Here is a 144,179-nt window from a genome sequence, read left to right as displayed (position 1 = left end):
TTTCTTACAGTATCTTTCCATCTGTACTTTCTCTGAACCATAAACCAAAAAATGCAGTTTAACATAAATGCACAGCAGTCGGTTAACAGCCGGTGAATGACTTTCTGTTGCGTATGCTTCAGCCATCTGTGTAGTTTTACTATCTACTGTGAGGGAAACCATAAGTTATTCCTACCCTTAATTCAAAAACAAAATCCGATGTTTGCAAACCCAGCTGTATTTATGCCCTACTCAAACACCAGCTTCCCAATACAACTTGTAGAACATCTATTGAAAGAGTGCAAGGTTTGAATCCTGATAAAATGGAATGTGTTCGCTGCCTTTGGTGCGTTTATGTAGCAAAAGGTTCATTATCAGAGTTCCATAAGCAGGCCTCTCAAATGCTCCCCTTCACTTTGGGTGGACTCCATCTTTTGCTATATGACTTCAACTTTTGTTTGGATTGGATATGTTGCATTCTCATGTTCGACAAGTAGCAAGACACAGCCAACTCCTTACGAGGCGATAGCCAATCATTGCAGTCTGAGTGTCTTTGGTTTCAAAAGGAGTTAATATCTTTTAGAGAAAAAGAAAAAAAGAACTCTTGGGTTAGGTGAAAGCCAGAGGATTTCTCCCATGTACGTTGTCTTTTTGTCGTCGGCACGATAATTTATCTGTTCCAGTCTGTTGAGTTCATCCTTGCTCATGTTGTTTACATCTCCCAGAAGTCTGCTGTCCAACGGCCCGAGGCCATTTCAGAGTGGAGAATGAGAATTAGCCTCTCAAACAGTCTGAAGACCTTGCCATTGCTCTGTCAATCTGCTCAAAAACAACCAGCCTGGAGATGATTGATCCAAATACAGGCTCTGTATACAGGCTCTGTATCCATCTTACCAAAGTATATGTTGTGATCCTAAATAGGCCATTTATATTGCTCGTTTATAACGACTGACCAGTGCATATCTGATTTGCTGAAAGAGATCACAAACTTGACACATGCTGCCAATCCTCACTAAACAGCATTCTGAAAATTTGACAAACCATTTTGAAATAACATATACCTTTGCACCCATTTGTGAGCAACTGCTCTTTATATATTCATTTTGTTTTTACTGACATGCTTGGTGCTATATTATCATGACACATTTTACCGAGATATACTGTGCTGGCAAATATCAATATATCGTAACCTGTACTTCCATCTAACTGCAGCGCGATAGTGTGTAGGGTACCGGGCTGTCATCCTTTTTGACCAAAAAAAACATCCAAAGTAGAAGTTGTTTTTACACTCGCAGAAATGAATGAATATCCAATATCATTCTGCTGTTAATTTCAGTGTTCTGTGGAAGATGAGCTCCCATTAAAGTCAGTATCCACACTGCATTACTTTGATTAATTATGCCTTGCTTGCTTAATTATGACTATATACAATAAAGGAAACGACAAAACAAGCAAATAGATGGAATGTTCCAGCATTGCAGTTAGAAGCAGCAGCTTTTATCTTCAGTTTCTGTTATAAACATCCTTTTGTCGGCTTTATAACATCAACATGTCTCAGTGTTTCAAGATATCTATTTATCTTTTAAAAGTCTTATTTCAGGTCAGTGGTGTCTTCGGGACACCAATATTCATGTTTAGTTGAAGATTTTTGGCCGCTTAAATTAACTTTTTATTGGTTAAAACCTACTCGGCACGATAGTTTATCTAGTGTTACATTAAATTACCAAAATAAAGGAGTCTTGAATTAGAAGTGCTTACACAGCACTGCTAGCTGCTGGCTTCTTTTAGTTGCATATATATCATCTGTTTTTGGAAAGTTGTTGCTTGCACTTGTGTCTGCGTGTGTCATGAACATCAAGCGATGAAGCATCAGTTGAGATGATTGAAGAAAGCAGAACATGGATTCGGTCCACATTCTGCCCAACATTCGCATTTGCAAAAACAGAGCACATAACACGAAAATACCATTTTACATATTCTAATAAATTCACATTCTGCTTCTAGAATGGGTTTTGGAGCTCAGTTTTTAAATGATTTAACTTAACAAGGGGCTTGCATTTAAATGTGCACAGTTAAAACATACCAACAGATAAAAAGCAACAAAATCAAATGCTAAATAATATAGTTTCACACGGCACACTACGCTAGACCCAAATGATCAAGAAAAAAGTTAAATAAAAAGTTTGCGCACCTTTTACCATACAAGAGTCTCCCCTATGACTTAATACTCATTTTCTTTTCTTAACAGATGACATAGTCTGTTAAACCTTTGTGTCACTGACTTAGTCTGTGGGTCAGTGTATGCTTTTCTGGATCTGTGAGGGTCCTCCATGTCATTTACAGTTTTCATCTGCCTGTATCTGCAGATGTCAACACTGAACCACCTCAGATGTCTATATAAAGTCTGAATTTTTGCACATACAGCACATGAGCCAGTCCAGTTCTGTGCTTCGTGTATGACTCGGTCTGTGATTGTTTGGGGAGATATTCCTCATCAACACGTTTATCTTCCATCACTATAAGAATGGGCCTACATAGACACGCAGGTGAGGCTGATTGCTTTTGTTTTGATTTGGATTCTCTCTTGTTCTGGCACTGCGGGGCCTCCCCTCCTTGCTTTTGTAGAGTTTCCATTTTCTTTTCTAATGTGTGGAATGCGACAATGTTACAGATTGACTCGCACTTCATTTATTGTATCAACGAAGCTACATGTCCCAAAGTCCGTATCCAAAACACTGAGCACGGGGGGGGGGCTTTGATTATGATTAAACAAGGGTGAAATACCCGGGGCTCTTGATCCATCAGTCAGAAGTAATTGAGAGAAAATGAGAGGTTAGGCAGCTTCCAGTTGACTGGGTATACCTTGTCTTAACTCAAAAAAAGGTAGATTACTCGGTACATTTGCATTCACAGTTGAGTCAAGCTACACGTATAGCTCTACTTGGCCAATGTCCTTGTCCCTGATTACAAGCACAGGGGAGTTTTGTAACCCTGAGTGCCAAATTGTTTCATGGACAAAAAGGAAACAAACTGATACAAGTTCAAACTTCAAAACATTGGTGAACCACTAATGCCTAAACTATCGCAAGCTAATGGAAGCCCTGTGAGGGGAAAAAAAGAAAAGCACCATTTGTGAGGGGAAAAAAAAATTAAATTATCAAAGGGCGTAGACTGAAAGCCATGACTGAAGACACAAAAGCTGCAAACTTAAAGCTTGAAACGGCTCATGACATGCTGGCTAAAAAACAACTCTGCGTAGTGTGCATGAATTTGTAATATGAAAAAGCAGCCATCAGAAAAAAGTAGCTAACGAAAACCGACATCCGAACTGTTGCTTTTTGAAGTAATCATGGCAAACAAGTGAAACACTGACTTAAGTAATATATAACCAATACTTGGAACATGGAATATTATTACAGACCCAAAGTCTACACAGAAATGAGAGAATAGCTGAAAAAAACTAACAAAGCGATTAGATTTGTGGGCTGTTAATGCCTGTAACCAGGAGACAAGAAGAATAGAAAACCTGTTTGACACAAGATGTGTGTCAGACCCAACATGCAGACAAAAAATGAATGATTATTGGGTTTCTTTATTGGTTTCCTGTTTTATTCAGAAAGTTATGCCATGTTCCATTCAACTTCATGTGTTTTTTTTCTTTTCTGATCTGTGACTGCCTGTCCTTCCCCAATCTCTTGCACATGTTCATCGTTACCCAGCTTTCCTTTGTGTATTTTGTCGACGCGCTCCCCTCATCATTTGCGTCACTGAGGGAGTTTGGTGACACACTGCCTGTGAAAGTGCTACAGTGTAGGAATATTTCATGCTGTAGAACTTCTAATTGAGTCAAGAGAGATTCTCTGGCCCTCCTCGATGCTCAGAGTGGTTGATGGCTGACATCTATCCAGTTCTCGAGTCAGCCAACAGAAATTAATTTTATGAATTAACCGCCACTCTTTGTTTCTTTTCCTGGGACATTTGTGTCCCTGAGCTGCTCCCGTGAGCTTTTGCCATATAGAATAAATGAGGAAATATATTCATTATATACATCCCACATGAATGCATTAGCTTAGATTTAACATAAATTAGTCATGTTCACAAAAGGATCAAGAGACTTTGACGCTGGATGCTCCCATTATTAAATAACAACAGGCCACGTTATCATAAACTACCCAACAAGCGGTAACCTTCGGGGAAAATTCAGAGAATTTTCCAGAACGTCTGCTGAAGGTCATGCGTCAAACAGAAAACAGGGCCAGCAAAATAGCTGCTCAAGTTTAGTGCTATACTATAGATATAGATATACTATACAACACATGATATACTTTACTAATGTATACTATACTTTCTTCATCATGTGACTGTACATCTCTATATTGCCCACATAAAGAATGCACAGCTGTGAGTGTAGTTTGTATAAGGCTAAATGTAGTTAACAAAGGCAACATTCACAGGGAAAGCAGAAAGTGTGAGGGAGTTTTTTCATTTCTAATGCTGTCAGGAGATAATTCAGAAAAAATCTTAGGTTTCACCTTTTCCATTTGTGTGCATGTTGTCACATTTTCATTCAAACGTAGTGCACATTTTCATCCACCACTGTTGTGTGAATGTTAGGAGTCCGTTTGTGGAGAAAAACAGCCGATGTCACCTCTTAAACACTTCGGTTAAATGCTTATAAATCATTGACAGAGAATGAAACAACTGAACGAGACGAGATACATTTCTAATATTTCTGAAGTAGTAGTCACTTATTTGATACATAATTTCTTTATAAATACAATCCTCAGAGCCCCAACAGCAAGTAAAATCTAATCTGTGCATCATTTTTGTTGATGTGTTTATTCTGCGGTACAACAAAGAGCCGGAGGCAAACAGACGATCACTTGATCTGTGGGCTGTGGGAGTACACAGCTCCCTCATCAAAACAGCATTATGCAGAAGTAAAAGGAGTAATATGAGGTTTCATTTAGTACTGCAGAACTGAAATATGGAGTCAGTGCAGCCTAATTTCTGCACTATGTGTTTTAACAGTATACCATTGACAGCATTAAGAAAGAGGCATTCTCTTAGAAAAATACAAATTTAAAATTAGAATTTTATGCTTTTCATTCTTTGTTCAGTTTTCATTGTCAGTTGTTGTTGCAAATGGCAAGCATCTGTTGTTTGCTGAGATGTGAGTCATGAAAGCCTGACTAGACCAGCTGCCTTTGACAAATGTTGAAATCCAAACATGATGGTCAAATTGGCCCGAAGAATTACTGCTTGACCCCGTTGTTTAGACCACACAAAGCCCTGGAAAGCTTATCGCCACAACTAGGACAGTCATCGGTTTGTAGCTTGATAGGAAAAAGGAGTCAGAAAATGCTTTAAAATGTTGGGCATAGAGCGACGCACAGAGAATTTGTCAGCATCTTAAAGGACCATACTGATGGTAGAATTAAACGGTGTGTCATACAACACATGTTAGCAGGCTTTGTGGGCGAAGAATGTCTGCCATGGCACAGATTGGTTGGCCTGAAGGGGAGCAAGAGGAATAGTGTGCATCACTGGAATTTGTCATCAGCTACATGACATTCATAAAACTGCCTTTGGTAATAATGCAGTTGGGAAGTCTATGGCAATGTGCTGTAGATCCCTCTGGTTTGACAGGGAAGACCAAATGGTTATAAAGCTGAACATGGGGTAGAGTAGTTGAAATACAAACAAACAATGCGTTAATTTAAATTTTTGACAATAGTGTAGTGGTATATTAATAGCAAAATCTGCCCATACTTATTGGAATTCTATTTTCTTTTTAACAAAGGTAAAGCTTTACATCTCCCAGATCACGGAACATGAAAGCACCACTGGCTGTATATTATGTGTCATGAATGAGAATTTCTGCAATGTGTAGGCCAGATAAATGAACACTGAAGATGACTGTTGAGAACAACTGGTAATAGGATACTTGTGTTTGTTACAGGAAATGTGTTGAAAATATGAGTTCACAGAGGCTCTCTGTGGAAACCAACTCAAGGCGTGTTTCACTCAAACTGGAGACACGTTCAGTTAGTCATGAAATGTTTCGCATAGGCTAAAATCACAAAAGAAGCCTACAGCGATGTCTGAAAGTCGAAGTCTGATATCTCTGTGCATTATAGTTGGCCACGAGCAATGCGCTTTAATTTGACTGAATCCCACAAACATGTGGTAGGAAATACAGAAAATGTATAATGTGAAAACAGCAATTAAATTCTCCACAAAACAGGAATACAAAAGTAAAAAAAAACTGATAAGATGAATACATACTGATAAGTGTAAAAAAAAAAAAATCATTACAGCTTTTTCCCTGAACAGTGTTGGGGTTAGAAGACCATCGGGGATAGGGAAACTGGTCCTGGCTACCTCAGTCTAGCAAGGCTTTAATGTCATGTGACGTTGGACTTGACAACAAGCATGGCTGAAAAGTAGATGGTAGAAATCAAGAAGATAAGAACAGGGTAAGATTCAGAGACAAAATTGGATTAAGATATTAATTTAAGTAGCAGGGAGAATTAGAGTGACACCTGCCCTCTACGCTTACACATCACTGAGTAGAGCTTCATTATGAACAGGTTTAGTTTGACAGCAGAACTTTTCATGGTTCAATTCATGCTTGTTGACGTATCTACGATGCTACAGTTCATCCTGCTTCATCTCCCAATCAATCAAGGCCATCGGAAGAATCTGGAACAAAGCAGAGTAAGACAGAGGGGAGAAAAATGAAATGAGCAGAGTTTCAATCAACACAGCCTTTTAATATCTTTATCATTACCAGGATGGCCCTCAAGTGTTGCAGCTCAGTTTAAATTCGGGTCATAGAGAAGTGTCCACTTAGGTGGGCCTCCATGGAATGCTTAATGGTCCTAATGAATAAAGAGACTCTTTGCAAAGGGATTTCAACAGGGGTTGAAAATGATAGGCTTCTTGTGAAACACAGAAGTGATTTATTTGTTTAATTTTTTTTTGCACTTCAACCTAACAAGACTTAAAACACATTCAGTTAGATCATTGTCCCTCTAAACGTTTTAGTCAACATATTAAAGGGATAACTTCTGTGTGGCTTTGTGAAGTACTGAGTAATGCAATCTTGAGCCCAGTACAAACTGCACTACTCGGCCTGTCCCAGATAAAAAAAGATAACCAACATGAATGACTCATGGTGATTAAAAACTGTAGTTTTGCAAAGACAGTAACAAATTTAAAGACTGCTGTTGGCACGATCTGGCGACCAAAGATAAACCTGAACACTGTCAATGGAATCCAAATACCTACGATGTCTATAATGATCTAAATGTATCTTTTGAGTTAAAACTATGGAAAAAAAAAAGTCTGTACGATGTGTCCTCCAGCTCACACAATGACAGTGCTAAGAAAGACAATGGAGGCGGAATAACCACTTCTAGTGAGTCCCACGCCAGTGCACTTAATAATACAAACAGAAGTAAATACGCAGTCATTTTTCAGTCCATCGACTTGTAAAACTTATTTATTAGCTTATAATGCTTATAATCCTTTTTGGTTGTCGCTGTCGCAGGCTGCAACAATTCAGCAGTATCGTCATCATACAGTCTGCACACATCAGACATGCTGTTGTAGCCAAGATCAGCGGATGCATGTCACTCTGTAGCTGCATTAACTCGCATTAGACAGCAGTTGGTGCACTTTCAGTTTGGAGAAGCAAGGAAGAAGAGGGCTGATGGGGAAGCCAGGATAACAGCTGCTCAGAACAGAAACAGGAGAAGAATGGATATTTTTCCATGTAACACAACTCAAACCATAAAACACTTTTAAATGGGTTTGAGCAAACTCTATAATGTGATTTTTTTATTTTTTATTATTATTTTTTTATACAATGTTGTTTATATTTATTTACTTTGTCGCTGCATTTTCTACACCACATATTGCAACGCAGTCTGGATTTTTGATTGAATCCTGTCAATCCAACTATCTGATGTAGAAGGGAAACCGTGTAAAAGTCCACAATATAGTGTTTGCTAGGACTGCTAGGAATTGAAGTTGTTTTAGAAAAATGTGTTCTTCCTATTGCCTCAGTTTGAGCAGCACTTAGCGTGCCTGGTCCATCATATATCTTTTCTAATTCTCCAAACTGAGAGGGTGCTGATCACTGTCAGCTGCAGGTGCCTTTAAGACACTGACTGCTTGCAAGTACTCCACATAATCCCACTTCAAATACACAGAAAATCCTTTTCACACGCTTACAGAAAAAGGTAATGTTTAGCGAGTAAAGCGCAAGCTTATATCAGCATGTTAAGGACAGCGTAAAACTGCAGGTCCTTTTAATGCAGATAGCTTTACATGGTTACAGATAAAACTATTTGCTGTTTATGAATCACTTATTGCCTTTTACAAAGAGGACCGCAGTCAGCAGCTAGAACTCAAAAGAGCCTAAAATAAGGTGTCAAGCAAACCCCCTTTAAAAATAACTGTATGAACTGTCAGATTTATTCAATCCATTAAGTGAAAAAAAGTATATTTCAGTGTTACAAAGCTGGATCATGACATGTTGAAAACAGAGACTGACTTGCTTTGATAGTTAACAGCTAACTAAATCCTTGCCAGCGGTTACAGTTGCTTTTCTTTGTTTTCTGGTCTTTCTGTCAGAGCGTCCCTCCTCTGTTTATTTGTGGTTTTGTCATTTTAGACATGTGATAGGATTCTGCCAGCGACCAGTGTGTGCTGTGCTCCATCATTGTTATGGCTCAAATCCTGACTTGGGGAAGAAAATTCATTATGTATGCTAATCAGTTCAGTGCAATCCTTTTAGGGCCCAACAACTGCACATCGTCATGCTTGCACAGCTTGTGTGTGATGATGACAGACCAACAAACAGACTGACAAACTGGCTTCCAGGTAGGACAGGGTGATGAATAAGAAGCTGAAGAGTGAATTAGCAGGCAGGGAGGCAGATGTGCAGAGGTGGAAAAAAAAACCCCAATGATTTCAGGAAAAACTAGCACTTCTGTCAATGTTTTTTTTATAACTGGGCTCTGACTACAGCAGCTTGATCCTTCTTTCAGATCAAAAACTTTTCTCGCTGATCCTATCTCTGTGTGCAAAATGAGGTTTAACAAGGTTAAATTTTCCTCTGTTGTTTGCCAGAGCCTGTCAGATGAGCTCTGGTCCAGCTGTGGGACTTCATCATAGTCCGAGCCTGTGCTTTCCACCAAGTATTCCAGACTGGACCAGACTCCAGTCTGGGGTCGATTGAAAGTAGTTAAATAGTTTTAGCTTTCCTTGTGACGAAAGGCATCTGAATTTTAAATTTTTTTTTTTTTTAAAAGGCCTAAAGGCTAGTGTTGACTTGTGTAGCTTGATCCACACAGCAGTAATTCTTTCAGCTTGTAGCTTTCTACAGTACTGCAAAACGGAGGGTTCAATTTGATTTCCAGGTGGCTTATTGTAAAGGCAGAATATCTGAACCCTCTTCAGCTATTCAGTCAAAGCTAGATGCATATCTTAGACACCCATAAGGTGACAGTTGGTGTTGATGGTGTGATGCACCAGCTGCAGCAATTTGTGATGCAGAGAGCAAACACTCCTGTGCAGGTGGGAGAGGTGGTGGTGGATTAAGTTAGAGCTTTTGTTTTGGACATCTGGATTTGTTAACCTTTTAGCAAGCAACACTGGAAAAAAAATAGTTTGTGTTGCTGTCTGATATTAAAAGATACTGACAAAACAGCAATATATGCCAAGCAAGGACTGAAACTAGACTTGATTATAAGAATTGGTTAAAATGAATCCATGTGGTGAGTCTGTCGGTTTGGAAGAATTTTGATATTTCTAATGCAAATGTTTTGCATTGTTGTGCAGATGTTGTTTTCTATCAGTGACCGATGTCCAAAAATGGTTGCATCCTAACAGGCTAATTGTTCAAAATAAGAGATACAGTTAGCAGGAAAACAGTTTACAGCATACAAAATGGAAATAAAGAAAAGGCAGAGATTCCCACATCTCAATACACCTGAGTGTTGTGAGACAGACTGACTGGTTTAAGGGTCAACAGCTAATGTTTTGGTGCTTCCAGTGGAGCCACATTGAAATATTTATGCCCAAACCTACTCTTCCATATGCCAGGCACTTTCTGACTGCAGATACTTCTTAAAAAAAAGCTACAAAAATGCTGACTTTATAAGACTAGCGCCAAGACTGAATATTGTATTTCTGGGAATGTTTTTGATCTTTGTTGCTGTTCGCAGATTGTTTATCTGCATGTAACCGAAGCCCACTCAAGCATAATCGTAGTCCAACTTGTATTAATCAAACCAATGACAAATGGAAACCACAGAGCCACCAAAGTCTTGTCCCCTGCCCACAGATTTATCATTTTCATTTGCAGATACAAGTCGATGAAAACTACACAAACACTGAGAAATACACCATGAAGATGATTCCAGACCTGATGTCTGGCAGCCCTTAAAATAGAACTGAAGGTGGATGAATCTCTCCTATAAATTACTGTATGACTGCACTCTTCTGAAACCTTCCCTGTAATTTAGAGACCTCAGCACTTGTGTCATTGACAGCCCACATTTGGATTCCTGGGGTTTTCTGTTGTACATGTGAAAAATTCAACTGCAGAGATTACTAGAAAGGATTTGTCTGACAGTGTGCATCTGTTTCGTCTCAAGTCTTCAATGCTTGGTGTTCTGATTCACAATAACAATCATTCATCACTGCAGGTTTTCATTATATTTGCAGGAAATGGCATTTGGTGATGGCCTTTATTTACATGGTTTGATTATTTTGTACTATTCCAAGCAGAGTAAAGCATATTTCTAAAGCCAAAGTTAAAACATTCATTTGAAAGCACATTCTCCCCAGAGGTATGATCAGATAGGCTCAAATTTCATTACAACAGAAATGCATGTTTGAGTGTGTCCTTATTTCTTTTTTTTTCTTTTTTGTTGCAACTATCACGCTACTGATTTGGATAAGAATATGTGTGTGTGTGTGTGTGTGTACACAGGTGTCAGAGAATATGTCTTGTAAGGTACATAATGAGAGCACAGCATGCATTCTCTAATTTCAATCCAGAGTTGCCCAATTGGCCCATCAGAGTGCAGAGCTTTGTATTCATGAACATAATGCACTTCGATTACTGGATTTGTTTCCACAGCCCAATCTGTCTGGATGTCTGCCTGTCTCTAATTTGCTCTGTGATTGGTTATCTGTTTTTCTATGATTTTGATCCACACTATGTGCCCCTGAGGCTGTTGAAATAATAGTGATGCATTGATTTCTATGCATGCTCTTGGAGAAAGGGGTCTGCTTCTTGCATTGTATTGTTTATCTGCTTCAGGTCAAAGTGAATAAAGCAGTAGGAAGACATTTCTGAAAGAAACCTTTTAACATCTAAGCCTCTTTAAGCGTTACGTTAAAATCCGCCCCACAAAAGAAGGAATAAATAAATACATTTTAGATGAAGATAAAATGGCTGCAGCAAAAATCCCTTTAATGACACCAACAAGGGCTAAAGTGATGCAGAAGACCAAGCACAGACAATTTGAGACACAAAAGTTCCCGCACACCCTCATCCACATCCCTGCTTGTAATTTCTGCAGCTGAATTGGACTAAAAAAGGGATCGATTCGGTACAGACTTGGGATGATTATACGTTTGTAGTTAGGTTTCTGGTGTGGTAGTATTTTAGTCTTGGTTCTTTTTGCTTTTTTCATATCAAACAAGAGATGTCTGTAAAAGATATATGGCTGATGTATAGGTGTGTGTATGTTTTTCTTATAACATAATCAAGTATGTATTGTAAGATACAATTCAAGGATGACTAATCTCTGTAGAGAACAGCTTGGTTCAATTTGATGCAGCCTGATGCAAATCTTAACATTTTACAATAATTTATGTTTTCAATTATGAATAACTACAATAAATTTCTGTCTGGCATTGATTAGTTACCTAATATTAGATATATTTGATAAGGATCAGAGAATCGCAGTATTTTTGGTGCTTCATTGGACAAAAATGCACTTGATTAGTTATGTTTCTTTTCGTTATTTACTTTGTTTGGTACACATTTATCTAGTTTTATGTACAATCTCATGTTACCAATGCAGTGACTCCAAACACATCAAGTTTGAAAATCTAATCTCAGTAAAATCAACCAATAGAGGGTGTAATGTTATTGGTCTTAAGAAGGGTTTTAGGTCGTAGGTGAGAGTCAAATTAACATCTATGTAAATGCCAGGATGCAGAACACCACACTGTAACAAGATTGGCTGTGGTCATCAAACATTTCTAGTAAACCCACGGTCACATAATCTATCTTTAAGCAATTCAGGATGGAGCAGTAACTAAAGGGGAGTAGAAAGTAAATAGACCAAAGTTTCACCCCCCTTGTAGGACACACAGATGTCAGAGAACATGAGCATACAAGGCTTCTGCGTCAAGAGGAAGCCAGATGTTGCAATGTTCAGATGCACACTGGGGCTTCCCCTGCCAAACCCAAATTTGCAGTTTACAGGATGACTTCATTCAAGCAGATCCGATTTCTGACAACACTCAGCGCACATTATCCAGACTGAAACCATCTTTCACTGCTGTTAAATGGTGGAGCATCAGAGAAACAAAACATGTGCATGCAGCTTCCTTGACACTGACCACCAGTGTGAAAAGAGTCACATCTCAAGCTGTTTTGTTCCCTCATCACCAGACCGTCTTCAGAATTACTTACCCTCTGTTGCCATTTTATTTCTTTTATCGTTTGACTTGACAGTTCGGTTGTTAGGGTCACTTTATCAACTGACTGTCCTATTTCAAAAAGACAGACAAAGGGAGAAAATGAAAAGCTATTTGAAATTATTTGATTTCCTTCTCATACAGTCCGATCACAATGTCACTTGAGGACATTTCTGTATTTCAGTGCTCAATGCAGTCAGACATAGAGCATCACAAACACTGACTCTGAGACTTTGTCAACACTGACTGATCCTCTCCAAGCATTGGGCTTCTCATATTCCCACTAGAAAAACAGCAGTTCTGGTCATCCTGAACTGAAACGACCCCTGTGTCTGGGTAAACGAATTCTAAAAAAAGACCAGCGACCGAGACGTAAATGCTTAATGAATTGCATTGTTTTCTCTGTGATCCTATCTGACCAGTGGTCTGAGCGAAAAGAAAACATTACAGCTGCGTTGGTGTACAACCACCGTGTGGGATGCAATAAAAACAGCTCTGGTTTCAGATTGCATCAGGTAATTACGGCTCCAGTCAAAACTTTAGTGTCTAAGTGGATCTGCTGAGGTGGGAAAATATTCCTATCAGCAGAGCTTGAAGATGAAAGGCCGACATTAGCGGGGAGATGTGGCGTTGGTGCTGTATGCTCTGCTTTCTGTGTGATGTAGCCCCACTGTTGCTGCTTTTTTTGTTGTTTTTATGCTTTTCTTTGTTGAGACTTGTCAAATAAAAGCAATTAATCTCAGTGAGAATCCCCTCTATTGCCATCAAACTGAGAAACAATTTGTCCTGATGACATTTATGTGGAAAAATATCAACTAAAAGAAGAAGGGGAAAACCTGGATGAGTCATTTCAGAGTATCTTTCATTTTCCTGTAAACAATCAGCCAGGGCTGCCTTTATTTAATGGTGAGATGCAGTTTAATTATCCAGAGAGTGACTCGTATCATAATGAGCAGCACAGTTACAGAGCTCTCAGTCAGCATTAAAGGTTTGATTGTTAATCAGCAAAGGGCAGGACGCATTTCAATCAAATCAAACCATGACTTAGAAAATATTTCTTTAACATAACCTATTTTAGCTGATGCAGAAGTCATCACAAAGTTTGGTGGCTTCCTCTGGACCGTGTTCCCAGCAGGTGACCTAAGTGTGTGGGCTCTAACATAGAGTTAGTGTGGTTGGGGTTTTAGCAGCTAACAGCTGGCTCACCCCGGCACAGGAATTGCAAATCAAGTCGGTAAACTTAGAGGTGGTGGGTTTTTCATTTTTCATTCAGTCATACTAAACATCAACCATACAACTGCCACATCTCCACAGCCTTATATTCATTTGTCAAACATGTGCAGCAGAATGACGGTCATAACAGCTGTTACTGAGATGTGACTTGGAGTTTGTCTGTGTGGCATGGCAGCATACAACTCTAACTCAACTCAACAAAAACTAAGCTGGCTTCACTCAGTGGTTCTGTTGTGCTGTGGCAGTTTACAACATAAACTGGACTGTCTATTGGAAGCCAGAAATCAAGAAAACTCTTTAAAAAAACAAACAAAAAAAAACTTTGTTCAACAGCTTCGACAAAAGTCAAAGTGAATGTGAAAATCTGAAAAACTTCCCCAAATTTCACTAATCTGGTGGTTTCAGCAGCTTTTGAAGATCTGAAGCATGTTAGGGGAGATGGAAACTTTACGCAACTGACCTGACAAAGATTTAAATGTGGCTCATCAGTTGTTTCCAATCTGAGCCAGCAAACAACAAGCTCCTGTTTCCCCAAGTCTGTTATAAAATCACAAATATAATAACAATTCAATTTCCTTTTTTTTCCCCTCCTTAAGATACGAGTTAAACAATTCCTCTAAGGACAATCACTACTTGTTTATTTGGGTTACAACCTCCACCAACACAAACTATACCACCACCTCTGGAGACACCATGGAGCCTCATTTATTTACTTCAAACCGTTCAAAAAGTTCAGATAGTCTGATTCATATACCGTTTTTGCAACTTTCCATGAGATTGCTTTAGATTTGCTTGGTGAATGGAAATGTGGCAAGCGTGGGTGTTGTTTAATTAAAAACAGCCTTGTTCAGCTTAAAGTTCGTGGGGAATATGAATGCATTTGCAGAGCTGCTTGTAGCACAGTGTCTCTGTGGAAAAAGTCACCACAGCAAACAAATACATTTGACGGAAATTTAGATGTGCGTGAACTGATAACAATTGTTTCTGTTGTTGAATGGTTGTAAACATCTGCAAACTTTCTCTGTTGGTTCTTCTGGAAATATTTCTGTCTCTAGGATTGTCATGTTTATGACACTTTAGACGACGACTGTTTGTCGTACAAATCATTGATTGTCAGTGCCATTCATTTTACATAAATACTGGGAAAAATATCTGTTTGGCTTTTAGGCTGAGTAAGCAGATGTGACATGTCCACAGCAGAGGACAGGAGAGCAACGACTTGACTTTATTAAAAGGGAGAAAACTCGATCAGTCGGTCAATTCTATGACATACAACTGCCACATCATTTCCACATCTTTGTCAGTTTTACCAGCTGTTTTCAAACATTTGAATAAAGATAATTATGCCACCGCGATCCAAATATTCTCAAATGTTTGCAGTGACATGATTACATGGTTGACTAAAAGCCCTATTTGCCACTGAATCTGTTTGAAGAAGACCAAGCTAATCTTCGCAGCTACGGTACTGCATGTCTTTGAGGCTGGAAATGTAAAAGTAAAAGACTCATGATTCCTCTTATGAACATGTGTCAGCATCTGTAAACATCATCTGCATGTTAGTCTTGTTTTGAAAAGCTCTGTTTTGTCCAGTTTTGGTTGGACTGACATGAATTTTAAAGGTACATTTTTGGTCTGACTTTCTTCTGGTGTCATGTAAATTTTCTTACTCATGCTTAGCTTGTTTGCAAACAGTTGTGTTGTTAGACATCAAGCAGCCATGTGGCAAAATTTATATTAATTTGGAGTTCATTCCCCACTGGAGAAGATGATGCTTGCAATTGACTTTCTACCAGTTAGACTGTTTCTATGCTGCAGCTCAGAAACTTGAAAACTTAAAAAAGAAAATGGCAGTTCAACTAAAACTTCAGTAAATCAACTGACAGTACTTGGCAAGAACTGCAAAACCATTTCTTGACATTCACCAAGTCACACTGTTATAGAAACGATTACTCCAGCATGAGGGAAATCACTTTTTTTTTTTTGTCTTCAGTTTTGGAGAGGTTTGCTGAGTCTGTGCAGTCTTCTGTTTGCCCTCTCAAGGTACAGGAGAGGAGGGTCACAGCCAAGTCATTTCCGCTATTTGGACTAAACCCTGTGAAACATCCCGGGAGGCCAGAGGACTCATTAGGTGCGGTGACACGAATGCTGCAGGAGGTGTCACCAGGAAACCAGCTGACAGGACTGTAAATATAACACACATTTCCTCTGACCTCCCATCCAGGCAAGCTGCTGGGGCGTGATTGCTGCTCTGCCTCCGAGCCCAATATGTGTTCAGTCATTTAAAATCAGCAGAAAACACCAACGCTGGACGCATACCGGTGTATGAATAACTACGGCACAAATGTACACCCATATACTGCAGACATGCAGCCATTCACATACTACTTTGGCCCAGAACATAACGCATTCAACTCCAAACATTCGCAGAGCAACATTGAGCAACTCCAAATGTTAATGAGAGGCGATCAAACAGGTGTATACCCCAAAATCCTGTAGCATTCTGTATTTCATGACACACTCCTGATGACCCAGCAGCCACACAGGTCTGTTATGCTATATACCAGCTGACAATGAAGGGGGAAGACAGACTGTGCCGGCTGCATTTTCCTACGTTTTTTCCCACTGCTTTGCTTCCCTTTGTGCAGAGAAAACCAAACAATAGAGCAAATGTTTCCCTTTTCAGTTCACTGTCAGGGAAAAACATGCTTCCATTTAGCATGCTATTGTTTCCTGAGTGTTCCTTGTGCGCCGCAGAAACACTGGCTCAGAAAGCCTGTTTCACCGTACACCTAATTTGTGTTAGCGGCTGCTACAGGGGGAAGCAGAGGTATAATGTCCTGCCAAACCACCTGGTCACAAACCAAGCAGAGACCAAGGAAGCAGGGCTTTATCACACCTCCTTCCCTAATGGGGAAGTTTTCACAAAAGTTTAGTCAAATATACTGGAGGAGTGAGAACAAAAGCAAGAGTTTTGGTGACGCAGTTATGTCATGACGTAGTTATTAAATACAAACGTTTTCTTTTGGCTTGTACATCTAACCCATGTTAATACAATGGAGCTAAAAAAAGATTTGTTCCATTATGGGTGGCTCTGGTGGTACAACAGTTGTCTACAGTTGTTCTTGGTTCAGCCAGACGGTGAACCCCAAGTTGCTCCTTATAGCAGCTGAGCATCTTTGGTTAGCGTGCATGTGTCTAAATGGGTGAATCAGGAGCAAACTTTAACACTATTTGTAAACTTTTAGAATGAAAAGGTGCTAAATGGATTAAATTTAATATTTCCAAACAGCCTGAAACATCTACTGCATCTCTAGTGCATTTTCACCGATTTTATGTCAACTTGTGGCACAGAGCTGCATAACCAGCTGCTATAATACCTCCATACACAAGCATTAATAATCAACATAATCCTTGATGCATCTGATCAGTCAAACTTTGTTGGTGTTAGTTCACTGTATCAGTAACATGGCCAAAGGCCGGCCTGCTAACAGATGACTCTACACAGGGTGTAATAATAAACATGGGACATTGGAGGAAACATGAGACCCTGCTTGACTTCGAGTACTTATAGGTAATCCATCATCGCAATGCTGACCGGTTAACTTTCACTGGCCCTTGTTCCTGACATACAATATAGTAAAGAGTGAAGAGTCTTAAGAGCATCGAGACCAGTAACAGACGTGTTACGTACTCCCCAGCTGATGCTGAGCATTGTTTCCCACTGTCTCTGCTGGCTTGTTGGAGACCAGGAAGGATAAACAGACCACTGAGCTTGGCACTAAGTTTGTCCTCCTCCTTAATGAAGTGCGACCTCCCAAGCCCAAACATCATTCATCATTCTCCAGCCTCTGTGTTGGTCTGTAAGTGAATTGGCGTCTGCGCTGCAGGTCGACTCTGTATCTGCATCTCTGTGCCTGTGTTTTCCTACTCTGTCCTACAGACTGCAGGCACCCAAACAGTGATTGTGAGACTTAAACCTTTAGAAGACAATGCAAAACCAGGTCTGTTTAGCTTAATTGTCTTTTTTTTTTTTTTTTGAGGGGGCGCTGTTGCTTAGTTTGGCATCAATCTCATACATCTAATTTCCTGTCTATTAGATAGCAATCAGAACTCTTTGCTGTATCTGATTTTCATATAGAGTTACAGGATGCAGGATAAGCAGAATTAAGTTTCCAGTGGGGATTTGTGCACTATTATGCCACAATTCCAGTTTTTCATAAAGGGAATTAGCCTTGCTCCACCTCTGCCACAATATTTACATGATAAATCGTAAGCCTGTGTTTAGTCTGTACTCAGATGTATATCTTAATGCAGTGTTTTCCCAATTTCCCACAGTTTGGCAATTATGAGTTATGAATGTCTGCAGCAAAAAGTCATACTGTATATGGACATATGTGTCCTTGTGATCAGGGTCAAAGCTGAGAATTTCTTTGATGCTTCAAAGCCAAAAAGTCATCCAGGGAAATTTTTAGAAATTGCTGTGAAATAATGAAAAGATGGTTGTTTGAGCAAAGCTACTTTTAAGTGATATATTTCTTTCATGAGTGAAGATTAAAAGACAACTTTGTCTTGGAGATGTATCTGAGAAATTCAAATTTGGCTTTTCATGCGGGACATCTTTCATATGAAAACATGTTTTGTACAGCTGTACCACGACAAAAGAATCTGAGCATATCCAGACGTGGCTGTGTTGAGTATGACATGAGGGCCAGTACAGCTGCTTTGTCTCGGATGCTTGTTGGAGCAGAACATCACAATAGTTCAAACCTTGATTAAAGGTTAATAATTAAACCCTTGCGTCTGTTTTGTTTTTTCTTTTTTAATACTGAGAAATCCCCTTTCAGTTTTCCTCAGATTTTGTAACATAACAAACAACATTGGCAAAAAGCTTTGATGAAAAACATAGTTCAGATGTAAAACTGAGCAGCACATTTTCAAAGCTGATACTGGTTTGTGTCTGGAAAAAAAAAAATCAAGAAATCGATCTTCTTTCCCCAAAGGTTTACTCGTACAGTTTGCGGGGAAAGTTATTTTTTGATATATCATAAGTCATTCATATGCTCTGCTTTTAAAGTATATGCTTACTTTTTTGTTTCAGTTGTGGAGCCAAATCCTTCTTCAAGAAACAATTGTTACAGAATAGTTGGACAATGGGACAGCCTTCATCAACAGCCTGATAACGGTTCAAAACAAGCACTCAGCCTACATTATGTCAGTCCCCTATTTGCCATCAAAATATCTCTAACCCATGAAGAGATGATAACGCTGTTTACAAGGAGGGGAAGAGTGGATGCTACTTCTTGAGAAAGCTGAAGTCATTCATCATTTTCAGCAAGATGTTACATATCTTCAGTATGTCTGAGGTGGTCAGCACAGTCCTCTTTGAAGTCTTTTGTTGCGACGTGTTCCAACGTGTTCTAATGGCAGTCCATTCAAACAACACGTCAAATGGTTAGGGTACCGTATGCTGGAGGGTGTCCTCCTATCACACGACATAACATCAAAATGACTGTACATACTGTTAAATGGTTAGGGTTAGGGCGAAAGTCAATCCTGCTTTTTCATTCAACCATGCTTTTTGCTGGGGCAGCAGCACCAGAGCCAGTAACTGAAGAATCTGATAGAGAAAGCTGACTCTGTGGTCGGGACTCCTCTTGGGCCCCTGGAACTAATTGGGAAAGCAGATTGTTGCACAAGCTGCCCACCAAAACACTCCACAGCCATTTTTTACACATGACTACAGGAGGTTTTTTAGGAGGTGTGGACAATTTGGACTGCAGCTTTTATTGACACGTGGTTCACAAAATAGGTGTGCGAGAGAACCTCTGTCTATAGTGTATAGGAGGCAGAATGTGATGCAGAAATATTAAGTTGTGAAAATTTTCATTACAACATGTTGAGAATAGCAGATGAGGCTCCTTGAAGTTTTGATATCAATATCGCATACATATGTGTTTCTGTGTGGAGTTTGGATGTTCATCCCATGTAAGCTTGGGTTTGCTACAGGTACTCCAGCTTCCTCCCACCACCCAAAAACATGCATGTCAGGTTAATTGGTGACTCTGAATTGACCTTATATTAATAGTTAAGTATAGTAAATGGATGGATATATATGTAGCCAGGAATAAGTGGGGAAACAAAATGTAGGCCAACTGAATAGAGAATGAAGTATCAAATAGGCAGAGCAAAACGTTCCAGAATATTTACTACAATGTTTGCAAGAGATTTTACTGGTTGGAAAAATGTCCCCATTGAGTCAGGAGAGAAAACTGAGGACTTTTGTGTTTTTTTTGTTTTTAAAAAATAAAAATAAAAAAATGCAACCACTTCAGAACATCTCCAGAACATGAGTGAAATATGTTTTTTGTGATCAACAACAGTGTCCTCATACAGAGGCCTCTTTCAGCTCTGCAACAATATGAACGGTTATTCATCAGCAGTCACTCATTGGTATTCTATGATAATTGGATTTTCCTTGGGGGATTAATAAAATAAGATTCTATTCCTTATGGTCTGGAAGCTGAATGGTGTGGCCTCTGGAGATTTGATTTTCGGATTTGAGTTTTTAAGCACATCGTGCTGGTGTTCAATCACACGGACATCCTGGGCCAAGTCAACACCTTGAATGCATGTTACTGAAACTATCCCTGAACATCTTTTACAATGTGACAGTAAACACAATCCTGCTAAAAGATCCCACTCGCATTAGGGAATATACCTGCCATGAAGGCATGTACATGGTCTGCAAATGTTTAAGTAGATGGTATACATGTCCAATCACATGAATGTTGGAACCAAAGATTAAGACAGCCCAGAGCATCACACGACTGTCACCCTTTTTCCTCGTCCTGGTGTGCGTCATGCTGCCATGTTTATCTCAATTAAATGCATTTGCACTCATCTGCCCACATGGTGAAAGATAGAACCTGATTCATCCACACAGGCAACCTTCCTCTACTGCTCTGTGATCCAGTTCTGATGCCCACTGTAGGCACATGCTGTGGTGGGCAGAGGTTGACAAAAGCATTCTGATTTTACAAAGCAGATCACGATCCTGTCACAAGTTGTAGCTGCAAACTGCAAACCAGTAACCCCCCACAAAACCTGCTGCTTTGAAGAATCTCGGACTCACTCATCCAACCATAACAATTTTACCTTCTTTTTTTTCTGTCTTCAGCAAATCAGTTTCAACAAATGCTTACTTTCTATACAGGGGAAAATTGAAAAATGATCACTGATGTTCTTCAGTTTTATTCTGTTGGCAGCTTTAAAGTTTTAACAGATTTGGGAATATTTATACTGACACATTTATCCAAAACTTTTGACATACACTTGTTAACGCTGCAGAATGTGAAGCTACCATATAAATCACAGGCCTGGCAGCAAATGTGTACAGTCTGTTGCTGAGAGGCCATCATTAATTGATGGTCCCTAATCACAAATGTTAATTTATGTATTTCCTGTAAGGGTGTTTTGTAAATACTTTGGGTTGAAATCCCAATAAAGTAATTATTTCAGGCTTCAAGTTAACAGTACATCTATAAAGTGAAACCGTTCCAAACATTAATGCTGCAAGTTTACACAGCAAAAAGGCTGTAGTATTTATTAAGGATTTTATCAGTATTATTGGTGTGCAACAGTAATTTGCAGATGTTTAAACTACACTACAAAACAAGGAGTACAATGCCAGTTTCAGGTCTCTTGTTATTCTGTTCAGAACGTCTGCATTATTTTTGTGATGGAAAGACGTAATCCATTTTGTTGAGTTTGTTTTTTCCAATTTTTCTCCATCTGCTGCCCTGGTTGTACATTGTGCTGGTTTGTTCTACTTCTGTGCGGATTTAAATTCAAGGTGGCACCTGAAGCAGAATAGCTCACTTCAGATGCCCAGCTCTCCCACAGACAGAAGATAAGAAGCTATCATAACACCAGGTAACGCAAGGAGAAGTAGGTCACATTAAGGATATGAACCTCTGCTCAGCCGTGTGTGTGTCTGTGTGCGTGTGTTTGTGCTCTCAGCAGTTGGTACAGATAACTCTCTTCCATCTCAGCTCAATTTAGTGTCTCCATGCTTCGGTCTGGGTTACACCGACTGCCACCTCAAGGGAAATAAGGATACGGTTCTCAGGTTCCCAGCAGGCCCAACATATGGGAGCTGCTCTCTCATTCAGCAGAGATGAATTCAACTCAAACTCATTTCCTCACTCAGATTAATTTGGCAGACATGGCGCGGCAGGTGGACTGTTTTGAACAGCATCTGTGTCTGTATGAGATTGATGTGGATGCTACACTTTCGTGTATCTCACTACTCCGCTGAAGGCTAGGGTGATGGAAGAAGGAATGAAGTGCCACCCTATTGTTATTTATCGCCATCCCCGTTTTGTTATTAGTCGGACAGTTAAGGAAAGGAAATGTATCATTTACGTTGATGGTACAGCTCCTGAATTCAAAGTTGAGTCATTACAGGAGAGTCTATTATAGCAACAAAACCACTGACATTTATATGGATCAAGACTTAGCTGAAGAGGCTGTGGTTGAATTAAAGTCTAATTTAAATGTTATACAGCATCAGACCAATTCAGTATAGAGGTAAACTATACTCGATTATAATGCAGCCCAATATGAAAACATTTACAACATTAAGTTATTTCACAGTAACTTTTTTTTTATGAGTCTGGCAGAGTGAAATTGTGATCTGTAAAACGATGTGCTTCTGACTCGTTTTGAAGCGCACATGATACCACGGTTCACAACTTGGCTTTCCAGCCCTGCTCCACACTGCTTTGCTTTAAGGTTGCTTGAGATTGTTGTGGGCTTTTGATGGTATCTTTGTGAAAGTACTGCTAATGTTTCTGAGTTCATGATTGACGAAGTTTGGTTTTTCACTTTCTTGGCTGAAGTCAGACAGACTTAGTCTTAGTCTGTCTGCTAAGCTGTGAACCGCAGTTTACTGATTTGCATAAATCCTGAGTGCATGGGAAAATAACTGCTGTAGACTGATGCTTTTCAAAGGTAAAATATGTGAACTGTATTTAAAAAAAAGAGACATGGCAACTGTGATTTCACTCATTAACTCATGGACTACCATTTTGAAGCCTTGAATTTATTTTTGTGCCAGATCCTATCCTCCAACCAGCTAAAAAAAAACTTTCCAGTATTTAAATGGATCTGCCACTTGACTGATTTACACATCAAAATATAAAAATTACTTTGACACAAACGTATTCAGCGAGAGGTTCAGGTGCAATTTCTGGGCTGTAAGAAATAAGGGCTGACTTAGAAAATAATAAAACTGATGCACCCTGCAGGCCAAATTGGCTCGGCTGAAAAAAAAATGAAATCATATGGTAGCAAAAACAACCTGCCTCGATCATCAAAACCAGCTAATAGAGCCATTTGGTGCAGTCGTGTACTGAAGGCAGAAGTCAAATGCTTCACTGCCTGTCTGGTTTTGGGTGGAATGACGGAAAAAAAATTTGACGGCTTTGTGGTTTGTCCTGAAGTAATGGGTATCAATCTGTTAAATGTGAGGAAAAGGCATTAAACCAGCAATCCAAAGACATGCTGTACAAAAACAAAAAACTTCTCTGGGAAATGAAAATTTAAGGGTCCTGTTCTTAACTTTGGATATAACCCAATTTTGAGTCCAAACAACTTACCTCAGGCATTATTACGCAGCAGTTTTAAAAAAAATCTATTCCTGCGTTTTACTTTGTCAGACAGGAGTCTGAGCTACTTATTTATTGTCAGAATCAAGGCATAGAACAATAGAACACCATCTACGCTGAAACGCACCTGCAGAATTCTCACAAAATATCTTTAGCGTATCAAATACAAATAGCAATAAAAGCATAAATGTTTTTTCATCAATAGATTTTTCTACATCGTCAGTGTTTATTTGCTGACAAATGTTCCTGTGGAACAAGAAGGAAATGGGAAATTAAAATACCGCAAAAGATGATTATCTGTAGCTGCACCATGATGTAGCTGTTGAAGGCCTCAGTGATTTCATCATAAGAGGAAACTGGGGCCCTTAAAACCTCATCAAAGACCTAACGTTTCTTTAGACTGGCGGCCAACTTGTTGATCTACGGTTTGTGGTGGAGGTTAATAACCACTGTGGTTGCCATCTGATGGTTTTCCAAAGATGATGGGAATCTGAGTGTGTTTGTGTGAAAACAAGTCAGAGGGAAAAAGAAAGGGACAAATGGCTCTGAATCACTCTCCGAGTGCTCGTTTTCCCCTTTAACACTGTTGCTTTTGGGAGAGTGAACTAAAACAGCAGCCTGGAAGCGCTGTGTTGAAGGAATATTATAGGTTTAAATGGGGCAAGTGAGATCTAGGATGCTACCAGTGTTTACTTTGCCAATTCAAACTAACGCAGCAAGCTCCTTGTAGACATCTACACTAAAAAGGCAAGTAGCTGATTAAAGCCTTGTCCCAACAGAAATACATTAATCTGCAGATCTTTGCCAAATATTTGTTGGTCATTTAAAAAAAAAAAAACCCCATGAGTTTAAGGCAGTGAGTTAATATAACTGTGATCCAAACCTTTTTTCTTTTCTTTTTTTCTTTGGAGCCGTTTATGTTCAGTTACTGGAAATTCTGCAGAATTGAGCAACACAACAAAAGAGCTAAGATACAGATTTTGGAGTCCTGTACAAATGTACAGAAACCGAGAACGGCTTTTTTTATGCACCGTTATCTCGTGATAACGACTTATAATTTCAAAGTTGTGAAAAAAAACAAAGATCACTTTCTCGTGATAATTAATTTCAACCTACAAGAGCTGCAACGAACGGCTTCTGTACATCTGCTAATCGGTAGTCCCTAAACGAACCCAGTCAAGTAAACAAACTAACGTAAAGTGTAACTTACCGGTAGGCTACAGCTACGGCCAGTGGCTATGGAAGCTGTTCGTGGCAGCTCTTGTAGGTTGAAATCAGAACGATCACATTAACCAGCGCGCAATCATCAGACTTGAAAATTATCCCACGAAAAAAAGTCAAAAACGATCTTTGTTATATTGAGATAACGTCTTTTAAATAAAAATAAAAAAATAAAAAAATCCATGGCCGTTCTCGGCTTCCATAGAATTTCCCCTCTGAAGTTGAAATAAAAATTCTCTCAGAAATTTCCTAAACAAGCAAATTCAGAATGTAATTTTTTAATATGAATGCTGGTGTAACAGACTTTTTTTTTCGGCAACACGCAAAAATGCAGTTATGTGTGATTTTTAAAAAGCATAAATAAAACCTAAAATGTATTCCACATTGACCTTCCTAGAACTGCTTTTACTTGAGAAACATCAAATCTATAATAACCTGCAGCTCTTTGTTAGGACATTCTGCTGCTGTGGCTTAAATTAGCCGTCTGGTTGAGCTCTTTGTAGCTTTAGGTGGATGTTGTGTTTGGCCCTGTTCAGGCGGGATGACTTTTACAATGTGGCAATCAAGTTATTACTGTAGCAAGCATGTAATTTCAGCCAAATTTCCCATCACTCTTTTCTTAGAAGTTTCTTTTACAAAACTTATAGGTGTCAAAGTTTTAGCATCTCTGGTGTTGAAGCCAAATTACAATCCCAAATAGTACTATTGCAAAAATATACGCACTACTTTTCTAATGCAAACTCCAATCAACACTCCATCAACACCGAAGATGTATGATGGGGTTTACGTTTTGCATATTAAAACGATCATTACTGACAGTGTGCATGCCTTCTGTGAAATCACTTTGTAATGAAACGCTCCCCGAAGTAAGAACCCAAGAAATTGACAAATCTGTGCACATAGATACAATGATAAAACTTGACTCCAATCAAATAATGAGAAAAAATTATCTAAATCAGTTTGGATGTTTGATGTTCCAGTAAACTGGGGCATGGTTTGATTTTACCATACAGTCGTTCACTACAGATTATTACAGAATGAACTCTGCCCACTGTTATTTTGATATTTACAGATTTTTCTGTACATTTGTGTCTATCGACTTGAAAACCGTCGATGATAGGTCAGCAATGGCAGACCCAGCCAAGATAACGCTTTTGCTAACCTACCTAACGGGGCCTTTTACATGTTTGCACACAAATGTACAGCTACTCTCCAACAATATTCAGGAATGGTAGCCCCAGAACATGTTATGTTAATGTCAGCTGCCTTGCCAATAAATTGAAAAGCCGGAAACTTATGAGACTCATTTTTTCTTTGTTTTGCATCAAAGGAAGGAAAATACCTGTTTGTGTGTTCTTACACATCAAATTCAACTATTCATCAACCAATTTTTTTTAAGGGCTGTATCTGCTTATATGAAGTGCAAGTGTGCTCCTGGTCTTGGCTGCTAACATGTTTGCATTTGGGACAAGAAAAAATTGAACTGATTGATGGGGAACAATTTTATGATCTTGATAGAAACTCATATAATATAAATTGATTAAAGTAAAAATCTAAAAGATAGACATTTGATACCGTACCAGCAGAGTATCGTTCAACTTTCTTTTTTTTTTCTTCACAAGGTCTGTATTGTCTCATACGTCCTTGCCCTTAAATATCCTCTCATTTCCCTGCCACCACTTTGAAGCCCTCATCTCCTCTTACTCCTTTCTCCTCCACGGCACCACTCATGAGCATGACATTCCTCCTCATTTTCTCAATAGCCTGTCTGTCCTCCTGAGGCACTGTCAGATTATTTTGCTAGATGGCTGTCTCTTTTTTCCAGGACTTGCCCTCCTACTTTGAGTCTCTCAGTCTTCTGTATCGTCTCATCAACCTCTGCTGTCACTTCACCGCCAATCTGAGGGACAGATAATGACTTGGACCACTGTAAGGCTGCAAAAAAAAGAGAAAAAGTGGATTGCATTCAAAAACCATCATGGTTTCACATGCTTATACGGGTTGAGCAGCAGACACCAAGAGGGAAATGTAGATTCTTGAGCAGAGCATGTGATGAAATGTACACCGTGTGGTGAATACATTAATCTAAAGTACCCACTGACATTTAAAGTGCAACCACTTTGCAAAAGCTGAGAGGAGTCCTGCTGTAAATTCAACATGTTTAAATTGATAAGATAAAATAAGTAAACCCAGTCTCTCAGCTCAGCTGTTCTTCAGGCCAAAATGACACAATGAATATCTGAAATTAACAGAAATTGATTGATTGTTACTGAAATGAAAGAGAAGTTGCATTTACTGCTGTGGATGCTGTTGAAAGTCTTGGCTTCAAAGTCCTTTGAAGTAGAAGATATCCATGTGATTAGAAAAGAAAGCCAGAGTAAACACAGGGTTATGAGAAGCTGGTTATTAGTTCCAGTTGGTTTAGGCAAGATTTCTGACTAATTATACACATGTTTGACCACTGAACATACGTGTTTTATATGCCTTAATTACAGGGTGGCACACTGCCTACCAACATCCCACCACTATTTCACGCTATATTAGTGGTTAAAATACAAGTGTTACTGGAAGGTATGATCTCCAGACACTAATTTCATTTGGTTTCTGACAAGGGGGAGAAAAACAGATTTTTCATGACATTCAGATTTTTCACAACCTTCCCCTTCTCATGGCTAAAACTGTGATTTATCAAATAATTGAAGCGTGGTAAATAACATGCTGCGAGAACTTCTGGTTCGTGGTGTTAGCTCACTTGTCAGTTTATTATTTCTTCCTGCGTCTGCTGACAGAAGTGGGAGCGCACAGCTGACAAGTGCTTGTAAAAATACACGAAGAGCAGCAGAAAGGGGGGAAAAAAGAAAAAAGTTTCATTCCGTCTCATTCTGTACCAGACACCCATTTAATGCCCCCACTCTGCAACGGTTTTCAAAGGGATTTTTAGGACACTTTCCATTAATCTCCTCCATATGCTGCACAACTGTCACAAACAAAAAGCCACCTCGCAAACCAATTCCATGTCGGCGAGGGGAAGAAAACACATGGGCGCGGCGACTCGATTAGATGGATGACAAAATGAAACAACAGAAAGGAAACAAATTACACTGTGTCAGTGAAGGCGTCAAAAACACCCAAAGGGACGATGGTGGAGTCGCCTCACGCAGCTTCCACAGCAGACTCTTCCCCGTTACTCCTCACAGCTGCTTGTTTCTGACTGATGAGCCGAGTGAATCATTCATTGGCAAAAACAAACACATTGACAAACACATTTGTTGCGGCTCATCATCATTTGGTGTAATTTTCAACAGTTCCAAGATTCCTTTTTGAAAATAAAGGAGCGGCTCAAGTTACAAGCTTTCAGCAAACAATCAGTGTGGTACTGATCATGCCTAAGAATGGTTTGCAAGGTTAAAAAAAAAATGGCCATAAATCAATCAATAGAATCAACGACTACAAAAAAAGCTTCTGACAGATAAAGTGAATGACCCTGATTGTAGTGCTAAAATGGCCCCTGTGATGGGGTGGGATTTAACACACAGAAATGAACTATTAGTTGTTGAAGTTAATATGTATTTGGCTGGAAAATGGGTTTGACATGGCACTGGGCATCATGTGGACAGCCAAATGCGTTTTATTTTTGCCTGAGATGACAGGATGCACCGTGGAACTATCGTATCATTTCTTGCATAAAAGTGTGACTTGAGAAATTCTCATTCCCAGCTCACCACATACTAATGATTGATCAAGAGCGTTCCGCGTCAGTTTTCACCCGACATGGGATATCCAGTTGCCATCAGTTTCTACAAGGAAGTGCTTTACAGCTCCTTTTTGCTAATGATCCATCTAATGACAGCATGTGATGCACCGACTGTGCTAATATCAAATGGTGACAGCAAAACATCATTCATTGTACTGAGGTTGGAGGAGAGAGAAGGGGATAGGTGTCCGAGACCCATGCGAGGAACTCGTGTTTGAGTCCAACCTTGAAACTGTTGTTTCATTTCTTGTTTTATCTACCTTGATTTTGACTTCTGGTCTTTACTTTAACTTCCTGCGCTCTACTATAGTACTACTCCGTTAAAGTTAGACATGAAATGTTCTTGGTTGGGGTTAGAAAAGTAATTGGAAACAGAAGTAAGAAGCAGAAAAGTGAACAAACTAAGGGAAAAGCTACGAGGGAGTGGATTTGAACTCACATTTGAATGTCGGGGACATAGAGCCTCTCGCCACCTGAATCCTTCTGCCTAATAATGTATTTTTTGGTGCTACTCAAGGGCAGCACCTGTCTACATCTTCTGAGGTTGAAAAGGGAACCATAATCAAAAGTGTGACAGTGGCTCCCCCAACCAAGCATCAGTGTCAGATTTTGCTGTGTGCAGCACTGACCTGCTGTCTTGTTACATTTATATTTTTCTGTCAGTGGAAGTGGAAACCATGACACTAGCACCCTAACACGTCTACTATGAAATCTTAAGAGGTAGTATGTGGTTTAGTTTTGTTCAGCTGAAATACACAAAGCCTCTCTTGAAAAATACGTCATGTGGATGTGAGAACATGTAGTTCCTAAAAGTGTAAACACCTCTCAGCATTAATGGTGCCGTTTCAGATGTGTGAGTTGCCAGTTTCAAATACGAGGGCTTTCAAACTGAGTGCTGATAACAAGCCGGAGGGTCTCTCTCCTCTTTAGTCCTGAGGATTAGGTGTCTATGATTTCCAAAAAGTATTTAAAATTTCAATTTGCCGGAACACAGAACTTTCTCCAACTTCGTCTAAGTCTATTTTAAATGATCTTCGACCCAGAGAAGACAGAGACATCCTGAATCGTGCTCACATGTGGTTTCATCTTTGAATCATAGAGCTTTAGCCTAGATTTGTGAATGGCACGGTGAACTGTGTTAACAGACAATGATTTACAGACAGTGAAGTACACTAATGAAAAGAAGGTATATTCAATGCAGACTAAAAAAAAGAGCAGGTATACAGTCCCTCATACACCAATATAAACTCTTCTGTTCATCACTGATGACCCTTGCTTTCACATTTTTGAGTAAATCAAAGCTAATAAAAACAAATGTTTTCTTTTGGTTTCCTTAAATATACCAATTCAGTGTCCTCAAGCCAAGTTTCGAAATGGCATAAAAGCTTCACTGGACAAAAGAATCCTTTGCGTTTTAGCAGCAAATTAAATGGTTTGCAAGGAGAGCTCATGCATTTTTTCCCTCTCACAAAGACTTTATTAGAAAGCTATACATTATCTTGTCTCATTATCATCTGCAGTCGAGTGAATGTCCCATTTTATGGCCCCTTTTAGCCTGCTGCTCTGACATCACATCAGTTACCTTGTCACCTTAATAAACGCCACTGTCATTTTTTAAAAAAAATAATAATTTTTTCTTCTCTTTCTTTATTGAAATTAAAACACGCAAACATACATTTTCCTCCATTAATTTTCTGCCTCGGATGTGATAGCCAGGGCCTTCGACTGATATCGAATTATTCATGATGTAATTAGCCAGTAGGGAAATTATATTGAAGAATCTTAACTTGGACCTGGGGGAAACTTTGAGCACTTCTTTAAATAACAGGCCAGGCATCCAAATGATATCCCTGCCCCATTTCTGTTCTCCTGGGCAACAAAGCCTCAGCCACTGACAAACAAAAAGAACAAAAATGGAAGTTTGATCTACAAACCAAATACGTTCCATTAAAAACTTCTGGCATAATGGGAGCTGCTCAAGCAAGTGACTGTAATTGCAGATGACTGTGAGAACAGAGGAAATGTATTCACTACGGTTTGGTCTCTTTATCTTACTTTCTTTTGATCATGTGTTTGTACCTTTGAATGTGTTAAAGCATGATTTTTTTTTTCTTTTGTAAAAACACCTTACGGTATGTTACCACCATACTAAAGATGTGTGTGTGTGTGTGTGTGTAATACTTCATTTATTTTTAGGTCAACCATGTGTGGGGAAAAAAACAACAGAAGAAGAGGAAACAATGATAAGAATGGGTTTTTTAAAGATGTAATTACACCAGCTCTAAATCTGGTTTGTCATTAAGCTTAAGCTGTCGATCCTTTGGAGTGTCAAAATCAGATTTATCCTTCAGTGTCATTGCAAAAAGTCCCAGGCGTCCACACCATTACAACACCAGCGAGCACAAAGTGACAAAGCCTGCATCACATTTTCAGCCAGCCCACCCACTAGTTATTACATAATTATCAATTATCCCTCCTGAATGTCTGGGCCCTTGACACCGGAGCTTCAGAAGGAGCTCATTTCCAAATCTGTGCTCATTTTATTTCATTTTGTTTTTCTCTGCAACTTGTGTGCATTATTCTTGGGTAGAAATAGAAATTGATCAGCAAATTCCCAATTTTGCCATTTTGGCTTGACATAAGAGTCATTATAGGAGTCCAAAATTAGTGTCATATAAAAATAATCTCATAATATTACAGGCTCACTAATCTTATTCTCTCTCTCTTTTCCATGAAAGATTGCAGACTCAGCTGAGGCTTTCTGTTAACACAACTTATTCATCCAGTGTGGGAACGCATTTCATTTCCATAAGCCCGGGAACAAATGGTCAAAATCAACAGCACAGGCTAAGAAATCTCAAAATTATTAAAATGTCATCAGTTAAACAGTATGGGCCAAGCGCAATAAAGTCGGATCCTACATCTCCTGTTTCATAAGACTTCACGATCAATCCAAGCTATAGAGTCTCAGATGAGGGTATTTGCTTATTTCTTTAATATGTTGGAAGGAACCCTCCTCATAAAACTGTTTTTATAAACTCAGCTCTTAGCAGAAGTACCTGAATTTCATGGGGAAAGTTGTCCAGTCAGTGCTCTTTCAAATCCTGATGGGGGGGTTGGAGCCTATCCCAGCGGTAAGAGTCATTTGGCAAGAGGCGCAATTAAGAGTTTTTACGAAAAGTATCCACCACAATAACTTCATGATACAACTAGCAGCAGAATGACACTCTGAAAAGACACTGACAACAAAATGCCATATGATTTGAATTGGTCACGTAAGTTTCCCTGACCTGAGGAACAGACTGATCCATCATTGATGGTTCATTCTTGTAGCAACTGCTTTTGTTTGAAAATATTATATACAGTCTTGAAACTTGTGCTTCTTTTGAGATGTTAAGAACTGAACAACCTCTTGGGTGAGCAGGTAATCAGCCTTCTGTACTACTTCCTTCGTCCTACAACAAGATAGAAATGATGTGGATGAAATCTTTTAATTTTCCCACCATCTCTACATCTCTCATGTTTAAACATGTCTTACACTCACTGGCTCGGCCAAACCCTGGAGAGCCCCTCCTTAAGTTACATTACCAAAAATATCTAATTTTATTGGATTTAATTCTTTAAAAAAGTCTCAGATACACTTTCCAAGATCCTGTGAATACAAATACAAATAATGTCATGATGAATGTCTTTATCTTTTCTGACAATATATATTTGTATAACTCCTACGAATAAAACCTAATAAGGGAAACGATAAGGGGAAGATAAGGGGCAGGGAAAGCAAATCGAGCATTATTGATCTGTCATCTCCTCATTATTCTTTCATATTCCTCTTTTATTACACCTTGCCTTCCTCAATGCTCATTTCCTGTCAGTCAGCTCACATGAGGTATGAAATCCAACCCCGGTTTCACATAATTGTACATATTTAAATGAATTTCTCCAAATAAATGGACAGATCATGACATTCTAATTCACTGGTTTTTATGCTTCTATAGCTAACGCTGTCACAGGGTTGGTCTAAATGGTTAAAACATTGGGAAATGTTTCCTTTTATACTTTACATGTATTGAAGAGAAAGTGTGTGTGTGTGTGTGTGTGTGTGAGAGAGAAATTGATCAAATATTTAACGAGGACTTAAGCATGGTTATATAACATCGAATGACGGTAAAAGTATGTCTGATAAAAGCTTCTTACCTTTGTTTAGTTTGTCCTCATCACACACAAAACTTTACTTTAAGAGGATCATCATCTGGGTATGGGAATGTCTAGCTTGTAAGCAAAGGAAATGACTCCGCTGGCTGGCCTCTAGCTCGTCTGTCAACAGCAACTTGATTGCATATTATCGGAATTGGCAAATATTCACCTGTGAATTGCTCAAGAATATCTATATCCATTTCTTCAATTATGGTGAATGACTCCATGACACCTGAATCCCGATCTCTGCATCTTCTTTTCTTCATTTTGGCAGGAGTAGTATGATGATAGATTGTTGACAGCTGATGTATTAATCAAATCCATCCAATGACATCACTTACGTGGGCTCCCTGAGTCAGAGAGATGCTGATTGGCTTTACACCATCTATTCACTGAGAAATAGGGCTCTAGGTACTCGTTCACTGATAGTTTTCATGTTTCTCAGCAACTTACTCTTTTCATATCAAGGAGGAGGTGGTCAAGAGACTAAAGATGTTGAGCAAGCAAGATACAGTACGGAAGATAATACAAGACTCTTTTATCACTTGAGGGAATTCAGAGAAAAAATTAGATGTGTGATAAATATCATTTTAGCATTGCTGCCATTAAAGTGGTGACTAATAACTGTTTAGGTCTATTGTTCTGTGTTGTGTCATATTTGTTTTACTTCAATTCTTGCTCTGATCTGCATAGATTGTAGAGCAAAGAAGATTGAAGCAATGGTTTAATCTTAAACAAAAACAACTGAAATAAATTCAAAAGTCAAAACTCTAATACTTCATTGTTTATGGAACTTCCAGGTCTTCTCCACATCCCCAAACCTGGCTCACCAGGCGAACCTGTGGACCCACTCTTAAGCACCTGTCCCCAAGCCTAAGGCCCTTAAATTTGCAGCTGAGGTTCACCATATTACTGAAAAACTAGAACATTTACATTTGATTTTCTGAATGTTTTTAAAACAGATATCACAGTATATTAGAATATACAGTCTCATTCTTGTTAGGCTCTGTAACGTTACCCTATATTGTTGTTTAACATGGCTTCGTTGTCAGCCTCTTTAGCATATCAGCGTATTCATGTGCATGTCTGTCCAAGTGCAGGGCTCAGATGGAGATTGTTTTACATCAGAATCATATTTGTGTTACACCCCACAACTGTAGGGGGAGCCCAAGAGCACAAATTGTGCTGCATTGAATGTACAAAATTATCACTGACAACTTATTGTACATTATATTTCTGGTAACAACCTAAATGTGTTGCTATGATAAATGATATAATTACAAGTGAGAGCTGGATGATGGTGTAGGGATTTGCACTGTTGCCTTGCAACAAAAAGGATGCTGTTTTGAGTCACAGATGTGCCCTTTCTGTATGGAGTTTCCATGTTCTCCCTGGGCCTATGTGGGTTGGCTTCCTCCCACAAAACATGCTTGTATAAGAGTCATTTCTAATTCATAGTAGGTATGAAATCAGTTTCCACTGGATACATTTTTTTTCATCACATGGAGAATTTCGGGACCATTCCTTCACCTTCATTTCTTATCACCAGGCTTCAAGGTGTGTGCCTTCAACCTCTTCATGTCTGATTCTACCAGTTTATTAAGACTACACCCACTCTGAATTATCCCTGCTATCCACATTGATTCCCTGCACCAGTCAGTCGCAGGGGAGTGGAACAAATTACAGAATGTATACCTGGGATCTGGAATTTCAAATTGATCCAATCTTTCAGCTCAGACAGCGCCGATTTGAAAAGAAATGAACACAATGTTTGAGTTAAGGCTGTTCTGCCTGTGCTTCCATTAAGAACTAACTCTGAACTGTAGTTTGCGCTTTGTCACATGCAGAGAGAGCAAAAGAGTTTGACAACAATCAGGTGAATAATGACCAAGAGGGATAGAACTGAAATAGGATACAGGTCAAGGAGGGTTAGGCTATGAAGAAGAAGGAAACGCATTGAAGGAGATTCAATGTAAAAACATGAACCACCTGTTCTAGACCCAGTGTGTGGGTTTAAAAATCTTTGCATCGTTTCACCTCCGATTTCTTTCCAACAACAGTTCTATTCACCTTAGGTAATCTCATCTCTGGCCTCTGTGAAGGCCTGCATATCACATGTCATGTGCATGTCCTCAGTCACTTGGATGGTTCCTAGTGGGGATAAATGTTCCCTTTCAAAGATTGTCCTATCAGTCTTCATGGTTTAACACAGCTCATTTTAATTCCAGCTGTTCTTTTCTGTCTTTTGCTGCACTCACTCAGTGCACCTCAAAGGCAGTTCGGATAATTTGGGAGGTCTTCTGGATGCATGAGTTGCTTTTGTAATTTGTGTTTGGTGCCATTAAAAACACTGAAATAAGGTATATTCCTCCTCCCTTGACTTCCTTTGTTTACTCAGAACCGATGGCTGCCTTTATTTCTCTCATAAATCTCGTTGTCAGCCTTTGACTGGTAGATTGAGCAGACAAAATGGGCTGCTACTCTGAGCCTAGAAGGAGTTTGTTCCACGACATTACACCCCTGTTTGCAGGATGCCTCCATCCTGGGAGAAAGTGGTCCTGTTTCCGCACAGAGGGAGCAAGGAGGAAATAAATCCAGGAATGCAGGGCCTCTGTCTACATAGTTATGTGACATCGGTTGTCATTTTTATGGTGTGAATGACGCCAGTCAACAGCTCCATGGTAGTGTGACTCTGTTGCCATGCGGTTTCCAGCTTTTTTGGGCATATAGCTGTTTAAAATTCACTTGTTACCTAAATTACTTCCAAACAAGCTTCCATAAACAGTTTCAAAGCTTTTGAGTATTAAACTTGCTGTAACCTGTTATTTGTTCAGCGGTTGTAGTGTCTGTTAAGGGTGTAAAGACTCACTGATTGGAACTGAAACTGCTGAGTGGTTTTCTTTTTCATCCAAAAGACATGTACAGGGTGCACAGATGTATAGACTAAAATTAGCCAAAATGAAGTTCTCACTTGAAAGTTTTTCAGCATCTGGCCTAAATGAACATTGATTGAATGTTCTCATTAAGCCTGGATTTCACCAGGTTTTGTAGTTTAAGTAGAAATAGCAACGTCAGAGCTCAAACTGGAGACCTCAAACTTACAAACACTTCTCGTAACCTGTTAAACTTCACAACCAGTGGTCACCATAGGAACCACCACAGTCTCATACTCCTGTATACACCACATTCACACCAAGCATGAAGGCCATTGTCCTGAAAGGATTTTGTTGGCAGCATATCGTATAGTAACATATGTTACAATTATGAAACATTAAATTCGATTAAATTATGTCAGTGGGGGGAAAAATGAGCTATCTCCATGGGAACCTTTTTGTCTCTCTTTAAACTGAACAAAATGATGGTCTCTTCTTAACACATAGATGTTATAACCACATTTTTAGCTAATAAGATATGGGTGGGCAAAAATCTTAGATGTCCAGACAGCAGATCAATTTTTTTAAAAATTCAAAGAACTAAACTCTGAGTCCCTGGTTGGTGGTCTCTGGGATTTTAGAATGGGCTACAGGCTTCAGAGGGGAATCTATTGTGTATACAGCAGTGATATGTAAAATATTGCTTGAACTAACAGTGGTCCAAATTCAGACAGAGATATTCTTTGCTAATAAGGGGTGACAAGCAGATGCAAAGTTAAAAATCACAACCATTGCTCTCTGGACTAATACTAATGTTTTAAACTAAGTTATGTCATCACAGGTTGTGAAACAACCAAGATACAAACAAATTTAACAAAAAATGCTGTTGTTATTAAAGAAGGAACGGCATGCCATGAAAAGACGTTCCCTAAGCTGACCCTTCTGTACAAGTCTCTTGTTCTTCAAGTTGTATCTTTTTAATTTTGTTCTTTGGCTTATTAATGACAGGACTGTCAACACCGGGTCATTTTAAGCCATTAGTCTCCTCATAAGCGTCACACGGGAAGCATTCTCGACTTGCAGGCTGAAGCACAACAGATTAAGGTAAGCCATTACACTATCTTCTTTCCTGTATTCTTTGTTACATCTTTTATGAGGGACAAAAAGAAAAGTAATGGATTCATGGAAAGAGAACTTCCTGTAACTATGGACATGTATCCAAAGTAAAGAGAAGCAGACCAGTCTCAGCCGCTCCCTTCTGTCCTGCCCCTGGACGTCTGATACTTGGGCCCCTTCCTTGCTTTGATACTGGCTCAGAGTATGGAGGAGGCCCCTCAGGTAACCAGAGCCGGCACTTTGGACTGCAGGGCCAGGCTTTCTGAAGACATTCAACCATGACCTACAGACAGGCCCCAACAGGCCGGGAGGGACTGACAAACTACCAAATGTTTGCACGAGAACACACATAGCCACCTGTTTTTATGCTCTCATATTAATCCTATTGAGAGGAAGTCTCACTCAGCCTGGGAACTCTGAGAGGAAACTTATTTTCCTTTTTAAGTTTCAGTCTTCACCTTCTTGATGAATTAGATTTTGAAGAGAAGTATTTTTCCATGTTTGGATTCAATATGTTCAAGACCTTAAACTGTATTTTGCCAGGCTTCTTTCTTTGAGCAATGGGGCCCAACTGTACATTAAACACAAGAAGTTAACAACCCAAACTTACAACCCAATTTAGATTTTGAGTGAAGGTTGGAAGTGGATGGCACTTTCACACCAGTTGTAATCAACAGTAACAGAATTCGACTCAAAATCTAATTAAGTTTTGTATTTTGCATGCTTTTGCTGTGAAGTGTTGATAAAAGTCTGACCTTACACCTAAAGGGGACTGATTTGAAAGAGGCTACAAATGTTGCTTCAACTGCAGAATATATTGTCCAAGTTTTAACAATACTCCATTCCTTACTCAACTAAGTACTCCTACGTACTTACTGTTTCCATAGAAATCAAGAGGATAAATATCAGTCAGGTGCTGCTCTTCAAATGTACTTGAAATTTTGATTAACAGCAGGTGTGCGCACCTCAGTAAAATCAGAAGTTTTGACAGTTTGCTGGTCTGGACCATTCAGGTGTGTGTTAACACAATACCAAGGAGAGAAGACCTCAGCTTACACATCTTTGGTTTGCAGTGTATCTGAACAAACCACAAGACTTCTGGAACAATGACCAAAGTGGAGATGTTTGGTCATAATGCGCAGCAGCACGTTTGGTGAAAACCAAACACAGCACGTCAGCATAAACACCTCACACCAATCGTCAAGCACGGTGGTGGAAAGCTGATGATTTAGGCTTATTTTGCAGTCACAGGGCCTGGGCACCTCACAGTCATTGAGTTGATCATGAACTCCTCTGTATACCAAAGTATTCTGGAGTCAAATTGGAGCTGTATTCAAAGAGTTGCATGAAAACCTTGATGAACTGATGCAACACTGTAAAGAAGACTGATAATATCACACAGAAACTGGTTATACGTAATTATTGTCTCTCTCTAAGTTATTGAATTGTGGGGTGCACTTTGCTATTACTCACTTCCGATGCTTGACCACACTGTGTAATACATTGTTGTTTTTCCATCTGAGATTGTATTTGGTTTTTCTTTTAACTGGTCAATCTTGGAAAGACCAAAGGATTTGTGTCGTGTCCTCATATGTAAAATCTTAGGTACTGAATGAGGGAGTGTTTTATTTTTCACATGACTACATGTTATGTGGAGGATCTGTAAAAACCCAGCACTTCTTGTTCCTATCCTCCTTTGCTGCAATAAAAATCCCTGCCGCTTTATCATCCCATCTTAATAGTAGCTGTGCAAGCTGAAAGCATGCCTGTATAAACCAAAAGTGCAGACTACTGATCCTGTTGAAAACAAATTGGGATAAAGAAAATTATAGTTTCTGGGTAAACTTTACTTCTGTGCACTTTTTAGTGGAGCTGATTGCAGTTTAAATTAAAGTACTAAAACTACTGAACCAAATCAGACATCAGAATAGTAATTTGTTGCTGAGGGAAATGTAATAATAATGTTACCATTTTTTTTCTATTGCCCAAAAGCAATAAGTCACTGTGAAAGTAATGAAGCCCCTCGACTGAGCACCCCGGAGGATTAATGTGGACCACTTTTTCTGGCTCGCAGATGATGGGCTTTCTAAAAGCCTCCACCATCTTTACACTAAACCTTGCTGTCAGGCACAAGTTATTTGATTTGCAGAACAGTTTGGCACCCTGACTCACATGTGGCAGGGAGATTCAATAACTGGGGCTTTACACATTATAGTTAAATGGGGTCATTTGGCAGCCTGTGTCTGTTCCCCTGCTGTGTGCCTCCGACATGGATCTATAGGACTCATTCTGTTCCATTGACTTTCAATCACATTTCTCCGAGTTCCCCTGTCCCCCACCAGCTGCCAACCGGTGACTCACTGCAGGGCTGGGTAAGGGTAACCAGGCCTCTGCAGCCAGTGCATTATGGGCTGAATGCCCACGAGCAAAACGATCTCATCCTGTTCATGGTGCTGTAATGACAGGGCGCTGGTGTTTTTGCAGTAAATTTGCCTGCCTCCTTCTCAGCAGTAACTTTTCTTGTCAGACAATACTGACTCACTTGAAATCATTTAAAGCCGTCTGAGTTTCTGGTGAGGTCACAGTCTGTGGTCAGTGTTGAACTTGCTGACAAAATAATATACTTGTATTGTATAATTGTAACGATCTGTTAAACATGAATATAGCAGAGGTGGGACCAAGTCATTATTAGCAAGTCACAAGTCAAGACTGAAAAGTCCAAGTCAAGTACAAGTCCTCAACACTCATGTCACAGCCAAGTCATCACAAGCTCTTCATCAAATAGTTTTCTTTTTTTAATGAATATTGAAATATCGAGTTTATTACCATTTATTCAAGCAGAGTAATTCACCAATTAACATATAAAAAGCTGATGTTTTGTTACTAATTTAATGGCCAACAACTGATAGAAATCATGCCTAAAAGAGTTCAGATCTGAGGTGGCTTTGAGGTGGGTTACACTCTTGATCTGCACACAGAGCCAAACAACCATTAGCACTCCGCCTGCAGCAATTTAAATCTCATATATCAACCGAACATGCATGTCTTTGGAGTGCAATATATTTATAACATTAAGTTACTGTCAGCAGTGACCGTGTTAACCATCAAGTGGTAAACTAACAGCTGGACATTTCTGATTAGTATTTAGAATAAAATCATTTCTCCTGTCTCTTTTTCCAAGCCAGCTCCCTGCTAATCTTGGATTCACTGGCTGTGTCTGGTAATCAGTAATAAAACACCATGTAGATCTTATTAGCGGCAGTACGAGGGAAACTTTTAGAGGGGCGAATGACTTTAGGATTAGGTTCTTATGTCTTTGCTGTAGCTTTTGCAGACTGCATACTTGTTGGTTAAAACGTATGTAGCATGTTTCTGTGTACTGGCTGGAACGGAGTCTGTGCAACTTGTGCTATGTGGTGGGCTCAATGGATCAAGTACTTCCAAGTCAATAGGCTGAAGTCAAAGTAAAGTCACGAGTCATTTCAGTGAAAGTCAAAGTCGACCTACAAGTCTTTTATCATTTTGTCAAGTCTGAAGTCATTCATGACTCAAGTCTAAGTCATTTGACTCGAGTCCACACCCCTGAAAATATAGTGGTTCCAAAATCGAGTTGTAATTCTATTTAAAGTACGTAAGCGTCAAACAATATGATTGCAGAACATAACTTTTAACTTTTAAAGGGTTAGACATCTTTCACAGTGACAAACATGTAGAATACTGTCATAGAAATATATATTTATTTTTTATATTAAATTAAATAAAAAGACAAAGTAGTTCTGCAGAAAAACAATGTTTTCCCCACATTTGTGATGCTGCAGATTCCCCCACCGTATGTATTACTTGTTAAATGGAAATCCTTTGGAGCACTCCAGCAAATTCACATGAGCCCTGCGTTTAGTTGTCTGTGAACCTTTCTCTCCATCAGTCCTGAAGCCAACCAATATCACTGTCCTGCAAGACAGGACTGGGAACCGAGTGCAAACCTGCTGTTGGGAGCCAGAGCTAACAACACACATCCCATCTGTTCCATTACTTCAGCGAAAAAGGTTTCATCTCCTTTGGAAAATATTATTAGGCCTCTTTGTCTGTGTGTACACAAGGTCCGCCTGCTGCCAAGCACACAAACACACACGAGTTCTTACTGTCTCTTCGGCTTCACTTGAGAGGTCGGCTTGGAACTTTTCCTCCTTGTCTTCTTCTCACTTGTTCTGTGTGTCTGTTGTGCTCCAGAAAATACCTGCCTTTGTTTAATGGGACAAAACCAAGTTTGAAAATGGCATTTCTTGAATTCACTCAATAAAGCCAACATAGTGACACTGACAACTCTGTACTTCCAGGAATATCCAGACTTTTAGACAAAGCTTTGTCGATCTGATATGAGGCACAAAGAGCAAGCAGCTTCATGCAGTATATGTCGTGTCTCACAAGTTATCAGAACTATGTTTGAAATCTTGGACAGTTCATTGAAACAGATGCAAACAAACTGTTTGTGCAGTAGTAACATGATGTAGGCTGAGTGTTTCCTGTTTCTTAGAGGAAGAACACAAATCAGTCATCCTTTATGACACTGTGTAATGGAATGAATTAAGCCAGTGTTACAGCCCTGGGCCTTTGCTTGAAGTTCTGTATCTGACTGTAAGGTGTTTTTTTTTTCCCATATGTAAAAATTTGTGGTTGGTTTGTTGTGTGCATAAGTCATGAACTACAGTCATCTGTTTGTTGAACTCTTGGTTAGAAGTAGCTGCCCCACTGACCTTGCTGAAGGAATTGATTTTGTCTGATCTGCACATGTTCACACACAACAGTCTGTGTTGCAATTTAGAAACACTACTTTTGGGGTGCTTCTTGCCACTGTATTTTGGTTTGGTCGGACAAAAAGGAGAGGTTTTTGTTGTTCCTGCCCCAAAACCTTTAGCTAAAGGTTTTCAACACTCTAGGTTGGAGTCTATATGTTTTGCTTATTTGTTCCTGTCATCCTCCACTCTTAGGTCCTCACATTTATGTGCCATTTGATCCTCCTAAGGTTTCCAGCCAAGCCAGGTCACAACATCCATGAAAAGCTCTGACCTCCAAAAACCATGTAGGCTGAAAAATGAATCCGACACCACAGGGGCCAAAAACAGCTTAAATGCAGACAAGGAGCTCACTGCAGAATTTAGTCAAGCCACCCAGACCCTACCACTGTAAAGACCGAAAAGAGTTTTGTGATTTACAGCTATTTGTCCCATCCATGGCAACTGTGGAAGGGGTGAGTTTTAACATAGCTTGTATTAAAACTTACCAGTTATTTGTTATATGATAAGAACGGCAAGGTTGCTTTGAATGATAGATGTGTCACGATCGGTGGGAAGGTAGGACCCAGATGCAGCTCTTTCGATTACAAAACAAGGTTTATTCTCCAAAAAACAAGACAGGGAGCAAAGGCAAAAACAAAGCGTGGCAGAGCCGGATTCAAAAGGACTAGGACATGAAAACAAAACTATGACTAAACAAAGAAACAGGACTATGAATAAATACTTGGACTATGGCTGTGATTACTGTGAGGCATGAAACCAGACTTATCTTCGTGCGAAGCATGGAGGGATAGTGAGGATTCTGCAGTGACTGAAAGTAAACCAGGAAGCTAAATACTGTGAGGGGAGTGATCAGTGACATGAGGTGCAGCTGTGAACAATTAACCAGGTGACTAAAGTGAACTGAACGTGACAGGGGGAAGACATGACTAGAACAAAACCTGAAAACATGATTAACATAAACTATGACATGACAAACTGATTGAACAGATTGTGACATAACATAAACTGATAACATGATTAACATAAACTGAGACAGGGCAGACTGTGACAAGATGAGTGTTTTTCAAAAAAAGGATAGTCACTGCCAGGGAAAAGCTTGAGGCTTTAAAAATAGTACTGTACAGTAGTCCTAACAGGGCTAGGTGACTTTACTGCGATTGTCTATTTTTGGAATGTAGTTAATGCCAAAAACACTCTTGTGGACACTTTAATGGCTTTGTGAAGCACATCTGAAAAATAAAGATGTGCCAAATATAATGCAATGGCATGGATGATGCCAAAATATTTTGCTTGTAAGATGAACGACAGTATCTGTCGCTCATGCAGATCAGAGAAATATTCTAAATACAGGGATCAAACAAGACAACTAAGAAACAAAGGCATATGGCATTACCTTTTCTTTTAACGTTAATATAACAAAAAAATTGGCAAAAAGTTAGTCTCACAAAATAGGACAAAATAGATAAATCTCGGTGCTGTACTGCAATGTCCAAGCACACGTTTATTTATATTTATTCTTCAATGAGTGAGTTGCTTCTGAATACTGGAGTACATTAAAGACAAGTTAAGTTTTTCCGCATCTCTGATGTAAGCTGGCCATCTGCATTGGCCTGGGATGAGCCACTGGGTTCCTGTGCAGACAATCATGTGCAGCCCAGTTATTTGTAACCACACAAATGGAGATTGCTGTCTAAAGTATGAACATGCCACATTCAATATGCAATCAGACTGAAAAATACAAACAAAGAAGATATGGAGCAGAAGAACAACATGGACGCTTGTGTTGTGGAAAGACTTGGCAGAGAATCTGTGTTACCCACACCTCTACAATGTAATGTAGACTGATTGCATCGGTCATGCATAGGAAGCTTTGTGTGAATAACTCAGAAGGTAGCATGAAAGGGACTGCATTGGCATCCAGTTAGTTGGTGCACATGAAACCTTATACCCAGCCTTTAAAATGCAAGACTTACGATAGGTTCTTGGCAAAAACATGTGAATCTATATGACCCAACTCACATAAAGGTGTTGTTGAATATATATATGAGTAATTTCTTTTCTTTGTGTTATTATGGAAATTTTTCAAGCTCTCTTTTCCATAGCCTTCTGTTGATCTACATCATCTTTCCCTCCATGTTGCTTTTGGATAAGAGGATGCACAAGGGAGAAGACACTCATTAAGGTGGCCTTGACATGAAACAGTACAGAGGAAGTTGCAGCGTATGGAGGAGACAGTAACTGTGAGCATGCACCTCAGCACACGTGCCTGAGCACACTTTGCTCATGAAGCCGGTGAAGATTGAGCCATTAAAAGCATCATCATTGTTCTGCTCTGGGGGACAATTGATGCCGACTCAAACAACGACAAAACCATCTCAACCTGTCTCCTTGCTATTCATCATTGTTAGAACGACAGCTGCAGTACTCCCAGTATCCCCATAAAATTCCCCAAAGTGCACGTGTGTTCGCTTCTAAGAATTCCTCTGTCTCATGCTGCATATGTCACAAAGGAGGCCTGTTACAGTGAAGGGAGGGAGATAACGTTCAGGGAAAGAGAGGCAAACACAAGATGCTGTTGGAAGGAGAAAAATTTCATTTTAGGGGAGAACGGGTGGCCAGAGGGTCGATAGTGTTTTGTGTTCCAGATGCCTGCTGGAAAATGGGCTGTCGTCTAGATTTCTCTGTGAGCATAAGGGAAGGCAGCGGGGGCATCCCAGCATATGACTGATTCTCTCAGTATATGTGCATGTGTATATTTTTCAATACTTGAGTCTTCGGGCTCCTATCAAAACAAATTTCACTCTACACTTGCCTGTGCACATACAGTCATCTGTCTACAGACTTGATTTCCTGTGTACGTGCATGTCTGTGTTTTTATGCGTTTCCAGACATCTCAGGAGCCCGTGCAGGCTGTATAGCGTTGAGCATTGAGTGCTGAGTAAGTGCATTAGTGTCATGGCAAATGTATCCTCCACCCTGTCCCCTGGCTCTCTCTGTTAGCCCATAGAAAGGCATTCAGCTGCAGCCAGCGGCACTTTGTGTGATGAGCCTGGGCAATAGCCTCAATAAGGACTGATGGGGGCATTTGGAGAAAATGAGTGAAGGAAGTAGATGAGGGGAAAGAGGGGAGGAGAAACAGATGGAGAGGAGAACTGGAGGAAGGAGTGCCAAAATAAGGGGCCATAGATATAGCTATAGCCATAGATAGGTTGGCGTGATGTTGAGGAGAGTAATAAAGGGAAGAGACGGGTGTAAGAAGGGTAATATTGGTATGCATGGATATTGGTGTACAAATGGTCAAACGGCAGGCCATTACCCACAGTGAACACTCCTGTTCACTGACTGCAGAAAGCTCAGACACTTATCATTACCCTGCTGAATTTATTATGAGGTACTGAGAAAAAAAGTCTGCTTCACAGCAACATTGAATCAATGACTGTAGTCTGGTTGGCAGCTGAGCCCATGGCACGTGTCAGTCCATGGCACACTTTTAAAACCCTCAGTAAGGCATGCTGCTGTGTCTGATGGGAGGGGGACTAAAGGAGGGGGTGCATCTCATTAGCACTTCAGATCCATATTGCTGGGTCTTATAAATAATTAGATTTAAGTCACTATAGTGAGCCAAGCATGCTGTTAGTTTAGAAACAAAAACAGGGTGATTAATTTGCATCAGGATCATTGATGTGTCACTGGGTTCAGTCAATAGATGTTGGTGGGCCAGATCATGCTTTATTTCCCAACAGATCAGATGTTTTCCACATCATCATCCAGCACGCTTCTGCCTTTCATGCAAAGCTGGGCTCATCAGCATCCCAAAACTTTGGCCAGAATGGAGAAATGTCTCTATGATTGGACTGAATATTGTGGAATAATGTCTGAAGTTTATATTTTAGGAAAACACAGTCGAGTGGCTTTCTTTGATTCACCAGATCAGATAAAACCTCTAAAAAGTGTTTCCAAATCAGTTTTCTTTCAAAGGTTTTACAACATCATCCTCAGTTGATACAATGCTTATCAACAAACTGCAGCTCTGTCCCTAGTTAACAGTCTTCTTCCTGTTAATTTTAGCGTGTTACTAAAGTCTAGTATTGAATTATTCCGCTGAGGGGCTGACTAATAAGTCAGACAGCCCCCTAATCAGAAGCTGGTCACCCACTGACCTGCTATATCCACCTCCACTGTGTTTGACTGTCTCCATGCTGATTTCTGGGAACCTAGCAAAACTAAATGTCACAGATTACAGCTGATTAAGAGGAAAAGAAGACAAAGAAGGAGGAAGGAAAGACTTGAAGAGTTTCAGTAGGAGTTGAGGGTTAGAACCAAATTACCTTATAAAAGGGTTTAGAAAAACTATACCACAGAATACATTCAAGTGTAGAATAGCCAAATAGATAACAAGTAGAATAATGTCCCATTCCATTCAAAATCAAGTTTCTAACCTCTTTTTTTTTTATATATACATGTCAATTAGATGTTTTCTTTATATGCTCCAAAACACATCACATGTAAAATCAGCCATCTTTACTATGGCTGAGGATTTATTTCATCTGAATCTGCAGAGCACCTCTGAAAGGCTCGGGAGGGTGATGTCAGAGAGCATGTATGTGCTATGGGCACTGTTTGGAAAGTCTAGTCCTTACAATGATGGAGATGAACAGCTAATTTGAATGCGCTGGACTAGATGAAATTAGAAGTTTGCAAGCTCAGAAGTCAGTACAGTTTATGTGGAGGACGCAGCAGAACTCGGTTCTCAGCCCTCGGCGAGACATGAGAAGCAGCTAGAAGCTTGCATGCTTTCTGTTGGTCAAACTAAAGCTAATAGGGTAAAAAAAAGAAGCTAAACAGGTTCAAGAAATGGGCTAACCAGGGCTTGTAAAACAAACTCTCAGCACAAAGCAGAAGCAAGGCCAAACAAGAAGTTGTAGCGCTGTAGAACCTTGATCATCCTGCATGAGACTTCATTCTCCTCTCTCCCAACTAGCCAGGCCCCCGGTGAGTTAGCGGCTTCCATGACACGCAAGCTTCAATTCTGCTTGTGGCTCTGCCAGTTCCTGGGTTAACCCAACACTTTTGGTCAGCTCACACTCTTCATCGAGCTTTGCCTTCCTTCTGCTGTCTACTGCTAATCTCTGGAACTGTACTACCTCTGGGAGTGCTGGGATCTTCTTAGGAGAGATTGGGAAGGCTGGTGTCAGCTGCTGGCAGGTGGAGATATGGTCTGGTCCTAATGAACATACCCATAGATCTCCATTCACTATAAGGATGAATAAGTATTCAAGAGGTATTTGGTTATGCAATAACAACGTTAGTCTAGCATTTTAAAATATGTAACCCCTGCTTTTATCCAGTCAGCATTAGTCATGTTGAAAATATTTGTTCTGTATTGAGCTTTCTGCTACTTTAAGAAAGCTTTTTCCAATTCACCGAACAAATGGTACCCCTCAGCAAACAAACCCACTGTCATTATGTTCCCATTAGCTCCTCGATAACTCTGCTCCTCCAAATATTATCACGCCTAGATGCTAATGTTATGACTCATGATTATCATGATGTTTCCTTAGTCCTGGAAACAAACACACCAGAGTTAGAGACCTCATTCCATTTACTTCCCTGTCGTGAAACAAATCAAAAACTAGTTCTGCTGTCGTCTCTGAGCGCAGTCTCTGCAACCCTGCAATGACATTAATATAACTCTCGATAGGAATCGGCTGGGAAACTGTCAACTGGGGCCCACTTCTAAGCTCAAGTCAATTAGTGCGGCAGACAATCTCTTCTGTTCTCAAATTATTATCCCCATTACAAAAAACTCTCTGTTTGATGCTCGCCTGCCTTAATAGTGTCTTACGTCCACTGTAGAGTAATTTCACATTTATGAAAGAGTGTGAATGAGTGCATGTCGTGAAGCCTCACACTCAGTGGGGGTTTATAATGCATCACAACGTACACCATAAAACAAACCATTTGTTCTCCAGGTTTGTGTTCAACCTGTTGAATTATTTCCATGACAGATTTCAGTATTGGCAACAAAACACAATATCTCTGCAGTGTGTTCTGGCTTTTTCAGCCATGGGTTGTGACATAGAAACAAACATCCCTGTGACTTATTAGGTTACTTGCCACAGACCATTATCTGACTTGTTTTTTAAGAAAAACAAATACACAAAGAACGTCAATGAATCCCCTGGCCCCATGAAAGCAGCTTCTGCTCTATGCTGCCTTAAGAGTAATGGCTTAAGTGTATCCATTGTTTTTATTTCTTTTATTGTTAACATCTTGATCTATAATGCTTCCCACAACTGACTGTTTATTTGCCTCCACATAACCAAATATTCGAGCATAAAAGTAAAAGATCCTAAAGCTGTGTGCTCATATTCCAGGTTGCAGTGCATGTCAGCTCATTCATCTGTTTCTCAGCTGCACGCATCTATACTGTAAGCGGCTTTCTGGTTATGAGTCCTGCAGCCCACTACTGCTTGTCATTTGTATTTGACAGATAATATTTTGTCCATCATCTAAGCACAGTAGACAGGTCTCAATAGCTGTTGGAGCGAGCCACTCGGAGACGTGAATGAGAACAGATCAAAGCATGACAGCAAACTGATAAAAAAACGTGGCACAGTTGCTGAATTCCACCAAAACAGAAGAATATTTAAGCTGCAGCTGCAAAGTGCCAAAAACAGCAATTATTTGAATTAGCCACTTGTGGCTGGCTCCCAAGCGAGTCATGTCAGTCTCCGCAGACCTTAATGTTAAATTGCCAAGCTTTTCTATAAAAATAAGCATGCATCCCACCTGGTACAAAAAGAAGTTTGATCATTCATCCTTTTTTACAGTTTTCACTTCATGACAATTGTAACGTTGGTGCTTTTTTCTTTTTTAACTCTTCATCTTAAATAGTTTTATTGATTAAAATGATGCCACCAAATGGATGTGCTTAGTGTCGTCAGTGGCATCAGTTATACAACAACTAAAGATGACGGTAAAGAACAGCACCCAAGGCAAAATTAACAATGCGATACCAGAACAATTAACAATTTTTCTGTGTTTTATAGTGTAATTTTCCATATCTCAGAGTACAGAATATTGGTCCACATGGAGTTTGAGCATGCAGCAGACAATGATGTGTTGCACTTGTATGAAACATGCCCTCTACGTGGTTTAGAAGTAATATGATATGATTAACTAATCATGTCCATACAGTTATGTGAAAAAGAAAATATTCAACAAAAACTAAGTCAAAGTGTGGAAGCAGAGCCTAAGCATAATCTTACTGCTTTCCATTGGAATTAAGAGGGGAAGTGGCAGCAGGGTGCTGCTAGTCATATACACTTGACTGACGTGTTGTCAGAAGGTGTGAGCACCTCTATAAAAGCTTTGTCAGTTTGCTGGTCTGAGGCATCCAATTGTGAGTTAACACAACGCCTGGTGAGATCAGCAATGATCTTAGAGAAGCAATTGCTGCTGGTCGTTGAGCTGAGAAGGGTAATAATGCCATTTCCAAACCATTTCAAGTCCATCTTTCTACAGTAAGAGAGATCATTCACAAGTGGAAAACATTCAGTGGATGACCTAGCGAGTTCACTGTGATGTTTTGGGCTTGTTTTGCAGCCACAGTGCCAAGACATCCCAGAGTAACGAAGTGAAAAATGACACATAGAAACTCCAGGAAATCAGAATTAATAAAAAGGAAAATAAGGATATAGGTCCAGTCAAAGTCCAAACCTCAACTCAATTGAAATGCTTTGGCTTGGTGTTAAGAGAGCCGAGCACCAACAAAAGTTTGCAAACCTCGGCCCCTTTTTTACAATGTTCCGATACGTAAAACTAAAATCTAAGAATTCAAAGAGCGTACTCTCATTTGTACACGTCCGCAAGGGAACAAAATCCCTGCCCTGGCAAATGGTCTGCAGAAGTTCTGTTTAAACTTTTGCTTCACATCATAACTCTGAGCAAGTCATCCTGTGTAACGAACATTATCTCTCTCGATAATCGCAACCGTGGACACAACGGCCAAATATGCTTGGAAATCCCCACACTGCATCTACCCTCCTCTATCCTTCCATTACTTCAATATTTTGCGCTCCTTCCTCTTTGATCATACACTGACAGAAATACTCTGCTCGGAGCGCCTTGATTTTGTCAGCAGTAATTGGAGATGCATGACATGAGTAAAACACAGCTGGACTTGATTTGTAATACAAATGCAAATTTGATTTACTTAGGTACAGCATGCACCTCTTGATCTCAGGATCAGATCTGTTTCCTTTTATTCTTTTTATTCTTTTCCAAAATGTCCAAAATTAAGAGGTTCAAAGTTCACTGGCTCAACCTCGTTAGTCCTACAACTTAATATTCATAGCAATTTCAATGATGGGATCAACTCAGATCAGAACAAATTTTTCATTATTTACAACTCTGCAACTTGTGTGTAATTTAATATAGCAAATGTTCCCTTTTTCTCCCCCCTAATAGCTCATTAAATCGCAAGTCAAGCACAAAAAGCTTTGCCAAAGACTGTTAACAACATGGAAAAGATACAGTTAAAGAAAAAAAACATCTCCTAAGTCTGCCCCATCCAACTCTGCAGTCTTAATCTTCTCTTCACCTTCAGCTCTCTAATAACAGTCTTAAGCTGACATTCAGTTTTTCCCAGGGCCAAACACTTGCTGGTGCTGTCTAATTGTAATAATAATTGTGGCTCCGGCTAATCTTGGCCAGAGCTGTGACCCCATCCTGCTGTGAAGGGATTGGAGATAATGAATTAATTGCCCCAAACGTTTTTTTTTCCCCACAAGCAGCAGCTGAAAGTTATCCCCCTCTGACAAAGAGGCATCAACATTCATTTGGTCTCTATCAGTGGCATTTTCCACTTGAATTATTTAAATTGAAATTCAGATTGTTGTTGACCCCCTGGGTGGGGTTTGGTGGACCAAGTCGGGAGAGGGTGGATAGCATGCGACTCTAATGGGGTGGGTTGGCCAGACAATGCCATCCATCTTTCATTGTGTGTATGCGTGTACATGCGGCTTTATCTTCCTCAGTCCTGCAGCCATTTCTGAATATGTATGTGTTTGTGATGGTTAGAGGTGAACACACACACACACACACACATCCTCCGTCATATAGTGCACCACCTTAAGTGTCTCATCAGCCACAGTGGAACAAAAAAAAAAGAATTGACACCACATTTGGGCTGTGAACAACGACCCCAAATTATGTCGATAAACAAGCCTGTCACAGTGTCAGAGTTTAGGAAAGCGTGTGCTCTGCTGTACTGTTTCGCTCTTGCTGGAGACAACCTGTGTGACGTTCGTGGAAGAAGCACCGCTGGCTATCCTGCTCACTCTGCCAGCCTTCATTTCAGCTGAGGCCCTCTGTGTTCGTGCTGCACTCACTAACTAATGAAAGTGGAGGAGTGCCTGCAGCAATAGATGTAGAAAATAACTTTCAACTCAGCATATGTCTCTCTAAGCAGTCATTTTAAGCTGTTTCAGGATTTCAAGACAGTTATCACGGCAGAAACGTCAGGTTAGGTCGTCATCGCAGGAGCGCACTGCATCTGTTAGCAGAGGTGCTTTAAGGACTTCTGCACTGAAAAAAGACAACAGAAGCTATGTTATACGTCAGTGTATTATGTGTCTGAAGTACAGTATGCGGCAAATAGTAAAAGTTGATTCCTTTCTAGAAACATTCATTGATACATTGAGTTGGGGTTGGAGGCTATCACCACAATGACATTAAAATTGAAATTACAATGGAAATTGAACATTTGGAAAATATCTTCTTTCTACATGCTGCACTAATCTGCTTAAATGATCTGCTACCACCATGGTTACATACAGTCATGTGAATTAGAAAGTTATACCTCTTGCAACTCTAAGGTACTACATATAATATCTCTAATATCATTGCTGACGTCTTTCCTCTTTGGCATTGTTTCCACACAGCTGAATGCTCCGGACCAGCAATCTGACAAAACTGCTGCTTTTACAGGGGTTGCTGATGTAGAACCAGTCAAGTGCTAATCGAGCTCCTATGAAAGCAGTAAGGTTGCACATATTTTTTTATACACTGCTTCTGCATTTTTGATTAGTTTTTGTTCAGTTGCATGGTGTAATATGATGTGTTGTTGGCCATCTATAGTTGCATTTAACTAAATAACTAAATTATGTCCTAATATGTAAAACCTTAGAATTAGGAGGCTGCACTTCCCATTACTATGTGATATCATGTATTGAGTTTCGTTGCTCTGTCTTTCTGATTATATGATATGCAGTTTTGAGTTGGTACAGTACCTTTCTGAGATCTAGTCACAAGGCTTTTCATGCTTACACCTCTTTATTCATTTATTGACTATTCCAAGTGCTCTTGAGGCAGCAAAGTGCAATTTGGTGTCAAGGACAATGAGCATTGTCATGGTTTGTGTGTTTTTTCTTGGAAAATGTTTGCATCCGTCTCTCCACATCAGACAACTGAGTGCATATGTAAGTACATAGTTAAATATATAATGAAGATAAAAGTTCACCACACCAAGAAGAAGAAGAAGAAACTGTGGCAACTGAATAATGTGACTCAATTCTTTGGCCTGCAGCTGCAGGGTAATGCTATGGGGACTGATGGAGACTGCTCACAGCCAGGTCAACCACATATCGCATCTGGATCAGCAACTTCGCCTTAAACACTTGCAAGATGATTTCATTCAGCATGCTCATACCTCATATTTGGGTTGTTTTCACATTAGATATTCATGAAATAGCGGCTGTGAATATCAATTTCTTTTAGGTTTGTGGTGTTCTGTTAAAATAAATGTTGTTTGGCACCTTTGAAGAGAATAATGAATTATGATATTATAGTATTACATTTTATATTAGCTAACATTTTATTACTGAGGGCAATGCGGGACAGGGCACCCTTCCCAGGGACACCTGTGTGCTATGGAAGCCAGGGACTGAACCACGACTTCCTGACTGGTCATCTCTTGAGCCACACTTAAGAGACCACGACTGTAAAAGGATTGACATTCAGACAGTTCTAGGTGTATTCTGGGGGTTGAAGGGACCAGAGACCTCCCCGAAGGACAAAATACCATCAAGGGCTTGTTATGTGGTTGAATTTTCACCCACACAAGAACGATGATGTTGCCATGGTTCAAAAATAACATCGCAATTTAATATATAAACTGCCAGGTTACCGGTGCCCCATTCCTGTTTTTTTTTATTAACATGGGGGGGCTAACATGAACAGCTATTTCTTGTATGGCTGCTTATAAGTTTTCTTTTTTTTTTTCATTTAATTTAATTGCCGGGTTCTGATGTTGCAAATAATGTTCAACTGGTCACGATACAGCGGCATCACTCATGGTTCTCCCCACACTAAGAAAGCTCATAAGTAGGAGTTAAAAAAGACCCTATGAAAGCAGTTCAATGAACAGCTCTAGATGTGCAAAAAAAAGAGGGAAAGTGCCTCCATTTGTGTGAGAACCCTGAAAAGGTTTCTGCAGTTTGAAAGCATCTATTGTGCAATGCAGCTTTGCTTTCTGTGGTTGTGTACTAGGGTAGCACTAAAACAATAGCAATGCAGCAAAAAAGCTGAAATGCAACCCTCATCCTGTGGTGTTTAGGCTTTTCAACCAACTACTTCCATTTTCCCACACAGTCAAACTCACCTGATTCTTAATTCTGTCATCGTGACTCTGCTCCAATGTCTTTATTCCTGCTACTTTTGGAACTAATCAGTCTGATCCCTGTTCTTTAAAACTGTCTTTTGTTCTGTCATTTTGCCTCCAGGCTGACTTTTGTGCAACCACCTCTTCCTGATACCAGAAGAGCACCTTCCACCTCACGTCTCTGTTCATCTACCGCCAGCATCTAGATGCTTTGTCTCTCCTTAGTGAACACTTTTGATCACTGTGTCAAATGATGAATGTAAACTACTTGTGCAGGCAGAGCCAGACTGTAAGGCCTCAAACAGCTTTGACAGGGAAGTTCTGGAAGAAAATCGGGTGGTGGCGTCAGGTGATAGAATTCATCCCATCTATGGATGGTTACACAGCAAGTGAAAGTGAAGCATACATACATTTTCAAAAGATTAACAAGCATAAAGATAATGAAAGTAGTCTTTACAGCTGGTAGCAGTAGTAGTCTTTTCCCTAATCACCTTTTGTGTTTTTTAATCAAAGCAATGATTCACTGACATTTCTGTTTTTCCTGAATCAGAAACAAGAATAACTTTTTCATCTTTCCACAGCAAACTATGGAGAAACACATTTTCTGAATGCTATCACATTACCGGGCCGTGTCATTTAAGGGAGATGCCGTTGTAGTCAGAGGGGAGTCACTGAAGCATGAATCCATGAAACCACAACGGGGCTTCCACAGAACTTGGTCCATTATGGAACAACTCTTGTAACATGGAAACCACCCAAGCAGTCAGGTCGGATCAATTTTTCTAGAGAAAAGCGTAAATGAAATGTCTTTCTCTTGTGTTCTCTCACTCAAACAGGAGCACACAGCGTTCGGGCTCATTGTACCAGAATTGTAGTTATGAAAGTTATGACACCACAGCATTAATAATGATGGTCGTGATTCCACTTTTGGGTCACACCTCGGGAATCTGTGAGCTTGAATTATTCAGGCTGTGAAGTGATGGGACTGTAAGAATGAGCATAGGAAGCACATAATAAACTAGAGGTTATGAACACTGCTTATGGAAACTGGTACACTTACAGAGCTAGTTGTTTGGTAAAGCCCCAAAAATACCAACACAGCAAAGTTTTGATTTGTTTTGTTTTTTAATTTGCAGTGGTTCAAATAAAGGACAAAGAGTTTTTTTTTACACAGAAACAGCCTTCGTCCTTACCAGTTCTGTGCAGAATGGCAGTCAGATCCTCGTTCTGGTGCTCTCCATCACGCTAATTAAACTAACTGGGAAACAAAAGGCAAATCGGCCCATCCAGTTTCGGTAATTGCTTTTTGACGGGAGGCACAGATCATCAAAGATAAGATCCATAGCCAGCGTTAGAGTTAGTACAATTTTTAATTAGCTTCTTTTTGTAGAAGTCACTTTCATGGAGGCAGTAAGAGAAAGAGACAAAGACCAGTGAGAGTGTGCAGCCTAAGGGAGCCCCAACGTATGGGAACAAACTGATTCAGATGAATGTTTGTTCAATGTAATGCTCACAATTACTGAATCAGTGCAACAGGAAGTAGTCATCCTAAAGCAAATTTAGTCGTTTGGTAGGATGAATTACTGTAAAATAACCAGACACAGAAGCTTTAGTTGAACTGTCTGATCAAGATGCAGAAAGCTCAGATAATTTGTCATTTTTCCAAGGACCTTAATCATTTCACTAAATGAGCAATGATGTAATTCACCCTGAGCAGGAAGCTTAATCAAGCTGTACACCCACAGCACATTTTGGGGTAATTTATGTACCCTCTTTTCTATGGTTCCAATAAGGGCAGATCAAATTAAATGTTGACACAAATTTATTGGGATAGATAGATAGATAGATAGATAGATAGATAGATAGATAGATAGATAGATAGATAGATAGATAGATAGATAGATAGATAGATAGATAGATAGATAGATAGATAGATAGATAGATAGATAGATAGATAGATAGATAGATAGATAGATAGATAGATAGATAGATAGATAGATAGATAGATAGATAGATAGATAGATAGATAGATAGATAGATAGATAGATAGATGACTTTATTCATCTCTTTGGGAGGTTCCCTCGGAAATTGAAATCTCCATCTCACTCACGCTCAACACTGTTATATACAGAAATGTACAGAATAGACAAAAATGGAAAACACCCAACACCAGCACCCATAAAGATGATAATAATTATAATATAGTAGTATACTGGTAATAGTAATGAAAATAGTAATAATAATAATGCTAATGAATAATAATACGTATATAAATTTAAGTATAAAGTAAGATTATTGCACACCACAGAGATTATTGCACGTTTTGCACTGTTGGTTAGCCAGACTGACTGACTGCCACCCGTCCTACAGTCCCTCTGTCCTTCTGTTACTCCCCATCCCCAGTGAGGAGTTAAACAGTTTGATGGCACGGTGAACAAAGGAGTACAATAATTGGAAAAGTTTTGGTGTGCAAAGAATTCGAATAAGGCTTGGCGGTTAGACTCCGATGCTGCATAAAGGAGCAAATGTGAAATAATGGATGATAGAAATGGCCTGGAGCCTAGATGCTGGTGGTGGGCTTCTGTTGAGGCTCCTTCTTGGGCGCCTGGAGAAGGTGGAGTCGTGGAGGGGGTGGGATATGCGATGTACAGTCTGGAAGGGAAGTGAGATTTAAAAAGGATGGAAAAGAGGCAGAGTGGCTCGGTGAAAAGGGAAGCAGAAAAATCACTGGACCAGATCAGTAATGTCATAATTAATGTGAAATGACTGACAGCATTGGAAAGAAGGTGGCAAGGAGACAGTGGAAAAGCCCAAGTGTTAGGAAAGAGTGAATGAAACGTATGTCTTTTTGTGCACCTGCTTTTCAACTTTTGCATTTTCTCTTTGCCTATCTTTTGTCAGCTGATTTTGCTTTGGGAACTAATTATTTGTTTGGCCAAAACTGTGTTTAATAAATTTTGGTATTTGGATTTTTACCAATCTGTGTCCTGCATTTGGATCACCATTTTCTTTTAAAACACTTTTAACCCTTTTGTAACTTGGTGAATCTAAAAAATACTTGGGACATTGGAGCCTGAATTTTCAAGAACAGAAAAAAGAGGAATCAGTCAGTTGGATAATCATCTCATAAATGTCAAGGGTCAAAGGTCATATCCCACTCCGCTACGGGATGATATGAGAGAATAAATTAAATCTGAGTGGTCTTCACCCATCAGACATGAATTACGGTCCAAAGGATGTTAGAATGAATTCATATATTTTTGTGCTTCCACTCTGAAAACACGTCTTACTTATTGATAGAAACAAGTCTCAAAGAACTAAATAGTACAGAGCTTTATAAATTGAGAGCAAATTTATGTTTCATATTTGGAGTAAGCTTTGGAGTATTTTTATCAAAACCTTTCAGCCTGCACTCCTGAGAGGTTCAGAAATGAGATTCTGCTGTCATGTATAATCCACTTCTATAATGACTTCCCTGCAAAAGGGATAGATAGTCTGAGCCCACGGGGGTTTACTAAGTAACTCTGTCAGAGAGCAACGGCTACTCGCTGCTAACACAGCCGCTTACTATAAATATACACTAACTGCAGAGCAGGACATCTCACAGCTCAGCTCCACACTGTAAATTTTCTATGTCCTCACAGGTGAAAACTTTGAGTCAGAGCCAGCTTATAAAAGACGTTCGATAAGCGACTGTGTTTTAAAGTCACTGATGCTTCCCCTACAAAGAGCCATCTGTGGTGCACATCCTCAGTTTTATCATGGTTGGCACAGAATCATTAAAAAAATGAATATTCCATAATGAAGTTCTAAATTGAATCATTAGGTTGAGTCTGATATGGTAGAAGGGTCTGAGCCCAATGTATCATCACTGATAATGTCAAAGTGAGTCTATTCTGACAAGATGCATTAACAAGCCTTAATGAGTGCGGTTACATCTGGGCTTCTATCCGAGAGGATTTTATCCTCAGAAAAGATGGTTCATTTTGAATTCAGGTCCAAAGCAACACTAGGATGACGAAAAAGAGGAAGCATGAATTGTGGGATTTTTAAAAATATGACGAATAAAAACCGCTTCACTGCACTAGATAGAATCTAAATGTCAACACGTCAGACACTGTGCATTTTGCAAAAGTTTAACAGCAACTAAATGACCCGTTTAGATATTCCCCCTAGAACCCTGCTCTCTACAACAGAGAGCAGGCTGCTAAAAAAAAAACAGACTTTGTCAATCTACTGTCCAGCCAAAGGCTCTCATCAGACAGATAACAAGCCAACAGTGACTATGAACAAGATCCAGTCTTGTTTTTTGGATAGCAATTCAATTTATAAAGCACATTTTCTTTACATGTGAACTTAATTTGCTTTACATGGAAAGAGTGCATACACAAATGAGACAGAAATACAGCAATTATAGGTATTGGGTATGTCCCCATAAGTTTGCCACATGCAACCACAGGGATTTACGGCCAATATCCAAGACAAGACACTTCCCACATGTGAATAATCTTTCTCACTGTAGAATGACGGACTCCAAATTGTTTGGAAATGGACTTTTAACACGTTTCCAGATTGATGGGCAGCAAAAATTGCTTCTCTTAAGATTATTGATGATGTCTTTCCTCCTTGACATTGTGTTAACACACATCTAAACGCTCCAAACCAGCAAACTGAGAAAACAAGTGCATTAAATTAGCAACAGCTGGCTGCCATTTACCCTCTTAATTCCTGTGGAAGTAGTGAGGGTGTTCTTAGTTGTTTAGGCCGAGAGTAAATTGCTAAATTCTCTGAATTTGCACATATATATTATCAAGTATATACACCACCACCTCAGGGCACCTTTGAGACAATCTGAAAGCGCATTCATGTGTGTACACACACACACACATCAAGATGTATTTCAGGTATTTCAGGCCACTGACCATACATCCTGTAAGTAGAACATTATGTTGCTCTACTTCTTTTTGCTCCTTGTTAGCTCCTTTATGATCATACAGAACAGCGTACATAACATGCACTTTATGCTGCAAGGCCAAAGCCCATATTTCCTTTGTAAAGAGCCATTTACATCAGGGTGAGTGCTTCATGGAGCTCCATCTCTTTCCCACAGTTATTCGTGTCTTTCAGCCAGCTGTCATTTAATTTCAACACGCACTTCCTTTTCCTTACGTGATCCTTAGGGACCGGTGTAGTTAGCTGTTTGTGTTAGATAGTAAAGATGTAGATTTGTTTTAGTGAGGCTCAGAAAAATCCCACAGATCTTATCCTAATTGACTAATATTTAAGCAAAAAAATCTGCTGAGCATACAGAAGAAAATTGTCTCTGGAAACAAATGGGGGTCCACTGAGGCTGTGGTAACAAAATTAGGTCCAGAGCAGCTCCCTTATGTTGTCTTCATGTCAAGGCTTGAGACGAAGCATAAGAGAGCACATAAGACAGTATGCCAGCAGGTCACCAAGCAGCTCCCCTTCCTGGACTGTTTAGAATATGTAACACTTTCAGAGCCTGGGTTTCCCCTCAGTGAAAATAATCACCAAAGCAGACAAGAAAGAAAAATAATGGGAAAATGTCCTGGGTGTGTTGATTTAGCAGATTCGATGGTGAGGTCCTCACAAATGGTACCATTCAACATGAAATGATTGTATTTCATGTCTCCTGCTGATAAAACTTTATCACTGTGAGAGGAAGCTGTGAAATCAGGGCAGGAAATAATAAACTGGCATTTTTGCTCATGGGATGTTCTCACGCTCATGTGTCCATGTGTAAAAAAGAAAACAAAAAAAACTGAATCTCTGCAATCAAAGCGATTGTGCAACTTCTGTAAGGGGCCTCACCACCCATTTTACACATGAATTTCTGGTTTACTACTCGGTTTACTAAAGCTTTTCAATGAAGCAATCTATTGTTGAGAAAATAATTTGCGGGGTGGTTGTCAGCATAAATCCCAAAAGATAGACCGTTGAATCAAGCATTTTGAAAGACATGAGGATTTATCAAGCTTTGACAGTCAAATGCTTGGCAGCATAAAGCAGCTAAGAGTTTGAGATGATGACAACCCTTATATATTGCATGTACGCCTTGTTGCTATTTGAGCATATTCCCACCTATAAGTATGATTTGGCTGATCCAGTCACATCGCGTGCTTTGTGGATTTGCACCTGATATTATTATGCATCGTATCTTACACAGACCATGCATCCAGAGACAGATCATATTTTAAGGTCAGCAAATACTAATGAACACAGATGATTAGAATGGGCGCACTTGTGGTCTCATGCTCTGCAAGCGTGTTTTTAAAACAGACACACCTTGTAGTCTGTCATGAATTAGCTGTAAAAACTGGTCACGAACCCAAACAGAAACTTCATCATTTGAAAGTAAAATGTGTATCTGCAATTCACATGCACTCCCTTGATTTCTGAATGAAGGAACTCGTATTCAGAGCAAGTCATGCCTCACAGGCAATAATGTCTTCCAGCTTGTTTAACCACCACAGTGTTGGCAGTGACGACTAACAGGTTCAATTGTTTGGCTGCACCGCGAGACACAAGCTCTTTGAAGAAAACCATCAGAGTGACTGAAGGAAAAAGCTGAGGATTTTTGTGGGTGAGCAAAGCAATGGTGATTTATTTGCCCTGCTGCTGTGTTTTTCACTAAACCTTTTTGTTAGTGTGACTGCCATTGTGTTTTGTCGTAAAAAGAATGTTTTCTCTTCTAGGTATATAGTGTTTTGTACAAGAAGTTTCAGGTATTCGGTTTTGATGGTTGATGCATAGTTGGGTAGTAATGGCCTCTTTAGCTTCTCCATGTTGAAATCTAATATGTACTTCAGAGAGGGGGATATCAGTCAAAGAGAAGGCCCTCTTAGCTTCTCTCTGGTATCTGGTCTCTAAAGAAAAATGAGAAAAGTCCATGATGACCAGGTCAAGAAAATATGTTCAGGGGTGAAATGAAGGGAACCAAAGGAGCTGATACAGAGAGTAGGGTTTAAAAGTTTCCAGGCAAATCCCTTTTAAGTGTCATTTCTCTGAATGAGCAGGGGATGGAGGACATTTTCGAGCCTAATTCTTCTCAATCTACTCAGACAGACATAGATTATTCCTTTGAAGGCTGAAAAACACAAACGGTGTGAAAAAAAGCTTGCTGAAAAACAAAGACTTTTCCTTCACACTCAAAACATATCATTTATAGTTAGTCAGAGCACCATGTCAGGAAACAAAAGTACCAAAGTGCCTCCAGTGAAGGAGACCGGGAAGGGCCACTGCATTCTGCAGCTGACCAAATCAATGTTGTGATTAATGGAGCTAATTTTACCTGGACACTGCGGATCATTACTTCCTGTTCTCCATCTTCTCCGTCCTCCTGTCTATAGAGAGGCCAGTGTGGATAATGTGTTTGCTTCACTAATGAGAGTCCTGCAGAGGACAGTGGAGGGTGAAAGCCACGGACGAGAAGTCACCTGGGACTGCGGCCCAGAACACAGTAATGCTATCTGCTGCAGCTGCTGAACGCTTCCATCGCTTACACAGTTGTGACCTTCCACCACTGAGTGTGCTGACTTAAAATCTTACCTTGCATACCTGTTCTGTAACAACATTTCGTGAATTTCGCTTCCTACGGTGAGTTAGACTCAAAACAATACAAACTGTTACTGAGCAGCTTTTAGTTTGTGAAGATGAGGGCTTAAAAGAATAAACTCTGCAGTTCAGTATCCAAACAGAAGAATGGAAGCAGCTCAGGCAGGTGGTTCAGGCAGATACAGAGCAGCTTGTAGAAGCAGAGGGAGGGGGTTCAACTCCTGTGGATGCTGATAGCTTTTAAAAAAGGAAGGGCAGGTTGTTCAGGTCAGAGTCGGCTGGGATTTTTGAAGCCAGAATAAAAAGAGAAACTTTGGGATTCAACTTTTTAGTGTGTAGTTGAACAGCTCAGGCTGAAAGAGTAGCTCAGAATGATGGGATGCTGCCTGGGGTTGGACTGCTCATGGGTTAAATTCCCTCAGATTGTCTGTGGACTTCCAGCTTTCATTCTTTAAGGAATCTAATCATTTTAATTTTACAATTTCAGGGACACCTGATAAAATTTCAGGTTGACTAGTTCTCATCCACATTTAGCTGCCCAAAGTGTTTAATTAAAACGTAATATAGGTTACAATAAGGTGACCAGATTTCTGAAATGAAAATCGGGGACATTTTCATTGCAGTGGTGAAAATCATCATTATGTACTTTTTCATGTATCTTAACCAGCTTTTATTACACAAAAGGTGGAAATAAAAAAAAAATAGTGACATTACAGTTATCTCCTCATTCATCCACCTCCACCTCAGGAGCCTGGGTAGAATAAGAGCAGAGGAGAACATGAGAAAAACATGTCATCACCTGGTAATCTCATGCTAATGTTAACGTTCCAGCTTCACTAATGACAGATATGTGTCATAATGTTAACGTTCACTGACTTTTATATAGTTATGTTAGGTCTTCAATTCAGAAAAACAATCATACTTACTTTAATGTTACATCACTTCACACACACACATGCACTCACAGCCTAGTCTACTGCCAGTTCACACAGAATAAATAAGTTAATACACAACATACCATTTATTGCGTCCGCTGGTCTCCTTTTCTTTCCTTTTTGCCGCCTCTAGATTGTTGTTGTTGACGCTGCTGCGTCTGTACGTCATTTGACGGCTTCTCTGGCGATCCATTAAATGGCTACCGTAATAACTGGTGTTACAATTTAGTCCCAGACTAAATACAGTGTCAAAATCTGGGACATTTTCGGGTACAGCTTTGACCGGGGACAGGTCACCCAAAACTGGGACTGAAAAAGTGTTTTCTTCTTTTGTGTGCACTTTATTGGTGAATTTTCTGAGCTTCTGGGGTTAAGAAGCCCTCTCCAAAACACAAAGGCTCACTGCAGTAAAGATAAAGTTAGCGTAGGGTTGGGGCCCGCTTTTCCACGAACCCTTACTAACTTGACATTTTGGAAAATTTTATCCGACAGAAGTGTAGAGTAAATCACCTTTAGTTGACCTTAACCTTGAGCTTAGTTTCACAGGCTGGGTCGTTTGTATGTCTTTCATGTGAATTTCAGTTGCATGACTGCAGAGGCCACCTGAGACATCTGTTTGAAAAATGACCGACGGGAAACCTCCTGGGGATTTTCTCAGGGCAACCACCACAAAGTATGAACTCGTGACCCATGCAGTAGAGGAGAATAAAACAGGCCCACAGGGGCTTGTACAATAAATGTGTGAGGGTGAGGATATGAGTCAGCTGAGCTCAGTGACTCCTCTAAATAGCGAACAACTGACCTATGTACTATATTTTCTTATACTTACCAATATCACGATTTGATAGACCACAAAAACATACATTTTAGAAATTAGAATAAAAATAGTAAAATATTTCAACAATGTATACTATTTGCTATGAAATTTCTATAATTTATCTTTAGAGTCCATATGATGAATCACACTTCCCCAAATATTTCATTTTAAAGCATTTTTTTCCCACCACAAAGAAAAAAAAGACACTGACACCCGCTAACAACTGTCTCTTGAGTCCAATGGGAAAGCATTTAATATAATGCATTCAGTCTTGGGTCAAATGACTCTGCACTAGTGGGGTGTATTTAAAGGTTCCGGCTCCCATCGGCATCAATGGGAATGCGACACCCAGGTGCACATATTCATTTTCACTCAGTGATACGCAAATGGACACTGCTCACTTTTTCTTTACAGAAACACATATTATTTACCACAACATCTCACATGTAGGGGACAGAAGAGAAATGGACAGCAGCAACTCTTGGACTAAAAGAGCTCAGATTTAATGATTTTTGTGTCTGTGGATGTAACTGCAGTGGTGTTTGTTGTGGTCCTCAGGGATTTATTCTGCTTATTTTAGCTGGTGTACCTGTATTTAAAAACTTGTTTACCATTCACAGTTACCAGATGAAGCATTACAGAGTATTGTATGATTTGGTCTCTTACATTTTCTTCCATTTAATGGTATGTGCTCCACTTCTGCTGCTGTATTCTCTTTGTGACTTCCACTTTGCCATGCTGCCAAACACACCTTATTTTCAGTTTTATTATCACATATTTGGTCTAGTATGGTCTTGCCTGCATTCATTCAGGGGGTCAATCAACCCCTGTTTTTCAAAAACTGATTGCTGTTTTTGGTGACTTCACATTTATGACCATCTTTTCGTCCAACCCTTCTTCATCCCCCTCAAATTACTTCAACCTGCACTGTAGGATAATGCCTGCTTGTTGTTGGGGCCATCTTGTGCCCTCAGTTCCATTAAACCAGATGCTTTCTAGGAAGGATGGCAAACAGACGCCACAGGGAGCAAGTGAAAAAACAGCAAAGAACACAGAACTCTGTGCTTCATTTAGGTCTTTTCTTTGTTAAATCTATTTTCTTTTGTGTCTCAATCCATCAGCCCCATACCACTGAAGTTAATGATGTGAATATAGTATGCATAACAGCGGTGCCGGAGACAGCTGGAGAATCAAAAACTAGAGGGCTTTTAGTCAAAACATAGTGGGAAGGCTAAACAAAATGTCAGCAATTAGTGGGGGGAAATAATTTAATACTGTTACAAAAGGACTGAAACGTTTTCAACAAAAGCATAATGTGTCTCATTTGAGTGTCTGGAATGTACAATATGCCATGAGTATGTTTTCATATGCATGTAGGTGTTATTCTAAGCAGAGTTCTCTGAGAAGGTGCAACACAGACAAAAAACCCATTTGGAACCAGCAATGGAAATGATAGAAATTGGAAACAGATTACGAAGTCGTCTGGTTCAAGCAGCCTGTTAAAAAAAAAAAAGACCTTGAAATGGTTATTTCTTTGTAAATGTAGCATGGTGCATTGCTGCGGAGAGGTGTTATTGATTTGTTCATTCAATATCACTCTATATGGTGCGGTGCTGGAAATTCTCCTGTCCTCACAGAGGTGGTTTACAGCAGCAGATATATGAAGATGGTCTATTCTGTGGTATGAGGAGAAAGGCTCTCTGCCGCTGAATGGACCTGAGGGAGTTATGAAGATGACTTTCATCTGTCACAGTCCATACAGTCACAGTAACTATTCTATTTTATCACAAAAAAAAAGAAAAATCACCACAGTGCCCCGCATCTCTTTGAAGAAGAATCTCTGAATGGAGGGGCTGTGGGAGGACTAGCATGAAAGGCTGACATATGATCAAAATGTGACAGCGAAAAAAATAAGGTTTTCATATCTCAGGTAACGTATCTACAGGAAAGTTAAGAAACAGATCCCTGATAATTTTCTCCTGCCAACCTGTTGAGTTAAAACTCAGCAAGCATGACTATATTCCATCAGGGAGTGGCAGCATGGATCATGATCATGGATGCATGAACACTGGCGTGAACAAAATAAGGATGCATGGTAACATGTTTTCAAATGTATTTATTGATTGACAGAACGGTGTTTCCAAAGATGGACGTTAACAAAAGAACAATATAGAGAGACATTAAGTGGAAAATATGGTATGAAAGGATATCTTTTTAAAAAACGGGGGAGGTAAAGATGTCTTTCCAAATATGATCCGACAAGGCCCCACCACCAATCCCTTTCTATTGTTATGTCTGTCAAGCCTTGATACAGAAGATGGCATGCAGATTACAGTGAAAGCAGTGGCAGAATTATCTACAGAAAACAATGGAGGTTAGATTTCATACATCTCTGCACAGAAACTGTTGATTGCTGGTATAATTTACCTGCTAGCTCATCAAACCAAAATATTCTTCACAACTTCGATGAAACTCTGGCTTGCTTTTCTTTAAGTGTTTCAGCCTGTCTCATGATGAAATGTGATGGCAGAGGGGGGTTAGGGAAGTTTCACCAAAACAAAATGTAAGAAGTACTCCGTTTTGACTTACTTTTAATATTACTATTATTGTAGATTGAAGGATGCTTGTGTCATACTCTATAAATGATTTTGCAAAGTGCCAAGTTGAGGAGTTCGTACTGGTTGTTTGAGAGTTAAACTCACTGAACTCAAAATACTACACTAAAGCTCAGTGTATTGATTTTGTGAAGAGATACAATGTTGGAGAGCCAAAGATAACTGATATCTGCCTCTACATTGAGAGTTTTACATCAGATAGCCTCACAAACTTTGATTAAAAGCAACTGAGATTGATGTGTAAACAGCCGTGAATGCTGAAAATGGCCAAATTACTTTCTTTCTGTCCAGCTTTCATCTTTCCCTCCTGCCAACATCTGGTGCTGTATCTGCAGGACGTGCCTGCTAATGAGCGTAGGTTGCCTTGTGTGCTTATTTATATATTTATTTTAGCCCACAGTTGGAAAAAGTGATGAAAATATCCAATATCTAGAGCTTGCGTTTGCATTTTCGCATTAATGTTGTTTGGTTCGGCTGGAATTAAATCAGGTGTGTTTCCCAGCTATAACGGTGAATAACTTGTGTGAAAGCTGTCAGTCGGGACTATCAGTGGACAGACCCTCAGCGCCTCAAAGCAGAGAACGCTGCTCATTCTTTTGTGGTTTCTTTCAAACTTGATTTTAGCATTCCCTTTAATCATTTGTCTGGGTGGTTAATAACACATTTTTCCTGTGATCTCTGAACGCTTCTTCTTTGCACCGATGTTAAACTTAAGTGCACAGCTTCTGTGCTATAGATTCAACATTCGACGGGAGCGCTGTGCCTCCTAGCACATTTGATGCTAAAGTTAAGGGAACGTTAAGTGTTCACATTAAATGTCATCAGACTTAATGATCTGACGAGCAAATACCAGAAAGTGGCAAGAAAAACTGCTGGAAGTTAATGATATTTCTGCTTAGAGGTGATTTGCAGGCCTCCCTGCTGCAAAATGGTCCAAGTAAGTAACCACTGACCTCTGTCTGTGGCTCCATAATAAGTTTGAACCATTTTCATCTTGCCAAGGCAAACAGGTTGACCTCCTGTGACTTTCAACAAGCTCCATATATATGCTTCAAAGTGCTGCAGTAATAATCAGCACTATAATATAGCGTGTGGTCCTTAACCTACTGTATGAAGGGCCATTAAGTAGAGCACTGAACGGACTTGGGTTAAATGAAAATGTATGACTTCTGCTCCTGTTTTAATCATTCTAGTTTTGAGCCAATGACAGCAGGAAGAGGAGGAGGCGCGCTGACAAAAATAGCTGCGCTGTGGAAAAAAGAGCCCTGGCCAGTGTCGGTCAGTTTAGCACCAATGTTTTGGCCTGACGGGCGCAGAAGAGGCTGCTGGGTCCACAGGGTTTTGTCCAGGCCCATTTGGAAGGTTGACATGCTTGCAAAAACAAACATACACATAGAGACGCACGTCGCAGCAGACACGTTCCCTAAAAGCATTCCCTCAATCAAGATGTTGAAGGAGATTTATATTGTTGAAACCAGACAAAAACTAAGACACCCTCATGGGCAAAACAATATGAGGTCTCTAACTGCGAAACACCTACTGAGCAGTAGTCTGTTGCACGAGGACTAAAAGAAAGAGCGATGCGAGTCTTTCTATGTGACTAAATTGCTAATGTCGCTGTCCAACGACAGCACACATAAAGAGCGGTAAACGCAACCTAGGAACATGTAAGCAGGAACTGTAAAAGGCACATGGACACCCACTTTAAGTGTCTACTTACAGAGACGGAGGGGGAACAGTGAGAAAAAAGAGCCTTTGGAAAAAAGCACCAATCTAAACACAGCGAGGCACATAATGCCGTTGTCTGAAACCAGAGAGGCAATTTTACCACGAACAGTCCTGTGAAAGTGTTATCCCTAAGAATGCAATTTCATCACACACACATAAACAGACGGGAGTCACTGACTGCAGTCAGTAAACTGGCTTGACCTCACCAACTTTGTTGTTAGTAACTGAATGTCAAATGTGTCCCAGTAAAGCTAGAACAAACAGCACAGCATGCGGCTCTTGTTTCACATTCAGTCTGCAGAAAATGCCAGCAATCCACCTCTGGGATTGTACATCTGAAGCAGGGATTTTTCATCATGCCACCCAAAAATACAGCAATGAACTCTCAGAGCCCAGACAAAGACAGTTCTCCGAATCAAATGCTTTTCATTTGTCTGGTGAATTGAATCTCTGGGGTTTAGAGAACACTGTTGTTCAAGTCAATGCCCTTATTTACTGTGTGCGCTGTGAGGGAGGATGCAGTGAACACTGATCTAGACAAGTTTCAGGAGAAAGCATCATTTATACGCACAGTTGGGTCGATATGCAAATCTGTAGGGATTTGGGTTTTTTAAGCTGCAAAAAAGAAAATGTGAAGGAGACATACTGTATTTACATTTACTGTTTTAAAGCAAATAAATCAGTCTGTGCAGTCTCACCAGAGGGTGGCAGTATAGGCTATGTTGCCACTGGATGCAATTCAGTAGATGAAGCAGTTATTTGGAGAAAAAAACAACTGTGGTGGACATCCACATGAGGAAAATGAAGAAAGATCCTCTTCAGAAATTCTGGGAATAACTGGGATGTGAGTTATACCACTTTAATCTTTGCTGGCCAAAACTTTATTTGAAAAACGGCTTCCTTTCCCCTTAATGTGCATTGAATCTTCTTTGAAAAATCACATAAAGTAGGGCTGGGTAATAAATCAGTTTTATCGATTCATCTCAATTTATTGGGAGGATTTTTTTTCCATGAAAATGGATTCTCTCTTTCACTTCCACCCGCTGACACTCCCCCAGAGCTCCCTTATGCTGGGCTTAGACCAAAAGATTTTCACAGTCCCAGACTAAAAACTGACAGTCTTCAGGAGTCTAACTGGAGTCTCGGCGCACTCCCGTCATCTCGATCGTTAAGTTTAAGGTGGTAATCTGCAGTCTGCGACTGCGTTTCCTACCAGTCTTTCCCTAGTCTTGGGCTTGGGATCATATCAAACGTGTTTAATGTTATCGCAGGTCGCAGTGATGTAACACAATCAACAACCAATACATGAGCAGTGACAAAGTGACAAAATCGGAAATGGGAGAGCAGACAGTCAATAACAAACAAGTCGACGTAGAAGAACAAGCCATATTCTGTGGCGTTTTCTATTCTTTTTGTTGGGGTTTTCACTACAAACCACTGCACAGATAAGAGCAGCTGTAGCTAAAAGATGCTTCTCCTCCATTTTTGTAAAACTTCTGCTGAGCATTATGGGAAAAAAATTGCATGTTGGGTGTCTTGTAAATAGTGACCCTACAAGACTCACAGTCTTTGTAAAATCTTTAGGCTGAGGCTAGTCTGGGACTAAAAACTCTAAACACTAGTCTTTAGATGTGAGCTGATAGTCTTTTCTAAGTCTTTTCAAAGTCTTCTGGTGTGTGGGGAGCATTAGTTGAGGCTTCACCCTCCTTCTGGCATTTACTACACCATGGTATCTCTGTAGGAAATACACTTCCCTATTTCTCTGTAGGAGGAAAAAGTTTGGAAAATTGGTCTCACTAATGTTTATGATGGACCATAATCGTAAAACTCCCTTACACACACACACACACACACACACACACACGCACACACCGAGGGCTTCTGATTGGAACGCCTCCATGCTTCTACAGGAGGAGAAAGCGTCTGGATGCGTACGATGGACAGCTGGGGTGAAATGGTGTTGAGTACCCCACTGAGTTCGTGTTCCGAGGGGCAGGCTGGGGCAGAGACTGCACACCAGGTCTCCATGGACCCCCCAACCATTCCCTTACACTCACGTTAAGCCCACTGAAACCAGAGGAAGCCTCTGGAAGTGTCGTTGTCTACTGGGCAGCTGAGGTGGTCCGGGGAACCAACGAGAGGCGGTGCGACCAAACCGGAAGCCCAGGGGAGAGCGTCAGGAAGCTGTTGCTGTCCCTCTCCTTCCAACCTCCTGGGACTTTGGACACAGACTGAACAACGCCGTAAGGAATATAGGAAGAATTCGAAGATAGATATCAAATCTTCCAATTGAAGATAGATTCAATTGGAAAATTAATTATTAAAGTCATGTTTAAGGGCTTTTTAAAAGGACTTGTGTTAATGTTTGAAGTGAATTTGAAGATGCAGTGTGTCACAGTCTGACTCCTGTACATTTTATTTGGCATATTTTGGAAATGACATCAGTCAGTTGAGATTTTTCTTCTCTTTGTTTTTAAACAGCAAACTTTCTTGGCTTGCATTGGGTTACGCACTTTGATCCCAAAAGAGAATTTAGTGAAATTATTAATCCCGGAGGGTATAATCAAATTGTTTTTATGAATGATATTGTTAAGATAAAAGCAAATGTGTTTTAAAGAAATGCCCAAAACAAGATATTTGAAAATGGAAAGTTTTAGTGGAAATGAAAAATTTGAGATTTTAATTTTAGGCCAAAATGCCCAAAACCTAATTTCAAGCATATAAACTTTTATTTTTTTCTGTTACGGTTTCATTCAGCCTTCTTTTCACATCATGTAATTGTGAATGAAAAGTATCATTGTCATTAGGAGAGCCCTAACCCTGATCCACCTATCAGGGTTCACAAAGTTTGCACACAGTTCAGGTTCTGATTACAAATCTAACAATAGAAAAGTAGACGGGGCTCCTATTATTACTGGTGCTCTTTTTCTTTTTCTTAGTATCCTCAGTTATTTAACTTTAATTAAAATTCCCAAACTCCCATCAGTTGCAGCTCTGCAACCCGAACGCTATCGAACAACTTTCAGAGACGGGAGAGGTTTTTTGTACAAGCTGCACACGAAAACGATTCCTCAACAAAAGTGAAAGGACGAGCAGGGTTTGGAGACAGCTCTTCATCATATATTGATCAGTTTATTCATTCAGTCGGGACATGTTTTTTCAGTTGTCCCAGAGTCTTACACAAAGAAGCCATTGTGAGACGTCCAATCTTTTTTGACCAAAAAAAAAAAATATCCAACAAAAAAACAAAAACAGGAAAGAAAGAAAAAAACAGTATGTGATCATGAAAACAAACACATGTTCAAACACTGCTAGCCACAACAGCGAGGACACTGCACGTTTCCTAGTGGTTCGTCAAGGCCAATTTAACTTTGAAATCATCCATCGGGTTTCCCAACAAATTCACAAATGTACCACTTTTTCTTTTCGATTGAACTGTACCTGGGAGGAGGAAGGCTGGGGCACGCTTAAAAGCTACAAAAATGAATGCAAACTGTATTTTTAAGAGAAAAACTCCTCCTTATTCACCATCCAAAGCCATGTTGAGCAAAACCAGGCGGGTGTACGGTAAACGCTTGCATGCACGTTGACACAGGCACTGAGCTTGACTCGCCGTTCTCGCTTCGGTGGTCGTCGGTGACGAGACGAGAGCATTCTGGGGGAACTGTGAGCTCTCTCAACCCAAGGCGGTCAAACAAGGTTTCTTTTGGAAAGAAAGGTTTCTCCCGTTCAGGGCGAGCGTTCTGGGTGAACGCTGTCAATTCTTCAAACCGAGGCAAATATGGGCCAAGGACAAGACAATCAGGCGCTCATTCGCCTGGTTTTCTGTCGTTTGAAAGTAACAGAAAGTAACAGTAACAAATATCTTAACACAAAAATAGTGGCTTTACCTCCAGACCCTCCCAACAGTACAATACATTATTCTCAATACAAGCTGATCATCCTACTGTATATTCTGCCCAGAATGACTCAGCAAGCCAGTGCTGAGGATTCTGGGGTAACGTAATAAAATCCAGAAAATACCAATCACAAGAAGCACTTATTTAGCTTCTTATATATATATATATATAAAAAAAAAACAAAAAAAAAAACAACAAAAGCAGTATACAAAGAAAAAGAATAGGAAAAAACAAACAAACACCAGAAACAAGCAAAATCAAACACAAGTAGTATGATTTATAATTAAGGCGATTTAAAATATTGCAGAATCATTTGGCCCCTGTATCTCAAACAGACTGCCACAACAGTCAGAGCTCCCCGACTCCTCACCGCTGCAAGGATCCAGAGAGGGGGAAGGAACATGAACTGAAGAAGAAAAAGAAGAAAAATCGGACCCTCTTTGAAGAGAAACGGACGTCATTTGGTTTGGTTTTGTCTCACGGGTGTCTTAAAGGGAACAGTGAGGAACCTCCTCTATCAAATGGATTCAGATCTTTCAAAATCACAAATAGAAAAATTAAAAAAGAAAACGGACAAAAAAACAAACACAAGAGTTTTGATGATCGGTTGTGGGAGAAGCTCAAGTTTTTGTTTGTTTTCTTTTTTAGGTAAGAAGGGATGAGGGGGGGGGGGCACTCGGATTAGAAAATAGAAAACTGTTGCTTTACCAACAACCTGATATGACAGATGACGATGCAGTGCCCTGTGGGAGGAGTGCGTGTCCCCCTGAAAGTCCTCCCTCAGCTTAAAAACAGACGGGCAGAAGACAAAAGAAGAAAAAAAAAAAGACGAAGGGGACAAGAAGTCAAGTTTCTGAGATACAAAGTGATGCTGACCCTCTCGGTTTTCTTTTTTTCTTTCTATTTTGTTGGACTGGAACCAAAGGTCCTTTCTGGCAAATATCCCCTCTGCTCCCCTGTTTGTTAAAAAGGCTGGGGGCGAGCTGAGTCAGCATTAAGTTCGGGGCTCGCCGTTTGCATGACGGGTCACAGTCACACTGGCTGTTTCTGCAGGTCTGAACGAAGGTATCGGACACCTCAGGAGGGAGGCGGTGTTTTCTGTTTTTTTTCTTTTCTTTTTTTTAACAAAGCTGTCCAAAATCGTCTCTGCTCCTCTCTGTGAAAGCGAGGGCCGTTGTCCCGATTTTCCGCCAGCCGCGCCCCACCCTCTCGTCTCTTTTGGGATGTTTCAGACCCACTCCTGCATGGAGCGTTTGCAGTACAGTATGTGGCGTGGCGTGCCCTTCCTCTTGAACTGCACCACAGTGAGGACCAGCACCAGCAGGCACAGCGCCAGCATGCACGGGACGACGATAGCGATGGCCTTCACCGTGTTGGCCTCGTTGTCCAGCTCCATCACCACGTCCGTGTTGCCGTCGTCGGCCGGCGGGCGACCGGGGTCGATGGGCGCCAACTCGCAGCCCATGAAGTCCTTGAGGATGGAGCGCGGGTAGCCCGGCTCCACTCGTAGGAACTGGTTGTTAAACTTCCAGTACTCCTTCCCCTTGTAGAAGTAGGTGAAACCTGGAGGAGGGGGACAGGAAACAAAACTGAGCTCACAGCGGCTAAAAGTTTTCTAAGAAGAGAAGTCCAGCATGTGTCAAACCAATCAAACCGGCAGATATAAATACATTCACCGTCGTTAAAGTGTGTGTTAAACAGTGTGCGGTTCATCAAATGTAACCACTTTTATCACCTCTCTCACTGTTAACACTTTCAACAAGATTTAAACCAGAAAGAATCATACTGGTGTATACAGTCAAAACCGAATTAAAACCGAACTACCGGTACAGATCTGAGTCCACATGGTATCGTTACACGCATACTGATGGCTAACGTCTTTATCTGTGAAACAGTTACAGACCGGAGTAGAAGAAAGTGGATCCGCTGTACTCCAGTGAGTACAAGGAAGTGCTTGGGTTTTCGTTAGCGTGTATTTCACTGCTGATCTGACGCCTGGAGCCTTTATGTTCATTTTAATGCTCTAGATGACCAACGGGCCAAAATACAAAGAAGTCATTTGGAATAATCACCTCAGAGACCTCTGAAATCAACTTATTGACTTTGTTTGGGCGTTCTCACGCCAATTAAAAATCTTAAAGCAATGCTGCTTTACCTTCCAGCGGGAGGAAAATGTATCCAATGTATCCGACTCCAAACGGCAAAACCAGTACAGCTCAACCCATTTTAAAGCTCTGCCGCTGATCCATCGTTTCCGTCTCAGCTCCTCCGCTCTGCCGAGATGTTTCCGACTGTCCCTCGGGACTAATTTTGTCAGTCATAAAAGCGAAAACATACTCCAGCAGGAGGACCCCACAGCTAGAATCCCGCAGCAGTGCAGGGAATTTAATTGAGAAACAAGCTGCCTCTCAAATCACAAGAGTGACATAGCTTTCTGACAGGAGACTGTCAAAGTGTCAGGAGAATGAACAGGTTGTACGGTATTAATTCAAGGGTTCACTTGAGACTGGAGCGAATAAAACAGAAATGTTCTCTGGAAAATGACAATAGTTTTTCCTGTGATATGGTTGACTTTAAAAACCAAGATTTTTGGGCCGACACAGTGTTGCTGCACGCTTCGACTCGCTGCCTCATCGGTGGCTGAAATCTCCCGGCTCTTCTCGTCCCCACCGGCCTCCTCGGTGCTCGTGTTTACTCTTCTCTGGGAAGAGGAGGGAGGAAAATGGTCTACTTCTCCAGAAGAGGAGGATCCGGGGCTTGTCTGAATCGCTCGTTAGGTGGAGGCGTTTCTGGTGAGGATGTGAAGCGGCAACTTTTAAAAGATTCATCTCGGACGGAGACAAAATGATCAAACGGCATGAAAGGAAAGCAGAGCTAGAGCTAAGACATCTCACATGTTTAATTTATCTGCCCAGATTTCAAAGCTAATCATGCTAGCATGCTGAGGCCCATTGACAAAAGCCTTGCGTTCCGAGAATGAGGACGTAACTTTACTTGTGACAATAAGCACTGGGCATCATGTGCTGAAACCAGGAGGCAGTTAGCTTAGGCAAAATATTAACTTAAGAGAAAGATTGGGATCAAGAAGAAAGCTAACTTGGCTAAGCTGATATGTTCTCAGGTTAGAGTGTGAAACAGTGTCTGAGTGGTCTGATTTCTTACAGCCTGAGCAACACATGGTTGAGTGTATGCATTGAAATACGAGCCAATCTACACAGAACTGCCTTTCTCATTTAGAGTTCAACTGAGTATTAGCTGAGGAATTCTGAGCGCTCTCTCCACAACCAGGCAGCGGCTTCTGCTCCTGTTTTTTTTCCTCCCTACATTTAACAGTTTAAGTGAAAAAAAGGTTCTTCCAGAGACACGAAGAAAGGAAGCAACCGACATAACACCAACAAGAGTGACCATTAGGAGCAGTGGAGAGGGGGATAGATGAGAGCCAGGTCACCGCTGCCCTCAGGCCCCTAAAATCACGCTGCCTCACACACGTTATTGGCGGCTCCAGCAGCATACACAATTATGCCTGCTTATCTGGGTCAATGCTAAGAGCGTGCCGCTTGACACGCTGCTTCCGCAAACGGCCAGGCTGGCAAATGGATGTAGGCCGACACATGTACGAGCAAAAAATGCAAACACCAGTCACCTTCTTGGATGCCGGTCCATCCTTCATGCTCTGACTGCTGCCTGCTCCACCTGGCCTCAGCGGGAGATGCGCCCGGCTACGGATCTGGGAGCAGATCTTCAACACAGATGGGCTGAGCATTCAACACCACCTGCTCTGCTTTTTCCAACTGTACTGCTGCCAAGACTATTCCCTACCCCCACCTGGCATTACATCCAATGGAAGAAGCGTCATGCTTCTTCACATGATCTGACTGGCCAATAGGTGATAGTTTGAGAGATTTATGTTCCGCCTCCACTCCGCTGACGAGGGCCAGTTGGCTTAAAGCGGAATAAGGGCCCAGCGGTGGTCTTGTCTTTTCTACTTTCCACAGCCCTGCTCCAACTGGGTCTTATGGCACACGGAGCAGGATGGACCGATTATGAAGCACGCTGCTTCGCGAGGAATTCGCAAACAAACAAAAGGCATTTTCTGGCTAAACTCATGTTCTGTTTGCAGTCTGAAAAACAATGTCAGCGTATAACTGGGGCAAATTTCAGTCAATGCTACCCTGGTTCGCCTCCCACACGGCATGTGCCGGTGACCAACTGAAATCAATGCCGCCTGGCACATGAATCGCGCTGTTATTGCCAAATCAGAGCTTTGGGCAGGACAGATCGTACCGTTGGCTTTGTCAACGAAGGCCCCCTGTGGCGATTCAGGCACACCCCTCCACACTGTGACGGGCTTTGGATAGCCAGGGTCCATGGTTCTCCTTTCCTCATTGTAGCGCCAGTACCTAAATAGGAACAAATGATGAGCCACAGGAAGACAAATCAGATGCTGTATGACTGTAAAGGCGGGCAAAATTAGGGTTGAAACTGACAACAGGTGGTTTATGTCGATACCTTTAAGGGGTTTCTCCAATTTGAGTCGAACTTAATAATCTGTCATAACAGAAGTCTCGAGCCACCCCTCATTTCTAGCAGGTTTTTTTAAAAGAAAAAAAGTTTTTCTTTGGACATTGACTGCTTCTACTTGCTCCTTGTCCTTGTACCTGATCCTTTTCAGAGGAATCTGTGGCTTTTTTTGTTGGTTAAGCCGCTTCTTTAATCATTCAGGCAGCATAGAAGCACATAGCTGAGTTTTGTCTACACATAAGAAGCAATCGAGGAGAAACTATTTGACTTTGTATCTTTGGGCGCTTTGTTTTTAGCAGCCTGGCAGTCGTTCCTGTTTCTCTGGTTACATCTATGCAAATGCCACAAATAACACAGTTTGGGAGACATAAAAATAAGCGTTTGGCACCAACAAGCTGATTCCCCCAAAATATATCAGCTGAAAACTTGGCATATCCCCAGCATGGTGTGCGGTGTGTCCTTAAAAAAAAACTGAGGAAACTGGACAAGTGGAGGACACAAGAGGCAGCGGCCCTTAAATTAAAAAAAAAAAATCTACTGCAGATGAACAGTACATGAAAGTGATGTCCTTCAGAAATAGGGGAAAAAAAACAAAGAATTACCGTAAGTTTTGAAGAATAAAGAACAAACGTTGACTTTGAAGCACAATAAAACTGGACAAACTCTGTTTTTGCCTCGCATACATCGCACTTCCATGAACGTCTGCACACGTTTCAATACATCGCCGCAATTCCTGGCAATAGATGAGGACGAGGGGGCCGGCTCAAGACTTCTGTACGGCCCGGCTCATTTGCTTAGTTTATATAATAACACCAATGGGTCGATAGGTGATATTCTAATTAATATCTGTACGGGTGCGATGCTCTCTGCAGTAAGGTGGGAAATAAATGCGCCTAAAAATCAAATCAATGCAAAAGCATCCCAAACAAAAAGAGTTGACAATGATGAGATGCTGGGAAAAAAAAATTCTCCTGGAACGTGTTGTATCATTTTCATGCTGTTGGTGAAGACTGTGCACGTACCAAGGCTCCATCGGTCAGTATGTCGGAATAGAATCATTAACATAAAAGTGTGCTGCGAGTTAATGACAGACCGCCATCACGTCGTCATGACAGCGAGGCCACAAACATACCCCGCCTCTGAAAAGGGCTGACATCTTTCATACATTCATTTCTTTACTTTAAAACTACATCTGTTTCACATCTGCGTCTTCCAGCATCCCCTATCCTCTATACTCAGCCAGTGATCGGTGTTTAGTGTGTAACTTTTACCACGGGAGCAGCTCTTCCTCAACTAGAACCTACCTGTCCCCTTTAAAGAAGTAGGTCTTGGCCACATCTTCCCACCACACAGCGGTCTCGATGCACTGGGCTGGCATGCCATGGCCAAATTGGGTGATGTCCTTTGGGTATCCGGGCTGCAACACCGTGTCCTTAAACACCCAGAACTGCTTTCCTGTGCACATCGGGGGGAAAAAACAGAGAAAAATAACTTACAAGGACAAGTAACAGCAGGGATCACCGTCTTGGAGCAAAACACACACCAAAAGGCAGATTTAAAGTGACAGAAACAAGCCTGAGAACAAACGGGAGGCGGTTACCTTTTGCCTTGCATTATTGTGTTTGATGTCTGTGTGTCTCCCATTTAAATTTAGGCACAGCCAAAGTGACAGGTTTCCTTGTGCTCTGGGAACTTTTCAAGCAGTGGCAAACTGAGCTGGTGACTGCTCAGCTGCGCCATGTGGGAAAACTGGACAAATGAAATCCTTTCTTACAGATTTCTATCCCCATGAGGCCGAGCAAATACCCAAATACAAGTACCTTCCTGGGGAGGGTTGTGATAATGTTGCTGACGTATAAAAAAACCCAAAACAAACGCTTAATATGTTCCTTTTTTTTGTCCCCATCATCTCAAATTCTATGAGCGTTCCGTAAGTTTCTTTCCACCATTTCTTTCCCCTCTGTACCCTCCTTCCTGTGGAGTAATTAGGTTAAACAGCACATTTTTGACACAGTGTGACCCCAGGAAACGCATTTCTTCGTCACTGGTGGAGTTGTGGGGTGGGTCAGGAAGAAGCATGAGTGTGTGTGTGTGTGTGTGTGTGTGGGGAGGGGGTGAGTCAGTAAAGAAAAAGAAAAGCTGAAGGCGGAATTGACAAAGGTAGAACACATTCCCTTCAACATCAGATAAATCTACAGAATGAAGCCAACGTCTAGAAACATTCGATATTTAATTCAAAGGAAAATAAAATGTCAGAGTAAAGACATTTTATAATATCTTCAAACTAGAAAAACTGTTTACAGAGTTTCTCTATAACTTCGGGACATATTAATAACAAGTTTGATTAATATTTAAGAGCAAACATCTCTGCCAAAAAAACACAGAATCAAACATAATATATAAGTGTGTGTGTGTGTGTGTGTGTGTTGAAAGCGCAGGGTCTTTACTCCTCCCTGGTGCTTAACTAAATACCACAGCGTCTGAAAAACCTCGCCAAACATTTGCAAGCTCAGCTCTAAGACGACCTGATCGGTTTTCTTTAACAAATGCAGGAAGTGGGTGTGAAAAAGAGGCAAGCATGATCCCAGCAATGTTCATGCTAAAACAGCCTGGCTTCTTAAAGGCCACCAGGCCGACCTTTAACCTGACAGAGGTATGTAAACTTTACAGGGAGTTATGGATGGAGAGGAGGAAGGAACAGTAGGACAGGGTGTTGGATGAATGTTAAATGGGAAGGAGAGACCTGTCGTGGCCTCTTTTCGGAAAGGAAATTCCTGTCATTTCATGACTTGCTCGTAGAGCGCGCCGCTCACTGTGGGTCATGCTTCCTCTGGCCTCGACACACAAACTAACGCGCCACACCCTGAGATTAATGGAGTCTCCCACCCCTAAAAAACAGTAGTGGAGGTTGATTCACAAATTCCGACACGATCTCCCCCCTCTCTCTTCCTGACCTATGTAAAGTGGGATTCTCCATTCCTTTTAGATTTTTGGTTTTTACATTGAAGCCGACTTGAAACGACCTCCACATTAAAGTCTCGCTCTACATCTTCAGAGCTGTGAGGGCTGCTTTGATGTAGCAGTGTCGTCCGCATCTGACTAATCCCGGGCCTCGAGTGTTATATCGAGTGAAGATTTGTGTGGGGAAAAAAAAAAAAAGGAAGAATGCCCCCCCCCCACTCTCACATACGAACATGCGTACGTGTGGCTACTTAAATTATGCTGCCCACTGTAACGCAGTGGTAAAATTTCTCGGCTGTTTGTTTGACATCATAAATGCAAAGAATATTGCTGAACTATTTCTAAAAGTGCTTTTTTTCCCTGCCAACTCTGACCTGCACCACAAAGTTCATGAAACTTTTAGACCCGCCAGACTTTGACTCGGGCTTTCAAAAAATCTGTTAACATGTGTTTGTCTGATCTAGTGTGTGCTACACATGTTAGCATGTGCAGCTGAACAGCATTGCACTGCAAGCAATCAGGCTGGTTGCTACTTTCCACTGATCTGCAGACATCAGCAACATACTGTAAGACAAAGGATAAGCCCCCCCCCAACTGCAGCATCCTCATGAAAAATAGCATGTACCCCCAGGTCTTGTGTTCCCACTTATGAGGCAAACTGGAGCTGATAAAAACCGGCGTCTACCATGCCGTCATTTCATGTGGGACGATCAAACACTGACATTTAATGCAAGAGTAAAATGTTAGCATGAGTTAGTGGGTTGTTTTTGGACCGGTGTAAAAAGGGCTTAAGATTACTTTAGCTATTAAACGGGTGCTAAAAGAATAAAACTGAATGGAACCCTTCACAGAGGTCATTTCTATCCTTTTTAATATTCACTGCTGATAATACATGGATATCAAAGTTAAGGTTAACACCGGCAGCTCAGAAATATTTTGCTACTCAAAGGTTACACTGAGTTTTAAGATTATATGCTAACGAAAATCTTAATTATCTGTCTGCAAATGTGTACTTTTAGCATTTTATCATGTTTTTAGCTACTGAGCCATCAAACTAATACCCCCCCCCCCTTTTTTTATATATATATAATTCTCCTTTAAAATAAATCAAGTGGAAACTAAAAGCAACTGAAGATTTTAGTTTAGCGTTCGCTGACACTTGCTAGCTGTGGCTGATTTAAAAATCTGTTAGGTGAAAAGAATCCACTCCTGGGACACACAATTAGAAGTTTTCTCCAGATAACTTCAAAGGGAACACAAGAAACCACTGAATAGAAGTACAAAGTGAACAGTGAACACTATTATTACCCTGGACCAAATCATATCAGGCTGTTCGACCTGCCGATACGCAATGAGCATTTAAGTGGGCATCAGACGCAAAAAAGGCATTTTATAATATGAAAATGAACATTTCACTGCTCTATGGGGGATCAATTTAGTAAAAGTGGCAATAGTCTAACAATAGCAAACGTATCAGCCTAACTGATACATCATTCGAGCTTTAACATAAAACAACACACTCTCAGACACGTCTATTTGATGTAATTGAAACAAGCGGCTCTGCCTGTCGTCTGAAACAAAAGCCCCAATCAAGCTCTGATTGGATCCTGCCACCTCGGAGGGAAATGCACGCTGATGTATTGAACGGCCAGTGTAGAGCGTAATCCTGCAAAAGCCTATGCTTAACAAGATTCATTTAATCTAAATGAACAATGCGGCCTCAATCCTTGTGATTTAGCTACTCAAACAGCTCAACATATAAAGTGCAACTCTTTAAAGTCTGCCTGTGAGCTGCCGCTCAGGACGGGGAGCCTGATTAACAAAGAGAACAACAGGCCTGATTCTGCTGTTACATATACATTTCTTTTACACCTTTTAGACTTGGACATTGAGTGCCTTGGAAGGGTGGAAAAATGGAAATAATGACAACAAATTGGCACAGAGCTTTACTGTAGGAATGAACAACAGATGCTTAATCTACTTCGAATGTGCACCAGTGATATCTGAGTTCTAACCTGCTCTGGGATGCCTGAAATGCATTAAACTAATCAGTGTCTTGTCCATGATCTCAGTGCATTCAAAGAATGGGAAATCCCCATGTGCGCATTCATTTTGTGAAGAATTCATGAGATCAGGAGTTGTTAGGGGGTATTCAAAGCAGCTGGTTAGCTACATGTTGCTTCCAGATTACAGAATGACGGGGACAGACAGAACAGGGTCTTCTGGGAAATCAGTTGTGTGAGTTCAAATGACAAATTACATTCTGTTACTGTGAATTTTCTAAATCTACGCAGTCCGCACTGAGAGAGGAGAGGAGGAAGAGGCAGGGAGATCAAACTCGCTGGGCTTGTGGCGCATGTTGAACCAGTCGTCTGTATTTCCAGGAATTGGTTAGTGTTGAAAATAGAAATGGCTTTGAGAGAGTATTTGTATTTTTTCCCCCTTTATCCCAGCAGACTTTCATAGCTTACCTACATCTCATCACCCTTCTCCCTCTGCCCACCCCCCCACCCCCTGGAGAGTGTGTAAATACAAATACTGCCACGTTTATTTGACATTTCTTTCAAGTGGCTTTTCAGCTTCAGATATAATTGGCTTTTAAATGTCTGCGTTTTGAGGCTAGCTTAGTCTAGATTTGAATATGTGAACTAATCTTTTCAAAAGGTATAAAAAAAAAATCAAAAACAAGCCACATCAAACACCAACAGCGAGCAGTGAAGCTTCCTGGCACATGCGGTGACAGCGATCTCCAGGAGAAACTCATACTAATGGTGTTTGGCTACAGTTGGCGAGTTATGCTAAATACACGCTCCCCATTTGCATCCTACTGCATTATTTAAAGACAATATTCTTGGATTATGGTGGATTTTCAAACCCAGCAAAACACTTTAATCTTTCCCAGATTTATAGTAAACACACACGTGGATAAGATCAAAGCAGCGCTTTGAGTGTGCATGACAACATATAGCAGTTATTGCAGACAAAAAGCTTTTTTTCTCCTAAATATAGACGCACATTAAAAAAAAAGCGAGCACACCGCTCATACAAACCGACAGGGTGCATCCACGCAAGCAGATCTCTACCTAAAGCTTGCTGTGACTGAATAACTCACAAGAGACACAACATGAGGCTAAAGTAAAACCAGGATTGCACAGACACAGTATTTGCTTTAAGAGGCTTTAAGGTCAGAATTGTATGGCCATTTCCCCCTGCTGGAAAAGAGAAGTGGCGAATGTGGTGGAGAACGCCGCCTTACCTTTGAAGAAGACGAACTTGCCCTCGCTGTTCTCGTACACGGCGTCTATCTTGGAAGGCAGGCCTCTCCAGAAAACACTGATGAGCATGGGGTATCCCGACATCACGGAGTTGTCCCTCACCCGCCAAAACCAGTTGTCCTGAGAGGGAACCAAAGAGGCTGTCAGGCAACAGGAAAACACCAGTTCTGGGGTGGTTGGCGCAGAAAAGCTGCGATAAGAGCAACATCTTAAGGATAGAGTGAACTCACTACTCTGTTTTCTCGCCGGGTGAAAGGTGGGCGACACAACTGGTGTTTACAACCTAAAGGAGAGGAAAAGTTGCACTTACATGCAATTATATGTTGCCCTACATCTGCTGGCCACTTCCCTCAGCTTCCTACGTGGAAGCATCCAGGACTTTCCGTACAGGAAATGTCACACAAATGCAGTTTTGCATGCCCCGATGGAAGGAAAAATATCTTTAAAGAATTCTACGTGTTGTAACTCGGTTGGCAGTAAATTCTTACATCTGATCTTCAGGGCAAGTGTTTGCTTTGCTGCTAAAGCAACACAGCCCGCTGCTGGTGTTCGGCTCTGCTGCTTTGACAGCCGGGATACCTTAAAGATACAGTTTCTCAGGTTGCCCGGAGGGCCTCTGTGAATGTCGCTACACATGCAGAACCTGAAGAACGATATGGGAAAACCATCAAGTAAAGGGGGCAAAGTGATAGCCAGCAGCTTTATGAGAAGCTGAGAGGCTGATTTCCTCTGGGGGGGGGGAACATGAGTGCAGCCAAGTGGAAGGTGTGTCTTTTTGATGTTGGATGAAACTTGATGACAGAGGGAGCCGGGGGAGACCCATCTGTGAAAGCCATTAGGACCCGGCTAGATGTCGCACCCTTTGGCAATGAATGGCCAATTGCACCTCTTGAATGTGCTCAGCAACTGGTAAAAAAAAAGAAAAAAAAGCCTGATTTTATAGTAAGAGGCGCAAAGATAGAAAGAGGGGAGGCAGCTCATCATTAAACCCTGCCTCAATCACAGCAAAAGCTTAAGAAACAGAGTATTTATCACACTCTACGCTGCTCTCTTCCTGTCTTTGTCTAATCCAATTGTTTCACTGGGACCACGCTCTCCCTGGACACTTTTTTCTGTGTCTCTCATTCCAATTCCTCCACTCCCTCTTTCCCGCTCCAGCTCTATACCTGCTGCCTCTATAGCTTTCAATTGTTCAGCATTTTCCTCTGTGCAAGGCCTGTCCGGTAATTGAAAACAGATCAAACTGTGAAATCTAGCCCATTTGAATCCATCTGACTTTAGGAGAGGGAAAATGTTTTCCCTCCCCGCCCGACTCTCCCATTCCCTCTCTGAAAATAAAGCCAAGGCGAGCAGACTTGGGCTGTAAATTTCAGCCGGCCCATTGCGATTACAGGAACGTTCACAATCATCACAAAAGTTTACTCTAAGCAGAAGTTAGAAATAGCATACTGCAAACACTTCACGTTTTCTGCCTTGACATAAAGGGCAGTGAAGGGTTTGCCTTGCATCCTCTCTCAGGGCACACCAATTCAGAGCACTTAGGATGAATGCTCTCTTCAGGAAGATGAATTCTTGAGAGCTCCGTGGCATAGATGAGCCGTCCCTACCAATGAGGAAAATCGACAAAGAGGAACAAAAACTGCAGAAACCGCTCTGCCAATGGCCTCACTGAGTGTTTTGTGAACTCAAAATCGATATTGTACTGCATGAGGCACTCAAATGACCCGCTGACTTGACTAAACAAACATGCAAACTTTTACCTCCAGCACAGTAACCGCTTTGCCTTTCATTAATACTTTCATTAAATGATATTTATACATACTGCAGCCAGAGTGCATTGCTTCATTGGTATTCTAGAGAGCCAACAACTTAGCATTATGTCTGTGTATAATACAAAGGCAATGGGGCCATGGTGACTAATCCTTGGTTCAACTTTCAATTAAATAATAAAAGGAAACGACACAGAGAGCTGCCAGTAAGTTAATGACTGCAGAAGACATGAATTAATGGACACAAAAGATCACTAAAACACAAATGGACAAAAAACAAATGCAAAACGGCCCCAAAAAGGCACAAAATGACAACAAAAAGATGCCAAACAAAAATAAAGTGGTAGAAAATGAGAGAACAGAGATGCATAACCACCGTAGAAAGACATTATATTACTAGAGAGACATGCAAAACTGGCACAAACACAGCAAATAATAATCTTATGAATATAACGCTGGTTATGGTTGCTGACCTTTGGTTGTGCAAATCAATAAAATGACAGAAAGAGACAACAAAGAGAGAAGCCAGTAACACAGAAAATGGACTACAGGAAACACACTGACACCAAAGAGACGTAAAACTGTGAAAATATGATTGCTGTAAGGCGCTGAACGAACTCAAAGTGACAAAAGATTACGGCAACGCCTTTCAAAATGACCATAAAAGAACAAATGACAAAAAGGGGTTACGTGTGGACCTCAAAGTGAACACAGAAGAATGCAGAGGGATCCTAGAACAACTGCAGAACTGGGATGTCTCTTTCAGTCTAAGCCTCGCTTGTGCAGGAGGGATTAGAGGCCTTCAGCTGGTCTGTGCTCGGTAACTGTAACTATGCTGTTAATTTAAAGAAGAGAAGAAAAAGCTCCTGATCACTGACGTGTAGATAAGCCCTGATGCTGCTGCCATGTGTGTTTGTGTCTGAGGAGGTGAAAAAAGTGTCAGCCTCGCATTGGTGTCCACCCCTTAGCTTGTTAACAAGAAACACATATTTGAAAAATTGGCTGCAAATAATTCGGATGGGACGAGCGTTTGGGTTGAAGCTCGAGGTCAAAGTATTTATCAGGATCTCTGGCTTAAATCAACCACGTTCACTGAGGAAATTAACTGCTTTGAATCTGTGTGCAGTTGGCTTTTCGTGTGCTTTTAGATGTGCTGTAAGCCAACACCCAGCATGGAACAAATCCCCTCTAACCTGCCCGAATACAACTGCACAAGCCGTAAATAATGCCTTGTGATTTTGCACTTGTCAAACTACTAATCAGCGGTTCAACTTTTCAACCTGCAGCTGTTGCTTTCCACTGCTTTTCCTCCTCATAGGGCAGCTTTACAGTTCATCCATGTGGCAACACTTTCCAATCCAATCAATGTCAACACGACACAGGGCGACATGCGGGCGTTTCAGTCAGACATGCAACCCTCCTGCTCCAAAACCAGAGAAGAAGAGTGTTAAAGTCCAAATGTTACAAAAAACCCTGCAGAGCAATGTTCCCGTACGTAAACCAATGAAATGACAGATTCCTCTGATCGGTACTGGGGAATTTTATGTTTAAAAACAAATTTAGGTAAAAAATACAGGTCATACGAGTGTGAGAGGCAATAACTGTAACTGTTTATTGTCACTTCAAGTGTTCATGTTTACAGAAGCACGGTGACGCCGTGGGAAATGTGCCCGATTGTTCACTGAAGGGTTAAGGTGAGACGTCATGATGTCACACTCATATCCATGTGCTATAAAGCAATAGACAGTAAGACTTGTTTGGCTCAGCTTACCTTAGCTAAGCTTAGTGTAAAGACTGGAGGCCTGGGGTAGGAATACAATAGTGTTTCAAATTGCAACTTGTGTAGAGATTAAAGAAAGAACCTATAAACAATGAATAGTACAATGTGGATAAGCTGGCATGTTTGAACAGAGCTGCTGGTGAGCTAAACACCCACTGGCTGTGAATTAAAGGGAAAATAGTTTTGTTTTGGGTTCCTTAGAACAAAAAATAATCTGTCATTAAGTGAGCCGTTCAGATGCTGGGGAAGCGTTCATCACACTCCTCCCACTTGATCTGCACCTTCAACTTCAGGTGACAGCGCATTGAATGCATCATCAGTACAGCACAGTCACTGTCAATACAAAAACTGATGAAATATTGCCCACACTGTACAGGATCTCACTGTTAGCTGCTAAATACTTAAAACACAAGTAATAAGGCGAAGGCGAAATCCAGAGTTTCTGGAGCCTGATACGTAACGGAGGAATTACGACACGAGATTCTAATCACAGTCTGCCAGCTGTCATGTTCTGCAAGTGCACATTGTACCATATTGGGCCATTAAACACACGACTCAAGACCAAATTGTGCCTAAAGGGGGAGATCAGCTGTCCGTGGTCCAACCGCAGACGGAGGGGTGGGGGGTGTTTTTGAGAATAAATCTGATAGATTGGTGTGTCGGCCACTCGCTGTGTGTAGTCTCATGCTGTAATAATGGTCCAAGGGATATTGAGTGCTGCAGATCTCAAAAGAGTAAGACTCTGAGGAAGAGAAGATGGAGTCGTGTGGGTCAACGCACGCCCCTGAAATGATCCGCTTGAATAGACGTGTAAATTAACGGTAGAAAAACGAGCTGCTGTGCTGTCTCTCCTTGTTATTTTGACGAAAGCCTGTCACAGACATGTTGCGACCTCAGGCAATCGGTGCGTAATATGTCTCTTTTAATATCTAAGAGTTCATTAATGAGAGTTTTTATCTTTTTATCTAATTCACTTCTTCTTAGAACACTAAAGGCTATATGTAACTATCTCAAGTCTTGGTCAAAAAATGCAATGGACAGCATTAAGAAATCCAGCAGGACATCCTACTATTTCTGGACTCTCCATCTCTGTCACTGCAATACCGGAGAAAAGAAAGACTCTAAGATGAGTGGACGGCTTAAGGCTCCTGTGGCCACTTTGTTCTCATTAATGGATGTGGGACTCAAAGCATGGCTCAAACATCAGAAATCCTGAGAAGCAAGGGACCCTCTGGCCTCCCTGCATCCTTGCTCTATATTTGTCATTTAGTGAGTGGAGGGAAGGTTGCAGATTCCCAGATCATACACCAGCGATGTGCCGATATTGGACTTCAAGTAAGTGCAGTAGTTAAATATACATATGAACCTATGCAGTCATGTTAAAAAGAAAGTACACGCACTTTTGAGGTTTTCTTTGCTGGGACCGAATTGAAAAAAATCTAAAAATAAGGTGAAATACAACCTCTGATAAACAAGAACACATTGCATATTACACTGCGTCGTCATCGTTATTTTTGGTTTGTAACAAAAACTAAACCTAAACGCAGAAGGAGCGAACGTCCCCCAAAAGGTCAGACCGTGAATAATGTTCAGAGAAAACGCAAAGCTACATCTCAGACTCTACGGGCCTCAGTTAGATGGTAAAATGTCAAAGTTCATGAAAGTACTGTCAGGAAAAGGCTGAACAAGTATGGCTTGTTTGGGACGGTTGCCAAGAGGACTTCCCCTGTCTCTACACGGGACGTGACGCCATGGTTTATGTCTGCGAAGCTGCAGACCAACAGTGTTCTCTGGATAATGACACCAAAGTGGAGAAGTTTGGTCATATGCTATAAACAACATTCTGTGGATGGTGACCAAGATCTCATACCAACTGTCAAGCACGGTGGTGGAGATTCGATGATTTGGGCTTGTTCTGCAGCTACCAGACCTGGACTCTTGGCAGTCATTAGCTTCTTAGTCCTTTCAAGCCGGGATTGATAAGTCTGTGCTGTGCATCGTATTATGTGTTAGAGGAATAACGAGGTGCAAGAGAGGGTTGAAATCATTGGTGCTGATACGTCGCTGAGCCGGTAAGTAACAGAAACAGAATGCTTTGTAGAGCCTTTAACTTCCGTTAATGATAACAAAAAATATACATATTTCAGAGTGCAACACTTTCAAGGAATTCTGTAGAAACCCAAATGCCACCTCTGAAGATGTGTGTCCCTCTGCTTTGGATTCCTGTTCCACTAAGAAAATACTAAGGCTCGAAGAGAAGTCTGTTGTGGGAACGTATGACCCAAAATCCCCAAATCCTTGTGTGGATTTTCTGGCTTTACAAGCCGACAAGATAGCAGTGAGCCATAAACCCAAATGCAAAACTCAATAATGATGTCTGAGACGCTGCAGTACACCCACATTTTGCTGCTCGATGAGCCTGACGGATGAAGGAACTCCTGGAAACTTTCTGTCTGGTTGTTGTCAGGCGCCGTTACTGTCACAGTCCAGTACATCTGTGGTGCAGCTGGAGAGAACTGGCTGAGAAAAGCACTACTCGTGCATGAATACATGCATGTAGATGAATGTGTATTCACCTCCAACTACAGTGGGACGGATGCCATATGGGTTGTGAGTTCACGGAAAGTTGAACCTGAAGTGACTTCAGCCATAAAACTGCTCACTTTGTAGTTTTACTGGGACATTTACTGGTGACACTGAATACAGGCGGTCGCCTGTGAACTTTCGCCGACCCTTTGTCACCTCACTGGGAAGAAAAATGACCCACCATAAAACAACCTAGCCTAACAAGCATGACTCACCTCAGATTAACACACCTCGGGTAAATCAGGCACTTCTTGGCGCAGTTGGGAGGAATCAGTCAGGAGTGCATTTCCCTCTATTACTCTTCCTTCCGCCGTCACCACAACAGGTCATTTCAGAAAATGTTGATTCTAAAAGTGGTGGTTTGAAAGGCGTGGAGGGTGCTAAAAAAAATGATGCATTATGGGAAATGGAGGCTCGAGAACAAACGGGGAGTCTCGGCCTCTGCTTTACAGGTTCTGACCATTCTTTGGTTCCAAAACTTTACCAAAGTGCAAATCCCCAAATGTGTGATTCGACACATTATTTCTTGACGAACTACCAAATCCTGCTGCAGTGCAGAATTCACCTTCATGATTGCAAACAGCTAGGAAACGTTTTGTATTTTTGGAAAACAAAAGCCTTCGTCTCCGCAGGGCAACACACACTCTCTGGTTTCCCCCCTTTTTCTGATGCCAAAGACGTAAAGTTACGGGGGCTGTTGGAGGCACATTGCTGATGTTTGCCGCTCAAAGACGCTCTGCAAGTGTAACACAGGAGAAATGTCTGTTGAAAGCCACCGGGATCCTACAGATATAAACTGTAAATATGCCAGTGCATTTTGAATGGCTGCGATGTCAATAGCCTGCAAGACACTTTCAAAGACAGAAAACAATCAAGAGGGGATAATATCCACTGTTTCAACAGAGGTAATCATCAGAGTTGTGTCACCAGTGGAGGCTCCTCTGTAAACATAAGTGTCAAAGACCATAACACTCTTTCTTTTGCCTTATTTTCCCTTTTAAAGACTATAAACTTCCACTGAGATGAAGCCAGACCCCTGAATGCTGCACAAATGCTGACAAAGAGAGGCAAAAGCCCAGCATGAGTCATGCGTTGGGTAATAAAGAAAATTAGTCGGTTGAAGCCAAAATAACACACTTCGACGTTACAAATGCCGTTCTTGCTTCTTACAAAACCCCAACATCACTCTAAAGCTCCCTATTTTACACTGCTGGATCACCTGTAGGTGCAGAGAGAGCCGAGATCTCTGCCATAATGACTTGGCATCGACCGAAATCCAGCCTTTACGAAGTAATCATGAAGGGATGGTGAGTAAAGCAGACTAAACTGACCCTCTGAAGGAAGTAGCCAAGCGTAGAATCCATCAAACTATCACGCAGGGAAGAAACCGCCCTTATAGATGATGTTAAAGCGATAAAAACCTTTCAAGTAAGAGAAAGGAAAACACACTACACACTAGATCATTCCTGTTCTTCAAGTAGGTGTTGGCAGGTTATGAAGGGAATATAATCAGGGTCTGGCGTAACACAAACATCTCAGGATTATGCTACAGGGGCGAGCAAATTATCAAGAGTCCTGATTTTACTGGTGGTCCTAACGATGTGAAGACAGCGGATTTACAGCTGAACTGTCAATCTTTCACACGGTTCTCGAATGGCCTTTTAGGGGCGATTCTGAGGAAGCATTTTAAACGGCAAAAACGATGGAAGCCAAAAACCAACTTCACATCAGCAGCGTTGGCAACTGTATGACCGTAAGGATGGATACGAATACAGTGTAAGCGGTGCTCATTTTTGCACCCAGAGATTTTAAGGAGTTCCAGAGAGGATGTAGAAACCAGAATGGTGTGAGACTGATTCTGAGACCGAGGGACCGGCAGCGAAGGGGCCCTGAGATGCAGCCAGACAGAGACGGGAACTGTGCGCTGTTAATCTAATTTCTAATTTAATGGTTTGCCTTTCATGTCACTCGTACTTTAGCCCCCCGACTCTGGCACAGCAAAACATAGCGTTGCTTTGTCAGACGGTGTGTGTATCACACACTAATGGACTAAAATCCATCAGCCGATGCTCTGATATTAGGTTCTGTTTTGTATCCGGTGGTATTCCAGCGATAAGTGACCGTCTTTAATTTAGTTATTCGCTCATATGTGATGGTTAGCTTTACATTACTGTGGAAACAATGTTAGCAATCCACTAACATCATTAACTACCCAGCACACTGGCTCAGACCTCTGCTGGTTCTTCTGAAGACGCAAATTAATTTCTCTCTGACTGACATTTCTCACAGTCTTTGTCCTTTCCTGGTGTTTTCTACAGCTATCAGACTCATGATTATGCTGCTGTGGTCTGTTATATATGTGTGCGTATGTGTATCGTAAAAACTCCTCTGAGCATCCATATTTCTTATTGTCTAACTCATCCTAGCTTGGCTAAAACATCTGTAAATGTTTTTTTTATCATGTTTTCCAACACTTTAAGACCCTTGGATTGTTCAAGTTGTGCTTTAAGCTGAGGAATTTGCAGATTTTACAGCTACTCCTTTACTTTGCTGATGGGCTTGTTTGAAATTCCTTTACCATATAAAGTGGATGTGTGCCTAAAAAAAAAAAAAAAAGAACAAAATCCCTTCAAATATAAAACACCCCATGATTAAGACGATGGTGGAAAACTGGCCAAAAAAAGTGGTTCCACGACAATTTGTGCAGCGATCCATCCAAATTAAATTTCAGACACTGTGATCACAGTTATAAAAGTGACTGTCTTTGTTGGCTGATTGCTGAAAATCCTTTTTAACTCTGCTCTGGACATTGCAGAAATCCCATGACCCTCATCACTCCCATCAGACCAGGCATCTGCTGGGAGTAATGAGGGACAACAGGAGCTGCTGGAGACATCATGTGAGAGAGACAGGGGCTGTGCTTAGGCTATTGTGACAAAGCAGATGCGATTTCCTCGGAACAAACGAGCACAAAGTGGGCTTTGAGTCCAATTTTGGTTAAAAACCTGCACAGGTAGCAGCTCCGGCTCCATGTGGGATTTACTTTTTGGGGTTAAGAACAAAAAACACTGGTGTGTGGAGAGAATGAACAGAACAGGGTTTTTCCCCTGCTTCCACAAGCCCCTGATTCAACCGGTGAATACTATCTATTTATATCCCCAGAAAAATACAGTCTCTCTCACATAAAGCAGAGGCACTAATTCTTCCATCTATGGACGACACAGAACAGCTTTGTATTGGCCAAAGGTTTCTCACTGTTCCTTACCAACTTTATCCAAATCTTTGCTCTCCACCACGCTTCCACAAGATGTAACCACTTACGAGTCAAACTTGTGCTGCTACAAAGAGGAGCCAAACTTTCCAACTAAATACTTTATATTGCATCCGAGTGAGCCCCCTTCACATCATGCACACTATCCACACGATAAACATGAAGCAGATTAGCAGAAAGGCTTCCATCCTGTGTATATTTGGGTAATCCTCCAAGCTCTCAACAATCCACTCTGCATTCACCTCCTGTCAGCAGCAGCTCTCACTCCTCAACCCTACAGGCCAATTATGCAGCTCTGAATTAAGGGATGAGTTATTCTTTTGTTGCATTTTAGCCAATAAGTCCAACAATTCTGGCAGAAATGTCCAGCAGAGATGGACACTCTTCAGGCACACGGTGTAGAGATCCAGCCAATGGGTGTAAAAGGAAAAACAGGCTCAGATCAAAGGAGAAGAAACCCCAGGTTTGTATTTGATTCGGCCGGCTCTCCATTTACCTTGAAGACGAACATCTCTCTCCTCAGTATAGCCACGGTGTTGAAGCCTCCGTCGCAGATGTTTGGTTTAGCGTTGGGGTGCGACGGTCTGTCTCCTGGGGAGAGCCTCGGGGGTCGCGTCTGCCTGTCTGGTTTACGGGGGTCTGACGGAGGATGGGAGCGGGGCGGGTACGCCGTGGGCAAAGGCTTGGTGGGCTGGGGGACCTTATCAGGCGGCCCTGGAGGAAGTCAGAGAAATAACGTTACATAGATTCACAGAAATGAATTTCAAACAAACTATATGGGGGAAGCGGTTTAATGAATTACACCATCATGACAAGACAACATGCTTTAAAGATGTAATCATGTGAATTACATTTCTGGGAACCTTGACGTGGCTAAATTCATCTGAGGATTGCATGCGTTATAAATCCCCTAAATGGACCGAAGTGAAGTATTAGGGGCAAAGCAGAGAACCCAAATTGCAAAATTTCAAGCACTTAAACCCTGTTTTCCTGAGTGGTGAGCGTATAAGCTGGTTTATGTGTGAGATTTCAACATATTTCAGGAGTATTTTGGGATTGCCAGTGCTTTTTTCATCATTTTTGCCCATAGGTTGAGAGAGTGGGTGTTTTCTTTCTTTCAGGCAACCGATCGTATGTGCAAAAACTGTCCATGGTTTCCAGGAAAAATGGGAGACAAACCTGTTCCTGCTGTGTTAGGCTATAACATATCTGACAGAAATGATCAGAGGAAAAGCCTTAACCAATAGACTGCATAGAAGCTTCTCTTTGATTTAATCTCCTGTCATGAGCATGCACAAGGCGACGGTGGAAAGAAAAAACAGGAAGAAACCTCTGGCAGAACCGCCTGAAAGGAGTGCCGCTTAAAACAGATTTTTTTCAATGATATTCATTGTACTGCAACTCCAGCAGATTGCATCACAGACTGACCCCATTTACAATAGGAAGGCAAGTGCCTCCATTTGCTGCTCAAGGTGAAAAAACCCCAAAACGACAATGTTTAATAACACGTACTTGGTTAAATATGCATGAGATAATACATGAAAAAGGGATAGGCTAATGCGGCTACGATTGAAGAGGAGATGTGTTCTCCTGTATAGAAAAAAAGCACTGGTGTGTCACTGTGGTTTTAACTCGAGCAGCAAGAGCTTCTAAGCACCCTGCCAGCACTTTTCTGCCAGAGAAAACCTGGCCCTGAAGGTGCGATGACTAGGTATCAAAAAAGGAGAATACATGAGCGACAAAGGAGAAAACAGAGGAACTAAAAGAGATCATGAAGGAATCAACAGGTTAAAAACTTGAAAAAGAGTTTCAGCTCACAAGAGTGGCCACTCCAGTGAGACAGCTCTGCCCTAAAGAGAGTAAGACTTGCTGCACAGTCCTTGGTTTTCATCTTGCTCGACCTCTCTGCAGCTCCTGACACAGTAAACCTTAGCATCCTACTGACTGCCATCTCTGTGAGGCAATCAGTCCTCACTGGGCATTCTTTCAAAAAGTCACAGTAAAGACCAACGTCTCTATCCTGTTGTATCTTGACCGGGGTGCCCCAAGGTTCAGTACTGGGACAACATCTCTTTGCAATGAACGCCGCCTCCTTGTTGTTCACCACAGCGTATTACTCGTATTACTGCTGTGCAGGTGATGGTGAATGGTAGCTATCGTTGCCACCCACGATTTGAGCAAATATCTCAGCTCGTGAGAAGATGCCACCTTCAGCTAAACCTTGCCCCAGCCAACCATTCCATCCAAGAAAAATATGAAATTAAATGTCCTTGTCAACCAACTCTCCAACAAAGGCTGCAAGAAATCTGGGTGCCATGACTGATGACCAGCTGTCCTTCTATGACCATGTTGCAAATGTTTCCCACTGAAGCACTCTTCCTCAACTGTAAGATGCTTTGGATGAAAGCATCTGCTAAATGGCTAAATGTAAAAAGCATACCAGATAAAATTTAAGTTTTTTTTTAAAACCCACATACTGCATACATAGAGATAAAACTTCCGTCCTGACGGAGGCTAAGACGTGGCTGGGTGTCATTAAAGGTTTATGACCTACATGAGAGGGTGACGAGTTCAGAGGAAAAACGGAGAGAACAGAGTGGCTGAGGCAGCACAAACAAGTGGGTTGTGTGTATGAATAATTGAGCAAATGACGGTGCGTGAATAACACAATCTGTAACTGTGAGGATGTGAGTTGCCATGTGTTGATTGGGGTCAACAGACACAGGAATAGATGACCACAGCATGAAAGATGAAAAATTCAACCAAACCTGAAACCAAAAGCTGTTGGAAACCTTCCGGACTTTTGGAAGAATAATGAAATAACTCGACACGCGTTCTCTATTTCAGTGAATGAGGTGGGGATGGAAGTACTGAAGGGGTCAATCACAGGATTCAAACATAGTCTGTAAAACTGGTCTATATGAGAGCGATTCCACTCACTGACTGAATCAAATCCCCTGAAATGCACCCTCAGATTAGTGGAGCAAAAGTACCCCGCAGTTATATAAACACACATTACAATGTGGCATTTGGCAGATTTTAATCCGACTAATTTTAGCATCTGACCACCAACTCTATCTCCCAGAGTGCTACGAATCTTTAGCTGGCTCCACATGGGCCAGAGCTGCAGTGATTGGCACGGTTAATCAGCTCATTTCACAGATAGGAACACTAGAAAGTAAAGAGCAGCAATCTAATCAATGAGCTAAACTGGTGTGGTGACCGACTACACAGAGAATCTGCACAGTCATGGAGCATAGATGGAAATCAGTAATCTAAAATAAGAACAAGGGTGGCTAAACACTACCTGTGCAACACTGAAATTATCATATGACTTTTTTTTTAGCTAAGAGAATCTGCAGGGGCAGGAATGACTGATGAATGTTCGATAATGTAGCGTACTGCAGGGTGTAAAAAGGGCAATGGATAACCAGATGTAACGTCTTCAGGGTTTTCTTTAAGGTTGGTGTTGAGCTCTGCTTTGTATGTCGGCTGCCTTTCTGTTCTCAGTCAAGATGATCCCTCACTGCTTCAATAATGTCGAGCTCCGGGCTCTGGGGAGGATTCATCGCTCCATAAGACCTGTTGCTACTGATTTTCAGTCCACTTCTTCAGCCATCCTTTCCATGGAGGCCATTTCTGATTAGGTTTCAGTGGACGGCACATGGATCGACTAAAGTTCCGGATGCTGGATTTTTTCCCATCTCTCTAAGGACACAAGGCGCACCATGCTGACACATGTCAAGGGTGCAAAAAAACACTATTTTATGCCACTCAGACTGTTTTATTAGACCATTTTTGGAGCTGCAACCAAGGAAATGGTAACAAATAATGTGGCTTTGTGCCAAAAGAATTCAAAATAGCCTCTTTGCTTAGGTTATCTACAGAAACGATAAAAGTTCTTCCCATGAGTTGGATCCCCTTTTTTAATGCATTAATGATTCATAGGTCAGTCTTTTAAAAAAAAAAAAGAGTGAAACTTTGGAACACCTACGTCTGTGCAATTTAAACAACTCCCTCACTTTCGCTTTCCTTCCCAGTTGGCGACGTCATCGAGCGCGGCCTTTAATGTCGCTGTTGACTGAAATCTGCAGCTTGTGTAAACAGGAACTGGGCTATTCTCTTCAAAAAGGCAGGAAGTCATTATGTTCAAAGCTCAGTGAGGAAAAAAGTGATTTGTCCGCAAGGAATTGAAAAGAGCGGCTAATGCAGCTGATAAGAAAGCACTTCCACTGTTCTACTGTGTGCTTGGATGTAATCTGCATGTATTATCTACGATAACTTCCAGGATCCAGACGGTTAAAACTTCTTATTTGCTTTTAGAGCAGCAGACGTCTTCATGAATAAGGACAATACAACCCCTATCCCAAAAAGGCTGGGAATTGGGAAACTGTAAAATCTAAATAAAACAAGAATGCAACGATATGCATATCCAATAAACCAATAGTCTGCTCACAATAGAACATAGAAAGGATATCAAGTGTTGAAATATTCGCTTGATGATGGCAGCAGTGCGTCTCAGAAAGGTTGCGGTGGGGGCAACAAAAGGCTGTAAAAGTATGTAGTACTAAAAGGAAACAGCTGGAGGAACATGTTGCAACAGATTAAGTTAAATGGCTATAGGTCAGAAACATGTTTCAGTCTAAAAATAGCACCTCAGAGAGGCAGAGTCTCTCAGACGTCACAGCAAACTCTTCACAGACTGATGAGATCAGTGAATCGTTGCATTCTGTTTTTATTTACATTTAACACAGAGTCTGCAATTTTATTTATTTTTTGGTGTAAATGATGTGAGAAACCAAAACAACAGGCAATGTGACCCTGTGGCACCGAGACCGAAGCAGTGAGGTCACAGACAGAGGCAGCAAAGCCACACAGTGGAAATCTGGAACGGTCAATTACTTCACAACATCAAGCTCATCCACGACATGTCAAAACTTTTCTTCCCAAAGCTCCCTGTGTGATTCTCCAGGCTCCCCTCGGACTACAAATGATCGTCATAAATCCAACAGCTCTGCCCTGTCCAAGTCCACCACCTTGCATTCCATCTGTGCACCTCCCACCTTGTCCCTGTTTGGTGATACATCGTTGTTGCCATGAGGAAGAAAAGGAGGGCAGTCACTACAGGGAAGAAATGAGGCTGAGAGAGGAGCTGCCCGTCACTTGTCCCAGCCTTCAACTCTTGGGGGGGGGGGCATAATAGGGATGAAGAAAGATTTGATTGCTTGCCTGAGTCTGTCACTCCCAGAGGGACATGCCCTGACCATGTAGGCAGATGGCAGGTTCTTTTGTGTGTGTGTGTGTGTGTGTGTGTGTGTGTGTGTGTGTGTGTGTGTGTGTGTGCGCGTGCAGCCTCTCGGTGGAGTGGGACTGCTTTACAGCTCTGACAGCTGTAACTGACGACACCCTCAGCGCTGAGTTGATTCCCTACTTGAGACATCCAACCGAGTGTGAGATAAAAACACTGACATACAGATAACACGTTTTATTAGTCAGGATTCCTCCTCAACATACTTTAGAGCACTTGAAGCGCTTATCTAGGTCGCCCAAAAATAAAAATTAAAAAAAACGGAAAATACTCTGATGTTTATATAAATCTATTTACTGTTACAGTGAACTGAACAGCCCCAAGCTCTGTTAGCTGTGTGAGGAGACAAAGCAGCCTGCAACGAGACAACTCAAAATGTGTGTCACCGAGGAGTGTGTACTGTGGGACGATGAAGCCTGGGATCTTATATTTAGCTCCTAATCTTGGGTCTGTATCTGTAAATTAAAGAGATTTTCTGCTATAACTGGATTAGATTGAGAGTAGACCTTTACACCTACAGAAACCTACTCTATGATAGCAGACTTCAGACAGCCATTTGAAACCTGACAGAAAAGTCTGATATGTTTATGGTGAGGATGACAGAGTCATATGTTGAGGTTCTTTGCTGGTTTGAACAAAAAACAACTTCCCACATGCCGCAGCTGAATGGAATAAAGGGATTGCGGTGGGCTCAAAAATGACTGCGCTGACAGCCGGACGCGGAGGAGCAACAGCCACAGAGGTCGTCCGCTTGGCAGATCGGGACCGAGTCAGACGCTGCAGCAGCGGTCTGTGATTTTATCACCGATTTAGGCAGACCCAAAGAAACCAAAGTGCGTCCTCGTGACAGAAAATCTAAGCTGCTGAGTTACTGACGCTCGTAAAAACAGAGGCCTGTCAGCACACGACTTCACCACTTCACCACTCTCTGTTCCCCGGTAATACGGATAAACATTTCCAGTGAATGTCACCAGTCAGTGGATTTACCTTGACAAAATGAAGGGGTTCAGTGAATAAACTCTGCTGTGTCAGTGTCTCCAGAGGGAAGTGGTACAGGCTACATTGCTTATGGTTGTAATTCAGTAGAAGTAGTTGACCAAAGCAGAAACAGCGAAAAAATACAGTATGCTATCACGGCTAATTAGCTTTGTTTCATCTACCTTTACTTGAGCTTCTCCCTGGCCAACAAATGGCCTGAAGACAAAGTCATGAGACAAAGTTTCAGCTGTAGGTCGACAAACTAATCCCCCGTGTCCTCGTGCACCCACATAATTCACAATAACAGGCAGATGAATCTCAGAGTGCTCCTGGCTGATGTGCCAGAGTCTGGCAGGTTCCTCAGGCGCTGGACTGAGAGCTACCTTGTGAATTTCAACGAAGCCTTACCGTAAATCTTCTGAATGCCCAGCAGGTCGTCCATGGGCAGCTTGAAGTTGTCCGTGTCCATGTACTGGTAAAAAGGAGCCATGATGGCCGTGGGATCGTTGGAGTGTTCGAGGCCGAGTGCGTGGCCGAGCTCGTGGACGGCGACCAGGAACAAGTCGTTACCTAGAAACACAGAGAGAGAAGAGGAGGGAGTGAGCAAAAACAGAAAGCAGTCTGTCAGTGCGGCTGGCAGTCAACTTTTTTTCTTTCTTTTTACCCAAGCATCTTATGGCCCCCACAAACAGAGATGAATACAAATCTTGGCCAGCCTGAGCTTATTATGTGCCATCTAACAGCTTGTCCACTTGCACCTGGTCTGTGTGGCAGTTCCAGAGCAGCTCTTCAAAATACAGACAGAAAAACAGCAGCCTTCAGAGGAACGCTTTTATGCTGTCGCATGTCTTGGTTAGATCTTAAAAACACATCTAACTGTGAGCCTGAGCCCCGATAATCCACCTTCTATGCACCTAAAGAGTGGCTTAAGTTGCACTGACATGTTACCCAAAAGCACAGAGCTTTATTACATAAGTCCCACATACATATGTACACAAACTCCCCTTCACCGAGCAGAACCCTGCATTCTGTGATTAGTCTCTGGCTGCGGTAAGCTGATGAACATACTGGTCTGACCTTTTGACACAGAAACCCTCTGTGGCCCGCAGCCAAGCCTGAATCCCCACAGTAGAAGCGGGAGATATTTGGATTTTAAAGCCGCCGCTCTGTATCCAACTCAAACTCCTAAAATGACGTCAGCAGCCACGAAAACAAGGACGAAACCTCTCCTCCTCAGCCTTCGCCCCTCTGATGCTTTGCCAAGATGTTGGATCTGACCCACAAAGAGACTCATCATCATACAATTAGGGTTAGACTGCCACGTCTTCTATTATTCATAACAGTTTCCCCGTCTGTCTGCGGGATGCTATTAACCTGACCCCGATGAGACATCTCATGCTTCCGTATCTCTTCAGAACTTCTGAAGGAGATATTTAAAAAAAAAAGAAGAAAAAAAAGAAAAGAAAAGTTGCGGTTTCTCTCTTGCCTTAAATGTTTATATTGACATCTCAAACCGGCAAATTTAGAGCTGTGATGCGTTCAAGGTTGCCCCACGGATGTTCACCGAGCTTCCGCCTCGCTTCGGTTTCACCCATCTCTCCTTTTCTTATCACACTCGACAGGAATGGGAAAGAGCATCACTTATTCATTGGGATTACTACTAAGTAAGGCACTTATCTGCTGCAAATCTGTCACATGAATAAGGCATCAGCAGATAGAGACGGTGATTCAGATCGCTACCTAGCAGGTACAGTGCAACACTTAGGAATTTACCGAGGAGGCTGCCACACAGAAGGGGTTTAATTGGGATGTCGTGAACTGCATTTGACTGGATAAAATGTCACGGAGTCTGCACAGGCCTGATGGAAAGTCGTCCACGACGGAAGCTTTCATCCCCGAAAAACAGCCTCACCTTCCAAGCCGCAGCCTTTCCAACGAAAATAGAAATTTATGCAAGCTTGTAATATTGAACAAGTGTCTGGAGATGTGGTTTATATCAAATAAAGAGAGGCAGGGAGAAGAAAGGAGATAAAAAAAATTTAAAAAGGAGAGACTTATGGCTCAGTGGTTTAGGAATGGCTTGTGGGAGAAATGGGGTCACGCAGCTCTGGAGCTGAAGACCTCTCCCCAGGCCATTTCCTGTGATAGCAGTGGGGAGGACGAGGAGTAAAAGCGCTCGGCTAACTTTTAAACATCTGTTTCACGGTGCAACAGACGCCTGCCATTTACAGACAAAAAAAGGATTTTCATTCAGGAGAGAGGACACGCTCTTTGGACAAGATCTAATAAGGCCTGTGAATAAATGTAGAGTAAATGACAGGAACAAAGCAGCCGCGTTCTGTTAAAGTCTGCTGAGAAGGAAAAGGAATGTGAGAGGCCTCACTTTGAATTGTTCTTCTTTTCTTTTTCACAGTTCGACACGACATCACTGTGATTACGTTTAAGGAGTCGAAAATCGTCAGGATCATACCATCACTGGTAAACACTGAGGCTTTGTTCTTTCACATGATGAACAGTTTGTCAAACTCTGTGATTTTTTTGTTTTTTTAATTGGAGGGCCAGATACTGGTGTTTAGTTGACATATCCTGCCAGACAGATCGTATACATTTATATGTATAAATATATATCTATCATTACATTTTAATTAGCAGAGACATTAAAAAAAGCTCCTGAGTAGTTTATCAGGTACTTTTTTGAAAACCTGACAGTTCTTTGTGACATTTCTATCACGCAGTTTAAATCAAAACCTTAAAAAAGAGGAACTCCTCGTCATGCTCTGTTTAACATTTGCCGGTATAAGCTCCTTTGTTACATACATAATCTGATCAAGCATACAGAATACATCATCTGCTATTACTCCGAACAAGTGTCAAGTACAAGCACTGAATATAAATTACAAACTGATCCAATTCTTCTGAGATAATGCAGGATCTAATACCAAATTACAAGATTCAATTCTTTTCCATTTACAGTCCTCCTCCGCCAAAAATAAAGTTTTTAACCTTGTTAATATGTCCATAAGACGTTTTTCATGTGTCATAAGATATATCATGGGCTAAATTAGCCATAAAAGCTGTGGTGGGGGATTTCTGCTTTGCCTTTACGGAACAACAGCTACAGAAGACTGCAGGAACCAGTCCTGACCATTTACCGGGCCGGCCTGCCGAGCAGTTTGCATTTGGAACCAATTAAACTAGAGGCTAGCACAAGCTACAAGGAGACTAGCTAAGGCTAGCATGGCAGATGCTAGCATCCTAGACTCATCCAGTAGTTGCACTTCAACTATGGAACGCACTTCCCTTGTATTTACATTGTACTGATTGTTTTGATGCTTTAAAAAGCCACTGAAGACTTTTCTATCCAAGCAAGCTTTTAATTTGTTTTTAATTCTTAGGCATTTTACTCTCTTTTATTTTACTACATTTTATTGTCTTTCGTCTTTTTTTTTTCTTCATGTTCTGGGATTTATTGTGAAGCACTTTCTGATTGTCATCTGAGAACGGTGCTATATGAATAAACATTACTTACTAAACTTTATTTACTCAACCCCAGGCTGCTAGCAAGCTACCGTTAGCGACCGGGAGTCGGTTGCTCATTGCTAACGGCTACTTCTCATTCACTGAAAGAGTAAAAAGATGTAGAGTCACATTTTAAAGCCATAAGATTTTTATGGTCATGCCAAAAAATTTCAATCTTGAGAAACATAGATGCATAGATGGGTTTTTGGGGGATTAAGAAGTGTGTTTATAAAAGAGGGACCTCAAAGATATATGCTGTACATGGACATCACAACTGCACCACCAAAAGGTCTGATACCACAGATGCCTGGGTCATATCATCTGACCAAGTTAAGTGAACGACTGTCTCCTTTGTTTTGCATCTCTGTCTCCTTCCATCCCTCAATCTGAGTCAGCTTTTGTTCCTCCAGGGTCCATCCGAGGTCAGCTTTGTCACTTTGTTTCAGCTGCTTATGTAACTCTTGCCGCAGACAGGATGTCCCGTCGGCCCCGGGGGCACAAACAAAGCTAATTATCCACTGAAAGTTTCACAGAGGCCTACATGTGAAATGACGAAGTGTGGAGAGAGATGGGCAGGGTACAGATGGAGAAAGATGAAAGAGACAAAGATGGAGGGGACAGACAGTGTGCAAGTGCCTAAAAGGAGGGAGATGAAGGTGAGAGGAAAAAAATCTGGGATGGAGGAGCAGATGAGTGGGAGAAAAAGATCCCAGCGAGGAGATAAATACAAAGATAAAAAAGGTGAGGTGAACCGAGGAGAAAGGGCGTTGAGAGTGATAGCAGGACAGTAGAGAGGGAAGACAAAAAATTGGATGATAAGGAGAAGGGGGGAAAACTGAGGGAGGAAAATGATAAGGCCCGAGACTATTTATCTTGTATGATGCTCCGGTGTTGGTGTAATCACAGAAGATGGGGATGATGAATTATACAACTCTAACCTTCGACCCTGGCATTTATAACATCAGCCTCGTGTCAGGGGCTGCTTCGGAGCCCCAAACAAAAACAAAGCAGAAAGTAGAGGAAGAAAACAATGCCATGACATGAAATACATCACAAAGCTCCACAGGGCTTCAGTCATAACCCACTCAACCTTCCTTTTGTTTGTTTGGCTGCGAGAGAAGACAAGGGTCCTTATCCTTCGGTGATTCATTGTTCTTCAAGCTCCAACTGAAAGCATGGAAGCTAAGTTTGAAGTAATAAAATGTCACTTTTGGTAAATTATTTATATATTTTTTTGCTATTTTATGTTGGCAATGATCACAGTGGCAGCCTGATGCTCAGCTCAGGGTAGGTCAAGGTTGCCGCTAATGAGATAGTGTAGCCAGGAAAAACAACAACAACAACAAAAAAAAGAGACAAAGAGGGGAAGATGGAGTAGAGGAGGACAGACGCTGGAGATTTATAGTCAGATGTACCTCCCTCTGTCTTTCCCCTCAGGGTTTGTAGTAAAGTAAACTGGATTTTTGATTAGAAACCAGAAACTTCCGTGTGCTATTTCTCCATTATTTACCAGCATGCAGCTGCTGTTACAGGCCGTCGGCAGTCTGGGAGGCAGCGGGTGACATAATAATACTGGGTTTGAGACATAAGCCAGCGCAGATGACAACGTGGTGGCTCACAAATCAGATGCAGGGTCCTGGTCCCTGCTATTCAATTGCAGTAATAGCTCAGGTTGTCAGCAGATGCCTCCAGGAGCCTGTAACACTCTGCTGCTTAACTAAGCGCCCGCGGTTCACTCGATACATGGCATCTGACAAAAGCTACAAGCAAGGGTGACCAGGAGGCTGCCCACTTCTTGTTGATCCCTTTTTTTTTTTTTAACTCCTCTGCTACTGTGTTCCTTCAGCTTTCAAACATTCATTTACACTCTTGTCTTTTTTTTTCATCCCTCATGCCACCAATGGACAAAGTGTTCGACAACACCCGCCTTCGTGATCATCTTAACAGCCCTAAAACAAAGAAATTACGAGCCTCACTCCTCCTATTGTTGTGAAGGCAGCACCCAGCAGAGATTCCAGTGCCCCCGCTCCTTCTTTTGAGAACACAGCCCAAACTGTTACGGCAGTTGTTTCCGCCGCCCAAGAGTAGGCCAGCATAAGTGCTCTCTTTGTCCCCGAGGAGCCTCAAATTTTTCCAATTGTTCAGCTCCCACAAGTCCTCGAGTGGCTGACGGTGCGCTTTCAGGAGCGGGCCTGGAAAAACTACCGCTCCACAGTAAACACAAAATGGTGTTAATTGCATTTTCAGAATTGCCGCTGGTGGTTTGCTGGAGCACCGGGTGCGAGTGGGACATTCCTTTTTATGATGTGTACAGCGGGGCCAGAGGAGCTTAAACACCCTTCCGCTCACAAATATGTTTTTCCTCAAGATATGCAGTGTAATTACAAGACTGAAGTTGGAAATCCCAAACATCTGTCAAGCCAAACACACCCCTGTCCTTAAAACTTGCGGCACACAAACAACAGCTGAAAAAATTACTGTTCACACAGAAGCATCCTTGAAATTCCACAGAACAAGTCCCTCAAACGATCCTTGACATCGAAACCTTTGTCTAATTTTAGTCACAGAAATTACTTGGTTGACTCAAATTTATTTGGCATTTTTTTATTTATTCTTTGACCCTAATGAAAGTGTTTGAAATGCAAATATTCTCCACAGAAGTACACTGTGCTATCTCACCAGCCTCCATTCATAAGGTTTAGGAAGCTGTGCGGAACAGAGAGGGACAAATCTCCCCATAAAGACCAAAACTCGTGCACAATTTCATAAACACTGAATAGGAAAGGTAAGGCACCTAATAGCAGCGCTCACCTGACAATTTACTTATTTTGAAAGTATGTGAGGTACGGAGGTGACACTTGACTGTGCCTGACACTGGCTGAAGTGCTCCAAAGTGTGGCCCGTGAAAAGGAAAGGGAAGGACATCGACCGTGAGCCCGGCTGAAGCTCAAAATACTCACAATACTTGTTTTGTTTTATTTGTTCGATACCTGGTCAGACATCAGAGTAACCTTAGCCCCAAAGCAAGCTGGGGATCCAGGAGGAAAAGCAGAGAGGCAGCACAGACAGAGAAGCAGAGGGTGAGTCAATGAGAGCACTGGCTGTCCACGACTGCTGTGCTGCACTGACAAGCTGCCAGAGGACCTCAGCCCCGTGGTTCAGTGCCCGGCTCAGAGGGCCCCCGGGCACACACTCTGCTGGCTGTCAAACCGGAGCCTTGCGCCTGATTTGACAGAGTGACCATTGTGAAAGATTCAGCCAAAGTACAATGGCAGCATTCTGTTCTCTCCCTGCTTCCAACATACCCTCGCAGGACAAGAAAGAAACACGGAGGCTGCCATTCGGTGCCTTTCACCAAATTAACCTTGAATACCACAAGTGTAAACAGCAGGGTTTAAAGGGACTGGAAAATATCAGTTCTTCCTGAGGTGTTGTTGGCTAAACTTGTGATTAGAAAGCAGACGTGGCGTCTAAGCTGCCTTTTAGAGGAGAAATACTGGATTGTTTTTCACTGTAATGAGAGGAGAACGTCTGACGTGTGAAAAATGTAAATGGGACTTAATATTCAATTTGAAAGCAAATTAAACTACAGTCAACCAGGACACAAGTTCTCCAATGCCATGTAGCATAAAAGACATCAGTATGCGGACAGGGTGGTCTGCTGTTTCACTTGCTCACCCTAACTTTCCTTCCATTGCCCTTAATTCTCACACGCCTGTCAGAGAATAAAAAGCTGGGCTGACGGGAGCAACAAATGCACATTGGAGTAATTACTTATTAACAGAGACTGCCGCAGAACTGAAATCCAGTTCGTGGAAAGCTGCTCGTTCCTGCGGACACAAGGTAAATAAACCAAAAGATGGGCTGAAAAAAACCCCCGTAGCTGCAAAGGAAAGGACATCAATTATTCCTGTCACATTTATCTCTGCGCAGCGCCTGTGAGCGGCACAGGCATGTGTGCACATTGTCATCCAGATCATTAATCTTTGGCTATGCCTCGGTCATGGTAAGTGGACTGATAGTGTATGCACATGTGCCTCTGCGTGGAATTTAGAAGCCGTGTCTGGCTAACAGTAATGCTGCTTTCCAAAAAAACTTTTTGAATATACAGAGGCCCACCCAACCAGGCAAGGAACACCTCTAAATTATTACAAACTTTGTAGAACAAAGGATCTGATGAAACTATGTTCCTTGTTATGTAAAAGACATCCCTCTCGTCACGACTACAGACCTTCCTTAGTTCCCTCAGATCACACGGCAAGTTCAGCAAACGAGTGATGAGCAACAACGGGGAAATACAACCCCTGATCAATTTCAGCTCTCTTCTTTGTCTTTGAACATCTCAGTTCAAACCCTCTGGTGTGTGACCTAACGACATAAACGTATCATTTGCAGCACGGCACGGGCCTGGACCCTGCTAATCCCATTAATGGGCCGACACGCACGGCTCTGCTTCAGCTCAACATGCAAACAGCTGTTTGGAGGAATCCAACAAGTCATATTCCAGAATTATTATTCAACCTAACATAGTCAATAATAGCTGCAGCACCTTGTGGGCGTCTGGGCCCAAACAGCAACAGAAAACTGTCTAAAGGCTTCTACAATGAACTGCATTATAATTGGACTGACTGTGCCCTGAGATGACCTTTGGTGTGACTTAGACCCGTTTAAGTAAACTGAATTAAAAATCGAATGGAACTGAATTAACTGAAAAGAGACCGATGTGCAAATGACTGAATGGCATCTCTTTGACAAAACCATTGAAGCCATTAATGCTCTGAAAAGGGCTTTACAGTAACTGAAAGGGCTTATTATTCCAACAAGTCTCTTCTTCCACCACACTTCTTTAAAAACTTCCACTGTCGCTCTGCTCAGTTAAATCCTTCTAATCACGCTCCGTTAAACAGATATTCAAAAGTCAAATATTCAAGACTTCTTTTCACTGCCGTTCCAATTTGTCTCAGTTCTGGTGCTCAGGTCAGCTTAGCGAATATTTCAACTGTTGTAACGTTTCAGGTAGGATTGCATCATGCATAATACTGCAGATCCGATGGGACCGATTTACAGTGACTGCCCACATGATGTGGACACGAGACCATAGAGCTTCTTCCGTGGTGGAATATACATATTGTTCACATTTAAACCGCACCACATTAATGGGACAATTTAAGGCACAACTGTAGAGCTCGGATGATTCTCTCCCAGCAAAATCCTAAACTTAGTCACCACAAGGCCAGATTTAACTTTATCTGCAGGTCAGTGTTGGTTTTTGGTCAGAATCTAATTTCATAATATCACTGTGCATCTCCAGTTTCAGCTATTTCATTAATTCATTCAGAAAATTCCTTTTTCCCCACTTTCTGTTGAAGTGTTCACTTCTTTTTAAACTGTTCCGAGTTCTTGTTTCCAGGAATGGACAAACAGAAGCTTTTATTTGCAGACAAAAGCTGCTTTGGTGAAGATTTGTTTTTTTTTTTAAGCTTCTAGCCTGAGGCGTGAAAGTGAGCAGGTTAGGAGTCACTGTCTGGCTTTGTAGCAAATATGTTCTCCTTCAACCATCCAAATAAGTAACAAAAGATCCCTGAAGTTCAAGCCACCCGATGTGGCACCGCTTCCATCCTTCAAACAGAAAAACGGTGCGTACCACATCACCACAGAAGTGCTACTCTTGTAAAAAAGCGTGAAAACTGTGTGCTCTCAGAATGACACGTTCCCCTCGGAGGGGTTGTTTATGCTTTTTGTTTGCTCAGCATTATGGCTGCGATGCTATGACAGCATCTGACTGACTGGTGGGAGGCCTCCCCAGGTGCATGAATTGTGTGCCTCTGAGAGCGCGTGTGTGTGTGTGTGTGAGTGTATTTGTGTGTGGGGGCGGAAGAGAGCACCGCCACCCACGCTGCGGTTGATGCTGCTGTCAGTGGGCGACTGTCTATTTCGAGTGGCGGCCTGGTGGGCGCATGGCGGCATCTCCGCTTTCTTTCTCTTCATCTCATTTTCTGCGGGGAAGTGTGAAAAGCAATGGTTTCGATCCATTTTTTTCGCTTCCAAACTGGTAGTTGTAGTCGGAAAACGTGGCTGCGTAACTCACGGCGATGTATTCACACGCAGGGTGTTAAAGACGCAGTTTTTTCATTTCATCCAATTCACAAAGAAAAAAAGTAGCCTGAGAGACAAAGAAAACAAAAAGAAACACCTTCCATATACTGATCTGTTGCATCAAGCTGATCGGCCCTGGATACTGATTGGTTGTGCAGCATCACATTGACTGTATTACATGGCACCGTATCTAATCCCGGTGTTACATCATGCAAAGTCAACTGTCATGCAAGCGTCCTTGCGATGAACTGCCTAAAATGTGGCGTGCTCTTCTAATATCCTTGGCATTTGTGTGTTTTTCAGTGCCTGGGAGCGTGTGTTGCTTCTGTGCCATTTCACCACCCGTGTCTTCCCACAAGCTCTTGTTCTTACAGTAACTGAGCCATCAATACTGCTCCTACAGCCTGCCCAAGTGCAGTTGTATTGCTTGATGTCCCCGGGACTCGCATGTTTCCACTGAAAGATACAGATCTGCTCTTGTGGTAAGAAAAAAAAAAACAACAACATCTGAATCTCACCATTCATTTCCTCTGGGAGGTCGAGAGAAGCAGCGGCAAAGTAAAGGAGATGGAGACAAAGACGGAGGCTGAAGGGAACAGGAAGTTTAAAAAAATCTTTATTGTAACAGCCAAATAATGAGAGGTTTTCTGAGCTGGGCAATTCTGAAAGAATGAGGAGCGGTTATTGCGAGGGGTGCTGGGGAAGAAATCAATTCATCAACGAGGGATTTTTATTTTCTAAGATTCAGATTTGATTCATACCATAGAAAAACATCTTTATCTGTTTGGCAAAGTTGACTTGCTGTGCCTCTCTCTGGGCTTCTGCTCTGAGGACGCCTTTGTGTTGTTAAGAAAACACTCGGATCTGAGTTAGCTGCTGCTGAAGTTAGCCAGAGACCGTTCGGAAAACTGTCGCTGTACAAAGGATGCTGGCGTCGGCACCGATTACAAAGGCAGTCATTCAGCAGGAAATACAAAGAGTTTGCTCTGCGATGGCGATTCTGCAACGTTTCCGGGTAACAAGGAGCCCGACACGTCTCGTTTAATGTGATGACGTGGAAGTCTAATACTGCAGGAACGTTGCACATGAAAGAGGCTGAACAAGTTAAACGTCCAGTGGCTGAACAATGCAGCGCCATGTAATCAGATTACTCACCTGTACGTGTATACATGCGTGTGTCGGGCCTACAATTCAGACAGCATGTGTAAAATATAAAGCTTATAAAGTGTCCCTTTTTTTCAAGGGAAGAATCTGTTATTGCTACAGAAGAAAAGCCTCGGCCTAATCAGTTTTACTCATCAGTGTGAACAGCATTTGTTTTGTAAGTTGTATCAGTTATAAATGCTTTTAAATACGACTACAGTGTCGTCCGAGGACACACGTCACCATAGCTCAAAGTTCAGTTCAGAATCAGCGTCAAATCAAAGCATGTCATCCTTAAAGCCTCGCAGCGCTGATTACTTTCGCCAAGGAGGCTATTTTGGTTGCTTGGCTCTTTGTTGGAGGGGTAACTCAAAGAGTCGTGGTCTGGTTTGTGTAAAACCTTCTCACCAGAGGTGAGGCATGAGCCTAACAATCCACCTGCCTGTTTGCACTTGACGGAGAATTTGAGAGGACTCAAACTGAGGCTCACTCAGCGACTCTTAAAGAGATAATGACTTTTACATTAGCTGCAGATTATGAGGAAAGAAGTGTTTTCTCAAGAATTTCAAAGCTTTATGTGGTTCCTAATACAATGGTAATGTTGACAGTTTAATCCACTTAATAATGCACGGCGGAGTAAATAACAGTGGAAACAGACTGTGGAAGCCACTTCCATTTTATTAAATGATATAATGCTCCGCTGGCGTAGTAAATATCCTTTACATTAAAGAAGATCTGGAGTAAATCAAATAAACGTGTCTCTACTCTTTCAGATGAACAATTTCCTGCTCAGATATCAACACGAAAAAAGGAGTCCCAGATCCAACTGCCAGCCCCAAAACACAGAGGAGTCGTCCCAAAAGTGGAACCAAATTACACAAATAAACACTTCCCTCTCTGGAATGGAACGGCCAAACCAAACACAAACTCCAATAACACGCAGCGGCCAAAAAAAAGAATTGATAAGAAGTCTAAAAAAAGGTCATGACAGCGTACAGGCAGGGTGACCATAGTAGGGACAGCAGACAAGCGGGCCTCGCTCCCCAGACTAACTTCACTTCCTAAAGCTTTGTCCAAACAGCATACAGACACATTCTTTCCATCACTTGGAAAAATACACGCCGCAATTTGGACGTCTGAGCAACGAGGCGGAATCGCCGGCCGTTATGCGAGCGACGGTGTGCCAAAAACCGAAAAGTGGACAGCCACACGGTAATGTCATCACATCAATTCTGCACATAAAAAGGGTTTGGGCCTGTTCTGCTTGCACAGAGGTGGGGATAAGCAGTCATCTCCCTGTCTGCATCAAATCTGTTTTCGTTCTCGGTTTTATTTTTTTTATTTTGCCAGTTTGATTTGCACTCATTACCATTTTAATAGTTTGAACAGCGCTCTGGAAGCACATCAAGTGCAATGCCAACCAAACCCGCTGAACTCGGGGGGGAGAGAGAGTGCAGAAAGGGACGAGTGGGGAACAACAGAAAGAGAGAAACGGGGAGGAAAAGACAGAGTGCACTGCTTCCTCCTCATCACCCAGTAGGAGCAGCAAACTAAAAATAAACCTGCAAGGACACCATATGCTCCTCTGCTCCTCAACTACTCTTCCTTTCTCCTCTCTGGTACTCGGCCCGCTCCAACATCTCTCATTTTCTCTTTCTTTCTTTCTTTTGGGTCCCTCTTCTTCCATTTTCTCTTCCTCGACTTGACAGAGGCCGCTTGGATGAACAGAGTCAGCACTGCTGAGAAGCTGCAAATTGATTTCCCTTCATTGTTTGGCTGGTAGAAAAAAGGCCCCAAATGACAGCGGCTTTCAAAGTACAATCGAGTAACGCCTGCCGGACATCGACGATAAACAGCTCTGCCCATCGACACTGGAGGAGACGAGCTTTCTCCCGCGACCATCAATCAAAGCACCTGAAGGAGGTCGATGCTTTGCCACCTTCCTTGCCTTCCCAGCCAGACTCTGTGCTCAGGTGCCCACAGAGTCTGATTCCAGAACCTGGAAACAGTGTGTTTTTCTCTGGTTCATTTCAGAGGCAGGGGTGAAGAGCATAATAAATCCCTGGAATCTCTCATTTCCTGTGTGTAGACCCAGCTTCCATGTTATGTTGTTACATAGCTTTCACCAAAGTTACCGGAGGCTGGAGGCCCGCGCAGACATACCAGGCCTTATAAGTCACCCTTGGGCAAATCCGGGTGTTTTTGTACAGTTGTGGCATGCAGCGATGGTGATGTGTGTGTGTGTGTGTGTGTGTGTGTGTGTTGTTTTTTTCCTGGTGCAAGTGCAAATCTATTTTTGTGTTGAGACATAATGACTGAAACTCTGAATGAAATCCAGCTGATCCGTTCCCGCGTGGATCGCTTTGATTTCTGCTCAAAGAAAAACACGGGAGCCAAAAGATGACCTTGTGATAAAACACCGACGAGCATCGGTACGAGCGTCTCACTGTTGTGCAGAAACAGAGGACTGTAGGGCAAAATAAACCCAACTTTTGTAAATGCGCTCCCTTTTAAGAATGACCGTGACACTGAGATACGGTGAAAAGGACAATCTAATCATCCCCATCTCCACTTCCACCTCGTTTCTTCCTCATCCCACGTTCCCTCCACCCTCTTCTTTCTGCCCTCCAGCACTCTGCCTCTGCGTCCCCCATTTTATTTCTACCATCACCTTTCATGACACATCATCGAAACGCCGTCTTTCTCATATCATTAGAGCTTGGGTTTAATGTCCCCTGCATCCATCGGTCCATTCACCTATTGATCCCTGACAGCTATCTAACCATCAGCCACTTAAGCCAAAGAGTTTTCAAGCTGCTTGAGGAGCTGCAGGAGTCGCCTCTTCGCAGCAGTTTTTGCAGCATGTGTGAACATAGGTGTCTGACTGACCCTATGAATGAAGAATGAGACGTTTGCACCATTCGGCACGTTTCCATCCACAGCTGAGTCGAGCTACGGTTATAGCTCGGCCGAACCATCTGATTAGACTAAAATGAGTTACTGATCTGTGTGTTTCCAGTCGACCAATTACGTGATGGAGTAAAACAACGGACCGACGCTTTAGCTCGCAGCTAATCAGGACGTCAGGCACTGAACTGGACAGCAAAGGAGAAGAGAAAAAAGACAACAACAACAAAGCGACATGTTAAAGTTAGCCATTAGCTAATCTATCTTCGCATTGACTGAACAGCCAATCAGAGTCAGCCAACATACGTGACGCAGACTCTGGAAGTTGAAGCGGATGCTAAGAAAAAGTCCACATGGCCGAAAAAACACAAGAGAGACAGACGTTCGCCGGCGCTCCAGATGTGCCAGGGGGCCGGTTGCCTGCTTGGTGTACAAGGCCCCTCAGAAAAATAAACCCAGCTGAATGTTTTTGGAAGATTTATAATCAGTTTACTTTACCAATGGGCCCAAAAAAGGGGTGGGATTGTGCACGGGCTCAGAGTCCAGCACAACACTGGCTTGGTAACCAACAGATTTAGCACCAGCCACTATAAACAGCCCATGAGCCTCCTTAGATTTGCAACGTTTGATCTTGGACAAAGTGCATCCACTCAGTACTAAAATACAGTCTGGATCTGTCATCTTGTCCAACGCAAGGATCTACGGTGTTTATCACAGAGCAGGATACTTTCTCTTATCCGCCAGGATACCAGGACAAGCGTTCCTAATAAGACGGCGCTCCCGTTTCATCAGGCCACACAGCATAACGTGTGATTGCTGCATCTTACTCTCGTCTCTCTCCATCTTTTTCCACTCTTTACACATCCTAATAAATGTGGTACTGATATAAGGGATCGGTAGCCTAAACTAAACACAGATTTCCGTGAAGTACTTTTTTTTTTTCCCCGTCCTGGACTTTGTCCAGAGTCCACGTGTGAAAACATGTTCTGTTTTGGCCGCAGGGCCGTTGCACTCTGAATGGGAGCGCTGGTTGATCAGCCACCCCCTCACACCGCCTCTCCGCTGTCTCTCACTGTGCTTGAGCCGGGCTGAAATAACACCTGCAGTTGTGCTGTGGCTGCATCTGAACTGCTGTGTGCTGTCCTTAACGCAGTAATGTGTGGATTCTCACAGAGAGGAGGAGATGTATGTGAAAAAAAGAAGAAGGTCAGATGACGTAAGACTATTAGGCCTTTAACATGCTGTATTTGTCCTTCTTAGACAGCTCAAAGGTAAGCGGCAAATGGAAGGACAGGTTTAAGATGAGATAGCAGTGTTGCTACCTTCCTCCATTTCCTTTCTTACCTTACAGGTACATCTGTGTGCCGTTTCTTTCTATCTCTCTTGTGTTTGTTAATCCAAGTTATAAAAAAAAAAACGGCCTGTGGAAATACGACACAAACAAATGGGGTTTGTTCGTTTAAACATTTCTCAAATGAATCCCTTCCCTGGACTTTTCACTCTTCGTAGTGAGTGAGGGCGAAGAGGCAGGGAGGGGAGGATGGAAACCTCTCAGTAAATCCATCAGTTAGCAGGCCCGATGCGCCGCACATGGCAGCTTGTGGGGCTGGGGTTTGGCGTGAGTGGAGTGATCATAGTTACCACACACACACACACACACACACACACACACACACACACACACACAGCGCAGAGCAGAGGGTCAGTGTGAAGCAGAGGTGATCTCACAGGTCCGACTGACAGTGAGAGTCGCCTCCCAAGAGTTTTCAGATCTTTCATGACACAGAGACACTCCTGCTGCAGAGGGCAAGCATGCTCGAATTCCAAGATGCCTCCAAAAGCCTCTGAATCTGCATTGATCGCCAATAATCTCGAGTATTTGAGTCGCTGCATCCGTTTGTTGAAAACTGCCCTCAGATTCTCGCATCATGATGCTGTTAGCGGGTGCACAGACTCCGCAGATGCTCTTCAGCAGCCATGCTGTTTGCATGCAGCAGCTGACATTCATTATCAATTAATTTGGCAAATATGTTCTCAATTCATCATTTCCCCTATAAAGTACTTCATTTCCATGAAGATGCAGAGCAGGAAGATGGGATTTTCTTGGTCTTAACGCTTCTGTGGGTCTGTCCTGCGCACCGCTTGTCAGAGTCTCGGAGAAATCCATTAGTTAATCGTAATAGCTACACACATCGTGCTGCTGTGTGTGCTAAAAATCCCTCAGTACGTAACTTCGGTTTAATCCTCTCCCCTCAAATGCCTGAGCTGCCGTACGAGGGAAGGCGGATGCATGAGTGCGTGTGAGACAAGAGAAGGTGTCTGTGCATGCCAGTGTTTGACAGGCAGACAGGAAATAATCCTCCAGTGTGCACCGGTGATGTCATCGTCCAAAACAACAACAACAACATCAACGGGGTGATGCCGGCAACAGTCGCCGTGACGCCTGATCCTTCTGGACGACTGCGAGTGGCGGATTAGTTCTGACAGGCAGGGGCAGCTTACTGGACAGCAGTTCATATCTGCTGTGTGTGTGTGTGTGAGAGAGACTTTAAAACACACAAAAAAAGAGGGAAAGGAGACTAAAAGAAAGAGAGATAAGGAGAAAGACTGAGGAGCCAGACACCATGTGCTGCTTGGAGCTAAAATGACATCATACACAGCTGTTACCTACAAAGCACAGATACCTCTATAGAGAAGATGATAGGTGGACGACGGAGCCTCCAGGAGCATATACTGCACATATACTGTGTGTAATAAATGGCTGCTGCAACACGTTGGGTCCTGGAGATTAGAAAAATGGATTGACATCTTTTGACATGTAGGAAATGAAGGTGGCCAACAGTCAGCCAGTGAGAGTCACCTAACGAGCACAAATAGGTCTTGAACCCACGCTTTTCGAAATGAATGCCATCAACTCCTTTCAGAGGAAAATGTCCACAAAGTGCGATATCAGAGGCGTCGGCACATTAATGCCTTCCCTCCATCGGTGAGTGGGACGACCCGGGGAGAGCAGCGGTGCAAAAAGCCCCATTAAAGCCTGCGGGGTCGTCTGACTCAACTTTTACCTGCGTGCAGAGGGGTACTGCATTAGCCAATCACATTCATGTGGAGGCCACATTTGGCCCGCGTTTGCAGAGTTTCAGAGAGGTATATCATAACATTAGAGGTTTTATCTTCTCCATCAAATAATTCTTCCCCTATTCTCACGGAAACATTTCTGCTGTTATTCGACAGCAGCTACATTACTGTGTCCACATTTTAAGCCACCAATCACTTCCTGATATAGCTATACTGTCAAGAAAAAAGGAAAAATGTGCAACATTTTGTTGAAACGTGTGAACGTCCCCCCATAAGACCTGTTGCCACAGGTTTTCAGTCCAGTCTTGTGTCATTCGGCTCAAATGAGCCTTTTCTCCTGAAATATCCACCTTGTTTTTTGCCTGGAATTAACATTTTATAATTCATTTCTAAATCCCAGTTATTAACTCATTTGTTTGGGCAAAATGTAGGCAAAGAATATCATTTTGAGTAGAAAAATGATCTAAAGTGATGCTTCACCTTCAATATTTTCAGGTTTATTTGATGTTTTATCCGTTCCTGATACAGTTTAGCAAACTGAGATTTGAATCATCCTGTGGAATAAAACCTGTGATGTGTTTTTGTTGCATCATCCGCATCACATACTTAGAGACGGTGCCGTGTTATTGATCTGATCGCTGCTGCAGAAGTTGAAATCAAACAGGCCATGTGTTGAATGATGAGCAGTAATGTTGCAGAGCAGTTTTTCTTTAGTCTCGGCCTGCTGGAACCTACACTCTGCCTGAGAGGATTTGCTTCGGTGCCAAGACCCAAAAAAAAAAAGAAAAGAACAATCCCGCACGGACACGTGGAATGCCTGACATCTGTAGTAGTTTTTTCTAATAAATATATTCAGGCTGAAGGTAAAACACAATCAGCCTCCAGTTGTATCCGTCTTCGGAGCTTCGTCTCAATGTAACGCGGGTCACCGCTCGGAGAAAAAGGGCGCAGTGAGCGGTCAGGAAGAGGCGCGTCCACGTTCACATCTGGCAAGAGAGTCAGCCGGAGAAAGCATAATAGAACTGCATGCATTATGGGATGTTTTGACAGGAGTGTGGGCTGCAGCAGGACTGCATTAATATTGCATTGGGGGCTGGAGGAGAGTGTGTCTGTGTGTGTGTTTCAGTGCACTGGAGGGAGTGAATCATGGCCCCTCAATGACAGCTGCTTCTCCCTCCTCTAAGACCCTGCAGCAGCGATGACAACACACTCCTCGTTCTCTTCGGTTTGAATTCTAAAATCTTTAAATCTTTGGGTAAACCTGCTTGGTCCTTTCGGTTAGATTAGATTTGACTTCACTGTCACTGATCAAAAAGAAGACAAAATGCAGTTTCCTGTACTTACAGCACATAAACATTCATTAAACAGATAAATATTCTGTGCCAACACACGGCCCTCCATATCTGCTTAAAATTCCCTCTTCAATAGCGAGTTCTTCATCTTTAATTCCAGCTCCCACTCATCTCTGCTCTCCGCTTCTAATGCTTCTACTTCCTGCTACGCTGCTCTTCGAGTCTTTCCCTCTCTATCTGTCTCACTTGTGAGCTCTGGAACCTCTAGAGATGCTTTGCCATTCTCTCTTTATCCTCTCTTTCGCTGTTTGTTAGCCCTGCTGCCTTCCAGGAAGTCAACTCATCTGTTTTCCTTGTGTCCCTCTTTCTTGTTTCTCTCATGATTTGACTCATGGTAACAGTGATGTGTCGCCTCTTTGGACCGCGGGCAGCGGTCCTCCTTTGATTCAGCAAAGAATTCAACGCGGGCAAGGGAGGCAACCATCTCTTTTTTAGCTCTTTTCCTCTGTCATTTCATCTATATCAGTCTAAACATGCTCACAGGGTTCAAAGGTCGGCCTGGAAGCTTCGTTGACTGGCCACTGATGCATAAATATGGATGTGTGACTTCTGCACGGCGTAAAACAACAACACAGCTTCTCAACACAACACATGGCATACAGAGCTCTCTAAAAGCGACCGGCTTCAGGTCAGCGTGACAAGTCTAGTGCATTCAGGAAGCTCTGTGCCTACCGTCATGGTTGGGGTTGCCCAGCGTCCACGGCTCATCCGAGTCAAAGTGCGTGTCGCCTCCAATTCCCGGCCCCGGAAAGTAGGCGTGCGCCAGGAAGCCCCCCTCGCCGTCGAAGGGCGAGCTGTCGCCGTGGAAACCTGAAGCAAAGATGATAGTGATGTCCACGTCTTTCTTGGTCCTCTCCAGCTCGCTGTAGGGAATGGCCTCGAAGCGCAGCGGCGTCACGTTCTGCCACACGTCGAAGGCTCGCCGAATGGCATCGTGGGTCTCCTCGGCACCGACTTTGGGCGTCACGTTCTTTATGCTGCAGAGGCGAGGGGAACACGGAAGAGTGGGTTAGGATGGGAAAACACACTCGGGTGTTCGGGTGAGGCAAACCAGGTACACCAAACAGTGGCTTCTTCAGCCGCTTTTCTCATCTGGAAAAGTGAGAAAACAACAGGCGGTTTATCTTGCCGCAGCTTGTCAATCTGAGTGATCTCACTATTTAAAAAGAACGATTGCCGCTTTCCCCGCATGCTTCCATTTCACGCTCATCCGGCTCGCCAACAGAGAACCAAATGGAGCGATTTGTGAGAGAAAGCAGCTGAGTCCTCCCCTGCCGGCTTCGAGTTGCTGCAGGTGTGCAGAGGAGAAGGACGATTTCCTGCCACTGGAATTTATTTTCTAATTAAGGATTAACAGCCCACTGCCTGCTGAGAGGCTCTGGTCCGGTTCGGGCAATCAGGAAAAGCTCTCAGCGCTTTTATTGGCTCTGGAAATATGTCAGCGATGCGCTCTATTAAAGTTTGGTCCATCTTAAAGGATATACAGATGGATGTAGCTTCCCACGTCCAACCCAGACACCTGGCTCTCCTGATGCTGCTGATGTCTAAGAAAGACACCCACCCCCAAAGTCTTCATGTTTCAAGTTTATTCAGCATTTCCCTGTTTCCTTTTCCCGCCCCACACATGTCTTTTCTGTACACTCTGCCACCTCCTCGCTTTTCTTCCCCTTTTCATTCCGGCTCCTTGCAGAGTCTGTGTTTGCCTGTCAAGCTGTCATTTTCCATAATTGGAACAAATATCATCAGAAGGTCTTTGTACATCTACATCTCCCGCACTTTTGCACAGTCATGCAGAAATATTATGGTAAAGATGTTCCTAAAGTTCTCCGTGCCATCCTGAACCTAAACGGAAAGCTGTTCCAGAATCATGAGGAGCAAATGCTGGATTCTGGCTTCTTTTGAATGTTCATGCTCTAAAACCTTTTTCCCCAAAGACCCAGGATCCCCCTCAGTGTTTGTTTTCTTTTCAAGGGGATGCCTGAAAGTGACTGTGAGCCATTAGCTGGCAAACATTATGAAACCTCAGCCTGAAGCAAGTCCTTGTCAGATTTTGAAAAAAAAAAAATGCTAACCACAGCAGAAAAAGAAACGACTCTTTTACACAGCTTTTCTGAAAGGTACATCCAGTTGCTCTTTACAGAAATAGAAAAAGGCTCTTTGAAAGGTTGCTGTCTTTGTCTGATATAACATCAGACCTGGTCAATGTGCCGATGAGCGCATGTCTCTGCGCTGCTCTGTGCTCGGCTCATTTTACGTCCCAGTTTGTCCGGGCCCGAGAGGTTTATTCGGTTTGCTCTGCAACTGCTCGGTTTGATCATTAATTAGTTAAGAGCTGTGAGGTAGCGGCACCATTAACGGTACATAAGCTGCCATTTAGCTGTCCCGAGCATGATGGAGGAAACAGCTGCTGGTGCTCCATCACACAAAAGGCAGATGAGGCTGAATCATCCCACTTCTGAATCTAAAGGACTTCCCGGCTGAAGACGTTTGGAGGCTGTGAGCCGTGTGGATTCAAGTCCATTTTCAAGTTTGTAGTAAATTCTCAACATTTCATAGGGGATATCTATGCGAATGCGAATAAATGTCCGCTTTGTCTTTTAGTGGCGTTATTTCAGGCAAACGGGAGTACAAGTCTCATAAACACCCACAGAGAATCTCTCTTTCGATCAATATCAGCTGACCAAGAGAGGACCTGCGAAGGAACAAACGCCTTTACTGAGATTAAAGCACTTGAGCGGCCATGAATGCGTGTCTTTGTCCTGCTCCGTCTCAGAGAGCCTCACCAACCACTGCAGCCGTCTGAGGAATAAAGCAAAAAGTTTGTTTCATTTGAGCGTATGACCCAACTCGCTGTGTGCGTGTCCTATTTTAAGGCCAAGGAGGGAAAGACATGTGGCGAGAGGCCACAAAAACAACAAATGAGAAGATTCCACGGCTGCTCTGAGGCTATAACAGATATTAAACTCCATGTTGAGAAGTGATAATGATTCCGGATGCAACTCGTGCGCTGTAATAGAACCTGCATGCAGGGAGAGCAGTAGGGATGCCAGAGCTAATTAGTGCCTCCACACAGCGAGGACTGTATGTGGCTACATGGAAACTAGCACACACCTGGGGCGGTCATGCATTTGTGATGCTTTCCAAATGCCAGCATTGTTATTTAAGATTACTTTCAGAGCCTGAGAGAGAAAGACAGGGTGTTGGGGGGGGGGCATAAAGAAGCAGATGAGTAAAAACAGTGCTAACTTTGCTTCCATAGCACCCAGCATCATGAGAGTCAAAGATGGATAAATCATTTATAAATTACTTTTTTTTTAATCACACCACATAATGGGGCCACTCAGCTAGTTTATACTCTTAGAGCACATCTGTCACACATCAGCACCACAAACCTTCACCATTGTTCCATTTTTCCTCTCTTTTGCTCAAGTTCCTCAGAAGCTAACCTGAGGAACTTTGGCTTAGATTGGGCTACTTTTCACTAAAGTTGTCCAGTTTGCTTTAGTAAAGGTGAAGCTGCCGATGGTGCGTTCAGTGACAAATGGGAACTTCAATCTTTAAACCGCCGCCTGTGAAGTAAAATAAAGAGCACCGATCAGAAGTAAGAGTCAAAACCAGAGACGCTGGCTGGGTAGAGCATAATCCTCTCATTCCTCTCTTAAGTTAACTGAACTATATGATTGTTAAGTTTCAACTTGTTGAGCTTGAAGCTTGGCGGAGATAAAGATAATTCTATCCAAAGAAAAGGCCAGGGTTTTTTTTTTTTAAATTGGAAGTGACTTCAGACACACAAATATATGCACTGGAGCACATTAAACGTGATTTTTTATATTTTTTCCTAACCCATTAGTCTTTAATACTGTGAGCTCAGACAAATTGCAGCCCCCACTCCACTTCTTATATCACTGGGAAGATTTTGATACTTCTATCTGATTGAAATATGGCGATGAGTTGCCACATCACACACAGAATCCTTAAGGAGATTATAGGAATCTTCAGATGAATGTGCTGCATCCTCGGCTGCAGCAATTTGAGATAAAAGGAGCAGCTGCGGGCACATCCGCCGACTGACTGGAGGCCAGGCACGCACCACACCGCACCGCACCGCACGCACCACACAAACACATGCGCACACGTGAGCTCACATAGTCAAAATGCCCCCAAACTTATTACATAACCCTAATCTGTCAGAGAGAGCCCCCTCTGCCCTCCACCGGGGTTTCCTCCCCTCACTCTTCTCTTTCTCTCTGCAGCTGCTTCTCCTCCTTCCACTCCTCACTTTCCTCCCTCCTCATTTCCTCTCTTCCCCAACTCCGCTCATTTGCTTCCTTTCAGTTCGGTACCTTCACCCATGGACCACGTGTCGAATTTAAAGCCAATCCCGGCGGAACGTTTTGGTTTTTTCTCAAAAAAAAGAAGCAGGACCATGAATCCGGGCGCATGTGCAACCAGTGATATAGGATTCTACTTCAGCTGTAGGTCACTGATCCATAGATTAAATGTAGCATTTAATACTGCTTGTACATTTGTCCCCAGGGCAGAGCAAAACATTAAAAAAAAAAAAAAAACAAGATCAATTCTTGGGGATTATCTCATGAAACATGGAGCTGGGAGCAAGCGACACCATAGCACCAATAAAGTATTACAGAGTCTGGGCGAGTGGAGGCACTAAATCAACAGGGAGTAACATTACACAAGAACAGCATGTTTTCCTATACATTATTACTCATGTGGCTGGATGTCTGAAAGGGGGCTTGTGAATTATGAAAGCGGTGATGGGCCTCCTCCTCCGACAGTCTCTTCCCATTTCTGCCGCACGCTCTGATCTTTCGGCTTTTGTTGACCCTCCCCTTTTTGCCGCTTCGCGCCCCTCATGTGAGCTCAGATACCGTCTACCGAGTCGAGCTGCGTTCTCCGCAAGCGGGAGAACGTAGAAGCGCGGCAGATTGTGGCTTCACAGAAGGAAAAAAAGAAAGGAGGGAGGCAGATAGGACGGGCGAGAGAAAAGTGCAAGATATGCATGAAAACCAGAATAACTCGCCATTTCTCTCTCTGACTCTGCGCTTCTTAATGAAAAGGTCAGTGAGACTGGTGGGAGTCCCGAAGCTCTGTCTGTGTGCCTGTGTGCAGGTAGCAGTGATTTCTGTGCAGCTGCAGGCCTGCGCTGGGTTAATCCTCTCAGCTGGGTGTCTTCGCAGCTTGACAAAAGGTCCCTTGATGGGAAAAGTCAGGCTGTGTTTTTTGTTTGTGTTGTTGCATGGTTACAGGGATTGAAAGGAATTTGGATTGTAAATTAAATAAAGCAGGATAGTACCTTACTAAAGAAAAAAAATAAATATATATATTAGTACATACTTGCAGAGCAAATCCAAATCCACCTACCTGTACGTGATATGTTTATGTTGCCACTTCTGGCCCGTGAGGGCGTATCGCTTTTTCCTGACACTGAATTTGGACACACCTCCTATCTGGTCGGGAACCCCACACCTGGGCTTCTTCATCCACCTGCAAGGGGAACACGAGGAGGCCACAAGTCAACGCTGCTCAGACATTTCGCTTCACCGGCAGCACATTTTCCACCGACCGACGCACGCCGACGACAGCAAACGGTGAACAACTGCTGCCGCCGTGCTTCTCATAATGACTGTAATGTATGAATGCACACAGGACACACACCAGGGGTGCCTCACCTTATAGTGGTATCACTGCATCAAGCCAGAGAAGCAGCAGGGGGGGAAAAAAGGAGACATTTTGTTAACTTATCACATTTCACTCTGTTCATCCCAGCGGTTGGACAGCTGTTGGTCCTCATTCACGTTGCTGGTCACCATGACGCCGTGTCACAGTTCAGTGGTCAATTTCAGCTCATTTGCTATTTGTAGCACAGATGGTATTTCACTGTTGGTGTGCCCAAATGTCAGCGAACACACTTTTAATGCTATGTGGGTAAGAAGACTTGCGGGTAGGGCAGCGAGGTTAAAGCTTTGGCTATATTTGGTTTAACGTGAATTAACGCTTTCTTCTCGCTCATGTTACTCCTGCTACCGTGTCACAATCGTTCTTAATGTGAGGCATGATTTAAAATGCCTCTTTAAAGAGTTACGGTGGCCTCGGGTGGGTTCGCCCGCCGTGACGCTCTGCTCTCGAGCGGTAAGAACGGCGCGAGTTTGTCCAATCGAACGGAGAGTAACCAAACACTGTCCCTGCTCTTCCTTCTCCTCCACTGGGCATTAATAATAAGGCATTTTGTATCCTTTGATCTGACATCAGAGATGTACTCTCTGAAAAAGGTCTCTTTGATCAAATTAAAAAACGCCCCACTTAATCTGTGCCGGGGCAGCTTTCTGTCTGGCAGAATTACTCTGCCTGCCTTCAGAATGCAAAACACGGGCTGAGTGAAAGAAGCAGCGACCATTTGTACCCCAGCTTCCAAAGATGTCTGGTCCACTTGAATGTGAACACTGTGATCTTAATCAATCACAACAAAAGAAATACATCGTGTATGGAGTGATTTACCTTCCGGTTGGTCACTCATCTTGCAAGACATTTGTGCTTCTGTTCATAAAGCCTTAACAATCACCGATTAATTGCATTAATCTATTTGGAAGGAGCAGAAGAGCCCAACTGTCCTTCGACTGATGTTTTCTCCCCATTTATCAAACAAATGTAATGTTAACATTTTACTTGCCAATTTACCAAAACTAATCAAAGGCATTCAGACTAATACAATAAGCAGCGAAAGAAATATTCCAGCTTCTTCGCATTTGCAGTCAGGTTCTGCCTGCCTCACTCCCACCCACGCTCTCTCTTCTTGTTTCTTTCCCTTCGATGGATTTAACGCACGGTTCCTACTGAGGCGTCTTCGAGGGTATGTTGGAAGGTGTGTGACTCACTCTATCGTGTTGCTGTCCAAAATCCCTGTGACATTTAGGCCGTAGCGGCGCTGCATGGCAGCGATAGCAGAGTGCACGACTCTGGCAGAACGCAGCACTGACATTCTGGGGTCTGCAGGGGGGAGGTAGCCATACCTCTGGAGCCACGCCTGCAGACAAAGAAACAAGAGTGGAAAGCGTGAGTGAAAAAGTTATCAGACTATTTCAAAACACACTGAGTGGCTTCTTTGATTTGAGTTAAATGAGAAGAATCATCATCATGAAAAGCCAAAGGTGATGCTAACAGTTAGCCTAGCTTAGCATCAGGACAGGACACACATAGCATGGCTCTATCCAAAGTTAAATACAAATTCTTTAATATAATTTTATATAAGTTTAAATTCACACAGAAGCAAAGTGTTAACATGTAATGGTGTCAGCCACGCGCTTAGATTAGCTTGCGACTCTAAAGCTGCTTGAAAAGTTGAACCATTCTCTACTTTCCACCGTGACACTAAGCTAACGAGCAACGCGCTGGACCCAAAAATTCTAATGGGAAACCCAAGATGTCATCCCACTCAAAGTGAAGGACAAGCTGAACGTTGCCTGAAACGCATACACGTTACAACAGCTACAGCGAATGGAGTGCTCGCTGACGCTGCATTTTTCTAATCTCCAGAAGCTTCCCAAAAAGCTCAGACTGCTCAGATTTTTCAACTACAAGGGCCTGAACATGCTGAGAGGATTTTGACTATTGTACCTGCGCGTATAAAGTATGTTAAATCGATATAAATTACATTCAGTAAAGAACAAATATACAGCCTGGTCAACAGAACAATCTTATCTGCAAACAGCAGATGTTGAAGACACTTCTGAAAAAAACATCTGTAAAAGGGCAAATGTATAAAGATGTGTCAGTTTATCATGAAAAATGTCGTCTGATAAATCGATGTGATATAGATGTCATTTGTCTTGGGCATCTAGGCCTGTCAGGGGAAGGGGGATAGGCTGTTTTTTTTTCAGGATAGCACACAGACTGGGAATGAATCCACTAAACCCGGAGGGATGCACGATATGAGACTGAGTGAGGAGAAGGAAGCAAAGGATCCACCCCTGTGCTTCGCAGGTCTATCTTAACTACAACTGCCCACCCTGAATTTTATGATCATTACCAATGATGTTTTTCTGTCTTTTAGATAATTGCTGTCGAGATGTAGGGGCTATGACCTTTGACATTTACATACCCGGCAGTTCTGGAACTTTATGTGTTACAGCCTTGGGAGCATAACGCTCCACAGGCTGAATCAATTTTACTGGCGACTGTAAAGCAGGAAGACCGAATGACATTCTGAAAAATGAAACCACAACCAAAAACCCAACCTACACAGTCTTACGTGACCCGAAAGTATATTTCCTCCAGGAAAAGGAAATTATTCATGAATTAAATTAAGGTTAACAGACATTGATATAGATTCACACTTAAGTAAAGTCTCTGCTGATGTACTGCACAGCTTTACATGTGAATGCCTAATTTCTCTTATGGTTTTCCATCTTTCTCTCTTCTGGTTACTCTGGTCTTTTTCCACGCTTTCCTCCCCTCTCCTCTCCTCTCCTCACCCCCTCTCCCCCTCACACCGAGCCACTACACTTCACTACAGCCTGGTAATCTGGCCCACATGCGTGTCAAAGCTCGGATAAAGCCGCAGACGCTTGCTGAAACACCTGCAGACGGATGACACTGTCAGGGAGGAAGTGACACGCGGTAGGGGGGGCGGCAGAGAGATCTCCGACAGACGCTGTGTGTTCCATCCTCATCTGGCGTTATGTGGTCATCTGCGATGTGAAAAGTCAATTTCACGAGTTTTAAAACCTCTAACGGCAGGGTTCCTTTCTCCTGGTCTGCACTAAATAACAGGAGACCAAGCTAAAAGGAGATGTTTCAGTTCTGCAAAGCTGATGCGCATCCAGCCGCCAAATCTTTCATCTTCTTCTTGTAAATTTCGTTACTCGCATCCAAGAAGTATCAAACCAAGTCGAACGTATGATTTTCTCTTTCTCTTCACGCATCTTTTTCTCTGTCCCGTCACTCGCTGCCCACTCCACTTTCCTTTTTCCTGTCCTGCAATCATTTGGAGGCTTTTTTATTTATTTAATTCTAACCGCACGTCAGCTCTGTCTTACAGCCACCGCTGCAGCTAATTCCCTGTTGCTTCTGGGATGAAAGACGAGACAAAAAAAAGATGAAAGGGTGGACGGTTCAGACGTAGCACTGAGGAGAACGCCATTAAGTTAATTTTCCTCTGTGGTCTTCATGACTTTAATTCAACAAAAGCAGCAGTGAATTTGATCATCCGATGGGATTGTTTTGGATTGCTTTTCCCTTTTTCCTTAATCTTACTTCTGAAACTAAAACGTATCTAAAGAAAACCGTCCTTTAGCTACTAACACAGCTGCAAATGCATGACAGCTAAGTGCACAGACGCAGAGCTGTGAGACGATAACATGACTGAAGCTGCAGAGTGAAGCAGCGAGATGCGTTTGAGCTTCCGGGCTTCATCTGATCCAGAGATGTATTAGAGCCATCAGGGAAACCGAGGGCCGACACTGTTGTTGCGCCTGTCGCTCAGATGCTGACAGGATATTGGACGGCGCCTGTGTGAGTGTGCAGGAGGTGAGGACTTGTTCAGAGACCCATATGAGAGCGAGACCCAGACGGAGGCAAGGTGTGGAAGGGCGTAGCTGTCATGCCGCTTTTGTTTTTCATCCAGAACAGCGGGGGAGCAGCCAGCCGGAGGAGAACAGAGGAGAAGACGAGCAGAAGAGGGCAGGGAAACTTTCTCCTCTGACAGGCGACTCATCTCTTCTACAGCAACATTCACAGAATTATCCAAAGAACTGACCATAGATCATGGAGTTGATGGGAAAAAACTGGTATGAAGTTACACATAATTATCACAGAAAAGATCTCCCACTGATGTGTTTAAAAGCTTGACACTGGAGCAACATTTCCCATCAGACAGCAGGGATGGGTCGCTTTCAGGTGTCTCATCTGGGTCAGGCAACTTTTTAGGAATTGGCATTTTATGAATTAGATTAATCTAGATTATAACTAAAGATTATAACTGGAAATAAGATAAATTATAACTCCAGAGATAATTTCACCTCTTGGGTTAGAGTTAGCTTAGTCTAACATTGGTGAAATAGTCTACGATAGTCTTACTAGCGGTGAATCGGCTCGCTAACATAAGCTAGTGAACCTCCAAACGTTACTTCATGCAGAACCACTGGTGTGTGGCAGAGAGAAACAACTTCACAGCCTGTATAGAAAAAGCAGTGCTGTATGAGTGTGTGTGACTGTAGCTTGGATAAATGTGGGCCACGATGACATCACTGTGATATAATCGGGGGCATTGTCTCCCAACTTTACGGAGCAGAACAGTGGCTTTGTGTTTGCTGTCCTTTTAGGTCGAAAAAGCTGATGCACTCTTCTGGTCAAAAGCAGCTATTAGTGTTCAAATGCTCACCATTACACCCCCGCAGCTCAGATCACATCACTTCTGTTAGGGCTGAAGCACAGACTTGTGCCCCCACCTCTCCTCTCATCAGTCCCACAGAAAACCTAAAACTTGGACAAAAATTGCCACGGCTGCACTTTTGGGATCAAATTTCAGAATCAAAGAGAAGCACCAGCTCAAGGCTTGGATACCTTAATACAGCTTACACTTCGAAAGATTAAATCCAAGTCTTTGATCCTTGATTGCTTCATCGTGCTCTGAAGAGTAGGTCTCCACCAATGTATTATTAGCATCCTCTCTTTAGGAGAGTGTAAGCTATAGTAAATACAGAGTATCTCAGAGTTTCCTACAACAAAGATCTAAGTTGGGTAAACATGACGAAGCAAAAGTGCCGTTTAATCCGCTGTTCGGTCGTTTTAACAACGCAGACTTTTAATCTCGTTATAATCCTGAGGGCGACAAAAAAGTAGATCCTGAAAAGGTGTGCTTTGCTGAATCAGTTCCAAACCCTCCCTCCTTCCTTTTACCCTTAAATCAGTCCTTATCTCTTTCCTGTGTTCTTTCCACAACCTCAATCTCTGCCGCCTGCCTCTCTTTCTCATTGATTCGCGCTTTCACGCCGTTATCTACTGTTCCCGGAATTCTGACGATCTGAGGACGCCTAAGAGCAGGGGGCCTCGGCTCCACAGATGGAGAATGCAAACGGATAACGTGGGAGCTTTTAAGGATAGATGGTGCTGCCCGGTAGGGCTGTGGTTTGGGCTCCTTGTTGGTGCTGCAACAGTCACAGAAAGGTAGGGAAAACATCAGGCGGACCATTTTTTAGCAGAGTATCAGGTCCAGGAAAGACGGGAGGAGAAAAAAACGCATTAAGTGTAAAAGGAGGAGCATGTTCACATCCGTAGCTCAGCTCCCTAATGATAATATTGCCACGTTTGAGATTTCGGTCATTTAATACTTGCAGCTTATTTTAACCGGCCAAACATCAAGATACCACAGAACAAGCATCAAGCATTAATCTTTCATGCGGAATCTGAGAGTAATGTTGTTAGAAGTGCTGAGTACATCCTGAGAGTAGAGAGCAGTGAGTGCTGTAATGAGGTTAAACTTCTCCAAAAACCGAGGCACTGTTGAAGCAGAGAGAGAAGAAGTCCACCAGCAACGCCCAAGTGGAGGCTTAAATCTCTGAGAAGCACCAGTGCTTATTTATGGGGTTGTACACACCTAATTCCACTTCTCTCTCACATAGATTTCTCCCGAGCTTCAGGCACAAGAACCCGCCCTTATCTCATCTATTTATTTCTCACCTTTTCCACAGCTTGCTGTTTTCTACCTTAGTACTTGTGCATTTACAGCACTCCTCTGCATATTTGCACACCTTTATCTGGAGAAAAATACAATTTCCTGTTCCCCTAAGCTTCTTATCGAAAAACCCGAGATCATTTAAGCGGCGAACGGTCTCAAACAAAAGACAGAAAAGCGAGTCAGCGTTAGTAACGGCCCTGCAGGTACAACCAGGTAAGAGTAAAGAGAGGGCAGAGCACTGGAGTGACTCAGATGGCTTGACCTCATCCAGATGCCTCACACGGGCACTGAACTGAGGCGACCCCACAGCTTTTACATCCACACAGCCCCTCACACAGTCAGCCAGCCGGCCGGCCGCCTGACGAGCAGAAGGTGAGCCAATTAGCCGATAGGTGCCACCAAAAGGCCAACCTGTAAGGGCGGCGGGATGCTCTATTATAGATGAGATGCGGGCTCAGGAAGCGCGGTCGGCATGGCAACGCGCAGACAGAATACGGAGGCTGCTAATGTTGACGTTTGAGGCTGATCCGCTGATAAGAGTTCAGGTTACAGGGACAGAGTGACGCTTGCGCCGCAGATCACGTGCGCATTAATTGTTCACGGCGAGATGAGAACACGAGTTTGGCTTCAGTCAGAAGGCAGCGAGAAGCCGCTAAAGCACGTCAGGAGAGAGATCGTGTGACCACAGCTCGTCTTTAATCACACGTTTTATGTCAGTTACACTTCTTTTTCTTTGTGGAAAAGTGTCACACACGCCTGAGGCCTGTAACACCGAGGTAATAAGCACCAGTCTGCTTTCTTATCTCCAGTTTACGCTTGTGATCGGAGCAGGTTTCCATGAATGCAGTTCTTTACAGAACGGAACTCACGTTTTTAGTTGAACAACATTACTCAGGCTTAGCACATGGACTGAGTGGAAGACGAGCAGCTCCATTGCTTCAATGTGTAGGAAGGACCTTAAAAAACACAACTGAGTTGTGATGTCACATGAAGGAGAGAAGCCACGCCCCATCAGGTTTTAAAGAAAGGGATTTGGATCCACACAGGTGTTCTGTGGCTCATGATCTACGAACAGCCTCATAATTGTGAGCCAGGTGAGCATCAAAAAGGCCAGGAAAAGATGAGGATAAGGAGAAGTGAGGGCTGTCGGACAGAAATCGTTCTGTGGTGTGAGGAGAACTGAAAACTGAGTTACAGCAGTTCATTAACGATTGATCACAGAACAGTGGAGTCTGCTATGTCAAAACTAGCACGATTACTACAGGCAGACGTTCACCGCTGGAGTGAACTTACCAACAAGTAAACTAGCAGCAGAGGCTCATGTTTCTGTTGAGCTGAAAGGTTCACAGTTCACGCACCAGCAGTAACGGCCACGGCTGATGGTGGCACTGCAGCGGCTGTACGCAAGAAGGGGATCGAACCAGCGACTGTTCTCATTAAGTTCTGGGTCCGACATGGAGCCTGTGCCACGTGTGCAAATACAAGGATTCACCATGATGATAAGTACAAAAGAACCCCACTAAATGACATCTTCCAAGACTCACTTCTTATACAGAAACAGGAGTTCTGAGGATCCCAGATCATCTGCTTTTTCTCTGAGGTTTCCTAAGTCTTTATGAGCTTTAACTCTTCAACCCCAAAAAATTAGTATTTGTCATAGTTAAAAAAAAACAAGTTGCTCTTTAAGCATCAGCAAAACCCGTGATCCCATCATTGATCGGACACACAAATGTAACACTGCACCTTTGTCTGGAGCCGGATATGTACAGTTCGCTGTGTGGCGTTTGGGTGTCAGTCGAAAGTGTCGGCGGGACAGAAACTCTGCCTGAAGGCTTCAAACTGCCAACGAGTTCTTTCACCCGAGGCCAGGGCCCGTCAAGTCTTAGCTTTTCAGACACTTACAGCCCCTCTGCTTTTTATTCTTCTCATTTAATCAGTGAAGGATTTAGGTACACCCGGGAACGCTGACAGAATACAATTAGCTCCCTGCTAGGACTGAAAATCAGCGGTGGAGGACCTTGCTCCGAGTCATTTTCATGCCACAAAAAAGGGTCTGCCAGTTATTAAGAAGAAATCCATTTTCTTTTTTTTATGATGCCATCTGTGTGAACTATTAAAAAAAACCAAGCCCGTGTTCGATTTGTTAAACGTTCACCGGAGCAGAGATTGAAGAGTCATCGTCCTCTCTGGTGATGCTAATAAGTGCATTTATTTGTGAAACAGTGTTGAGACGGGCCAGGAGCTCTCTGCTCATGATCCCGGCCCTTTTTCGTGGCAGCCTGCAGCCTCTGGCCGCCCTGAATTATTCATCGGTTACACGCCGAACCACTGGCAAGTGTGCCAGGGTCGTCAAGGCAACCGCTGCCTTTCCTGCCCACACCGATCGCCACAAACCCACACACATGCGCGCACAGCTCCAACTGCTGCGCTCGAATTCGCAGCCCTGAAATTGAAACTGAGGGGGGAAAAAAACTTTTAATGACAGTCAAACTGTCACCTCCACCTCGTCATGTCCACCTCGTGCCCCCCAGGTGCAATGTGACTACAGCAGCGGTATTTCACACACACACACATGCACACACACTCGCTTAATGCATGCCATGCCCACCATCTGAGTGGCCCCATTAGGATGAAATGCCACAAAAATGTCACCGTGTGATCATACATACTGAGCAGTGGCTTCACCCTGGACAATCTTTGGGGATGGGGGGGGGGGGGGGTGTTCAAATATTTTTAAATGATAGGAAGCAACAACAGACAAAAACAATTGCAGTAGGAAGAAGATCCTTGAAGACAAACAAAGAAAAACAGAAGAGGCTGTCTGACTTGTGTTAATTTGGGGATGAGGCAGAGAGTAATTGCTCATTCCAACATGGGATGTGAGACTGTGGACAGGAACAGACTGAAATAGTTGTTATGATCACAAAAACTATGTAGCGTAAAACTGTACAAAAACACCCCCCCCCCCACACACACGCGCGCGCGCGCACTTGTCCCTGAGCACTCCTGTCAAAAGCTTAATTGACAGCCTTACACGCAATGCCCCACTGACACCATCTAATGTTGCAGTTGTCAGTCACATTAAAGATTTAACAGCTCAGTAAGCCGTGACCAAAGATACGTCTTAGAAAGGGGGGGGGGGGGGAGAGGGGAGGGGGTGAGACCGTCTGCACTCACATAAAGAAACAATAGAACAATGCGTAACAAGTGGCTGCGACGGAAAGTGAGTTGTGTGTGTGTGTGTGTACGCGCGCGCGCCTCCGATGATGAATCATTTAGGTCTGTGCAGGTGCTGTTGTGTTTCTCCCTCCAGGACTGGCTGAACAGACTGACACAGACACCCCAGTGGCTCGGAAATCTGCTCCCCCACCAAAGCCAAATGATGTCAGCAGCGTTGTGCGTTTCGCGCTCCCGAAATCCACACGATGGATCTGCGAGAAACCAGGACGGGCCATACCGATAGAAATACCCCCAGAAACACTGGGGGCAAGCTCATAGGTGGGAGGGTGCGGGGGGGGCAACGATCTAACATCTACTTAAGGGTTTAAACTGTTAAGGAAGTGAGGGGATAACGAACTGCAGTGTCACGCAAGTAAAAGCTCAATCTCATTCATGACCGACTGAACACAAAGGCAATTACACGTGTTTTTACATCTGCTGCGCTGGGAAAAAAGGCCTCAGCTGCGAAGGAAGTGGTGCATTTTCAATTTAAGGCTATTTTGCTGAATTGCGGGGAGTAGTTAAGGAGCCAATATCAAAGCTGATAACCACCGTGTCGTGAAAAAAAGGTTAAAGTACAAAGGAGACTATACCAACTGCCTGCCAAGCGATTTCTGGGAAATGCAAAGCACACAACAGGCACTTATCGTTAAAAATAACATATTAGATCTTTAAACACGACCTTCTATTGTATGTTCTACTGCAGCCTAAATGCTGCGACAGAGGAAAAAAAACACATGATATTAGAAAAATCCCAGGAAGCATGAGAACCTGCAACGGTTTAGAAGAAACACACACACACCAACACTCATGCACACACATTCCCACAAGCTGCTTTCCATTATTCAGCTGCCACTCGGGAGCGTATGCCAACTGGTAACATGAGCTGAGACGGGGATGAAGCTCCTGCCGATCCTCGCATGGCGACAGAAGCGCTGCGGGTAAACGGGCCAGTGGAGAGTAGCTCTACGCCACCCTGTGCCACCGGCACGTTTAGTGCCATGTAACGCCCACTGAGTTGGGCTCCACGGCTAATTAATGGCTAAATTACAATAAGACTGAGTTGTTAAGTTCATGTATACAGCTTAGTCTGACTAAAAATTGGACCGGATCGGGTTACTTGTAGTCTTTCATCACTTTTATTAGTAGTGTTGTTGTTAGTGTTGCTCTGCTCACTCGTGGGAGTCATGTGCTTGTTTCCTGCAATAGTCTAGGCAAATTTATATAATACTTTTTTTTTTTTTAGAGAAATACCAAGTGTGAGCGTGAGAACTTGTTGCAGTGAGCGTGTTTGTGCCATAAGGATGCTCATCACAAAGGAAATGTAGACGGATGTGGCTCCATCTTGCTCTTTGTTCGCCATCTTTTTCGAATGCCTGAGCTTATTGTTGTTGGTGGTGGTGAAGAGGTCAACTATTGGCTCTTTGTGGCTCTATTAGCAATAGCTGAAATGGGTACAGCGCCACCTACTGTACCGGAGTATAACAAGCTTAGTGCCAATGATTCATTTATTCACCGCCATATATACTTGGATCATTTCCCTGGCTTAAATAAGGAGCATAATCCAACTATAATCGAATTAATCTCATCATGTAGAAACACTGAGTGGTCCAGTTAAATGGCGAGTCGAGCTGTGATCTCAGCAGAGATAGGAATCACCACTTCTCCGTTAGAACTTTCAGGATAAGAGTCAAAGAGAAAAACCGGAAGCCAGAGATTCTGGAGTTAGGGCTTAAAACAGAGGGAGCAGACAGAAATCCCTCCAGGAGTTAATAATTACCACCGAAAGCAGGCAGAGTTTACCTGAACCATTAATTCACTCGGGGACGTGATGTGTTCGTAGACGAAGAGCACAATTTCGCACTCTTTGTCATACAGCACATTATCTCTGACTAAGCAACTTCCCTTTGGCTCCGGCGAGCAGGGAAGCATGATTCAAACACACTTAAGGTGCCTCCGAGCGCAGCGCTGCACCTGATGCCTCTCTGAGTGCAGACGAGCAGTGCAGGGCTCATGAGGACTCCATGCCTCCACACTGCTGCTTATCCAAGAGAAAGGCACAGCAGCAGAAGCACAAACAAATCAAACGGATCGAATGGCTCAGATCCCGGCTGGATAAACGGGAGGCAGAACACAGAGTACAGAAATAGCTGCGGGTGACATGATGAAGACTGTATGTGGCTACGGTCTTTGGACACAGGCTCGTTGTGCAGAATGTTGTCATAGTCAAGTTTGAGCCCATAAATTGAACTCTTGGGCAACCGGATAAACAAAAGCTGCTGTGTATTCAGTGCAGACTGGCAGACCTACAGTGTTTAAGGGAAGCGTCAGAAGTAAGGTCTTAATTACACTTTTATCACCCAGTGGCAGACTGTACTTGCTGTAAAAACATAAGACGGGGAAGGGAGAGAAAAACCGACTGGGGCAAGTGTGGCACCGGCGTTAATTAAGCCGTGAAATTCTCACTGGAGTTGCCATCCCAAAGGGTAAGGTTTTGTCTGGCCAGAGATTACAGGGCAGCTGCGGGGCCACCTCAAACCGCATCTGATGTTTAGAGGGGAAACTCATCTCGCCCTTCGTTTCTTACCCTGTGCAACCCGGCGTGCGGCACAAACACGCCAACACACACCAACACACACCGTCATGAGGGGGCGCAGAGACTGGCTCCAGTGGAGGCAGCTCAGTCTCCACGGGTTTGGGCCCAAAACGGAGACAGTTTGAAGTGTTGCACGCTGTGATGTCAGGAAGCTGAAGACAAAACCACTGGAACCACATTTACTCAATACAGCAGGATAGTGCGGTGACAAGTGTGCGCTCAGCAGCATCTTCACACCACAGGTTTAGGAGGCTGCCAACGACAAAACATTCAAAGCATCCCATATTGTGACACCTTTGCTTCTACCTGTGCAGAAAATACATACAGCTTTTCTCTCCCTTTCTAGTTTCTGTTGGGGAAACAAAGAGGTCTCCCAACTGGACGCATTACGCGTACAGTTAGTCTCATCTCCGACTCAGAGTGTCAATGGCTGCTCGTGCCGTGGAAGACACACTGTGGCCCCACTACGTTTCCGAATAAGTCACAGTGTCGCGGCCATGTTCACAAAACCGTGACGCACGGGAATAACAGAGGGAGACGCTGGCTGGAGGAGAAGAGTCGGGAGGAAGGGGACCGCTGAAGTATCACCAGGATGTCCATGCAGAACGCAGCACTTGTATTTGCATTGTGAACCGTGTCCTGCAGCAGAGAGTTGGTGCCACTGAGGAGGGTGTTCACGGCAGACAAAGAGGACGCTGTCTCCGTCGTATAAAGGAGGTAGTCAAGCAACTCGAGCCAGAATCAATTATCCAAGAGTTATGGACAAACCTCTTTTTCAGTGTCATGTGAGCTTGGGCTCTTCAACCGAATAACCTGTGGCGTCTGAGCCAGATCTGCTGCCGAACAACGCGGCGCGAGCCGAGCCGAGCCAAGCCGAGCCGAGCCTGCAGGTCGCGCGAACATGTCGGTCATGACACATGTCAGGGTGATCTTATGTGTAGAGGAGGTGGGAATACTTCTCCCTGGAGGGAAACTCCGGGGTGAAATAGGCTTTTTTCCCCCCTTTTGGCCCACATTACAAAGCCTGTATCCCCTGAAGGTCTCTTCCTGTGGAGTTTGAGCACGAGCGCTTTGTGGTATGTAGTGACAAGTGAGATCATCTGAAAGCAAGATCTCTGACCCCGAAAGCACAAACATCTGGCATATACCCCGTTTAGATTACTATGAGATAACTGTTCATGCTGAAATGACCAACATGTGCATCAATAACAAGATATGGGTCCCTTTACCCTTTATGGGGGGAAGGGGGGGCAATTTTTTTTTTACATTTCTTTAAAGGTAGCTGCTCTTCAACTTGCTTTGCATCCCACACAAAACGTCCCCCCCCACACACACTTTTCGTGTCTTCAATGCAACTGGAACATTTCCACTCAGGACGTCAATTTCTCAACTGATAAAGTTGCGAAAAGGATTTGGGCAGAACTGTTGGTCTGCTGGGCACCTCACGGGGACCCCGCTGTAGCTGAAACACCTCTGATACTTTAGCAGGTGAAGAGTCGCTCCTTTGCCTCCCGTGTCAACACACACACACACACACACACACACACACACCGGTCCCGTTCTTACCTCGACGCTGAACGGCTGCTCCTCTCCGTTCACGGCACATAATATCCACAGCAACAACTGCAAGCATAACGTCCCCATACAGCAGCTATTAAGACATCTCCTGCTGCGGAGCGCCAATAAAACCATAGTGAACCCCGCTTTTGTGGCTTACGGTCTGCGTGCAGTTTTAGTCACAGTCGAAACAAACAAACGCACAACGGGATGATAAATCCTAGACACGTAGCAGTAACATCGCTGATGTCTCCGTGTCTCTCTTTCGGAGCCGATGAGACGAGAGAGAGGGAGGGGGGTAAAACGGGGAAAGGTGCGGATACGTCGAGCGGTCGCGGTTTCAGGAGGAGGTTATCCCCGGGGAAAGAGTCGCTGTAAGCGCCTGTCAGCAGCCTCTCGGTCCCGCAGTCCCCGGGTCAGTCCTCCAGCACGCCGGCCGTTGTTCCAAGCGGACGCGTCCAGTCCGTTTTCTGTAACCGCGCGGCATAGCTGCCCGTTTTCAATCTTGTTTCCCACCGAATGCGCATGTGCGCACTGGCACGAGCCCCCGCCCCCCCCCTCCCTTCCCACTCCAATAAAAACAATCCTCATCTTGGCTGTTTCGTTTGATGTATTTGTCATAAACCAAAGAGTTGCTGTTTTTTTTTTCACGTTGTACTGTACAAAATACTGAATATTCATGAAAATAAACACTGACGTAGACTTTCGACATTTGTAGTTCCGAGCATACTGTTTTCTGACCCTTTATCATAATATTAACAGATAACTTCGTTTCATAATGTTGCAAATGCCCATATTTCAAATTATAAGCGTTTTTTTTCATTACATACATGCTTAAGTAACGCATTGTAACGCTCTCAAGTAAGTGGGAAATGTGATACGGGACTTCAGCTAAAAACATTGCTTCTTAAATCTCGTTAAATCAAATAGATTTAGACATTTCATGGCTTCTATGGTCCATTCCAAAACTAAATGTTGTGTCACTGTGCTGCTGCGCCTGTGTGAGGGACTTGCTCTTTCTATATCCATGTTCTAGCCTCTTCATTGCCAGTAGAGGGCAATGACAGGCCCAGTCCCTTCATTGAGATAATCACAGTCCTCAGAGTGAGTGAGTAACCATTCTCAGAAGTATCTCCAGTGTGACAGCATGGCTTCCAGTAGAAGATGATTATGCCACTTGGTCTGTAATTGACTTTCCTGTAGACTAAATCATGTGCTTAAAGTTTTAAAGGAAACCTCTCAGAAACTTTACTCTTTTTTTTTTGCATCCATATAGTATGTTCTGACAGTTTTATAAATGATTTTCTAATGTTGCAGGTAGTACATTTTGACACACTTCAAAATGACTTAAATATGACTGAAGTCTTGACTCCTTCGTCACACTCAGAAAATGTCAAATGGAAAAGCTTTTCTTTAATCTCCACGCATAATAAAGTAGGGTTAACTCTAATGAGCCAGATCAATGATTCCCCGCTTACACTTAACATCAAGGGATGGGGTTCTAGTGGATGTGAGCATCATTGTGTGTCAGGGCAAAGCTTGGTGAGCTGCACCATTAGCCCACCGATGAGGTTTAAATTTCACACATACAATTACCTCGTCATATTCCTCCGAGGGACTCTCATCTGTCTGCCTCCGTATAAAGTGTCAAGATTTACAAACTCTGGTAGCAGTAGTCTGGAGTACATCTGTTTTTTTTCTTACACGTTTCTGCAAGAAATACGCCCTTTTTTTTGTTTTGTTTTGTTTATCATGATCACAGAGGCCTGGAGGCCAATCACCACACATAAAGTCAGTTATACAAACTCACACTGACAGTCAAGTTAAAATCCCTAATTAACCTCACATTTGTGTCTTTGAACAATGGGAGGAAACCCACAAAGGGAGAACTGTACACAGAAAGGCTCCAGCCAGCCCATTCCAACCCAGAATAGTCTTGCTGCCGCACAAGAGATGCATGACTTTCTATGAATTCTGAGTTGTATTCTGAGAATCCAGAGTTGAATCCTTTTCAACAAATGGATGATGACTAAGCTAACTTGTCTAACAACAAAAGATTTAGTTGTAACTCTACGTCCACTTCTTGTCTTGTAAAAAATGGTGGAATGAGCATGTTTTGCTGACTGGGCCTTCATTTGAAATTCTATTTAGAACCGTTGACATTAGATCGGATTAGACCAAAGAAGGCCAAAGAAGTCGATGTGGCCACAGTGCTGATAAGAACTCTGCCACTGTGCTGGAATTCCATAATTATACATATAACTTTAGATCAGCTTTCATTTTCTTTGCTTATTTTATTGTCAGCTAAATGGAGGGGATCTGTCAAGTTGATATGATTAATTCAATGTGCCCTACAGAAGGAGAAAAGATCTTAGAATCTGGAAGTCTGGAGGAGGCCTCTGGAAAGACCCAGGACTCACTATAGAAACTATATCTCTTGGCTAGCTTGAGAAGGAATCATGAGCCGCATGGAGGAACTGGAGGATGTGACTGTGGAGAGGCAGGTCTGGGGAATTCTGCTCGGACTGCTGCCCCTGTGGCTTGGACCACACAGCAGAAAATGGAAAGATAGATGGAATCTGGACGATTCACATTGGTCCCCCAAGTTGGTGTGAGTGAAAGAGAAATTCATCCAAAAACAAGTGCAGATATGTTAATCCAGTGCTTCTAAACTAAAGTGACAAACAAGCAGGGATGTGAACTCTCATCATGAGTAGAAAAGCTTCAGGGTTGCATTTGTTTTATGAATTCTGTGCAAAAAGATAGATATCAGACTCAATATTTGTTCATTTACCTTTTTAATAGCTGACTCCCTGTTTAGAACTGAGGGCCATACCGAATCAGGACAGAGATGGTTGATATCCCTCATCAGTGCCCTCAGTAGAGAATAAATTAATGTGACAAGCTCTAATTTTCTTACCGTGGAGATGATGATAATGTCCTCCTGTCACTCAGAGTAGTGAGTGCTAATGTGGAGAAGGGTTTCCTGTATAATAACTGAGCAGCAGGGGGTATGAAATACAGCTTTTAAGTATATTTTTAGAATTAAGAGGATGGAAACTTGCTTTAACCCACTGAAACTGCAATAGGGGCTTACAACTGAATGCACCGGTTAGCTAATCGAGCATGACTCTCATATTCTAAATGAGTTAGCTAATATTTTTATATGATTTATGTTGAATTTATGATTCGTTCAGTGTTCCTCTACTTCTCCTGAACTAGAATCAGCAGAGGAATCAGTGTAAAGCTGCAATTATACTCACCGCTTTTGTCATTGCGCAAGCTAATTGTGTCGCCAAAACAGTTCGTACCAGTGCTTCATTGACTTATTATGGTTTTCTTCCTAAACAATAGGTGTTGCTACTGGGACAATGGTGCTCTGACGATGAGAAGCAGTCATAAAGAAAATACAGTACGCATAAATAAAAGTAACAACACTGTTTTCACCTCGTCCGTTTCACTTCTAAGCTATTTTTAGTGTAACGTTGTTGTTTGCAATATTGATCATAACTGTATCGGTTGTACAGATACAAGTGGAGACAGACCCACACAGATGCTCTCCCCTGCTGCTCCTCTTGTTTTCAGTTCACACACAGCCCACGCCAGGTTAGAGAATATTGAGAGGTGTACAACTGGTTGGCACAACACCAAAGCGCCTGGAGCGCCAGCTGTCATGAAGGCAATTTTGGCGCACGCCACCATTCGCAAGTGGGAGAATACCGAGAATAAACCGAGCTTGACCCCAGCACATGCCCCCAGACAAAAGAGAAACTGGTCTGTATATTCATATATTAGTACATGTGTATAGGCTTATGTGTGTACCACCAAGAAATGGTTTACTAAATGGTTAAGTACAACTTACACTGGCCACAGAATACAACACACAAGCATCACAGTACCACTCCAAAGAACTATAAAAAGAGTTCTTGACATCTGTTTCTACAGTATAATATGATAAATCTAACAATGTGACATATGTGTGTCTGGTATTTCTAATATTTGTTAGATGGCCACAAACTCAGTAGGAATGTGAACTGTCTTCCATATGTTTAATTTTTTTTAAAATAATCCATCAATTTATTAAAATTTAGACATCTGCCAAAGTTACTGGATGCTGACAGCTAAATATGAGCCCAAAAACATTTCACATGGATAAAAAGCACAGTTTCAGCATCTTATGGCACAGAAGCAGCTTTGTTTCATTCCTCCCATCAGAGTCATTTCACTTCTCTTTGCCTTAAGCTGGAACCTTGGTCACTTCAAGAGCAAACTATCTTTTTTTCTTTATTACCTTCAGTTAATAGGCAGAATCCAATGTTCCAAGACTGAAAACAGGAGTTCTTCTTTAACGTTGTTGGTGATATGTAGTTTGCACTGCATTTGCTGAACAAATTGCACCAACGCCCCAGAAAAGAACTGCCGAGTTGGGAGGCAGGTTGCGTCCCTGCTCTTTCTTAATGGGATTCAATTTCACTTGCACTATGTCACGATACAAGTTAACAACATTGTTGCCTTAGCTACCAGCCTGAGGTCCTTTCTTTTTTTCTGAGGGTGGTGATTCATTTCAAGTCTGTTGGTTAGTTGAATCCTACTTCTTTTTCTTTCCTTCTCCATTCCTTTTGGGCTCATTATATGTCTTCCAGTCTTTTTCAAATGATTTCCTCTCTCACTCTCTAATCCTGAATACCCCTTTTAGAAAGGTTCTGGCCCTTTCCAACTTGCACCGGCGCAGAGCTTTGCCAGGATCCTCAAAGCCTCCCTTTGCAAACACGACTCCCTCTCTTAACTGCTGCATCTGCTCCCAGTAAGACCTCCTGGATCTTCTGGCAGCATGAATCTAAAGCCTCCAGTCTGTCTTTCCTTTCTCTATAGGACCAAAAGATTAGCAGAAATCTATTGTGGGATAGTGGTTCCTAATTTGAACTTAGAATTTATAAGTAAGAATAGACTATACATTTGTTTTGGAGATGAATAGGTCTGGAGTACTTCTGCGTTGGCTTGTGCTATACAGTTTGCTTCACTCCTTTAGAATAAAGTGTCACGTCATAGGCTTAATTGCTTGTGTTCTTCCTGAGGTTGGGAGGGATCACAATTGGATCACTTTCTCTCCCCAGATGAAGTCCCGGGTTCTTCTTGGAAGGAAAGCAAGAGGCCGCCCTTTCAACAACATCTCTAATTGATTGCCGTCTTATCGCCAGCTAAAAGGAAAAAGCTTTCTATTAGGAAAAAATACTACTCTAATCCAAGTTTGAATTGCAATGCTGCCAGCACACATGTACTCATTCAGTTCAGTAGTAGATGAAAAGGTCTGTCTCATTTGTTTCTTAGCTTTTATGGCATTCTTTTACATTTCAGTGACAGCCTCGTGCAAATCAGCTTAAAGAAGTCCCAACGTGTTTTTCACATGTATGCATTCATCCTTACAGGAGAGGACATCAGTGAATGTGGCTCTGAATGCTCGCTGATAGCTCGCTCGCTTTTCTAGACCAAAAGACACAGGAAATCGACACATCTGGGTCTCTGGCTCCGGTCGTTTGCCCATCCATGATGTAACTGCGCTTCCTTCTAAGAAGCTTTGACACAAGGCCTGAGAGCTGATCTCTTATTAACCCAGACATGATGCCCTGCCATTTGAAGCTGGGCACTGGTTCATTTAAACTTGGACACAAAGACAGAGAGCAGCAATGGTTTGGTACAAAAATAACCTGATCACAGCCCACACATTACCATCACTAAAAAAGAATGGAAAATTACATAATAAGCTTAGTTGCGCAGCCATCTTCACAACAGCCAGTACCAACAGGGCCCCTGAAATGTGTACTTAAAAAAAAAAGCAATATGCAGATAACAAACGTGTGCAGCATGCCAGCAAAATACAACTTTATGTCGCTTCTTCTTGAAACTGAGAACAGCTTCAGATGCATGGGTGAGATAAAGCTGTTTTGTTCGCTGGGTGGTCAGTTGATTTTGGCAGTAGACTGGTTGAGGACACATGGGGATGAGGGTGGATTTGAAATCCTGGCAGTCTCTTCACTAATAAAAACATAAACCCCAACAAAAGGAGTCTGGAGGGACGAAAGAGAAAGAAGGACAGAAAAGGAAGTGTGGAGGAGAGCTGTGAAAATGAAAGTGTACGACATCCTTCACACTTTTCTACGTGTGTACTGCATCTTTTGGTGGTTGTAAATGTGTTTTTTCTTTTCAACTTTTATAAATGTTTAGGTTTTTATTGAATGTGCCTGAAAAAGAGTCACTGTTGGTCTTTCTATAGGTCAGGAGGTGATCCCGGGCTATGTTCTGTCTGCCTTTGTAATAATGTGGTAAAGCATAAAGTAAAAGAAAAAAGAATGTTGCAACATGCAACTATTTGCTATGTTGATGTGTGGCGGCATTATGGGATCCTCGCAGTAGGAAGATGCTACACTCCGGTCTTATGTGCTGAAATCTAAACTCCTCTCTTCTTCGTTATGCTTGATAAACCAGCGAAAATAACAAAACTATTTTCCACACCAGCAAACAAAAAAGATTAAATGCACATATGTTGGAGTCTCCTCAGAGCTCAATGAGTTTTGCATTTGACCATGGTGTGGGAGAACTGGGTTTGATTCCCTGTAATGTGCAAATCCACAGTTGGCTGAGTAGGTTGTTAATGCCCCTATTTTATATAGCTCGTAAAAAACATCCAAGAAACTAATAGGGAATCTTTCTTATGGCGGACATTCTTAGGGGGCCTTCCATACTGAGAATGGTCTCTCTAATGTATTTAACATTCCATTATACAACAAAGGAAAGTTTTTACATTGAATGCATAATATATCCTTCCAGTTTCTAGTCTTATCAGACTATCATAATATCACAGATGTTAGTTTGAGTACATTTTGGACTTTTTGTTTCCTTCCTTATCCTTCCAATATAAACACTATTTCTCTCATTGAGTGTCTCTTTCCAAATCTCACTGTCATAACAGTATGACATTAGATCCCTACTGTCAATAATAAAGCATTATGTATATTTGTAATTACTTCCAAATCATTTTCCTTAAGAATGTATTGATGTGATTTATCTGCAGAAGTCATTACACTGAAAGTGAAGTCGTCCTTCCCTAAGTTAAAGCTATCATATTTGCAAGTGCACCCAACTCTTGCTGCACGGCACATTCAATTCCATTCATTTAACAGATAATATTTTACAAGGTCTTTGCATGAGAAATCTTGAAGGTAAAGGTAAGGGTGAAACATATTGGGATTATTATCTAATAAGACGAGAAACTGGAAGCTTCAAAGATGGAGCATTAGAAAGCAATTCACCACACACACAAACACAATATACACGTACTCGCACAATTGGCCGCAGGGACATTTCCCCTTGTGATTGGTTGTGGTTACAGCAGCTCTGATTCCCAGAGTTTCTCCTCTGCAGCAAAAATGTTTCCACCCTTCATTTACGGGGTGAACTTTTGTACACTGTACCGTGCAGCCACCCATTTGCCAAAAACCTGTAAGAGATCTTCACTGTAAAACCGGATGTAGGTCAATTGGTGCTTCTGGGAAACTTCCTCTCTCTCCGGCTCGGAGTGGCCGGGGGTATCTTTTTCAAACTCGCGTTTGTGGGAATACAACAGATCGATGCCATAACAGAGCTGTTAAATGGGAAAAATTTTGGGAGGAAGTATAAAACTGAAAAAGGCAATGTCCACTTCCTGGCATCTGCTGTAATCAGATGATACTAAAATATGCAGTTTTTGTTTATGCAGAGGACATCATCTGAGATCCTGCAGAGAAATGAAGCAATCTGGCTCACATAAGCCTTCAACACAATGTGATGTTTTTGCACTTGTATGGACTATTCTATCAGATGAACAAAGGCTGGATCTCTGGCACAGAGTGAAAAATGTTTATGATGGGTTCCAGACGGTTTTCATGGACCGGATTTCCCAAGGTACAACACTGGGCAGAACAATGTCTCAGTGCTTTTCTGTTCTTTGCAGACAATGTGGAAAGTGAACAGCAGTGCGCTCCAGGGCAGTTTGCAGCCAAGAGCAAGTGAGAATGGGTTGGAATGAGAATCAGCAACTTCGGGTCTTTTCTTTCTTTAAGCTGAGAGTGAGTTGCTGCCCCAAGTGTCTGTGAGGTGGATTGGAAAATATCAACATTTAGGAAAGGGGATGTACCGGACTCAGGTTCAGTCTAATCTTCATGAATTGATATTCAACATCTGCTGATAGTGGTATCATATTCAACATAAAGGCTTAGAGTGGTACCATCTCATCATCTCAGGCAGCAGAAGAGTGAATGCATTTTCAAAACTGTGAAATGACCCTTTAATGTGATGCTTAAGCACAAAATGAAATAACTAGCCTCTCCCGATTATGGATTTTGAACATTAACTGTTTAGACAACTCATCCACTTATTGGAGAAGCAGCATCAGTGCACGAGTTCTGTACAGACAAAAGAAAATGCCACTGAAAAAATTAATGACTGTCGACGAAACATTATTCTTTGTTGAAGTCATTTTTTAAATACTGTGGTGAAGAAGCATGAAATGGTCCAGCACGGCAAAGGAGAAAGCTGCATCTGCCAACTAATCTGTAATTTACCGGGAAGAGGCTAATGATGTCTGCACCACCTTCTGTGAGTTTCTGTTAGTGTGTGTGTGATGTAGCAATTAAGAAGCTGGTCATAACCTAAGGAACTGGAAACATCCAAAACATTGCGTGATGATGGTAAAACTGCCCACTGTATATGTTTTAATATAGCTAATTATAAGGTGGAACACATTGCTGAATAAAAGCTAAATGAATCGTGTTGAGCTGTGAGGGGGCTGCCACAGCAGTAAGGTGAGCTGTGCACTCACTGCTCTACTTTGAGCAATCATGACTGATTATATTTTCCTTAAGCAGTTCTCACACCGGTCTTCTCTGAGTGCAAAATTAGCACAATGTCACACAGGACCATTTAAAAGCTGCCTGTGACCTGCAGATGTGGGTTCGCCCACAGTAAGCATACAGCTGTCAGCACGGATTAGACTATAGACTCGACTGGTTGAGTGCTGGACACCTTGGCTCTCCTCACTGCTGACCAGGCTTAGGGCCAGTCATGGCCCCGTTGGATTTTTCAAATGTGTCTGAAATGCAGCCTCGACTGGCTAGGATCATGAGGAGTGAAGCAGAACAAGACTTTACAGGCACACAGTTCTTGCCAGTTCAGCTCACGGGTAGGAAAAGAAAGTGTACAGGAGCTGAAGTGATGTTTAACTGCAATTCTTGTACTGGCAGGAGGAAACTCCAAACTGCTCAATTGTAATAAAAAAGACATTTTGAACACCTATACCCCTGAACACCGCAGACCAAACAAAGAAGACAAAAGAAAAGACGGGTCTCAGCACAACAACAAAGATCTTTGTCTAGAACAAAGACCCTCTTCGCCTCAGACCTTCCCTCACTGCAGGTAAACGCCTCACATCCTGACCCACAACTTTCCCTTTTTTCCCCCCTCTCTGTTGGTTTACTGGCGACTGACTCAAATGATTTTTTATATAGTTTGACATTTTAAACATTATGCGACCTGAGGCTTTTGCATCTGTGGTCAGTTTCCTGTCAACTTGAGTCACATATACATTAGTACATCTATTCTTAGTTACTGGGCTGCAGGATTCTGGCAGGTCAGTTAAGATATCTGAGTTGTACTTTGGTTTTAATTTTGGCTATGAGAAAGTCTTATTGTGGCACATGTTCACAGCAGTCCACCTAAACATGTCTGCATTTA

The 144,179-nt window shown here is 42.3% G+C and overlaps 1 protein-coding gene across 2 annotated transcripts; it reads right to left on the bottom strand.

The window, feature by feature from the left end:
* Positions 1-70,019: 70,019 nt before the first annotated feature.
* On the bottom strand, positions 70,020-134,917 carry LOC140284256 (matrix metalloproteinase-16-like). Of its 2 annotated transcripts, XM_072378086.1 has the most exons (11): positions 134,424-134,917; positions 122,244-122,392; positions 121,041-121,055; positions 120,733-120,855; positions 116,023-116,327; positions 97,664-97,825; positions 91,466-91,683; positions 81,545-81,683; positions 76,632-76,782; positions 75,091-75,206; positions 70,020-72,369 (listed from the first exon to the last, which is right to left on the bottom strand). In XM_072378086.1, the coding sequence occupies exons 1-11, from the start codon at positions 134,547-134,549 to the stop codon at positions 72,035-72,037; spliced, it is 1,839 nt and encodes a 612-aa protein (XP_072234187.1). In that variant the 5' UTR covers positions 134,550-134,917; the 3' UTR covers positions 70,020-72,034. The 2 variants fall into 2 exon arrangements, with proteins under 2 accessions (XP_072234187.1, XP_072234188.1); XM_072378087.1 differs by lacking the exon at positions 121,041-121,055.
* Between the last annotated feature and the right edge of the window lie 9,262 nt (positions 134,918-144,179).

Source organism: Leuresthes tenuis, unplaced genomic scaffold (genome assembly GCF_036924035.1).
Source record: "Leuresthes tenuis unplaced genomic scaffold, fLeuTen1.0.hap1 SCAF_24, whole genome shotgun sequence".
Taxonomy (NCBI): Eukaryota; Metazoa; Chordata; class Actinopteri; order Atheriniformes; family Atherinopsidae; genus Leuresthes; species Leuresthes tenuis.
This window is presented reverse-complemented; position numbering and strand designations above follow the sequence as displayed.

Excerpts from the sequence above, each read along its gene's own strand:
- LOC140284256 (XM_072378086.1), bottom strand. The coding sequence starts at position 134,549 with ATGGTTTTATTGGCGCTCCGCAGCAGGAGATGTCTTAATAGCTGCTGT. Across the intron at positions 91,684-97,663 it reads GGGCATTCAGAAGATTTACG|GGCCGCCTGATAAGGTCCCC; the intron begins GTAAGGCTTCGT and ends GACTTCCTCCAG. Across the intron at positions 76,783-81,544 it reads CAAGTTCGTCTTCTTCAAAG|GAAAGCAGTTCTGGGTGTTT; the intron begins GTAAGGCGGCGT and ends CGATGTGCACAG.